At 47.9% G+C, this 127891-nt stretch overlaps 1 protein-coding gene across 3 annotated transcripts; it reads left to right on the forward strand.

Annotated features, from left to right (window-relative positions):
- Positions 1–641: 641 nt before the first annotated feature.
- Positions 642–119094, forward strand: MARCHF2 (membrane associated ring-CH-type finger 2). 3 transcript variants are annotated; one of them, XM_048831157.2, is made up of 6 exons: positions 642–802; positions 27675–27782; positions 36263–36492; positions 50274–50469; positions 82407–82616; positions 91694–95220. In XM_048831157.2, the coding sequence occupies exons 3-6, from the start codon at positions 36317–36319 to the stop codon at positions 91850–91852; spliced, it is 741 nt and encodes a 246-aa protein (XP_048687114.1). In that variant the 5' UTR covers positions 642–802; positions 27675–27782; positions 36263–36316; the 3' UTR covers positions 91853–95220. The 3 variants fall into 3 exon arrangements, with proteins under 3 accessions (XP_048687114.1, XP_074979211.1, XP_048687113.1); XM_075123110.1 differs by lacking the exons at positions 27675–27782; positions 91694–95220 and adding an exon at positions 116480–119094; XM_048831156.2 differs by lacking the exon at positions 27675–27782.
- The last annotated feature ends 8797 nt before the right edge of the window (positions 119095–127891 follow it).

Raw genomic sequence — 127891 nt, forward strand, 5'->3', positions numbered from 1 at the left:
CGCTGCGGGTCCCTCGCCTCCGTGTGGCGGCGCTGCTCAGTCGGCCCGGTCCGGCCCGGCCCCCTCAAGCAGCCCAGGGCGGCTCCCCGGGGCGCCGAGTCAAACATGCGGCGCCTTCTCCGGCCCGGCCGGAAGGTTTCCATTGTGGGGAAGCTTTGCGAGCCCGCCGCGCCCACGGGTCTGGGTTTGGGGGCCGCGGAGGAGGCGACAGCTCAGCCGCAGCCGGACCGCCTTGCCTGGGGCTCGAGCCCGGCCCGGCCGCAGCCCGAGGGCCCAGGCGCGGGCCGGGCCGGGCCGGGCCGGGCCGGGCCGAGCCGAGCCAGGCCCCGGGAGGGCCCCGCTCCGGCCCCTCGCGCCCTGGCCCCTCGCGCGCGCCCCGCGACGGCCCCCGGAGGCAGCCCCTCCCCCGCGCTGAGGGGCGGGGGGAGAAGGAGGCGTGGAGGCCCCGCCCCTGCTCGAGGCCCCGCCCCTCGGCATCCCGGGCCGGGCTGGATTACGCTCTTCCCCAGACTGCTCGTAGCTCGAGCCATCCAGGTAATGCCATGACGTCTAGAGTCAGGTCTGGCAGACGATTGGGCGAGATGTCTATCCTTCTGTGTAGGCCCGTGCGCTGATTGGCTGTATGGGTGGGGGCGGGGTTATCCGCGGCCGCCGTGACAGCAGGAGGGAGGCGGTCGGCGGCGTCCGGCGGCCGCTGGAGCCGGGGTGTGGGGCGGCCCAGGCCCCGCTGAGACTCCGCCCGGGGCACCGGGACCGGCCGGTGGTCGTGCCCGACGGGCGTCGTGCGATAGGCCCTGGGACGGTGAGGCGGCCCCTACAGGCGGCGGGCGCGTGACTGGGCGCGGGGCGGGAGCTGAGGCGACCCGGCGCGGGGGTCGGGGCGGCCGGCGCTGCAGCGGGGCTGGCGTTGGTGGGGAGCGGAGGGGGCCCGGCGGGGAGGGCACTCTGCGGGCAGCGAGGGCGGAGTCCTGGGCAGAACGGGGGGGTGTGAGCGTTGGGGGTTTAGGGAGATAACAGCCGCCCTCATGGGGCCGGGGCTTGCGACCGTCTTCCCTGCGTAGCTGGGGAATGCTGGGGGCAAGGGCTAGCTGGAGGAGGGCTCTGGAGCCCCGCACTGGTGCTGGAGAAGCTGCTCCCATTCCCCACACCGCCCGAGGTGCTGCGCTGGCCCAGGGCAGCTGGCAGGGGCAGCGTCAAGTCAGTTCGCCTGGAAGCTAGATACTTCCTGCCCTGGACTCCCCGAGGCTGAGGCAGGTTCTCTGGGGCACGGGACAAGAGCTGGTTGTGCCAGCATTTCCCTGGGGCTGTCGGTCTGCCTAGTTGCCCAGTGAAATTTGGGATTCCTGTCTGCCTGTTGGAGTGTTTAACTGTTGCTTTCTAGCTTTAGTTGTTCCCCTGTCCATTTCAGGTTCTGGTCTTTCGTCTTTAATGCTGGCAATGGTACTTGGTCTGAATTTTAACATGCCCACCTTTGCCATGCTGGATAAGCTTTCACACCTCTCCTCTTCCAAGCATCTACAAAGTAAATAGTGTGATGTCTTAAGTATATTTTGTTCTATGATTAAAATATGTAATATAATAATGCTTAGCTCTTACATTTCCTTTTTTCATTAGATCTCAAAGCATTTCACAGTCCTTAATGTATTGCTCCTCCCAATACTCCGGTGAGGTAGGGAAGTAAAAGCCATAGGTTTCTCCAAGCTTCACATTTAGATTAGGGCTCTGGTATCCAGTATTGTGTTGTCTTTCTGTTGTTGTTGCTTTTTTATTGTAGGACACTTCCGGGGGTAGGACCTTGTTTTCTTAGCACTCTGCAAACTCCAGCATAGTCAGAATTCAATTGAGTGCTCTCTCAAACTTCTCTGGGGTTCTGTCACCAAATACAGCAAGATTCATCTTGAGTTCTCCATAGTGGACTCTGCTCTTCAGCTCTAGCCTGGGGTCAGTGTGAGCAAGCCTCCCTTTGTCCAGGTGTTTGATTTCACATAGGCAGAGTGACACCTGGTGGTGTCCAGTCAATAAAGTTTGCTGAGGAGATACAAGACTGGGTGGTGTTGGTATGTTTTTGGCAATTGAGCCTACGTTATCTTGCAACTTATCCGTGAGTTCTCATATTAAAGGGAAAAGAGGCAGGGGCAGCAGCAATTTCTGCAGATCTGTGCATGTGAATGCTCTTGGGGATGGGGAGCAGCTACACTCTGGGGCCAGTTCAGGAGAAATTATTGCAGCAATGACAATGCTGCACCATCTGCTCAGGATAGGTCTTGTAAGGTCAGTAGCACCTTGTAATTGACTGCCTTGAACATTGCAAAGAGACTGAATAGTATCAGTGTTGAGGTTTGTTCTCTTTCAGTTGCCATAAAGAGGTTGTTGACTAACTTTTAGGGCTTGTCTCTGTGTCACATAGAATCATAGGTTTCAGAGGAACAGCCGTGTTAGTCTGTATTCGCAAAAAGAAAAGGAGTACTTGTGGCACCTTAGAGACTAACCAATTTATTTGAGCATGAGCTTTCGTGAGCTACAGCTCACTTCATCAGATGTTTACCGTGGAAACTGCAGCACTGCATATAGCCGTATGGAGTGGAAATCTATCAACTGCATGAAGAAACTTGTACAGATACAGACAGACATCATCTTCCTTTCCAAATGCAAACAGATGGACATCGTACCAAAAGGACTGAAGGTCAAAAATCCATTACAATCTACATACCACACAGACTATGCTGACAGCTTGTGCCTCACGCTCTCAAAGAAACTGCGGAATCACCTGATCAAGATCCTCTACAGCAAACAGGGAAAGATTAAGAATGAGCTCTCAAAAATGGATACTCTCATAAAGAACCAACCTTCCACACAAACTTCCTCGTGGCTGGATTTTACTAAAACTAGACAAGCCATTTACAACGCACACTTTGCTTCTCTACAAAAGAAAAAAGACACTAAACTTTCTAAACTACTACATGCTACAAGGGGCCACAGCAATGGTTCCCTCACCCCACCTAGCAATATTGTTAACCTATCCAACTATGCTCTCAGCCCAGCAGAAGCAGCTGTTCTATCTCGGGGCCTCTCCTTCTGCCCCTCCACCCCCACGAACATGATACAGTTCTGTGGTGACCTAGAATCCTATTTTCGATGTCTCCGTCTCAAGGAATATTTCCAAAATACCTCTGAACAACATACTAATCCACAGAGGTCTCCCTGCCAACACTACAGAAAGAGGGATTCTAGATGGACTCCTCCTGAAGGTCGAAACAGCAGACTGGACTTCTACATAGAGTGCTTCCGCCGACGTGCACGGGCTGAAATTGTGGAAAAGCAGCATCACTTGCCCCATAACCTCAGCCATGCGGAACGCAATGCCATCCACAGCCTCAGAAACAACTCTGACATCATAATCAAAAAGGCTGACAAAGGAGGTGCTGTTGTCATCATGAATAGGTCGGAATATGAACAAGAGGCTGCTCGGCAGCTCTCCAACACGAGTTTCTACAAGCCATTACCCTATGATCCCACTGAGAGTTACCAAAAGCAACTACAGCATTTGCTCAAGAAACTTCCTGAAAAAGCACAAGATCAAATCCGCACAGACACACCCCTGGAACCCCGACCTGGGATATTCTATCTACTACCCAAGATCCATAAACCTGGAAATCCTGGGCGCCCCATCATCTCAGGCATTGGCACCCTGACAGCAGGATTGTCTGGCTATGTAGACTCCCTCCTCAGGCCCTACGCTACCAGCACTCCCAGCTACCTTCGAGACACCACTGACTTCCTGAGGAAACTTCAATCCATCGGTGATCTTCCTGATAACACCATCCTGGCTACTATGGATGTAGAAGCCCTCTACACCAACATTCCACACAAAGATGGACTACAAGCCGTCAAAAACACTATCCCCGATAATGTCACGGCTAACCTGGTGGCTGAACTTTGTGACTTTGTCCTTACCCATAACTATTTCACATTTGGGGACAATGTATACCTTCAGATCAGCGGCACTGCTATGGGTACCCGCATGGCCCCACAGTATGCCAACATTTTTATGGCTGATTTAGAACAACGCTTCCTCAGCTCTCTTCCCCTAAAGCCCCTACTCTACTTGCGCTATATTGATGACATCTTCATCATCTGGACCCATGGAAAAGAAGCCCTTGAGGAATTCCACCACGATTTCAACAATTTCCATCCCACCACCAACCTCAGCCTGGTCCAGTCCACACAAGAGATCCACTTCCTGGACACTACAGTGCTAATAAACAATAGCCACATAAACACCACCCTATACCGGAAACCTACTGACCGCTATTCCTACCTGCATGCCTCCAGCTTTCACCCTGACCACACCACACGATCCATCGTCTACAGCCAAGCTCTGCGATACAACCGCATTTGCTCCAACCCCTCAGACAGAGACAAACACCTACAAGATCTCTGTCAAGCTTTCTTACAACTACAATACCCACCTGCAGAAGTAAAGAAACAGATTGATAGAGCCAGAAGAGTTCCCAGAAGTTACCTACTACAGGACAGGCCTAACAAAGAAAATAACAGAACGCCACTAGCGGTCACCTTCAGCCCCCAACTAAAACCCCTCCAACGCATTATTAAGGATCTACAACCTATCCTAAAGGATGACCCAACACTCTCACAAGTCTTGGGAGACAGGCCAGTCCTTGCCTACAGACAGCCCCGCAACCTGAAGCAAATACTCACCAACAACCACATACCACACAACAGAACCACTAACCCAGGAACTTATCCTTGCAACAAAGCCCGTTGCCAATTGTGCCCACATATCTATTCAGGGGACACCATCACAGGGCCTAATAACATCAGCCACACTATCAGAGGCTCGTTCACCTGCACATCCACCAATGTGATATATGCCATCATGTGCCAGCAATGCCCCTCTGCCATGTACATTGGTCGAACTGGACAGTCTCTACGTAAAAGAATAAATGGACACAAATCAGATGTCAAGAATTATAACATTCATAAACCAGTCGGAGAACACTTCAATCTCTCTGGTCACGCAATCACAGACATGAAGGTCGCTATCTTAAAACAAAAAAACTTCAAATCCAGACTCCAGCGAGAAACTGCTGAATTGGAATTCATTTGCAAATTGTATACTATTAATTTAGGCTTAAATAGAGACTGGGAGTGGCTAAGTCATTATGCAAGGTAGCCTGTTTCTTCTTGTTTTTTCCTACCCCCCCCTCCCTCCAGATGTTCTGGTTTAACTTGGATTTAAACTTGGAGAGTGGTCAGTTTAGATGAGCTATTACCAGCAGGAGAGTGAGTTTGTGTGTGTATGGGGGTGGGGGGGATGTGAGAAAACCTTGATCTATGCAGGAAATAGCCCTACTTGATTATGTAAAGAGTTGTCACTTTGGATGGGCTAGCACCAGCAGGAGAGTGAATTTGTGTGGGGGGTGGAGGGTGAGAAAACCTGGATTTGTGCTGGAAATGGCCCACCTGTTGATCACTTTAGATAAGCTATTACCAGCAGGACAGTGGGGTGGGAGGAGGTATTGTTTCATATTCTCTGTGTGTATATAAAGTCTGCTGCAGTTTCCACGGTAAACATCTGATGAAGTGAGCTGTAGCTCACGAAAGCTCATGCTCAAATAAATTGGTTAGTCTCTAAGGTGCCACAAGTACTCCTTTTCTTTTTATAGAATCATAGAATATCATGGTTGAGAAGGGACCTCAGGAGGTCATCTAGTCCAACCCCTTGCTCAAAGCAGGACCAATCCCCAATTTTTGCCCCAGATCCCTAAATGGTCCCCTCAAGGATTGAACTCACAACCCTGGGTTTAGCAGGCCAATGCTCAAACCACTGAGCTGTCCCTCCCCCCAGTCATGGATTGAAACCTGACTGTGGAGAGTCCATGTCAGCATGGCTAAATGGGGAAGGTTGGAGACAGGGCACTAGTAGGAAGTGTGTGTTGGTACCAAGGATTGGCTTTTTAAGACATGGTAGACTGTTGCATTCTCCAGGGGCCTGGTACGTTGCCTTCTCTGAAGGAGTTGTAATTTCCATTGTATGGCTCTATTGTTGTTCACTGGCTTTCCCTACTTAGAATAGGCAAGGATCTGTTTCAGAAGTAGTGTCCAGATGTGTTTCAGAGCAATCTAAGGTGTGTATATGTGTGGTGGTACTGTGTTCATTCAGAGTTGTCAGGATGGATATTGCTCTCTATTATGGTCCGATCCTCTTATCTTGTCCTCCAAAAGTTCAGATTTTAAAAATCCAAACCCCTGAACGATGTAGTTAAGACTTTGTCTACACTAGCACTTCTGTCAGCAAAACTTTTGTTGGTCAAGGGTGTGAAAAAACACATCCCTGACCGACAAAAACGCTGGTGTGGATAGCAAGTTTCCAGTTTAGAACTAGCCCTTGTGCCACAAGGGGGTGGCATTTAGAAGATACCATCCTACTTTTCCACCCCCAATCAAGAAGGAACTAAATCAAAGGGGCCAGCAAAGCGCATGGGCGTGTTGAAGCCTGACCAAAGAAGAACCCAGCTTAAGGAGTCCAGGGAAGCTCAGAGAGCAGCACAGTCATATTTTAGTATTTGCTCACTTTATACTGAGTGGTTTCTTATTCTGGCATCTCACATGGGCAGAGCTTGGAAGAAGACTGCCACACTTTAACTTATCTTGCTCAGGGGTGTGGAATTCTTACTCCCCTGAGAGACAAAGCTAAGCCATTGTAACTTTTCAGTGTAGCCCACCCCTTTTCTAAAATAAAATCTGAGATTCTGGAGGACAATTTAATATTGGGGGGGCATAACAGTTGTCAAGTATATAAAAGGTTGTTACAAGGAGGAGGGTGAAAAAAATTTCCCCTTAACCTCTGAGGATAGGACAGGAAGCAGTGGTCTTAAATTGCGGCAAGGGTGATTTAAGTTGGATGGTAGGAAAAACTTCTCAACTGTCAGGGTAGTTAAGCACTGGAACAAATGGTCGAGGGAGGTTGTGGAATCTCCATCATGGGAGGCTTTTAAGATCAGGTTAGACGAACTCCTGTCAGGAATGGTCTGGTTATTACTTAGTTCTGCCTTGAGTGTAGGGGACTGGATTAGATGATTGGTTGAGGTCCCTTCCAGTCCTACACTTCTATGATTCTATGCTTGTTGTAATGAGCATTTTACTGAAAACAAACATTGGGATCTCTTATGTTGTAGACCATGTGCTAGAAGACTTATCTGCTAGAAAAGACAGTTGAGCCTGCAGTGGTGTGTAGTCTAGCAATCTGAACAGAGAGCTGGAAATCGTGGGGTTCTGTAACTGATTTAGCCCGCTGTGGCTCAGTCTTCTCGTCTGCATAAAAGGGTCATCTGCCTCTTGGGCTGTTCAGAGACTTAATGTTTATGGTCTTCAGAAAAGTGATACAAGTGCAAAGTATTGTGACTGATGATAATCTACTACTGTTAGTATAACTGTGTAGTCAGGCAATCTCAGAGCTTTAACAATGAATCAAGTGGACTCTTTTTCCGCCCCAAATCTTTCATGTAAACATCCGTCAGAAAGGTTTCAGAGTAGCAGCTGTGTTAGTCTGAATCCGCAAAAAGAAAAGGAGGACTTGTGGCACCTTAGAGACTAACAAATTTATTTGAGCATAAGCTTTCATGAGCTACAGCTCACTTCATTGGATGCCTACGGCTGCTACTCTGAAACTTTCAGAAAGAGGCACTTATGACCTAATGCAGATAGCCTCTTTTAGGGAAATGGAGATTACATATTTTTGTTCAAAATGTAGCTTTCCCAGAATTAACATAATTCTAACAATTTCTAGCCCCTCCCAGGAAGTTTTATGTTACACTTCTTCAGCAGAGTATGAACTCTTAAAATGTGGGCCATCATACACACCATGTTTAACACCCGGTTAATTAGCTTAATTTTTGAAAACAAGAATCAAACATTTTTTATCCTACACTATATTTTTAAGCAGATCTAGGGCCTAATCCTTAAAAGTGTTGAGAACCTTCAACTCCCATTAAAGTCAATGGGAGTTGAGGGTGCTCATCTCTTTCCAGGAGGCTTTCAGCACATTACACAAGTAGGCTCTTAATGATTTAATATTGATACTATATGTAACAAAGGTTTTGGAAGATAATATAACATCCTTCTCTTCTCTTTCAGTCTTTTTCAGTCTTGCATCATACTCATTTCTTGAACAAAGAAAGAACTTGGAAACTCATACTTTGTTCTTTAATTTATGCAGACATAAATATTATGTTTGTATTTGAAAGGATTTTTCTTATAATTGGTTTTGTATGCCTGTTGTATCCTCTTGTCTTTGTGGACTCATACTGAATCTCATTTGTCAGACTGTGTTGCTGTTGGCATACAAAGAATTGTCTGGCATAATTGGTCAAGCTTATGAAAGTACAGAAATGCAGGTGCTTGTTTGTAGAACTACCTGTCATGGCTCAGTTTCACCTTCCTCTGCAACATAGGACACAGATCACTTGCAGGTTTAGACTAGTGTAAATGGCAGATTTTCTGTAGCTTGAAATCTTTAAACCATGATTTGAGGACTTTAGTAACTCAGCCAGAGGTTATGGGTCTATTACAGGAGTGGGTGGGTGAGGTTCTGTGCCTTGCAATGTGCAGGAGGTCAGACTAGATGATCATGATGGTCCCTTCTGACCTTAAAGTCTGAGTACAGTTGCACCTATGTTCCCCCTCTTGTGGTCCCTTAAGGGCTCCCAGCTTCTCGGCCATCACCTCTCTTGGGCAGAGACATATCTCTCTTTCTCTCCTGACTAAAGTATTTCCAGGCTGCACAGTTCCCTGCCTAGACTGTAATTTCCCCAGCAAGCCAGACTGCTTAAACAGCCCAGCATCTGTGCCTTGCTTTCTATCTGAAGGCTATGATCAGCTGTAGCCACCAGCATCACAAGTTACCACACAGCTCTTTCTAAGCAAGCACATTTATTCTTAAGATGAAAGCATTACAGTGAAAACCTACTAAAAACAATAAAAGAACCTACACAGATGTCCATAAATTTACCAGAGATTATCCCCCAACTAGTACCAGGACTGTAAGCTGAGCCTGGCTGGGGCTGACTGTTTGGTTTCCTCTTCATTTTTCTTTTTCCCTATCTGCGACCAGAAGCGGAGAGAAGCAGTGGTAGGAAGCGACTCAGGGAGGGTAACTTAGAGGGTATTCCCAGAGGTTGAATGCTGCCGACCCTCCTAGGGCCCTGGTTTGGAGTCCAGTGGAGTGGGTGGGCCTGGGCTCTCCTACCACTGCCCCACAACTGAGTGGACGCTAACCACTAGGCCTCCCAACCGACTGACAATCCTATTACAAGCTCCTGCAAAGGGCTTTTTCTGTGGTCACAAGTTCATAACAGCCCTAGCTCAGAACCAGCACAATCATGAATAGTTAAGTCTTTCCTTTATACAGCTGATTGTTCATACACTCGGAATCTGTAAATCCATGTTGTAAGATTAGCAGGTACCCCATCCCAAGAGAACTTGTTTAGTATTGCTCTCCATCACCACTGTCCTCTGCTCCCTCTCCTCTTCTGTGTCCCTTGCTCCAATGACAAACTTGTGGCTGGATGGTGGGTTTGTGACATTAGAGGCACTTCTTCCTCACAGGACAGTTGATGGTGTCATATGAACACGGTTATTGGGTGGGGAGACTGTGACATAAGAGGGCAACGCTTTTTTGAGGCCTGTATATCTGAACAGCTCTCCAACAACTCTTATTATACACTTACGGGTTATGGACTTTCTAATGACTACGAGAGCAGAAGACCACTTTACCAGGATTTTATTAATTCAGACACACATGACATGCAGACTCTACAGCAGGGGTCAGCAACCTTTCAGAAGTGGTGTGCCGAGTCTTCATTTATTCACTTTAATTTAAGGTTTTGCGTGCCAATGCTACATTTTAACATTTTTTAGAAGGTCTCTCTCTATGTCTATATATTATATAACTAAACTATTGTCATATGTAAACAAGGTTTTCAAAATGTTTAAGAAGCTTCATTTAAAATTAAATTTAAATGCTGATCTTACACCGCCGGCTCGCTCAGCCCACTGCCGGCCTGGGGTTCCGTTCACCTAGGCCGGCAGCGGGCTGAGCGGGGCCTGTGGCCGGGACCCCGGGCCGGCAGCGGGCTGAGCGGGGCCGGCGGCCGGGACCCCGGACCAGCAGGTCGCTGAGTGGCTCAGCCCACTGCTGGGCTGGGGTTCCATCCGCTGGCCCCTGCCAGCCAGGGTCCCAGCTGCCAGCCCCGCTCAGCCCGCTGCCGGTCTGGGGTCTCGGCCCTGTCCACATAGAGTAGGTACCTACTTTCTCCCTGGTTATGGCCCATTCTCTTCCTCTCTCTGCACTGAGATGAGGGTGGGAGTGCACTGAGAACAGGGCTGGGGGTGAAGGAGCAGGCTGGGGGTTGGGGTGCAGGGTCTGGCCAGGAGCTAGAATGAGGGAGGGGGCTTAGGGTTCGGGCAGGAGGTTTGGGTGTGGAGTGCTTACCTGGGCAGCTCCCATTTGGTGCGAGGGGTGCAGGTGGGAATGTGTGTGTGTGTGTGTGTGTGTGTGCACGCGCGCGTGCAGGAGCTCCCGTTTGGTGCGAGGGGTGGGGGTGGGGATGTGGGGGGTGCAGGAGTCAGGGCAGGGGGCTGGGGAGGGGGGGCTGGGTATGTGTGGGGGATGCCGGAGTCAGGGCTGGGTGTGTGTGAGGAGGGTTCAGGGGTCAGGGCAGAAGGCTGGGTGTGTGTGAGGAGGGTTCAGGGGTCAGGGCAGAGGGCTGGGGGTGTGTGAGGGGGTGCAGGGGTCAGGGCAGAGGGTTGGGGTGTGTGGGCTGGGGTCGAGGGGGTGCTCCCAGCCCCCTGCCCTGAGCGGCTCATGGCAGGGGGCTGGAGGGGATATGCCGATTCCACCCCCTTCCCCAAGGTTCTCGGAGCAGAGAGCGCACTGCGGCTCCGTTTTTCCTTCTCCCCCTCGGTAGCAAGGGCCATCAGCTGATCAGCTGCAGGGAGGGAGAAAAGGAGGGGCAGGAACCCCGCACGCTGGGGGAAGAGGTGGGGGGAGGGGGAAGCTTGCCTGCCCTGCAAGGAGAGAGCGGTGGGCGGAGAAGAGTGGGCCGGGCAGGATTTTTATTTGCACGCTGCTGTCCCCGGCAGACAGCGGAGTGCCATTAAAAATTGGCACGCGTGCCATAGGTTGCCGACCCCTGCTCTACAGTATAGAACCATAGTAGAGATGTGATGGAATCTTCTCCCCCAGACTCCTCTGATATTGGACACAGTGGACTGAACTGGAATAACCCAGGAGAGATGGGGTTGTGGATGTTGAAGGGAGCCACAGCAGGTACAAAAGATGAAAGGAGTCTGTGATTCCTGTAAGTGCAGGAGATGGCTAAGCCATCTTTAGGATACATACCATGTATGTGTATCCTAATCCAGACTTCACAGCATGCATGCTTGGGTAACTGTCTGTGTGGCTAAGCTTTTTTTAAAAAAGAAGTATACTTGAGGGGCTTTCCTTTTTTGTAAGATATCAGTACGCTTCTTGGCTGAACAAGCTCAGAGAATGAGGTTGGCTGTTAACCAGTTCACGGGAGCACCCTCAGGTTAATTAAATGCAAAACAAACCTTTTAATGAACACTAGTGTTGCACAGTTCAGAACTTATTTCAGGAAGTGCTAATGTTAAGGTTGAACACGAAACTGTAGCTCTCTGTTGCACATGTGCGTTGTAACAATCTTCAGTTGCATGATCTCATGTTCTATCTTTATAGTATCATACATGTGTGTCTAAGTTTGTAGAAAAGATGCCACAGATCAAATTGGGTTCCCCTTGCTGGCAGCCCTCCAGATTGCTGTGAAGGGATCCACCATTGAATACCCATGTGTCTTTAGCATCTGGACTCTGAACAGAGCCCAGGCATTGTCCCTGTCTTGGGTCTCGGGGCACACACTTGGGATGCAGAGCCCCTGTCTAGCCCCCCCCATTCTGAGAGTTTAGACCATGTGGTTCCTCTGCCCAGTCCCTGAAACCAGTGCTGATGCCTTAAACGTCTCCTGTAGCTTAAACACAGTCTCTCCCAGAACACCACCCAAGGTGTGAGCCTTCTGTCTCTCCTCTTCTGGTGGTAGGAATAACACTTAACACGCACAGAATTCTGTATAAAAGAGTCTAACACCATTGTTCTTTAGTTAACAAATAAAGCATAAGAGAGTACAGATCATTTAGAAAACTTCAAACATCCTAAATGCAGTGCCCCTGGCTAGCTCACCTTTCCCTTGGAGTCCTTGGAGGTTCTCTTTATTCAGAGGAGCAGGCTTCCCCTTTGGGCCCTACATGCAGCTCCTCTCTTCAGCCATTTTCACCAGCTAAAGCTGAAGGAGCAAAGAGGTCCTGTCCTTTTTTAACCTTCCAGGCCCTTTGTCAGGTGACCACCTGGTCAGTCCCAATAGGTGATCTCATTGCTAGCTGTGGTGGGGTGTACAAACCCCACACTGGGCAACACAGAGTTAACAAGCTAATGTGAGCTCAGGGCATGGGCAGGAGGAATAATAGCCCAGGGGAGGCTAAGCCTCTCCTAAGCCAAGCCCTGGCCCTGCCCACACTGCGCCCTGTTCCCAAACCTGGTGCCAGCTCAGCTCCAGCCATATGCCAGCAGGTGGCTGGGGCCAGCGAGCGGCCTGGCACTGGGGCCAGCCAGCGGACCAGGTCTGTTCGGCCGTGGCTCCTCCAACTGTGCACTCAGGGCTCTGGCAGGCATTGGAGGGGTGGAATCTGGCTCGGGTGGAAGGGGCGAGGCCTCATGGCTAGCCTCCCCGAAGCAGGGGCTCATGCACCGTCCATGGCTACGGGTGCCCTGCCCTGTCAGTGCACCTGTGAGAAATGTCAGAATTTGAAGGAAGAGCTTAAAAGCCCAGTCCAGTCAGTGGCACACTTCTGAGAAGAGAAGGTCTCCAATATTCAGCTCCTGGAGCAAGGGCTGACTAAAGATTAAAAACTGCTCAGTTGATCACTGCCTGGTGACCCCTCCCCGGAGGGAGGAAGGGCGGACCTGTTGTGGATCCACTTGTGATGCCTTTACACTAGCCAGTGAGCCTAGTTGGGCCCCCAGCTTTACAGAGGAGAACTTTACCACATCTGAGAGGCAATTGGTTTGTGTTTAGTGACAACCCCTGGAAGGGGTGGACTGTCTGGGGCTCAGGCCTCCGCCTGAGCCTCTTGAGACTGGGCAGGTGTACAGGAACAGCCACATACCCCGAGAGCAGAATGCTGGTTTACAGCCCTGTGGATGCCCTGGCAAAGGGACCTTGTACTGTAGAATATGGTCCACTGGCTACTGATTTAAAAGTCATTGGCATGTTCTTAAGAGGACAGATGTAAATAAATTAAAAACTAAATTCTTTCCAAAAAAGTTCTGACATAAAATTGTTTTCCTTTGGTTACTATATTAAATAGTAGTTGTATAAAGACAGATGTGTTAATGAAAGATGATTGGTACATGGCTTATGAAAAGTGTTAATATTGTAAGTTAATGGTAATTTCCTGTGTATGCGAACACTTAATATTGTTTGCTGCTTCTTATACAGCAGATGAAGCGTGACTTATGTTTTTCTGTGTACTCATCATTTTAAATTACCTTCAGTCAATCTGGCATAGATGGGTAGTACAAGATGCTATACAAGTGTATTTAAAGAAAATATTGAATCTGAGAACTAATATGTGATCATGCAGTTTGTATCGTGATACATGCACAAAATGGAACTGAGGTAAGGTTTGTATGGACAGCCTTAATATTGACTCTTTAAGACATAAATTTGTTATGCACTGTTAAGGTTGCAGGGTTAGAGTGTGTGTGGATGTATAGTTACATTATAAAGGTAAGGTTGAACTAAGTTTTTTGCATTTAATATCAGTGATTCAACTTCTTTATGTGTGAAAAATACGTATAACCATCCCAAGCTCATAACACTTACTCTTGGAGTAATGAGTGAATTTCCATTAAGGAGCTCCACATGGCCCTATTGGCTCCCAAAAAATCTGCCACAAGTTGGCTTCCTGCTACTACCCTGCTCCCAAAATTTCACACCATGATTCCAAATCCACCTCTCAGCTTTGAATCCCCGTGGACTTTCTGAAGATCACCGGACCTGCTGTAGACATTAGTGCAGCACACACAATCAAATATGGATATTGTAAGATCCAGAGCAGCTCCTGTGGCCCCTTTAAAAATCTGAAGGGAGGGCGATCTGGTGTGGGAGGTAGGAAGTAGGCGACAGATAATTAGGAAAACTGGCTTTGACTCATAGACATGGGCAGGCATCAAGGTCTGTGTGGCCTTGGAAAGTCCTGCAGGAGCTCTGAAAGCACCCCCCGGGAGCAGTGGCAGTCAGGTCACTCGATGCATTGTGCAATTGATTGTACACATATTGGCACATGGTAATGGAGCTCCAAGTTGGGTTCCGTGATTCTGCATCACTTACCTCTCCTCCTCTATCCTCCCTTGGATCAAAGCAGTTCTGTTATCTGGGGGAAGATGCCACCACGTTTTGTTCTGTGTTTGTACAGAGCTTAGCACTCTGGGCCCTGGTCCAAGACTGGTGCTCCTGGTTCTACTGCAACACAGATAATACATATGCCTCCAGTGGGTGTGATGATTATGCCACTTTCCTCTGGGTGGGGTGAGGTGTGGAATTGGAGATGAAAGTTCTGATATCTGCATGAGAAGATCCTTCTGCTGCATGGGTGAGCCAGGTAGCATGCAGAAGCTTATATCACCATGGATTATAAACTCTCTGGGGCAGGGACAATCTGTCACTGTATGTCTGTACAGCATCTGGCACAATAGGGTCCTGACCTTTGTTGGGACTTTTAAGTGCTACCATATTACAAATAATAAACTGAAACATGATTTTGTTCTACAGACGGGTCTGGGCAGTTTCAGATGCTCTTAAGAAAAGCTGAATGACTGTCACAGCAATGAGTTCTCTGGCAAAAAAACGTGGCCTATATTTTCAAAATTGACTAGCGATTATGGGTGCTTCAGTGTTGGGGGGGGCATCCAAAATCACTACTCACTTCTATCAATATAGGCATCTGACTCTTATGGTTTTGTTATAAAAAGTGCTGACCCTTGTTACCCCATCCAGCTTACTGCTGGGCAAGATGCCTCTATTAGTCTACAGCTTTCACCCAGTATCGTCTGAGGTAGTGCATAGGATTTTTAATAGTTTTTACTCATAAAGATTATGAAAGTGGTTTAAACTACATTTTTTGTAAAATATTAATCATGTTTATTACAGTAGTGCCTACGGACCAACCAAGAATGGCTCCCATTGTGCAAGGCACAGTACCAACAAGGCAATAGACAGTTTCTACCCTGAAGACGTGACAATCTAAATAGACCAGAGAGAGACAGGGTGGGGACCAGCAGAGGGACCAACATGAGGGCATCAAATGGCATGTTAGTTCCACATTTTACGGGGGATGGATTTAGTTAGGAAGGGATCAGCTAAATGGGAAGGGAAGAGAGATGAGCGGGGGTAGGGGAGGAGAGGGTAAGAGGAGCAGGGGTGGAGTGAAGCTGAGGTGAAGGGACTGTGAGGGAGGGGAAGGCTCGGAGCAAACAGCCTGTCAGCACAGGGCAGTAGAAAGTTCTTTACCGCCCAAATGTCCCTGCTATGGCAGCTCCCATGCAGCAGAAGGATCTTCTCATGCAGATATCAGAACTTTCATCTCCAATTCCACACCTCACCCCACCCAGAGGAAAGTGGCATAATCATCACACCCACTGGAGGCATATGTATTATCTGTGTTGCAGTAGAACCAGGAGCACCAGTCTTGGACCAGGGCCCAGAGTGCTAAGCTCTGTACAAACACAGAAGGATGTGGATAAATTGGAGAGAGTCCAGCGAAGGGCAACAAAAATGATTAGGGGTCTAGAACACATGACTTATGAGGAGAGGCTGAGGGAGCTGGGATTGTTTAGCCTGCAGAAGAGAAGAATGAGGGGGGATTTGATAGCTGCTTTCAACTACCTGAAAGGGGGTTCCAAAGAGGATGGCTCTAGACTGTTCTCAATGGTAGCAGATGACAGAACGAGGAGTAATGGTCTCAAGTTGCAGTGGGGGAGGTTTAGATTGGATATTAGGAAAAACTTTTTCACTAAGAGGGTGGTGAAACACTGGAATGCGTTACCTAGGGAGGTGGTAGAATCTCCTTCCTTAGAGGTTTTTAAGGTCAGGCTTGACAAAGCCCTGGCTGGGATGATTTAACTGGGAATTGGTCCTGCTTCGAGCAGGGGGTTGGACTAGATGACCTTCTGGGGTCCCTTCCAACCCTGATATTCTATGATTCCTGCTCCTTCCTGATGGAGCCTCTGGCTGGTTGGTTTCTCTCTGCAGTTTTTCCCCCAACTAAGGACCACCTAGGTCCTAGTGCCTCCAGAGTATGACAGGTTTCAGAGTAGCAGCCGTGTTAGTCTGTATTCGCAAAAAGAAAAGGAGTACTTGTGGCACCTTAGAGACTAACAAATTTATTTGAGCATAAGCTTTTGTGAGCTACAGCCCACTTCATTGGATGCTTATGCTCAAATAAATTTGTTAGTCTCTAAGGTGCCACAAGTCCTCCTTTTCATTCAGAGTATGACAGTCTCCCCTGTACAGTTGTGGGTCAGAGGAAGAGTGATCCTGTGTAGGCTCCATTTTGCCCTCCTCTCCTCTCTCCACCCCAGTGCAACAGTCCCTGGTTTGGTTGCTTCTGTAGCTGCTCCTATTGACTGGAGTCTCATGAATAAATGACTTTCTTCAGAATTTTCCACGGACAACAATATAAAATTAAAATACGGTTGAGCTATGCCTTCCCCATTTTTCACTCACACATGACTCTATTTTTCCTGTAACAAAACAGTGACACTTCCCATTTTTTTTTTGTCCTGGGCAAACAAGCAGCTTTGTTCATAATTGGTATTTTAACTTTTGCAACACATGGACCATTTTCACACATGGAAAAGGCCGTGTGTGAGACAAATTTCAGGTGCAAATATGGCTGTCATAGTCCAACAATTGTTATGACTTTTGGACAGTAGGAAGAACAACATTTTTTTAATATAATGTCTCAAAATGACAAAGAAATTTCCAAAAACATTTTAATTTGGGGAAGATTCCAAGCATGGAAAAACTTGACCCAAAAGCTGAGAGTTTCAGAAAGCTAGAATGATCAGATACAGGTAATGGGGCTATATGGGAAATTGTCTTGCATTTTGACCTCTAACACTTGCTACCTGTGGCTGTTCAGAATTCTGAACTTTTTATTCACTTTTTAAGGGAAACTATTCATTTTTTAAAAAAAGAACAAACTTTCAGCAATTTGACAGGTAAATTAAAATTATTTTAGACCCCCCCCCCAACTTGCTGCCCCCAAACTTTTCCCTTATCTCTGTTGTTCCCTCCGTGCAAATCAGCAAGTCTTTTATCCCCAGAATACATGGCATTTCCAGTTAATCAAATATATTACAAATAGAACAGGGAGAGAGAGAATGAGATTTCCAATTGTGATTATAATGTTGGAGAGGAGAGGCTTGGCTTCCTGGCCAATAGGGAGGGAACGTGTGTGAGAGAGGGGAAAATAAGTCAAAATGTAATAGTCTCAAAAGCCCATTTGCCTCTGTGACATAGGACCCTAAATCTCATTGTAAGTAAATGAGGACAGTTAACAATAGAACTGCATGTACGTTTTAGAGCTCTCCAGTTGCTGGGCAAGTGAAGCTAAGCGTGTGTGTTTGGTGGAAAATGGTTTCAAAATACATTCAGTGCAGAAAGACTTGTATATTCAAAATTAATCGTATAGTTATTTTTTGTACTGTAATTATGTAAATTGCATTCAGATTAATAATAGTAGGCAGCAGTTTAGGAAATCACATACTAGATGGCAGTGGTTCTCAACCTATTTACCATTGTGGCCACGAGCTGCAGTTTCAGAACCACTCCTATATGGCTACTGAGAAATAACCATGCGTCAATTATGTAAATGGCACGCCCACAGCCAATAGGAGTGCAGGAACTTGTATAAATGAGAGCTGTAGTTCTACATTAGCAAGTGTCCAGGACACCTTTGTTGTGGATGAGGATTCCAGTTCAGTTCATTTTATAGTTTGTCTCCAAGTGAACCTTACTATTCATCTCCAAAGTTGGTGTTCTCTAATTGATCACTAAGGGAGCAGGCGGCTGTCTGTCTCTATTTTCAGTTGCTTTCTTGTAAAGTTTGGCTGAATTTGGTTCCAGTTTACCTGGGAACCCTCTCCTAATGCTGTAGTTCTTCATTCCAGGTGTTGGTGATTACCATATAATATGCTACTATAGTAAAGAAAGAGCAGAGAACTCTCCTCAATTATGATGTTGTAGCAGATGGCCCTTCTGAGACATTATCAGAATTAAACATGCGTCTAACTTTGGCACTTCCATCAGGCATGGTCTAATCTCTTTCAAATATAAGTCATAATGATAACTCACCCATTTAGTCAGATCATCAGTTTTCTTTTCAATTAGGTGTTGATCTTCCAGTGTTAGAAGTTTGAAACTCATCTTGTCTAGGGACCGAATGGCTAGGCAGCAGTTCTACAGAAAAAGACCTAGGGGTTACAGTGGACGAGAAGCTGGATATAAGTCAACAGTTTGCCCAATGGCATTTTGGGCTGTATAAGTAGGGGCATTGCCAGCAGATCAAGGGATGTGATCGTTCCCCTCTATTTGACATTGGTGAGGCCTCATCTGGAGTACTGTGTCCAATTTTGGACCCCACACTACAAGAAGGATGTGGAAAAATTGGAAAGAGTCCAGTGGAGGACAACAAAAATGATTAGGAGACTGGAACACATGACTTATGAGGAGAGGCTGAGGGAGCTGGGATTGTTTAGTGGAAGAGAAGAATGAGGGGGGATTTGATAGCTGCTTTCAACTACCTGAAAGGGGGTTCCAAAGAGGGTGGATCTAGACTGTTCTCAGTGGAAGCAGATGACAGAACGAGGAGTAAGGTCTCAAGTTGCAGTGGGGGAGGTTTAGGTTGGATATTAGGGAAAACTTTCTCACTAGGAGGGTGGTGAAACACTGGAATGCGTTACCTAGGGAGGTGGTGGAATCTCCTTCCTTTGAAGTTTTTAAGATCAGGCTTGACAAAGCCCTGGCTGGGATGATTTAGTTGGGGATTGGCCCTGCTTTGAGCAGGGGGTTGGACTAGATGACCTCCTGAGGTCCCTTCCAACCCTGATATTCTATTATTCTATGATTGTCATATACCGAAAAAATCACTTGTTTACTTGGTCTCTGACACGTAGGGAGTCCTTACAGCATAGAAACATTTTTCCTTATTTCCTCATCTTACTGATAGAAACCACCACAGGGATGAATGTTAGGGCAGTGTGAATCCTGCAGGGTTTGGTTCATAAACTCATTCCAGTTTTCATAGGGACTGGAAGCGAACCAGCCCTTAGAAGTTTTCTTGGAAGCTAGAGTTCAGACTTCAAGGAGAAACTCACCAATTTCCTTCTCCCTGGCTCACCCCCCTTCTCTGGCACTTTGCCTTTGGGCCTTCATCTTCAGGCTTGGCCCAGGCCTCCCTGGGCAGGCAGATTCTCTGGTTTCTCAGGTGAACTGACTTCATACCATGTTCAGACATCTCAGACACAAAGCTTATTTTTGAGTTTTGATGCAAATATTTAATCCATTTCTAATGAATATTCTGTGGCTTCTGTGAGTGCACAGCAGCAGCAAACTACATATCCCATGATCCCTAGCAGTGCATTAAGGAGATTGTATGATAGAAAGAGGAAGTTGAGGGGGAGTTAGGCCTGGCCTACACTAGAAAGTTCTACTGTCAAAACTTGCAATCTACTGGCACAGCCTGGCTTAATTTTGTGTCCTACTATAAATTCCTCCACCTTCTCAGCATAGTTATGTTGCTAGGTGAAGGGGAATAAGCCCTCTGCTGGTATAGATCTGTTGGCATAGGTACAACTAGAGAAGAACATCCATACTGGGTCAGACCAATGGTCCGTCTAGCCCAATATCTTGTCTTCCACCAGTGGCCAATGCCAGGTGTTTCAGAGGGAATGAACAGAACTGTCAATCAAGTGATCCATCCCCTGTCATCAACTCCCAGTTTCTAGGAAACAGAGGCTGGGACATTCGGAGCCTGGTGTTGCATTCCTGACCATCCTGGCTAATTGCCATTGATGGACCTATCCTCCATGAGCTTATCTAGTTCTTTTTGGAACCCTGTTATAGTTTTGGCCTTCAAAGATCCCCGGCAATGAGTTTCCACAGGCTGAATGTGCATTGTGTGAAGAAGTACTTCCTTTTGTTTATTTTAAACCTGCTGCCTTTTAATTTCATTGTGTGACCCCTAGTTCTTGTGTTATGTGAAGGAGTAAATAACATTTCCTTATTAACTTTCTCCACACCTGTTGTGATTTTATAGGTCTCTATTATATCCCCTCGGCCTGGTCTACACTAGGGGGGATCGATATAAGTTACGCAACTTCAGCTACGTGAATAACATAGCTGAAGTCGAAGTACTTAGATCTACTTACCGCAGTGTCTTCACTGCGATAGGTAGATTGCTGATGCTCCCCGGGGACTCCGCCTACGCTTCTCGCTCAGGTGGAGTACCGGAGTCGACGGGAGAGTGCTCAGCTGTCGATTTATTGCATCTTCAAACAGTGGGGTGGGAGGAGGTATTGTTTCATATTCTCTGTGTGTATATAAAGTCTGCTGCAGTTTCCACGGTATACATCTGATGAAGTGAGCTATAGCTCACGAAAGCTCATGCTCAAATAAATTGGTTAGTCTCTAAGGTGCCACCAGTACTCCTTTTCTTTTTGCGAATACAGACTAACACGGCTGTTCCTCTGAAACCTGCATCTTCACTAGATGCGATAAATCGACCCCCGCTGAATTGATCGCTCCGGAGGTAAATGTAGACATGCCCTGAGTCATCTCTTTTCCAAGCTGAACAGTCCCAAACTTTTTAATCTCGCCTCATACAGAAGCTGGTCCATGTTAAGGGGCTTATTCCTTCACCCACTTACTTCCCTGGTCCTTCTCGTATGAACAGAGAGCAACAATACCCGAAGTCCAAAGGTGCAAACAATTCGATGTTTATTGGGGTGAACTTCCAGCAAGCATGATTCCAGTTTCCTTCCTTAGTATCCTCCTTCCCAGCTCTGACACCACAGAGCCTTACGCCTGTGTCCCTGTTCCCATTCCTACCCTTAGCCAAACATGATTCCAACTTCCTTACTCCCATTCCCTGTTCCCATTTCCCCCTTTAGCAAAACATGATTCCAATTTTCTTACCCCCATTCCCTGTTCCCATCTCCCTTACCCCCATCCCCACCCACTCACTTCCTCATTGACTACAGATTATATAGTAAAACTTGAGTTCTGCTTAGCTATACCTTAACCAATCATTTTCCTGAAATTTAACTAACCAATCCTAACATATTGTAACATGATTATGTAACCAATTATATCCCACCACCTTAATTAGTTTACACCCAGCAAAATTAATTATACAGCAGACAGGAACAATCACAGAACCAGACAGAGATTATACAGACAAACAATAGCAAAGTGGGAACTACAATGACAAGACAACACAGAAGTGAGGATTTCACATCCCAGCTATTGATAAGTGAGTTCTTGCCAGACAGGATGCTATCAAACTAAGTTTCCTTTTACATTTTCTAGGCACTTCCCTTTCTCTGGAGGTGATAGGAATACAATCCTGTCCTGATAGTGCCTAACAGCCCAATAGCACCTTATTTCAATGTGACTAGTTTGAAATGTGAGGATGTGACCGTTCGCTTCCCAGCTTATGGCTGCCTCTGCTGCTTAGCCAAAGGCCTGAGCCTAAGCACAGGGCCACAAACTATCACAGTAAGAGAAGGCCCTTACACAGGCAGACAGTGGTTTTGATTCTTTCTTTTATACCTCTGGAACTAGCCAAGTGATAAGAATACACCTAAATTCTTAAAGTACAGGCCTTTGCAGACAGGCCTGAATATCTATATCCTAACAGTCCATACCCCTAATAATGTTTGTTGCCCTTCTCTGTACCTTTTCCAATTCTAATATATCTTTTTTGAGATGTGGTGACCAGATCTGCACTCAGTATTCAAGATGTGGGCATACCATGGATTTATATGGAGGCGTTATGATATTTTCTGTCTTCTTATCTGTCCCTTTGCTAATGGTTCCTAACATTCTGTATATCTAGCTAGGAACAGTAATAGTTGAATGTGTGTTGCTATGTTGGGAAAGTATAAACATATTAACTACAGGTGTGTGAACGTGATTGGACAACTGAACAGTACTCTGCTCATGTTTTATGAAGATGAAGGCCTATCAGCATCTAAATAGCAAAGAGAAGACAATAGGTCTGGTTCACTTAAAATACTTAGTTAACTGTAACTGGTTTGAAATTATTATGGAACCATAGTAATGTCTGCATAGTTCTTCTAGCGAGACAGTTTCCATTTGGTGCAGTTTTAATTAGTAAATGTAAGTATTTATCAATTTGGACTGCACCCCAAAAAACTGATCCAGGGAGAGGGTTGTGCTATAGCCACCAATATAAATATAAGGTGATTTCAAGAAAATCTCTTCCCTCTATGGAATAAGCGTACACTGTGTGAATACCCAGTAGGCTCCAAACTGAAGAGCAAAAGAAAGTGCTGTGTGTAAATATGCACTACAAGCTCTGTGACAGTGCAGTGGTAAAATACACTGCAACCTGCAGGCAGCTGCTTTCCAGAAACAAAGACAATTGAAATCAAGTAAATGAAATAGACTGAAATAAAGTAATTTAGAAAAAATCTCTAAATGTAGTTTTCAAACTGTTTGGTAACAAAATGTATTGATTATAAATGATCAATATTGCCCATAAAAACTGAAATACAATGCAAATAAAATCCTGCCAAGCCTTGAGCTTGACAAGTTAGTTTTTCTAATCTTTTTAAGAGTGTACTCTTTTTGGAAGACTGTCTTCATCTGTGTTTGGAAAACAAGCTCATTTGAAGCCTGACCAGAATTTAAATAAACCAAGTCTTCAAACATTCTCTGGAACATATCTCTACAGTGGCCTCTCTAGGAACTACAGGTTGTAGTCATCTGTCCCCACTGCAAGATAGGCAGGCCTAATTTTATTACTATTGAACACTAACACTGTGGCAGCTCTTAGAAGCCAGCCAGGCCAGATTGCTAGGCAATATACAAACACCTAGAAAGTGACAGTTCCTGCCCTAAAGTGCTTGCTATCTCTTCAGAAGGTCATGAAGCTGATTTTGGAGTAATTTGTTATGACTATTTGAAATTTCACTCCATGAGTGAGGCAAATAGCCCTTGCTGAAAAAATATAGTAGCGTATGGCATTAAGTCTGCCTCTGGAGCCTGCAAGGAGTGCTGGCACAGCCTCTTCCTTCGCTAAGGCTTGATAAAAAGTGTACTGAGTCAGTGGGACATTTGTTCCCTTGGCTTCAGTGAGCTTTGGATCAGCTCTATCCTTCTGTGATTTACTGCTATGAAGCAGTGCCTGAAGAAGTGAGTTAATGATGGGAATCTTAACTCTGTGAAGGTCTTGATTCTTGTGCAATTAGATTCTCAACCTTAATGTTGCATTAAATAAACACAAGCCAGGAAATCCAGAAGTGGCCTGGTGAGTGATTACCCCATGGATGTGCTCTACAGAACTTGAAAAATACTTTGAGATCCTTCAGACTGAGAGCTTGCTTTACAAATGTAAGTTATTGTCCTGAGCTTTGATCACTTGATTGATGTCATAAAGCACTATAGAACTATTATCTTCATACTGAAAGGGCTCTCCTCAATTGCACGCTCATTCCGGGTCCATACTATTCTTATGACTTACAAGTTTGAGCTAACCAGTGTCTGGAGACCTGAAAATTCCGGTGTATTTTCCTGCAGCTTCCATTTTTGTTTCACTGTAGTAATCTCCTGATGGTGATCCCTCCTTTGTGTGTGTTACTGAGTACATGTTTGTAACAACGTTTAAAAGATGTATTAAATTATTTATGTATAAATGTGTGTGGAGCCCGGCCAGCTATCTCTTCAAATGCTTTCAGAGTATGACGTGGTGGGCTAAGCCAGATGAGTCATGTTGATGAACAGTTTTTTGAAGCTATGCCCCTGAATCATTAATCACAGCCACAAAACTCTCTGCAGCAGTTTGGGACCAGTGTTTGTAGTTGGGTTGAACCAGTTCTGAAGCTTTGTGACCATAGGACTGTCTGGAAACACACACATGTGCACATGCTGGAATAAGGGGGAGGAATGAACCAAAACCACCTCCACCCCAGAATGCAAATGGCAACCGGGTGCTATAGGAATCTGCAGAAACATGGCTTTGTGAGAACCTGTCTGGATCTACCCCAGCTCCATCAGTTGCACAGGGTGGGAAGTGGTGATTCATTTCAAAACAGCCTTCCCCTCTTCAGAAACCCAAAATCACAGGGATCTGTGGAAGACTCTCCAGAATTTGACTTTCGCCAGGGTCTGATTTTATCTTCTGTAGCCTCTGTGTGTATGTATGTAGTACTCTTACTGTTACACTGCAGCAAAGAATTCAGCCCTTTCTAGTGTATTCTTGAATAAAACCATGTTAAGATGGAGTTTAAGGTTGAGAGCAGAGATTTATGAAATTACCAGTATTTTAGGGTAAAAAAAAAATCACAGTTTAGTTGTAATTATTCCAAAAAACAAGCATCAGGAAATCCAGTTATGGTTTAACTTAAAAGCAATCCAAGCATATTGAGGTAGGGAAGTGCACAATTAAGGTACTTGACTCTGCTCTATAGTGATACCATGCAGTAACTACATGATTATGATTAAGGCACTTAGTGTCTGCAGTCTCAGGTTAGATTAAACTGATTTTTGGAACCATTTGACACCACCCCACCTCCATCCCTGGTGTCAATTGTAATTTGGATTAAAAAAAGTCAAATTTCAAGTGAAGGTTCCAGTGGCAATGTTAACTTGGACATGCTGCACACAATGTATATTACAGGTTTCAGAGTAGCAGCCGTGTTAGTCTGTATTCGCAAAAAGATAAGGTGCCACTAGTACTCCTTTTCTTAATGTATTTTACGTTGCACACAGAAACGCTGTACTGCACGTATGTAACATGGGTGAGTTAATGTTACTGGAACATAAACATTTCCCGACTTTATTGTATTCAGGTGTCAAATCTTGCTCACTTTATTCACACAAATGGGACTGCTCAAGTGAGTAAGGCAAGGGGGATTTGGCTGCTAATCACCACTGTAACATTGCCTGAACATAAAGTTTGTTTCTAGTATTGATACACTAAGGTAGCAACCCCCTTTTCCACTCCCAAAATACAGAAGAACTTCATCCAGGTAAAATGGGTTGGAACCAATGCAATTTATCCCGCTTTGAAACCGGAGTAAGCTACACCAATATAAGTGCTATACTATATCGCTGCAGTGCATCTGCCATAGTGTAGATGTGCCAGATATCTCTGTTTGCGCACTGCACAGCGTGTCCACACCAATCTCCCTTCTCATGTACCTAAAGAATTCCTCATTGCTGGAAGATGCTTCCAGCTTTAGCACTTCATTTCCTGACTCTTCTAATCCTGGTTCTGGCTTTGCTTTCTGTGACTTTGAGCAGGTCACTTATCCTCTGTTCTGCAATTTCACCATTTAGGTGTAATAACTGTCTACTTCATAAGGCTCTTGTAAAGCCTAAAAGTTCCCATGCAAATATTAAGGCTAGTCAGTGATGGGAATAGAACTCAGGATGTCTTGGCTCCTTGCCCTCTGCTCCCTCCTGTGTAGGTCATGGAGCCTTCTGGTGGAGGGAACAGTAGTCTTTGAAAGATTTGCCTGGCTTGTCCAATCCATAGACCAGGGGTGACCAAACTTACTGACCCTCTGAGCCGCATACAACAAGCTTCAGAAGTTCGAGAGCCGGGGCACACCTGCCAGGGCTCAGGGCTTCAGCCCTGCTCCTGCTGAAGCCCCGAGCCCAGCAGGTGCACCGTGCAGGGCTGAAGCCCTGAAACATCTCCTCCCCCCGCCCTTCCCACTGCTCAGAAACCCCTACCTCACCACCCTGGTGCAAGGCAGAGGTCCAGAGCTCTTCCCGCCCCCTTTCTGGTAGATGGAGAATGGTGGGAGACCTGGGGGTTTCACAAGCCACACTTAAACAGTAAAAGAGCCACATGTGGCTCATGAGCCACAGTTTGGCCACCCCTGCCATAGACATTCAGTCACAGAGCTTGGCTGTTTGTAACCACTCCTCCCACTGCACCAGGTCAGTCACAAAGTGGGAACCAGATCCATTGTTCTGACTCCAGCAACTGAAGATTTATATTGGGGTGGGGATAGGGGGAGGAGTATTACTTGTGGTTTATTCACAGTGGCTCTTACTGTGTGCTGGGTGATGTACAAAGGGAAGCTCAGTCCCTGCCCCAAACAGCTTTACAATAAAATGAATAAACAAAAAGTGCTTATATGAGAACCACCTAATCTTGCTGTATGTGTGTGAGAATTCTGAAATCCTAGACGTAACTCGCACTGCTGAGCTGAATTTCTAACACACGTGGTTTAGCCCTTTTAAAATCTGAGGGAGCTCTACAAGCCAAGTCATTTTTGCTGCAGATCTGTTTAGGTGTTGAGTATGCGAAACTCCCATCTGTAACATTGTGGAGACCTTTATTCACCTTCACAGAACTCAAAGTGCTGAGGTGATCTTATTTTGTAAACTTAAAAAAAAAAATCTCTGGGCAGATATTGAGCATGGAAAATTTCAGCTGCAAAGGGCTGTTAGAGAAAGCTATGGGTGACTGAAAAGAAGGGTGTGTTTTTGAAAACAGCACTTGTCACTCACTCCTGGCTCTTGCTCCTTGGTGTTCCCATGATAGGACTGGGTTTGGGTATGATGAGCTGTGGAAATTCTTGAGGCGAGTGAGTGTGTAGAGGAGGTTGAGATTCTGAGGAAGTCAGGAAAGGGATAAACTTGGCTTTGCATGCAACTTGTTCACCTGGATTTGGAATTGGAGTGCACTGGAGATGTTATCTTTGGATTTCAGTTATTTCCCCACTAACTGTAACTGTGAAATACTAACTGCTTTACCTTCGCATTTATTGGATGGCATTCGTCAGATACATATTAAAGCAGTGACTTCACACTACACCCTGCCATGACCATGCCGAGAAAATCCCAAATAATTTGTGACAGACCACTCATTTCCTGGCAGACAGTAATGTGTGTCAATTCCCCTACAGCACTGAATAGAGGCAGAGAGGTGGGGAAGATTCTGTGCTGCATGTATTTCAGCAATATGCAGGATATGAAGAAATGCAGTGTTAAATATCCTCAGGATGTGAGGAGGGAGTAAAGGGTCTTGTGCAAATGCACAAAGGGGCATTTTTCTCCTGATTTGAAACAAAGAAAGAAATGTTTTGGCTGAGCAACTCTAACTGACCTTTCCAGTAAAAGCATATATTTTTCACCCATTTAGGTAAAATAGATTTTAAAAACTTAAGAGTGCATTTTTATTATTTTCAAAATAGCTAGTTTGATAATCATGCAAATGACATTATCTGTGATGGGATTTCCTTTTTGCTTCTTTAGACTCTGGGAGATCCTGTGTCTCTTTTTTAAAAGAAAAAAAAAAAAAAGGAGAGAGAATGTTACAAACATGTACTTCTAGTCCCAGATGCAGTCAGCCAAGAGGTAGAGGTGAGTTGAATCAAAGCCAAATAGCCAAATCCAGTTCACATTAAAGTCAATGAAAAGGCTCCTGTTGAATTCAGTGGGAACTGGTTTGGGCAGTGGGTCGGGAAGATTCCTGTGAGGATGTGGAGGAAAGGTCTCTAGATAGCTGTCCAAAAATAGTTTTGCTAAACAATTCAAATCAGAAACATTAGAAAACTGTTCATGAGTTCCCTACTGAGGGCCTTTAGTGTCTGACATTTTCCAGTAACGCTCAAATGAGATTCTTGTGGAGTGATCAGTAAACCAGAGGTGTGTGTGTTTATGGGGACAGGGGGTACAGTGAGTAAATGAATTATTTATAAATTACTCAGAATATGATTAGCACATAAGACTTTCTGTGAATTGAGGGAGCCCTTTGCTAAAGGTTGTTGCCTACCAAAGGGAAGTCAGGTAGAGATGCGGATTCGCTCCTGGATCTATTCAAAGGCAACACAGCCATTCTGAAAGATACAGTTTTCCACTATGCAGGACTCACTAAAGTCCTGCATAGTGCATAGTTGTAAATTCCTGAAAAGGAAAGTTCATCCAAACAAGTTCTTCTATTTTTAATCTTCTGAATAAGTCTTCTTAGAATCTCCTTAATAGTCGTGCTGTCATCTTTTCTCTGCATGTCCAGCCAAGCATGTAACCAGGGAACAGCCTTTCTGTTGTTTTCTTTGTCTGTTTTAGTCTGATTTAGGCCCACCTATGACTGATAAACTGTGCTGGTTCATGGTCATGGCTGACTTCCATAGTGCAGAGATTTGAAAACAAAACAATTTCACTTCAGTGTAATCGGTTATTTCAGGATCTCCCATAGGTCCAGAGCCCTCTCTGGGTATGCTAGTCAGCTGCCAAACACTGACTTGTCCCAGCAACCACCCACCCACCCCTTTGAGTAAGCTCTCATCTACACCAGCCATGCCTGACACATTCCATGCTATTCTGTGTCCTAACCTGCCAGTGCTTGGGGCAGGGTTTATTGACCGAAAGCTTATGGTTATAAGTAATTTATTTGCATGTATGGAAATTAGTTTATTAATCTGCATACAATGACACACATGGAGCAGAACAAAACTTGACAGCTATGGAGGAAACTGAAGGAGTGCAGGGGTGTGGAGATCCAGGGGTGTGTGTGGAAGGCAGACTGAAAAGGAACAGAATACGACTTAGGAGGTGCAGAGGAGGAGGGGTGACAGATGGAAAATGTGAGAGATGCAATATTGTAAAGGGAACGGGAGTGACAATGTGGGGGCAGGTAAATCTAGACTGGAGGCGGGACACTCTCAGGGAACCCGGAGTCGGATATGAGTAAAGGAGGAGACTGGGTGGGCTGGAGAGGAGGGCAGGAAGGGAATGGAGTAGTGATAAAGGAGAGATAGGGAGAGTGATAGAATGGCAGCTCCCCCTTTTCAGGGATTAGCAGAGGCGAAGGAGTGCCCTCTAAGAACCCAGAGGGGTAAGATGTTTTTGCCCATGTATGTCAACTTGAGTTTTGACCCTGAAATGTTCACACACTGAGGGGGTGGGGGGAGGAGCTGCAGCACAGGTGGACCAAACCAGAAGGCAAAACTGGAAAAAAATATGGGTGGATATGAATCATTAATTTTGGTGCCTGGATCCTTGACGGAATGATTGGGGTTGGCAGTACCTTCAGACAGCCTCTTTGCAGGCTCTCAGGAAAGGAGTTAATGTAACTCTACCAAGCATTTTATTTCTTCTAAACAGCCAGCTTGTTTTGGAATTGTTGTTCATTTTTGTCTGTCAACTTTGGATGAGCTGCTGTTTCTTCTCCAGCCAGGAAAAATCCCCCTTGGTCTGTGAGAATGATATTTAGTTAATATAATAAGCTAGTGATTGAAGTCACCGATGTTCTTCTGCACAATTTCCCATGTTATCATTGAGGCTGTTTCTAAAAGCCTTGCCTCTCTTTATTTCCACTTTTCATTTCTCATGCTGTCTTTGTGGGAAGACTGAATACCTCAGAGATGACAAGGAGCACATGAACACAGGCCACAGTTGGGCAGGTCACCATTAAATGATGATTTTGGTCAAGTGGCACCAAAAGTCTGGAAGACTGCCTTAGAATGAGTGGGGCGGACATACCCAGCGCTGCACCATCTGTTGAAAGCCAGTTTACTGTGATCATATCAGATCTCACAAGCAAAACGGGGTCAAATCAAGCTGGGCAAGTGCTTAGATGGAAGACCTCTCAGGAACCACCTAGGTGCTGCAGGAAGTGGTATTGACTAACAGATTTATTTGGGCATAAGCTTTTGTGGGTAAAAAATTTCGTGGGATGCATCTGAAGAAGTGGGTTTTTTACCCACGAAAGCTTTATGCCCAAATAAATCTGTTAATCTTTAAGGTGCCACCGGACTCCTTGTTATTTTTTGTGGATACAGACTAACACAGCTACCCCCTGATACTTGAAGTTTTGGTGATTCAGTAGGGGATCCTGTTCTCTCTAAATTTCCATCAAGTCAATGCCCAAGAAGAATGCTTGGCAGAGTGGCTGGAGGTGCTGAGTCAGACTGTAGATGAGCAGTAGAGTGAACTATTTGATTCAGTTATTTGTTTGTTGCCCTACATATGAGAGAGAGAGAGGGCATGGCTACACTTGCAGATGTGAGTTAAACCCGCCTTCGTACAGCGCAGTAGGGAAAGCTCAGCAGTCTGTCCACACTGACAGCTGCAAGCGCACTGGCGTGGCCATATTTGCAGCAGTTGCAGCGGCATTGGGAGCGGTGCATTGTGGGCAGCTATCTCACAGAGCACCTCTTCCCATTCTGGCTCCGTGGCTTGTGGGAAGGGGATGGGGAGTGAAGGGCATTCTGGGTCCTCTCCCAATGCCCCGTGATGCATCGGTTCACATCCCAGCATTCCCTTTGTTTCCGTCCACATTTGGCGCCATCTTTCAACATTTTTTGTACTGCGTGCTCTGTCTTCCCTTTTTCTCTGCGGGAATGGAGCCCAAACTGCTGAGGAATATGCTGACGAGTCTCGCCAACGCATCACTTTTGGCAGTCGAGTTATTCCTTAAGATCCAAAGTGACAGTGAGGACTCTGACAATGATATTGACTGGAGTAACACAAACGACACGAGTTTGCTTGTGGCATTCACGGACATGCTCACCACCGTGGAATGCCGCTTTTGGGCTCAGGAAACAAGCACTGAGTGGTGGGATCACATCATCATGCAAGTCTGGGATGATGAGCAGTGGCTGCAGAACTTTCGGATGAGAAAAACCACTTTCATGGGACTCTGTGAGGAGATTGAGAGCTGCCCTGACGGTGGAGAAGTAGGTGGCTATTGCAGTCTGGAAGCTGGCAACTCCAGACAGCTACCGGTCGGTTGCTAACCAGTTTGGAGTGGGGAAGCCGACTGTTGGAATCGTGTTGATGCAGGTTTGCAGGGCCATTAATCACATCCTGCTCAGAAGAACCGTGACTCCGGGTAACATGCATGGCATTGTGGCAGGCTTTGCACAAATGGGTTTCCCTAACTGCGGAGGGGTGATAGATGGGACGCATATTCCAATTCTGGCACCAACCCACCTAGCCTCCGAGTATGTTAATCGGAAGGGCTATTTCTCTATGGTTTTCCAGGCACTTGTGGATCACCGTGGGCGTTTCATTGACATTAATGCAGGCTGGCCCGGAAAGGTGCATGACGCACGCGTCTTTCGTAACACTGGCCTTTTCAGGAAGCTGCAGCTTTTCAGGAAGCTGGGACTTTTTTTTTCCAGACCAGAAGATCACCATAGGGGAAGTCGAAATGCACATTGTGATCCTTGGAGACCCTGCTTACCCTTTGATGCCGTGGCTCATGAAACCCTACATGGGGAGCCTTGACAGCAGCTAGGAGCAGTTCATCAACAGGCTGAGCCGGTGCAGAATGACTGTGGAGTGTGCTTTTGGCCGTTTAAAGGGTTGCTGGCGCTCTCTGTATGGGAAGCTGGACCTGGCTGATAACAGCATCCCCGTGCTTATATCCGCATGCTGTACCCTCCATAACATTTGTGAAGGGAAGGGTGAAAGATTCACTCAGGCATGGAACTCAGAGGTTCAACACCTGAAGGCTGAATTTGAACAGCCAGAGAGCAGGGCTATTAGAGGGGCCCAACGTGGGGCTGCAAGGATTAGGGATGCCTTGAGGGAGCAATTTGAGGCTGAAAGCCAACAGTAGCGTCTGGTGTGGTGCCCTGCACGGGAGTGAAGTGCGGTAGGAATCTGTGTTTGCTACGTATGATACGCTGACTTGTAGTGCCTGTTGGTTTCCTGGGCTACGGTTTCTTTTATGTTCTGCAATAATAAAGAATGTTTTCAAAGCCAAAAAATCCATGTATTGAAAAGAAACACAACACAACTGCTTGGGAAACACAAAGGGCAAGGGGGTGGGATGGGGTGGGGAACGGTACAATCACAGATTTGCTTATGTAATGTGTGGAGTGCTGAGCGATGCATGCTGTGCTTCAGGATGACTACACTGCACGGTGATGGGGGTTGAGTGCAGTGGGTCAGGGTCGTAGTTTTCAGGGCTGGGTGGTGAAGGTGTTGGAGGCAGCGGGTGGTGGCAAGAACCTGGATGTTGGGGAAAGTGGTTCGGAGGTGACATGGGAGCACAAGGGAAAGAGTTTGGGGACAAGGGCTGCGGGGGCAGAGGAGGCGGGTACAGTAGTGCTCCGCCTGCATGGCTACGAGCGCCTGGATCAAGTCCGCTTGGCACTTCATGATGCTTGTCAGCCACTCTGTGCTTTGGTGCCAGTGATCCGCATTCTGCTGGCGGACCCTCCTTTCACTCTCCCGCCACTCCTGCACTTTTTTATTTTCATTAGTTGAATGCTGTGTGATTTTATGCAGCATGTCCTCTTTGGTTCTACTTGGCCTCTTCCTGATTCTTTGCAGCCTCTTGGCCATTGATAACACGGACGGCTGAGATCTCAAGGTTGCATCTGTAAAGGCAAAATGCAACACTTAACAGAGGCAGCATTGTTCACACCAGACAGAGCAATGATTCCCCTGTACTCAAGGGCAAGCACAGTCTACGTAATAGCATAATTTGCCCGTCCCAAAGTGAGCGCACATAACCCACAGGAGCCCCAAAATGGTGAGTAAGCACAGGGTCAAGAGTGACTGATAGTTTCACGGCTGTAATGCCCTCTGGGTTTCATAGAATCATAGACTTTAAGGTCAGAAGGGACCATTATGATCATCTAGTCTGACCTCCTGCACAATGCAGGCCATGGAATCTCACCCACCAACTCCTGTAACAAACCCCTAACTTATGTCTGAGCTACTGAAGTCCTCAACTCGTGGTTTAAAGACTTCAAGGTGCAGAGAATCCTCCAGCAAGTGACCTGTGCCCCAGGCTGCAGAGGAAGGCGAAAAACCCCCAGGGCCTCGTCCAATCTGCCCTGGGGGAAAATTCCTTCCCGACCACAAATATGGCGATAAGCTAAACCCTGAGCATGTGCCTTGGGGAAAGCCAGCAGCCGCAGGGGGCCCCTATACTGAACACTGTCCCCTCATTTTCCACAGTAGTTCGTCCTGAAAGAGATCTTGCTGCTGAGGGTGACCTGGGAAGCAAGGGAGGGTTTTCTGTTATAATGCGGCTTCTGCCCTGGCCCATATGCAGCTTGCCTGTGTGCAGCAATGGTCCCCTTGCCCCTCACGGCACAGTGGCACGGACAAGTTAGCCTGACTGGGACAAGGACCACAGTGGCTCTCCCGAAAAACCTGCGCAAGCACATCGCCCAAGTTGTGGCTGAGACCTTTGAAGAAATCACTGAGGCCGATTACCACTATGTGAGAGAGCACATCAACGCCCTATTCCGCATCTAGGCATGCATGCAGCCCTAACCCTCCTCGCCCCAAGAGCCCGCACCGAATAACTTCCTTCCCAAAACAAAAGCCGCTTACTGGGAACCTCCTCTAGTGTTTGTCCTTCCCCAAGCACCGGCCGCCGCGACTGGCTACCCTCTTCCTGGCTTGAGAACAGCTCCTGGTTGCATGCATCTAGGGGTGCTGGGGTGTCTTCCTCCGCCAGAGCACTCTCGCTCCCGCTTTGCTGCTGCTGCTGCTCCTCCTCCTCCTGCCTTGTTGCATTGGCCTCTTAGGTGTCCATGGTGGTACTCGGCGTGGAGGTGGGGTCGCCCCCAAGTATCGCATCCAGCTCTTTGTAAAAACAGCAGGTCACAGGGGCAGCACCAGAGCAGCGGTTTGCCTGTCGGGCTTTGCAGTAGGCATTCCGCAGCTCCTGCAGTGCGTCCTGGTCATGGCCCCTTTCCAGCATGGCCCTTGATATCTACCCGAAGGTATCGTAATTTCTGTGGCTGGAGCGCAGCTGGGACTGGACAGCTTCCTCCCCACAAACCCTGATGAGGTCCAGCACCTCGCCGTTGCTCCATAGTGGGGTTCGCCTGGCCCGTGGAGGCATGGTCACCTGGGAAGATGCGCTGAGAGCACTCCACGCCTGGCTGAGCAAACAGGAAGGGGATTTTCAAAATCCCCAGAGAATTTAAAGGGTGGGTCTGATGGTTGGTCACCTGAGGGCAGGGCAGTAGAGCTCAAAGTGATGACCAGCGTGGCTAGATCAGTCATTGTGGGACACTTCTGGAGGCCGATCACAGCGCACTATAGGACCAGGGCGTCCACACTGGTGCCGCAGCGCTCTAGTGGGGGCGCAGCAAACGTTATTCCACTCGCTGAGGTGGAGTACCAGCAGCACTGTAGCTGCGGAGACAGGGCGCTCTACATGCCTTGCCAGTGTGGACGGGTAGTGATATAGCGCGCCTGGGGCTCCTTTAATGCGCTGTAACTCGCAAGTGTAGCCAAGCCCAAAGAAGCTATGTTTGGCTTGGTTTTTAAACAGCAAAGCTGGTATAGTGAGAGCAGGAGAAGAATTTGAGGAAACAGTGAACAAAATCTCATAAAATTCAGGGGTCTGATCCTGGGGTGGTTATTAAAGGGAGTTTCAATTATTACACCATATTTTAACCCACCAAGCTTTTCAAGAAAAGCTCTGCAAGCTAGCCACAGACTTATTTTGTCTATGAAGCGCTGGGTATATTTATAGCACCATTTGAGTCATCAATAATAATGACCTATGTACTGTTGAGACAGGTCACTGGGACAATGAAGTTAAGTGTATGGACACAAAGAAATGGAAACAGAAATTAGAGTGGGAAAAGACTTGTTGGGTCACCTTATTTGTCCAGGACCTGTACAGAGTGGCTGAAAGAAGAATCCCCTAGGATTTAGGACAAAAACTACGGGTAAAAGTCACAAAGCTCTGTGTATGCAGAGTTTGGAAAAGCTGGCACAGACTCAGGAAAAGCCTGTTTAAAAAGGGTTAGGAGTGAAGATCTTAAAACACTTTATGGGATGATGGGAGAAGGGCAGAGACTTGGAAACTCTTTGCACTTCAGGACTGGAACGAAATGGGGAGAATGTAAGTGGAACTTTCACTTGCAAAAGTTGTGTGATTCTCCTCTGAGGTCACAGAGAGAAAATTAGCAGAGGGGAAAGGTGTGGTTCCTCCCTGGAAATTGACTCTTTAAAGGTTTGTTTAGACTCGAATGTAAAGGTGTGGTGTTAGCTAACATGATTCAAAAGGCAAGTGTAGACCAGCCATGCTGCCTTTAAATGTTCTAACCTGGTCCACTTAAAGCCTGGGGGTAGACTGGGAGGGGGAGCTTTAATTAGACAATAATGTATCTTAGTGTGCCTTGTCTACATTAGACTTTTCAAATATGTTAGCTAACACATTCTAGCATCACACCTCTAAATCTTAGTCTAGACAAGGCCAAAATGGCCCCATGGGGCTCTCTGGTTAATGTCCCATCATTTCCACATTCAGTGTGCTCAGTTTTACAAGCTAGGATGGCTATTCTAATTGCGGGTACTGTGAACTCTCCCTGGAGGAGCAAAATACATAACATCCTCCCCAAAATGGATGAAAAGGCCACTTCATTTGGAACCTCAATTTTATGTTAAGGCAGCCTCACAAAATTCTACGTCTACATTTCAAGGACAAGTACAGCCTGGTAAAATATCATTAATGGCTTTTCTTTATCACAAGGGTGGACAAGTCAGTTTTGTGCCTAGGCCAGTAAGGACAAGTGTGCAAGGCTTTATTTAGGGTTCCAGTCCCATGTATGTAGGAGGACAAGGTAACAATAGCACAGTTAGTGATGTTGAGGCCAGAGCAGGATCCTAAATGACTTGGAGTCAGGCTTCCCCTCTCCCGTTGCCCACTGACTGCAGGTAGCTGATTCTGTGTGACAGACTTGCAGAGCAGTGTAAGAAACAGCACACTGGGGGAAGGCGAGTCTGATGGCATGGGTGCTGTGTGCCTCAGGAGAAGCAGGAGAGGCTGGTTGTGAGAGAACCTAGCTGGAGCTTGAAGGAGGAGTGAAATGGCTTAGAAACCTCTTCATTGGCTTTGTCTCGTTTTGTTCCAGGCCTATCATGACTGTGAGATTCAGTCTCTGAAGGAGTAGGTGCTCTTTGTTGCCATGACGACAGGCGACTGCTGCCACCTACCTGGCTCACTGTGTGACTGTCCAGGAAGTGCTGCTTTGTCTAAGTCAGTGGAGGACTCCGACATCGGGCGACCACAGTATGTCACCCAAGTGACTGCAAAAGATGGCCGGCTGCTCTCGACAGTGATCAAAGCACTGGGAGCACAAAGGTAAAGGAACGTTGCTCACTGCTTGCGCTGGGTGGATCAGCCTTTTGCTCTTAGCTATTACTATATCCCAGCCCATTTGCCCAGGAGCTTCATGGTAAACTAATATGGGGGATGATATCTGTGTAGCCAGACCTGTCCAGGGAAATAAACCCTAAAATGGAACCTAATACTAATCAAATACATACAGTTAATTAGGCTCTCAAATGTCCATTGCATCCTAACCAGACTACCTAGCACTGACCAAGCCTGGGCCCTGTGTGCTACGACTGGCATCAGCTGGGGCTGCAGCGAAGGTGAGACATCCACCACTAAAAAAGCCAGGGACTAGGCTAACTGTCATGATTATTTAAGCAACAAAGACTTAAGACAAAATGCAATCCTTGCTCCAACAAGCTTATGATGTAAAAAGTGCACATGCAGACTGTACAATGCCCTTTCTCCCCAGCATACTGGAACAGCAAGGCACTTATATCTGAAGAAATCATGATGTCCAAATGTAACTAGTGTGGGATTCTTGTATATTTGAATATCCCAGCCACTCACAAAAACAGGCAGACAGAACAGAGGGTCGGTATGATGTGTCTGGGAGTCATAGAGGGTGATGTGTGTCAGCTGAGTCCATTCATGTGTCTGATAGAATCTAACCAAGCTAATAAAATTTAAAGCTGTATCTTTATAGAGCATTTGCCAATTTTTTTTCCACATCTGACTTCCAGTTTTGTCCTCTGCAGACCAGACTCTGTCTTAGTAGGCCTCCGGGGTTGTTGATTCAACAAGCAAATGGCAGCGAAATGTGCTGAAACTTTTTTGGTTAAAAAAACGTGCAGATAAGCTGGGCAGTCTCCCTCTGCAGAGAACACAGACCTCACATTCAACTCAGCTAGTGAGTTGGTCAGAGATCTTATTTTCAAATCCTACCTGAGTGTCAGTTATTCTATTCCATTTCAAATCTCTCCACAAACTACAGATAAAGAATTGATGAAGTGTGGAAAATGGTGACTCTATGAATATGTGGAAGGAAAAGCTAGACGCAGACATTGACAAAGGCAAAACTGAATTCTTTGTCTAACAAACCTGGAGCAGAATGGTGGAAGTGAGACTTAAACTTCTTTTCTTGGGGACTGCAATGGGAGTTCACGTTCCTCTCTGCAAACAGACCATCTGGGTTTTATGGGCCGGGATGTAGGAAGTCTGGCCTAGTAGTCAGAGAAGGAATAAGCTCTAGTGAGCAAAGCAGGCATCCAGGGTGGGGAAGGAAGTCAAAGGTCAACATCAGTTTTAACTGCCAGTTACCAGAGTCATGGGTCAAGCCAGAATCAGGAATCGAAGGTGAGGATCAGAGCCAAGGTCAGCTGCCAAATGCCAGACCCTAGGGTCAAGCTGGAGTTGGAGCCAGGACTGGTCAATGAGGATTGGAGGTGAGGCAGGGAGGAGCCAGGAACAGGAAGAGAGGTAAGAATCAAGTGTGGAGCAGGAGCACAGTAGGAACAGGAGCGAAGGTTGGGTAAAGCAGGAGCAGAGCAGGAATAGGATTGGGTGCAGGAAGCAGGCACAAGCAGGGTTCAGTGCAACTACAACAGGAAACTTCTTTGTTGGTTGGACAAACTTCGTGTTCCTCCTCCTTGTTTAAATAGCATAATTGGATCAATCAGTGGAGCCAGGCAGTCTTTCAATCAGAGCTCCCATGGGTGGTGCCTTGACTGGGGCTATCGCCCTAGTAGCTTCTCAACCCACCTAGTTTCACTAGCTATTGGGTGGAGGCCAGGATGTGACAGTTGTCTGGGGGCTCCCAGGCCTGGGTTCAAGATCTGGGAGATCACATCACCCCCCTTCCTATCGCAGCAATAGGATGGGCTTTTCAAGATGGTTCTTGTGGAATATTTTTACAAATTTGGGGGCATGGACATTTTCAGCAGGCTCCCAGGAATGCCCCTCAGGCCTGTAACCCTCCCAATCAATCAAATGCCACAGCTTACCCTACTTGGTTTTAGAATCGAGCACTTCATGGCCGATATACTCTTCATGGTCCTGTACCCACGTTGGAATGGGGGATGGCTGGATCCGGTGGGGAAAAGGGTTAGCCACATATGGCTTCAATAGGGATGCATGAAATGCTGGGTGGATTTTGAAGGAACGAGGCAGGTAGAGTTTGAAGGTGGCAAGGTATCAACCCTGTTAGTGGATTCGATATGGGCCAATGAATTGGTGATTGAATTTATGGGATGGTTTGTTGCTATGGAGGAGCTCTGCTGAGTGCCATACTTTATGGCCTACAGTGAAATTGGGGCCTTTTTGTTGCCATTGGTCCTCCTATCGCTTATAGTCCTGTTTGGCTTCCTCGGCCGGGTTTTTAGCTCCCCATGGGTACGATGGATCAGTTGTACCCCATCTGAAGTGGCTGGAATAGGGGAGGTTGGGGGTAGTTACGGATGGAATTGGGGATGGAACACGTAGTTTGCAATAAAAGGGCTTTGTCCTGTGTAGGCGCGTTCAGTGTTGTTATATGTGAACTCCGCACAGGATAGCGGTGAGGACCAGCCATTCTGATGGTGGTTGCTGTAGCTCTGGAGATACTGCTCCAGGATTCGGTTCACCCTTTCTGTCTGGCTGTTCATTTACGGGTGATAAGATGAAGAAAGACAAGCGTGTACTCCAACTAATTGGAGGACCTTCCGCTAGAAGCAAGCAATGAACTGAGCACCATGGTCAGAAATAATACGCTCAGGGAGTCCAGGAAGGCAGATGATCTGGTTTCCCTGTAGCTGGGCAGTCTCCTCGAAGGAGGGTAACTGGGTGCAGGGCACAAAGTGGGCCATCTTCCTGAGGGGGTGTGATAAATGAAGGGGGGTGGGGGGAGTACCTCCCTGTTATGGACATCCAGCTAGCCAGTTAGCTATAAAATCCCTCTTAATAGCTGTTCTCTACTTGCTTTTCCTGTAAAGGGTTAAAAAGTCTTACTGCTATGCATAAGTAAAAGGAAGTGAGTGGGCCCCTGACTAAAAGAGCCAATGGGAAGGCTAGAACTTTTTAAAATTGAGAAAAAACTTCCCCTTTGTCTGTGGTTGTTCTCCTGGGGAGAAGGGGACAGAACAGTAATGCTGAAAGAAGCTTTGGGCCAGGTATGAAAAATCATTTGTATCATACCTAAAAACAACGTATTTAAAACCCCAGATATGTAAGTAGATCAGGAAATGTCTAGGAAGATGCGATTAGGTTTATCTTTTTTATTTCTTTTTGGCTTGTGGATTCCTCTGTGCTAACCCCAGGTGCTTTTGTTTTGCTTGTAACCTTTAAGCTGCACCTCAAGAAAGCTATTCTTGTTGCTTAATTCTTGTATTTGCTCTTTTTAAATCTAGCAGTAGCCTGAGTTTTCTAATGTATTTTCTTTTTTTCTTTAAGAACAGGATTGGAGTTCTGTGTCTTAAGAGGTTTGTGCACATGTAGTTGTTTGTTTGTTTGTTTGTTTTTAATAAGCTGGTGGCAACAGCTCATTTCCTTTGTTGTTTTTTTTTCTCAGCTCTTCCCCGGAGGTCGGGGTGAAAGGGCTTGAGGGTACCCCACAGGAAGGAATTCCCAAGGGCGCCTTCCTGGGTTCTCAAAGGAGTTTTGCACTTGGGTGGAGGCAGCATCTACTGATCCAAGATCAGAGAAAAGCTGTAACTTTAAAAGTTTAATACAAGCCTGGAGTGGCCAGTATTACTTTTTAGAATCCTTGCAGCTCCCACCTTCTGCACTCGAAGTGCCAGAGTGGGGAATCAGCCTTGACAAGGTGATTGAGAATAGTTAAGATGGCTATATACCTATTGCACTCAGGTAGCTCCATGATTAAGTCTAGTGAGATGGTCGAGGGTTGGGCAAGCTCTCAAGGTTTGTTATGTGGCACCTTAGTGCAGACACGCAAGTCACAGGAGGCTACATATGCCTGTGAGGCTACCAAAAGAAATAGGAGGCCAGGTGCTAGGTTTTGGAACAGCCAAAATGCCCCAAACGGGGGAATCGTGGCACATCCGCAGGGCTGCCACATGGGGGCTGCCAGGGGGAACATATATGCATCCCTTCACAAGGTCAGTCTGTCTTGGGTCTCATGCACTTCCTGGTCGATGGCTTCTTGATCATCGAGGGAAGTCCTCTTGGCAGAGGCTGAGCAGATTAGGACAAACTAGAAACTCAAGTTGCAGTGGGGGAGGTTTAGATTGGATATTAGGAAAAACGTTTTCACTAGGAGGGTGGTGAAACACTGGAATGCGTTACCTAGGGAGGTGGTAGAATCTCCTTCCTTAGAGGTTTTTAAGGTCAGGCTTGACAAAGCCCTGGCTGGGATGATTTAACTGGGAATTGGTCCTGCTTCGAGCAGGGGGTTGGACTAGATGACCTTCAGGGGTCCCTTCCAACCCTGATATTCTATGATTCTATGAAACTGGTCCGGGAGCATTGACACAGTGAGGAAATTATTGGACTTTAGGATGTAGGAGATCTCTTGGTTGGGTTTCTTCTGGTCAGCATAATACTCCACATTTCAGGTCAGGGCATCTGCTTTGCCATTCCTAGCACTTGCATGATAGGAGATTGTAAAATTAAAATGGGAGAAGAACAGGACCCATCGGAGCTGTCTGTGATTGAGGGCTTTGACTTTCTATAAATATTCCAAATGCTTATAGTCTGTGTATACTTGGACCGGCTGTTGGGCCCCTTTAAGGTAGTGTTGCCACTCCTTGAAGGCTGGCTTGATAGCCATGAGTTCATTTCATAATTTTGCTTGGCAGGAGTGAGCTTTCTAGACTAAACGGCATGCGGATTCATCACTTGCTGGCACCCATGCCTCTGGGAGAACACTGCTCCAGTTGCTACGTTAGAGGAGTCTCCTTCCACAATGAAGGCTCGTGTAGTATCAGGGTGGGCTAGTAAATGCAAGTTTTATGTAGTAAAGCGGTCAGAGGGGCAATCTGCTCGAAGGCACATTGGGCCTCCAGAGTCCAACTGAACTGGATGTTCTTATGGCATAAAGCGGTCAGAGGGGCAGTCTGCTCTGAGAATTTCAAGATGAACCAGCGGTAGAAATTCATGAAGTCCAGGAAACGCTGAGCTTTGTGGATGTTCCAAGGTACTGCCCAATTTCAGACCGTTTTTTTCTTTTTTGGATCCGTTTTAATTCCTTCCAGGGACAGGATGAATCCCAAGAAGTCAGTAGAAACACAGTTGAAGGCACATTTTTCCAACTTGGCATACAATCAATCCATCTTGGCAAAGCCTCTCCAAGACAGTGTGAACATGAGTTGTATGTTGTTTGGAGCGGTCTGAAAAAATAGGTATATCATCAAGGTACATTACTACGTATTGATCTAGGATGTCCCAGAATACATCATGAAGTACAGTATTGGAATGTAGTGGGGGCATTTGTAGTGGGGGCATTTGTCAGCCCGAATGGCATAACCAAATATTCAAAATGGCCATAGCGGATCCAAAAGATAGTAATCTCCGTGCCTAATGCACACAAGAATATATGCGCCCCAAAGGTCTAGTTTTGTGAATATTCGAGCAGCCCCTACTTTGTCCAACAGCTCTGGGATTAGGGGCAGCAGGTACCGATTTCTCACTGTTATCTGGTTCAAGGCCTGGTGGTCTACACAGAAATGGAGGCTTCATGAAGAGAAAAGGTACTCCAGCAGATGAGGTGGATTTACAGATGAAACCCGTGGCCAAATTCTCCTGGAGGTATGCATATAAGGTAGCTAACTCAGGTTCAGACGTGTCATAAAGCTGGCTGAATGGGACTGTTGCTCCAGGCTGTAAGTTTATAGGACAATTGTAGTCCCAATGGGGAGGTAGGGAGTCTGCATACATCAGCAAAATCACTGTATTTGGTGGGGAGTTAATTGAGGATTCCACCTCCCATATCTGTTAGGCCAATCACTACTTCCCCTGGGGCCTGGGTGTCTTCTGGGTGTTTCCCATCCATCAGATCCCAGCAGTGCTGTTGACAGAACTTTGAGGAAAAGGAGACTCATGACTCCTGCAAGTGAATGAGGGGATTGTGATGGGTTAGCCAGGAGACACCCAGAATCAGGGGGAAATGTGGGAAGCGTATTATGTTAAATTGCAGAATCTCTTGCTGCCCCCAGATTGTGACCTCCAGGGGGATGGTTTTAGTGACTACAGGCCCTGAGGATATTGGGGAACCATCAATGGTTTCTATTAGGTCTGGACAGACTTGAACTATAAGGGTCTGGTCTGTTGTCTCATCCATAAAGTTTTCTGCGGTGCCTGAATTGATGAGGGCCTTATGCACAGGGAGTTGCCAAGGCTGGGGCAGGATTCTTAGCCTATCGGGCCCTTGGAGTTGTGGCCCCATCTGGTGGGATTCGGTTCATGATCCTGTCAGAACTCAGCCTTGGGAGTGGGGTTGTATCTTGCCTATGTGCCCAGCTCGGACCAGGACTGGGTTGGCTTGTTCTCCAGACCCTTTTGTGTTAGCTTTCGGGCCAGGCAGGTGGAGACGAAGTGGCCTGGCTGGCTATAATAGAAGCACAGATTAAGGTGTTGTCTATTGGGTGGAGGCCAGGATGTGGTAGCTGTCTGGGGACTCCCAATCCTGGAGGTTTCTTCAGGGTTAAGTTGCCAGCAGGCAGAATCCATCTGCATCTGCTTGGCATGCTAAATAGTGTGGTAGTTGTGGCAGGCGCATGCATGGGAAGTGGAAACTCTCACTTCTCTTCTCTCTACCCAGGCTCAACAGATAGTGATCGATGGCTCCATGTCTAGTTGGCAGCTGGTATCAAGCGGAGTGCCCCAAGCATCGGTCCTGGGGCCAGTTTTGTTCAATATCTTCATTAATGATCTGGAGGATGGCGTGGATTGCACCCTCAGCAAGTTTGTAGATGACACTAAACTGGGAGGAGTGGTAGATACGCTGGAGGGCAGGGATAGGATACAGAGGGACCTAGACAACTTAGAGGATTGGGCCAAAAGAAATCTGATGAGGTTCAACAAGGACAAGTGCAGAGTCCTGCACTTAGGGTGGAAGAATCCCATGCACTGCTACGGACTAGGGACCGAGTGGCTAGGCAGCAGTTCTGCAGAAAAGAAACTAGGGGTTACAGTAGATGAGAGGCTGGATATGAGTCAGCAGTGTGCCCTTGTTGCCAAAAAAGCTAACGGCATTTTGGGCTGTATAAGTAGGAGCATTGCCAGCAGATCAAGAGATGTGATCAGTCCCCTTTATTAGGCATTGGTAAGGCCTCATCTGGAGTACTGAGTCCAGTTTTGGGCCCCACACTACAAGAAGGATGTGAAAAAATTGGAAAACGTCCAGCAGAGGGCAACAAAAATGACTAGGGGACTGGAACGTATGATTTATGAGGAGAGGCTGGGGGAACTGGGATTATTTTGTCTGCAGAAGAGAGAGCTGCTTTCAACTACCTGAAAGGGGGTTCCAAAGAGGATGGATCTAGACTGTTCTCAGTGGTAGCAAATGATAGAACAAGGAGGGATGGTTTCAAGTTGCAGTGGGGGAGGCCTAGGTTGGATATTAGAAAAAACTTTTTCACTAAGAGGCTGGTGAAGCACTGGAATGTGTTACCTAGGGAGGTGGTGGAATCTTTCCTTATAGGTTTTTAAGGTCAGGCTTGACAAAAGCCCTGGCTGGGATGATTTAATTGGGGATTGGTCCTGCTTTGAGCAGGGGGTTGGACTAGATGAGCTCCCGAGGTCCCTTCCAACCCTGTTATTCTATGATTCTTCTCACGCCTTTCCCACAACTGGTTGTCAAGTTGTATAGTCAGCTCTATAAAGGTGTCCAGGCCCGCTAGGGTTTCCACTGGGGCCGGAGCATCCTTGAGCTCCTCACTCAGACCCCATTGGAAGTGGAATAGGTGGGCCACCTCATTCCACTCTGTGTCCGGTGCCAGTCGGCAAAAGTGGGCTGCATATGCGGCAGAAGTACCCTGCCTCTGCTGGGCAGCCTCAGCCATTAGAGCATGGTGGGGGTCAACAGTGCCTGTAGGAAGGTGTCCGAACTGGTTAGTACTGGATGAATGCCCTCTAATAGTGGGGAGTCCAGTCTTGTGCCTCCCCCGTTAGCAGGCTGACTACCAGGCCTACCTTGGCCTGGTTGGAGGAGTACATTTGCGGCTAACGTCAGAACTGGAGACAACCCTGATTTATAAACCCTTTCCATGGTGCCTATTGAAATGTTCTGGCAATGGAGTCACAGGCCCTTGTGCGAAGGGTGCACTGGTCCCTCTAAGCTGTGCGCGTGCACAGGGATCCGAAACACCGTGTGCACAAAAATTTGCACAGAAGCACAAATTACAGAGAAGAAATTTTTTGCGCACACAGCCTGTCAAAAATTAGAGGGAACATTGACCCAGAGGTCAGTGTTCTCGGCATGGAGTTGAAGAGCCTGTTGGTGTAGTGCCTGATTCTCCTCAGTAAACTGAGAAAGATGGGCCTGTGTTGCCTGGTAGTCTGCCTGGAGGTGGGGTACCCACTCAGTTCTCTAGTTCCCTTTGTGAAGAAAGAGTGAGCCTTGCTGATTCCATTCTGCTGAGCCCTCCCTAAGAAGCAGTATGAGCAAGCTGTTATGGACTGGGATTCAGGCAGTGTGCCTAGTAGAGCAGGAGTCAGGTCCAATGGGTGGAGCAGACATACAGGGTGGGGCAGGAAGCTAAGCAGCACCAGAGTCAACTGCAAGTTACTAGAGCCAGGAGTCAAGCCAGAATCAGAACCAGGAATCGAAGCTGAAGGTCAGAGCAGAGGTCAGATGCTAAGTGCCAGAGCCAAGGGTCAAACAGGACGGGAGTCAGGGTCAGAAGTTGGAGGCCAGGCTGGAGACAGGACTGGATTGGAGGTGAGACATAAGGGCAGGAGGAGAGGCAAGGATCAAGCACAGAGCAGGAGCACAGTGGGAACAGGAGTGAAGGTGGGGGTAAGACAGGAGCCAGGAGCAGAGCAGGAACAGGGTTGGGTGCAGGAAGCAAGCACAAGCAGGGTCCAATAGAGCCACAACAGGAAACCACCTTGTTGCTGGGACAAACTTAGTGTTCCTCCTTCTGGTTTAAATAGCGTAGCTGGACCAATTGGTGGAGCTAGTCAATCCTCCAATCAGAGCTCTCGTGGCTAGTGCCTTGGCTGGGGCTATAGCCCTAGCTTCTGAACCCATCCAGTTTCAGTAGCCATTGGGTGGAGGCCAGGATGTGGCAGCTGTCTGGGGACTCCCAATCCTGGATTCAAGACTTGGGACATTCCACTGGGTGGGAAACAGCTCATGCCTTTAAATTAGGTGGGGGAATGAGGATCAGTTAAGCAAACTCTGTCTGGAATTCCAGAGCATAAAAATGCAATCGTATCTGTAAATTGTGCTGCTTTAGGGCTCCTGGTGTGAGGGTGTCTATATGGCTGTAATGGAATCCTACTCAGCCATTGCTATTTCAAATCTCTGCATTTTCACAACTACTTAAGGTGTTGGTGAAGTCAAACAGAGCCATGTGGCTGAATCTGATTGTGAACATGGCCAAACCAAGAGCTAAGTAACTGCAGAACAAAGTGAAATACAGTAGAACCTCAAAGATACCAACATCAGAGTTACAGACCGACAGGTCAAGTGGACACCATGGGGAACTGGAAGTAAGCTATCAGGCAGCAACGGAGACCAAACCCCTCTCCCTCCCCAAACCCCACAAATAAACCAGCAAATACAGTACTATACCATGCCTGTATTGCATCTTAAAGGTAGGCACATCTGAACTGCCTGTCCCCGTCCCCACTCCCTACTAACCATGGGTTGGGGCAGCAACTTACAGGTAGGAGGTGGTGAATGCTGTTTTCCCCTTTCCTTCCCCCCTGGCTGGGAGGGGAACAAGCTTGCAAGCTCAGAGTCCGGGAAAGAGACTTTCTGAGCTGCTACTGAAACGTGTTGTGGAGTGGAAGCTGCTGGAGCCAGAACTCCTGCCTGCATGCTGCACTCTGGAGGAGCAGCTCTGTTTTAAAGGACCATAGAATCATAGAATATAAGGGTTGGAAGGGACCCCAGAAGGTCATCTAGTCCAACCCCCTGCTCGAAGCAGGACCAATTCCCAGTTAAATCAGTTAGACCACAGCCTGCACTGTTTGCCCACTGACACTGCAGTCTCCCAGAGTGCCTCTCTCATTAACTTTGCAGCCAGGGGGCTAGAACCAATCCTCACCCCCACTCACCAGGCAGCCACTGCAGAACTCTGAGCCCTTGCTCTGAGCAGTCCACCCTGAGGAGCGTTCCATAACAGCTTGTTCAGAGTTATGAACAACCTCCATTCCCGAGGTGTCCGTAACTCTGAGGTTCTACTGTACTGAGTGCTGCTGCTGCGTTTATTTGGCTCAGACAAGTATGTGAAATGGAAGAGTTATTGAAAGCAAAATAGGAAGAGATGGAAGGAACCACACTACTGATAACGTAAACTCTGTCCTGCCACAGTAACTGACCTCAAGATCTCATGAAACCAAACAATGCCAGGAACAGCGTGACCGATCTTAAAACCGTGAGAGAGAGAGATGGAGCTAGGTCAGGGTTGCAATCTCTCCACAAAATGGAGTCACATTTGAAATATTTCCTTTGTAGTGCCAGCAAAATTTTGCCTTTTTATTTTGAAAGCTTTTCAGATGTTATCCACTGGAATGCTTATTGGTAGCCAAGGTTATATTAGGACACTGGAAATCTGAGATTTCTCAAACAGGAAGAGCGTAGATAAAATATCTCACAGATGCAGTTCTTAGCAAATAATACAAAAGCATGAGAGTATTTGAGATTTGGGGTGGTTGTTTTTTTTGTTTTGTTTTGTTTTTTTGTTTTTATTATAAACTACCTCAGTTGTTAATGCTGCTTATACATTATCTGAGCCATATTTATATAGCACCATAACTGGATTTGGTGCTTGACTGAAATAAGACGCTGCCCCATGCCCTGAAGAATTGCACTGTGGATCAAAAGAAAGAGGCAGAAGTAGGGAGAGCCAAGATACTTTTATGTTTTGCATGAGGCTTCTAAGCTATAGTGTTTTTTTTCATCCAAGTCCTGGCTAGGGCAAGCAGAGAGGAGTAGGAGGCCCAGGAATGGAGTCAAGCAGTGTCAAGTGGGATTTGAAAGCAAGCGAGGGTTTGTGGCACGTTGGCAGAGGGTTCCAGGAGCCGGAGGCAGAAGGAGGTGGGAGTAGATGGAGCAAGGAGAATGGGCAGAATACAATGGGGGATGTGTATACTATGGAATGTTCAGTGCCCTGGTGAGCTCTGAACTTGACATGGAAGGTGACAGGTTGGTGAAGTGATGCCAAGGTGTGGCAACGTGGTCAGAGTAGCAGGAAAGCGCTTTGACCACGTCACCCCACCCTGATATCACTTCATCAGTCCCCTGCCACTTTCCACATTGAGTTCAGAACTCCCCGGGGCATTGCACATGACTGTTGCTTGTCGTGAAGGCTGGATAGTCATTGAGGCCCGAGAGGAGCAGTTGATGGAAGTCCAAGTGAGTGAACTGTGGCATGAGCCAGGTTTAGCAGTATGGGGGAAGAAAGACGTCCTTCAGTGCTAGCACAGACTGGGTAGGACAGAGCTGCACCTCCGTAGTTCTACCCACTGGCAGCAGTGGGAGAGGGGTGCTGACTCTCCCCAATCCCTGCAAGTGTCAACCAAAGGCCCTGACCTACCCTCTTTCTAGCAGAGAAGCTGGATGCAGGTGACACCTGCTGCTTCCTGCTCTCCCCACTCCCTGTCCTCACATACCTCCCAAATGCTGACTCCAACAGGAGGTGAGAGGAGGTCATTAAACCCAAACTTAGCCTTGGAACAAGCAGACAAAGAAAGTTATTAGCCAGGCACAAGGCCTTCTATGTACAGTCTGTGTTGGAGCACTGCCAAGAAATCATACAGCAGTAGAGGGCTAAGAGCCTTCACAACAGCACAACAGGCTAAAATGTGGCTTACAACCCTGCCACCCCCACGCCCCCCATAAAGGAGTTATTAATTTGGGCCATTTATATGAAACTTACTAAGCACCCAGCTGGAATTGGGAACAGTTTTGTGGGATTGTGTCTCAGATTACCTCCCCTTTCCTGGCATGTTGCCCCGCCTTCTGCTCCTTGGCATTTCCTCCAACATGACCTTTCTGTTGCAGTTTCACTGCAGTGTTTTCCTGATGCTGTGGAGAGGTGCCTGGGGGGATTCCAAGACAACTTTTTCTGTTTCTGGCATCCTGTGATCTCTAAAACGCTTCTTATATTTACATTAAATTTCAACCCTCGGCAATGTAACAATTAACAATGAAATGTAAGACCAGATCCACGAGAGGGATAAAGAGCAATGTAGCCAGGAAGTCAGCATGACCAGGCCAGACTCCTTGAAGACAGATTATTTGCATTCATTTCACTTCCATGCAATTTAATTTTATGTGTTGCATTGATTCATCACTGAAAATGCAAATTCCACCTAAACCGATATGAATCTATGAGGCAGAAATTCTCCCTCATTTTGCCAGAGTTCTCTGTAGATTTTGTTGTTTCAACCCATTCTTTTGTGCTTCTCTGTCCCTTTCTTTCTGTAATTGTAAATGCTCTTATGAGCTACTTGGACAATGCTCCTGTGGTGAGCAGCTTTGGACTGTGCTAACAGTGCACAATAACAGAATTCCAGAAGGACCCAGGGAAAGGTACCCTCAGGACTATATGGACAAACTGAACTATTTTCATTTCGATCAACAACCCAGGACCATTGCTTGGAAAACTTAAAAGGCCCTCAAAGTATTTGCACTAGTCGTCCAAAGCTTTTCTAGTCCTGACAGGTCAGAAGATACTTGACCTTTAAAATCAAATCTCTCTGATTACTGTGTTGGCTTCCTCCACACTTGATTCCAATATGTCTGTCTTTGGTGATATTTCAAACCACAAGGGGAATGATTAATGCATTGTATTATTACTAAAGTGTAGTCTGTGTGCTAGGCCTGGCCTCTGTAGATATGTAGGAAGAAATAGCCCCCTAACCCTGCAGAGCTGATACTATATATGGACAGTGTACAAATGGAGGGTGGAGTTGGTTGCAGTGTGGTGGACAGAGAAGCTTAGTATGCCACTAATTTTGCTGGGTGGTCTTTTATTTATTAGCACATGGTATGCCTTTTGAGAGCATGGCTCCTGATCTGTTTTTATTTCAAATGCAACCTTGTCTTTAGTTCTTGCTGGGTTTGAGACAGCAGCTGCCAAAATGTGAGTAGGTGGGAGGGGGAAAGCAAGTGATAATCTCAATTATCTGATTTTTAACATTGTGATTTCATGACTTGGATATTCATGATTGCTGTGTATGCTGTAGAGCTGAGACCCTAAGCTCTTTAGGGAGATATTTCTGTTTACAGCGTATGCTTGAAAATGAAGACTCTGAATCGGTCCATAGCATCTTAATCTGGTGCTTTTCAGAAGCTTCCCCAGCAGTACAGGTAGCCATTGTGGACCCTGGTCCACTGTAATTTTTGCTCCCTCATTACATACTAACATAGGCTAAGATGTAACTTTTAGTAATTCTCATGCAGTTACTGACATGGTCCACATGCTGTCATGTACTGTGTATCTTTTTGAAGCTATTTCTGCTGCTGCCACAGCAGTTTGCTTTGAAGATTCCCCCAATCTCCAGTACAATGCAGCACCTTGTCTAGCATTATAGCATGCCCTTGCAGGGAATGGCGGGATGTCTCAATGTTCCCTGGGCATGGCTGTGCCATTCTGCCCAGTCTGACAACAATTTCATCCCATTATTTGCCTCTTCTTTAGTGATGGTCCCATCTGTCGAATCTGCCATGAAGGTGGAAATGGGGAGGGGCTGCTTTCTCCCTGCGACTGCACAGGAACACTGGGGACCGTGCACAAGAGCTGCCTGGAAAAATGGCTCTCCTCCTCCAACACTAGTTACTGTGAGCTCTGCCATACTGAGTTTGTCGTAGAGAGAAGACCAAGGCCCCTCACAGAGGTACCACTTTCCTCCTGCTTGGCTTTTCATATGTTATTTTTCTTTACCTTTGAAGGAAAATGACTGATTTAACAGTATTTAATTCAGTACTCTGGATACCGTTAGGTCCCTTGGGCCCTAGATTCAGCCTGTCTTTTAAGCTGTGGGGAGGGATAGCTCAGTGGTTTGAGCTTTGGCCTGCTAAACTCAGGGTTGTGAGTTCAATCCTTGAGGGGGCTATTTAGGGATATGGGGCAAAAATTGGGGATTGGTCCTGCTTTTGAGCAGGGGTTGGACTAGATGGCCTCCTGAGGTCCCTTCCAACCCTGAGATTCTATGATTTTGTGTATTTAGCAAAACATGAATCATCTCCTTCCTTCAGTGTTTTTTAAAAATCGAACCTGCATAGTTTATTTTTAAAAGTTGCATAACTTAGTGGGCCCTACATATAGATGAAACAGTCTCCCAGTCACATGGTGGATCATTCTCAACCAGAGGTTTGTTTTGGACATAGACAATTTTGATCATGTCTTTTTAATGCACTATAACCAGCATTGAGTAAAAAAATTACTGAGAAATAGTCATTTTTCCTCAATTTTAATAAAACTAATATAATGTGAGGAGAATATATGACACATTATAAAAATGGCCTGACATAGTAACTTGAGCTGTAAGAAATCTGTGGAAGAGCAGAGTTCATGCCTTTAGTCTGACTGGGAGTTGGCTGAGAGACAGGTGTATGTCCTAGAGGAGGGTTGGAGAATGGGGGTGAGGTTAGGATATTTGTTGTTTAGCCTCCTTATAGGCAGACACAATTGGGTGAATGAGGAGGCCAGAGAACTATAAATTTGCCTTTATGATAGAGACTGCAAACAAAAACACTGTGGAAATGCAGAATTGTTGTTTTCATTTGCCCTGTTGTCCATACATAGAAGAAGACAGAATTCTACCTATGTGGTGTCCCCTTTATTAAGTTAATATTCATGTTAATGGCTTTGAGAAGTCATTTTTCGTTCCCTATCCTCCTCAATATTTTGGCATCTAATATCTCAATGTTGCATTAACGTAGTTCTCTTGCATTTAATTTCCTTGGTGTATCTTGTCCATAAATATGATGCATGGTACACTTTTGATGTTGTATGTCATGGACCAGTCCTTAGTGAGTGACCCTGACATACATGAAACCATTTGGTTTGTAGGTCAGAAAGTTTGGTTCCTTCCCCTCTTTAGATAGGTTTTCTCTGGCTGGTTGTAATGTCACCACATCTGCTCATTGTAGGGGTCATTCCATACAGGAGAGGAAGATATCTTAGACCAATTGATCTTTCAGACTTATCAAATTACTGTGCAGCTACTATACTATACCTGCTGAAGAGCTTGGGACTGACTCCTGCTTAGGGTGAGCATATCTAAAACATGACTGAGCTTGCAGATGTGTTTCCCCTGGGATGAATAAATAAATTGTGAATTACAGTGCAAGGGGGCAGCAGCTGAGTTAGTCAGAAAACATGATTTTACTAAATAGACCTGATGAGGTTTCAAAGCTAAATAGATTTGAAACTTGTTAGAATCATAGGGGTAGAAGAGACCACAAGGGTCATCTAGTCTAACCCCCTGTCAAGATGCAGGATTTGTTGTGTCTAAACCATCCCAGACAGATGGCTATCCAGCCTCCTTTTGAAACCCTCCAGCAAAACACCTTCCACAATGTCCCTAGGCAGTCTGTTTCATTGTCCTAACAGTTAGGAAGTTTTTCCTGAGATTTAATCTAAATCTGCTATGCTGAAGTTTGAATCCAGTGCCTCTTGTCCTGCCCTCTGTGACAAGAGAGAACAACTTTGCTCCATCTTTTTTATGGCAGGCTTTCAAGTATTTGAAGAAGGGAGACTGTCCCCCCTCAATCTCTTCTTTTCCAAACTAAACATATCCACTTCCTTCAGCCTTTGCTCATATGGCTTGCATTCCATCCCTTTGATCATCTTTGTTGCTCACCTCTGGATCCTTTCCAATTTCTCCACATGCTTTCTACACATTGGTGACCAAAATTGGACACATACTCCAGCTGAAGCCTAACCAGCACCGAGTAGAGCAGTACTCTCACTTCCCATGACTTGCATGCTATGCCTCTGTTAGTGCAACCTAAAATTGCATTTGCTTTTTTTGCAACAGCATCTCATTCTGACTCATGTTGAGGCTGTGATCCACCACAATTCCCAGATTCTTCTCAACCGTGCTGCTGCCAAGCCAGTTATCCCCCACTTTGTATTTGTGCATTTGTTTTTTCTTCTCTGTGTAGCACCTTACATTTGTCTTTGTTGAATTTCATTGTGTTGTCTTTAGCCCAGTTCTCCAATTTATCAAGATCCATCTGTATCTTAGCTCTATCCTCCGAAGTGTTGGCAGCCCCCCTATCTTTGTGTCATCTGCAAATCTGATCAGTGTGCTCTCTGTTCCTTCATCCAGGTCATTAATACAGACTTTAAACAGCACCGGAACCAGAACAAACCCCGTGAAACCCCACCTGAAACCTCCCTCCAATCTGACATAATTCCATTAATGGTTACTCTTTGTAGTTTTTTAACCAATTATGTATCCACCTAATGGTAGTTCTGCCAAGCTCTCATTTCTCCAGCGTACCTATCAGAATGTCATGTGGGACTGTGTCTAAAGCTGTGCTGAAGTCCAGATATATTATGTCCACTGCATTCCCCTTATCCACCAACCCAGTTATCCCGTCAGAAAAGTAAATCAAGCTGGTTTGGTTTGATTTGTTCTTGGTGAATCCATGCTGACTGCTTGTGTTACCCCCTTCATCCTTCAGGTATTCGCAAATTGAATGTTTTATACATTGCTGTAGTAGCTTCCCTATCAAAAGTTAGGCTGACTGGTCTGTAGTTCCTTGGCTCCTCCTTTCCCCCCTTTTAAAAATGGGCACTACATTAGCCCTTCTCCAGTCTTCTGGGACCTCCATTGTCGTCCATGCATTTGCAAATATTATTGCCAGTGGCTCTGAGATTTCTTCAGCTAATTCTTTCAGTACCCTCCGGTGAATAGCTTCTGGCCCCACAGATCTGAATTCATTCAAATTGGTCTGAAGATCTCTGACGTGTTCTTTGCTTATCTGATCTTCATCCCTTCCCCTTTATTGTCTATGGTAACTTCACTAGTCGTCTGGTCACGTGTTATTTTCTGTGAGAAGACTGAAGCTAAGTAAGCATTGAGCAGCTCTGCCTTCCTATCATCTTCCATTACCAGCTCACCTTCTCCATTAGCAGCAGATCCACACCATCCTGGATCTTTCTTTCTTTTTTTTTTTCTGACGTTTGAAGAACCCCTTCTTGTTATCTCTAACATTCCTTGCCAGCTCTAACTCATTGTTTGCCTGGGCTTTTCTGATTTTTGTCCCTACACGCTCGTACTATTCCCATGTATACTTCCTGGGTGAAATGCCTGTCCTTCCATTTCCTGTATGTATCCATTTTGGTTTTTAGATTGTTAAAAAGCTCCTTGGGCAGCCATGTTGGCCTCCTCTGGGTCGTCTTACCTTTTCTCACACTGGAATAGCTTGATGTTGAGCCTCTAGTATTACATCTTTTAGGAGCTGCCAGCCCCCTTCGGCTCCTTTTCTTCCTAATTGGTCTTTCCATGAGATGGTGCCTACTATTTCTCTGAAATGGTTGAAATCCATGTTTCTGAAGTCCAGTGTCCTTGTTTTGCTGTTCTCATGTCCTCCTTTCCATAGGATCTTGAATTCATCAGAGCATGATCACTTCTTCCCAAGTTCCTGACCACCTTCACATTTTCAACTAATTCCTCCCTGTTCGTCAAAACCAGATCCAAACTGGATGACCACCCTCTGCTTGTTTCGAAAGTTGTCACCTACACATGTTCAGAATTTGCAGTTTCGCTGTAATAGTTTTCCAACAGATGTAAGGGAAGTTAAAATCCCCCATTAATACTTGCTCATGTGTGTTAGCTAATCTTGTTACCTGCTTGTAGAATGACTCATCCACTTCCTCTTCCTGATTTGGTGGACTTGTCAAACACTAGTCAAACAAACGGTCACAGCAGACAGATACTCAGATATTCACCCCACCAGCTCACAACACAGCCCCCCAATACAGCACCTACCTCAAGAGCACTCACTGTAGCTCCTCTCGGATGGTTCCCAGGCAAACTCCCTCTGTTTGCTTCTCCTCTGTTCACTAATCGCTAGGTTCGCAGCTGGCTGCCTTTTTATAAGACTACAAAAGGTTTCTCCCTCCCCCCTCCTCCCCCCCTGCTGGTAATAGCTCATCTTAAGTGATCACTCTCCTTACAGTGTGCATGATAAACACCCATTTTTTCATGTTCTGTGTGTATATAAATCTCCTCACTGTATTTTCCACTGAATGCATCCGATGACGTGATCTGTAGCTCACGAAAGCTTATGCTCAAATAAATTGGTTAGTCTCTAAGGTGCCACAAGTCCTCCTTTTCTTTTTATAAGACTGCTGGCTTGAAGCAGCTACCCCAGCTCAAAGCCTCTCCTGGTTCACACTTCAATCAATCACTCAAGGCCTACCTGGAACAAAGCACTCCCAGTTCACACTTTTCAAACAAACACACACACACAAATCAGTACATGACTAGGTGGTAGTCTGATAATGCCTGTTGTTACTAGTTATGATGGCAACAACAAAGAAATGTCATATTGCCAAATCACCAGACAAGACGTTGCTTAGCTTGGAGAGCCATTGGCTGAGAGTCCTTTAAAAGAGTCTGCTGAACACTCACCTTTAGTGGATCTCACTGATCCAGCTACTCTTCTATCCCATCACCTACGGAAATTCCTTGTAAACTTCTCCCCCCACTATTCACTTCATATTGGGGTTGGGCAGCTTGGAGAAGGAGTGGATGGGGCCTTTATCAGGACTATTTGTGCAGCTGGCGTGGAGGTTTACTTTCTTATTGTCTTTTGTTTTTGTAAACTTAAGAAAGTCTCCCCTCGGGGGTTCCCCCAGATCTGTTGGTGACTACTCTGCCAGAAGGAAAACTCCATAATAGAAGAATTAGGAAACCTAGTTCAGGTGCCCACAGTTCCCATAATCCTCCCCCTTGTGTGTGCTCCCATTCCCATCAGGCAATTTCACTGTGATCTTGCTCCACCCAGGCAGGGCTATAGAATGGGATACAGTAAAGATGTAAAAAGAACAGGAGGACTTGTGGCACCTTAGAGACTAACAAATTTATTTGAGCATAAGCTTTCGTGAGCTGCAATAAATAAAATGTATTTGTCCCAAGGATTCTGCTACATAGCCTGGTGGTTTAGAGCTCACAAGATCTTATACTCTGTAACATTTACTAGGGCAGGGCCTGTATCTCAGCTGTGAAGATACATACTACTGATATGCCCAGCAGCACTTGGGTTATTTAACCTTACACAGGGCCTAATTTTCCATATCAGGTACCTAAATAGGACATCCAAATCTTGCACTTAAGTGCTAGTAAAAGCATCCAATGCATAGAACAGAAACATATGTGTTGATGTGAGCTAAGTGCAGCATTTGGACATCCTGTTTAGGCACCTTCTGTCTGAGAGCCATCTATCTTTAGTGACATTTTCAGGTTTGTGATTGGTACAGGTTCTGGGGAGACATAAAATAGCTTTGTAAAATCTAATGGTGTGGAAACTCATTGCCAATTTTGGTATTTATTCAAGTCAACATTCGGAGAGGCCTGCATTTGGGGGTGGATCTCAACAGAGCCATTGCTTGACCATGCAGGCACTTCTAATGGCCATTGGTAAGAGGCCAGAGCATGTGAAAGATGATGAGTTTAAATTCCAAGGTGGATGAATTAACGGCCAAAGATGATAAACTTTAAAGTCCTATTGATGGCTTCAAGGAATACTCTGCCCAAATGGATTCTGCAGCCATGATGACATAGTATGGATACATTCTGAAAACACAGAGGCAGTGCACTGAAAGAAAACAAAGTTTTGAGTTTACAACTAAAAATGGTCAAATCCAAATGAGACACAAATGTCAGTTGTGGTCACCAGGAGGTGAAGAAGTCCTCCTTTATTCTAGATGTGACACTCAGCTTGTTGCCCTGTCAAAGAAAGCTAGTAGGTTGGTTTGATGTGATTTGTTCTTGACAAATCCATGCTGTTACTTATCACCTTATTATCTTCTAGGTGTCTGCAAATTGATTGATTATTTGCTCCATTATCGTTACGGGTACAGAAGTTAAACTGACTGGTCTGTAATTCCCCAGGTTGTCCTTATTTCCCTTTTTATAGATTGGCACTATATTTGCCCTTTTCCAATCCTCTGGAATCTCCTGTCTTCCATGACTTTTCAAAGATAATCGCTAATGGCTCAGATATCTCCTTGGTTACTCCTTGAATATTCTAGGATGCATTTCATCAGGCCCTGGTGACCTGAAGACTTCTAACTTATCTAAATAATTTTTAACTTGTTCTTTCCCTATTTTAGCCTCTGATCCTACCTCATTTTCACTGGCATTCACTATGAGATATCCAATCACTACTAACCTTTTTGGTGAAAACCAAAACAAAAAGGTCATTTAGCACTACCATTTCCACATTTTCTATTATTGTCCGCCTCTTCCCCCCCCCCAATTGAGTAACGGTCCTATCCTATCCGTGGTCTTCCTCTTGCTTCTAACGTATTTGTAGAATGTTTGCTTGTTACCCTTTATGTCTCTAGCTAGTTTAATCTTGTTTTGTGCCTTGGCCTTTCTAATTTTATCCCTAAATACTTGTGGTATTTGTTTATATTCATCCTTTGTAATTTGATCTAGTTTTCACTTTTTTTGTAGGACTCTTTTTCTGAGTTTCAGATCATTGAAGATCTGGTTAAACCAGGGTGGTCTCTTGCCATACTTCCCATCTTTCCTGTGCAGTGGGATAGTTTGCTCTCGTGCCCTTAATAATGTCTCTTTGAAAAACTGCCAACTCGCTTGTACTGTTTTTCCCCTTAGACTTGCTTTCCATGGGATCTTACCTACCAACTCCCTGAGTTTGCTAAAGTCTGCCCCCTTGAAATCCATAATCTTTATTGTGCTGTTTTTCCTCTTACCATTATGATTTAGTCTTTAATTACATGATCACAGACTGTTTTTCCCACATGCCCCACCTCACTGAGTGCACAGGAAGGACTTGCTCTGCTGAGTGAATCAGGGTTGGACAGTGAAGGAGCCTGTTGTCTTTGTATAAGTCCCTCTACCTTGTTTATTTGTTGCAGAAGTTGGAAGATGTTGCTATTTGCAGAAGTGGGACAGGCAGGAGACCTGCCCAAAACTAAAAGCCTACCCCTCAAAGAGGGAGGAACTACTAAGCCCAGGCCACAGCTGAGTATTGGAAGGTGTGCAGTGAATGAGGCAGGGGAAGAGAAAAGATGGTCTCGTGATTTACACAGTCGAATGCTGCCCTGGAGAATTGGATTCTATCCCTGCCTCTGTCACAGAATTCCTGTGTGATGCTGGGCAAGTCATTTCAATCAGATTTTTCGCAAGTGGATCACGAATTGTGTTCCTCATTTTCTGGGTGCCTGACTTGGAACCCTGTAGTCTGATTTGCTGAAGTGCTGAGTGCTCACAGCTGCAACTGAAATCAGTGGGAGCTGGGCTTTCGTAGGATCGCAGAATATCAGGGTTGGAAGGGACCTCAGGAGGTCATCTAGTCCAACCCCCTGCTCAAAGCAGGACCAATCCCCAACTAAATCATCCCAGCCAGGGCTTTGTCAAGCCTGACCTTAAAAACCTCTAACAAAGGAGATTCCACCACCTCTCTAGGTAACGCATTCCAGTGCTTCACCACTCTCCTAGTGAAAAAGCTTTTTCTAATATCCAACCTAAACCTCCCCCACTGCAACTTGAGACCATTACTCCTTGTTCTCTCATCTGGTACCACAGAGAACAATCTAGATCCATCCTCTTTGGAACCCCCTTTCAGGTAGTTGAAAGCAGATATCAAATCCCCCCTCATTCTTCTCTTCTGCAGACTAAATAATCCCAGTTCCCTCAGCCTCGCCTCATATGTCATGTGCTCCAGCCTCCTAATCATTTTTGTTGCCCTCCGCTGGACTCTTTCCACATCCTTCTTGTAGTGTGGAGCCCAAACTGGACACAGTACTCCAGATGAGGCCTCACCAGTGCCGAATAGAGGGGAATGATCACGTCCCTCGATCTGCTGGCAGTGCTCCTACTTATACAGCCCAAAATGCCATTAGTCTTCTTGGCAACAAGGGCACACGGTTGACTCATATCCACTGTATAACCCCTAGGTCCTTTTCTGCAGAACTGCTGCCTAGCCACTCGGTCCCTAGTCTGTAGCAGTGCATGGGATTCTTCCATCCTAAGTGCAGGACTCTCTGCACTTATCCTTGTTGAACTTCGTCAGATTTCTTTTGGCCCAATCCTCTAATTTGTCTAGGGCCTATCCCTACCCTCCAGGATATCTACCACTCCTCCCAGTTTAGTGTCATCTACAAACTTGCTGAGGGTGCAATCCATGCCATTCTCCAGATCATTAATGAAGCTATTGAAAAAAACTGGCCCCAGGACCGACCCTTGGGGCACTCTGCTTGATACCAGCTGCCAACTAGACATGGAGCCATTGATCACTACCCGTTGAGCCCGGCAATCTAGCCAGCTTTCTATCCACCTTATAGACCATTCATCCAGCCCATACTTCTTTAACTTGTTGGCATGTACAGTGCTGTACGATGCTAAGAACTATGAAGAATTGGGTTCTAAGCATCTCAAATTGGACACCCAAAACTTTTCATCTCTCTGTGCCTCAGTTCATCTGTAAAATGGAGATAATATCCAGTCATCTCCCAGGAGTGTTGTGAAGGTAACTAGATTTATATTTGTGAATCCCTCAGATACTGTAGTGATGAGCACCATGAAAAAGCTCGTGAGGAAATTAATAATTCTCTGTTCAGAGCAGGATTTGAATAGCGTACAGATAGATGCCCTGGAGTCTCACACTGAACAATGATGATAAAACAATACAAAATATTGAATACCTTCTCATTAAGTGAGCGCCATCTGGCCTATGCCCTAAATGAGGCAGGGGTTCTGTGGAGGAAAGATTTGAATTATATGATCACACACTATATCTTAATGCGGGAGTGAATTAAGGTTGTAGGGGCAATCTTAATTCTGGCATTTCCTAATGTTTGCTTGCCATTGCTACATGGATGATCTTTAAACATAGTTTTTTGTATGATTGTAGTTGTGATCTGAGCACACTGGTTTCCAGCCAGTGATGTTCTAGCTCTTTCAGTCTTTAAAGCCTTTAAGAAGAGACTCCTGACTATAAGAACTCAAAGTGCATAGAATTACTTTGAACCAGATGTTTCTACTTTAGTAAAACCACGTCAAGTGCAAACAAAAGGCATAATTACTCTATAAAAAGGAAAGGAGGACTTGTGGCACCTTAGAGACTAACCAATTTATTTGAGCATAAGCTTTCGTGAGCTACAGCTCACTTCATCGGATGTGTACTGTGGAAAGTATAGAAGATCTTTTTATACACACAAAGTATGAAAAAATGGGTGTTTACCACTACAAAAGGTTTCCTCTCCTCCCACCCCACTCTCCTGCTGGTAATAGCTTATCTGAAGTGATCACTCTCCTTACAATGTGTATGATAATCAAGGTGGGCCATTTCCAGCACAAATCCAGGGTTTAACAAGAACGTCTGAGGAGGGGATTACTCTAATAATTACTCTATAGGATTCATCTTAGAAAACACATCTCGTATTTCAGGTGTTCAGAGAGGTTTTGCAATAACTAGGAAACTCCTTCATTCTAGAGGTTTGCTGCTTATGAACAAAAGAAGTCTTTGGTCTGATCAACTGTAGTAGCCCAGTACATCAGTTAGTCTGTTTGTATATCTGCTGCCCGTGGAGTCCATTTGCTCTTATGGGATGCACTGTAACAACTGTATAAGCTCTCTCTTTTAGGCCTTCAGGCAGAACTATGTGAGTTGAGTCATTCATTGCTGAGTCTATGCCTCCTTTCTCCCTAGGGGCCATTCTTCAAGATGCTGCTGGGTCTTTGTTTATATTGACATGGGCAGCCTTTTCTGGGAAAATATCACTGTTCTGCATGGACTTCATTAATCTCTCTGGCTGCTGCTTACTGCCGAAGCACTGAGTGGTCTGTTAAAGGCTTTGGTACTTCCCTCTGCATTCACCCCTCCCTGTGTCTCTCTCCCCTTCCCTGGCTGGGGAGAGGGGGGGACAAGGGGGAAAGGATCCACCAAAATACTTTGATACCTATGTATCTTTTTTTGTAAATGGTTTTAAGCTTTATCTATTTTCCCCATTTGTGCCTGAGCCTTGTCTGTTTGCCCTTCCTGTCTCTCAGATTGTCAGTGAGTGCGTAACCGTCTGTGATTTCCTTCGTGTTTGGAGTAGGCATGTAAAATAGTAAGTTGTTAACCAGTTAACTGGTAAGCATTAGTCTTGCCAATTAACCTGCCCTAATGGTTAAACCCAGGCTGGCCAGAGCAGCCCCAGCCCTAGCAGTTCACCAGTTAAACTAAAGGATTAAAATTATATAAACGGCTAACTTTTTAAAATAATATTTACATCCCTAGTTTGGAGCCCTTTGCTGGTTTCCTGTTGGAGGCTATTTATAGTGCTAATTCGCTCCTCTTTATTTTAACTATTAATTTAAACATTTAAAATAATTGTAACCGTTTCCTGACCTCTGCTGCAGTGTTGTAAATGGGCTAACTAGAAACTTTGCCTAGCTACCTGCTATTAATAGGACATGCCACCCAGTCCATACCTGAGTCAGTGAGAGACTGCCATTGGCTGCCAGCATCCTGATCCAGGAATGGATGATTTCCAGTCTCCTTTGCTACAAGCTGCAGCTCCAGAAGCTCCCAGCAGTTACAAATGCTACCTAAATATAATAACTCACTCCTGTCATTAGGAAGCTCATGCTCCTCGTAATGCTGACGTGCACTGAGTAATCAAGGTTTCCGGGGGAACAAAACAGGTGTCTGAACTGATTTCCTATTCTCGTTCCTGGGTTAGGCAGATGCACTGTTGACTTCACAGCAGCAGCTGTTAACAAGCCCAATGACAGATCCGTCCAACTGAAAGAGGAGCACACTTTATCTAAGAACCTAGAGAGAGAAATCCTGTGAAGGTCAGGGCCAGTGAGAGAATGGGCACATACTTTTGTGACTCATGCTGAAGGGCCATAACTTTTCTAAAAACAACTACTTAAAGGTATCATGTTTGGGCAATAAAGTCCACCCTGAACCATCACTGGTCTATCCCCAGACCAACTAAGGTCTTAGGGTCTTTGTTAAATCCAAATATTTCAGTATGTGTGTTTCAGTAACCATTTTAAATTCCAAAAAGTTTTTCTCTTGCCAGTCACCCTTGGGCCCATAAATATTTTGGCATTCATACCTTGTTCACGTATTTACAACATTGCCAACTGATCTCTTGTAAATCCTTGCTTTGAAATGTATGAAGCGACCCAACAAAGAGCTCTTTCTGTATCATCATCATCCGTTTTGTCCTCCAGCTGCATGTCTATTATTGTATGTTCTGGTATTTCACTGCAAAATAATTGTGTTTACTGCTACTCTGAAACCATTCATGACACTGTAACCTTTTGACTGGTCACTTTGCACCATGTTGGAATTGCTTCCATGTTTGTTACATACAAATCTGGGTTTGCAGTTTGTGTACCCTTCCATTCTGTCTTTATGCCATAGCATCCATTTTAAATTAAATGCAGTCGGATTTTTTTTACTGCATGCAAACAGTTAGGAAGCACAGTTTTCACACACCCTGCAATTATCTGCTGTACTTTGCAAGAAATTTACTTAACTTTGAAATAACCTTGCTTTGACCTGCTTATCAGTTATACTACAAATAATTCAGTCTCTAATTAGTCTGTTAACTGATCAGATTCACCTAAATTAGTTATTTTATGAAGGTCAGTGGTTTTTGTCTTGCATGAATCTCAGTATTTTTGAAGTTTTTAAATGAGTTTGTCTTGCGGTTTCATTCCCCTTTCTGCTCCAGCTGCAGTGTGTTGCATGGGCCTGCCAATGGTGGTAATTTGGGGAATCTCTACAACTGATTAATTCTGTTCAGTGTTGTGGAGTTGTTATGAAATTGCTGTATCGTGGAGTGCCTCTTTCTGTGTGTCCTCCACTGCTGACAAGGCTTTAAGCCAGGGGTGGGCAAACTTTATGGCTCAAGGGGCACATCTGGATATGGAAGTTATATGGTGGGCCATGAATGCTCACGAAATTGGGGGTTGGCATGTGGGAGGACGTGAGGGCTCCGGCTGTGTGTGCGGGCTCTGGGGTTGAGCCAGAAATGAGGTCCAGGGTACGGGAGGGGGCTCTGAGCTGGGGCAGGGGATTGGGCAGTGTGTGTGGGGGGGTGAGGGCTCCAGCTGTGGGTGCAGGCTCTGGGGTGGAGCAGGTTGGGACCGAGAGATTCAGAGGGCCGGGAAGGGGGATCAGGGCTGGGGCAAGGGGTTGGATGGTAGGAGGGGGTCAGGGGTACAGACTATGGGCAGCGGTTACCTCAAGCAGCTCCCGGAAGCAGTGGCATGTCCCCACTCCACCTTCTACGTGGAGGTGCGGCCAGGTGCAGTGCCGCCCAGAGGATTCAGGATGCCTGGGGCAAAGCAATTTTGGGGGCCCCTTCCATTAAAAAAAAGTTAGTTTTGCTGCCCCAAGTGGTGAAGAAAAATAAAAATAAAAACCCAAGTCATGCTGCTGAAGAAAGAAGAGGACAGGAGGACCTGCTGCCGAATCATAGAATCATAGACCATAGACCATCAGGGTTGGAAGGGACCTCAGGAGGTCATCTAGTCCAACCCCCTGCTCAAAGCAGGACCAATCCCCAATTTTTGCCCTAGATCCCTAAATGGCCCCCTCAGGGATTGAACTCACAACCCTGGGTTTAGCAGGCCAATGCTCAAACCACTGAGCTATCCCTCCCCCCACAGAAGACTGAAGCAGAGCGATTGAGCTGCCGCTGACGAGGAAGAGAGGGATTGAAAGACCTGCTGCCGAATTGCCGCCGAAATTGCCCCCGCCCTGTCTGTGGGGCCTGGGGCAAATTGCCCCACTTGGCCCCCACCTCCCCGGGCGGCCCTGACCAGGTGGCTCTGCACGCTGCCCCATCCACAGGCACCACCCTGCAGCTCCCATTGGCCCCGTTTGCTGGCCAGTAGGAGCTGTGGGGGCGGCACTTGGGGCGTGCGGAGCCCCCTGGCTGCCCCTTCCCGTAGGAGCTGGAGGAGGGACGTGCCGCTGCTTCTGGGAGCCGCATGGAGCAAGCCCCCAACCCTGCTCCCTGGCAGGAGCTTGAGGGCCAGATTAAAATATCTGAAGGGCCAGATGCGGTCCTCAGGCCGTAGTTTGCCCACCCCTGCTTTAAGCAGTCCGACCTCAGACCAGGCACAGTGGGAGGTCCTTAGAACCCAGCAGCCTCCTATTCAGGGAGAAGCCACTTCCTGCTGCTTGTCTGCTGGGGGCTGACATCCTTGGTCAGCTCCTAAACAAAGCAGACAGAGGTGACAAAGCAGGGGCTTATAAAGGAATCACAGAGGGAAGACAGAGCCACACAGGGAGTGTTGGGCAGGAGAGAGGAAGGGGACAGATCAGCCAAGGTCAGAGAAGATGGGCTGGGGAGAGAAGGCTCCATGTTTGAAAACACAAGCCATGCACTGCTGCAGAGGATCCTGGATGCCCCAGACGACTCTGACCCCAGCCCAACGAATGTTCTGGAGTGGCGAGGAAAAGGAGGTGGACAAATGCGTGCAGTTTATTTTTCTACAGATCAGTGTATTTCTCATGTGATTAAAGGACAGTATTAGAATCCTGTGCAGAGTGGCTGTGCATTTGATGCATTACACCTACCGTGTGCATTACACCTACCATGTGCATTACACCTACCGTGTGCATTACACCTACCATGAACTGTCTGCCCAGAATACCGACATGGCTGAAATTCTAGAAGACGGTGTGTTTAAACTATATGGGGGGCTCTGAAGGCTCAACTCTGGCCCTGGGGCTGGGCAATGGGCCACTTGGCACATTTCTCAGGAGGGGGTGCTAGAGGTTCTGCGCGTAGGGACCTCAAGAAGGGGCAGGACCTGGACTCTGCTGAGACTCTGAAAGCTTAAAATGCCCAGGGATCCAGCAGCTAAATCCCCTCACACCAGTTTGGGTTACGGCCAAGTGGGAGCACTGTACTGGAACTGTAACAGGTAGAGGATTTTACATTCTCTTATTTTCTTTTTAATGTCAGTAGCATCCAGTCAGGTTTGGAAACACTGCAGCCTCCTCCTCTGGTTCTCTGCCATGTTCCTTTCCAGTTCTTGCTGACTTCTTCCAAGAGAAAATTAACAAAATACAATGTGACCTTCCCGTCCTACAACTCTGTCATCCTCCACAGATGCCGAAGTTTCTTGTCTGCTGTCCTCCTCTAGCCCCTCCACTTGCCCCAAAGACCTCTCCCCTCCCATCCTGATCACCCTTGCACCTATTCTCATCCATTCCCTTACTCTCCTCTCTCTCCTCTGCCTCTTTCCCCTCACAGTACAAGCACGCTTTAGTCTCTCCCAAAAAACAAAACAAAAATCTTTCCCTTGACCCTACTTGCCTCTCCATCTTCCTTCTCCCTTTCATCCCTAAGCCCTTTGAACACACTTGATAATTGTTGCCTGGTGTTCCTCTTTTCCACTTCCTCTCCAATTTATTTCACTGAAATTGCTCTTACCAAAGTCTCTGATAATCAATTCCAAGCTAAAGTTCAGAACCAGTACTTCATCCTCATTCTCCATGACCTGGCTGCTGACTATGACGCCATCAACCATGCTCCTCTTCTTGAAATCTTGTTCTCACATGGCTTAGAATCATAGAATATTACGGTTGGAAGAGATCTCAGGAGGTCATCTAGTCCAATCTCCTGCTCAAAGCAGGACCAACACTAACTATATCTCGTCAGCCAAGGCTTTGTCAAGTCGGGCCTTAAAAACCTCTAAGGGTGGAGATTCCACCACCTCCCTAGGTAACCCATTCTAGTGCTTCACTACCCTCCGAGCCCTGGTCTACACTAGGAGTTGAGGTCGAATTTAGCAGTGTTAAATCGATTTAACCCTGTACCCGTCCACATGACGAAGCCCTTTTTTTCAACTTAAAGGGCTCTTAAAATCTATTTCCGTACTCCACCCCCGACAAGGGGATTAGCGCTGAAATCGGCCTTGCTGGGTTGAATTTGGGGTACTGTGGATGCAATTAGACAGTATTGGTCTCCGGGAGCTATTCCAGAGTGCTCCATTGTGACCTCTCTGGACAGCGCTCTCAAGTCAGATGCACTGGCCAGGTAGACAGGAAAAAGCCTGCGAACTTTTGAATTTCATTTCCTGTTTGGCCAGCATGGTGAGCTGCAGGTGAGTGCAGAGCTCATCAGCAGAGGTGACCATGATGGAGTCCCAGAATCGCAAAAGAGCTCCAGCATGGACCGAACGGGAGGTACGGGATCTGATTGCTGTATGGGGACAGGAATCCATGCTCTATGATGAGCTGCATGCCATTTTAGGGGGTTCAGCCACCACTACCCCAACCATGTTGTTTGACTCCTTCAATGGAGATGAAGGCAACACAGAAGCAGATTTTGAGGATGAGGAAGATGATGATGAGGTTGTAGAGCTCACAGCAAGCAAGCAGAGAAACCGGTTTTCCCGACAGCCAGGAACTGTTTCTCACCCTGGGCCTGGAGCCAGTACCCCCCCAAACCCACCCAAGGCTGCCTTCCGGACCCGCCAGGTGGAGAAGGGACCTCTGGTGAGTGTACCTTTTAAAATATTATACATGGTTTAAAAGCAAGCATGTTTAATGATTAATTTGCCCTGGCATTCGCGGCTCCACTTTACCACTCCAGGCCAGTAGCATGTACTCGGGAATCATTGTAGAACAAAGCATTGCAGTGTATGTTTGCTGGCGTTCAAACAACATCCTCTCTTTATCTCTCTGTGCTCTCCTCAGGAGAGTGATATCATTCATGGTCACCTGGTTGAAATAGGGTGCTTTTCTTAAGGGGACATTCAGAGGTGCCTGTTCCTGCTGGGCTGTTTGCCTGTGACTGAACAGAAATGTTCCCTGCTGTTAGCCACGTGGAGTTGCTAGCCACGTGGAGGGGCTAGCCACATGCTGTGGGGAAGCAAAATGCGATCTTGGAACGAAAGCACATGTGCTATGTATGTAATGTTAACAGCAAGGTTTACCGTGAAAGAGTGTACCCATTGTTCTATAAAATGTCTTTTTAAATACCACTGTCCCTTTTTTTCTCTCCACCAGCTGCATGTGTTTCAAGTATCACAGGATCTTCTCCTTCCCAGAGACTAGCGAAGATCAGAAGGCAAAAAAAATGCACTCACGATGAAATGTTCTCTGAGCTCATGCTGTCCTCCCACACTGACAAAGCACAGACGAATGCGTGGAGGGAGACAATGTCAGAGTGCAGGAAAGCACAAAATGACCGGGAGGAGAGGTAGCGGGCTGAAGAGAGGGCTGAAGCTGAAAGTGGCGGCAGCATGATGAGAGGAGGCAGAATTCAATGCTGAGGCTGCTGGAAGATGAAACTAATATGCTCCAGCATATGGTTGAGCTGCAGGATAGGCAGCAGGAGCACAGACCGCTGCTACAGCCCCTGTGTAACCAACCGCCCTCCTCCCCAAGTTCCATAGCCGCCTCACCCAGACGCCCAAGAACATGGTGGGGGGGCCTCCAGCCACCCAGCCACTCCACCCTAGAGGATTGCCCAAGCAACAGAAGGCTGGCATTCAATAAGTTTTAAACTTTTAAAGTGCTGTGTGGCCTTGTCCTTCCCTCCTCCACCACCCCTCCTGGGCTACCTTAATAGTCATCCCCCTATTTGTGGATGAATGAATAAAGAATGCATGAATGTGAAGCAACAATGACTTTATTGCCTCTGCAAGCGGTGATCAAAGGGAGGAGGGGAGGGTGGTTAGCTTACAGGGAAGTAGAGTGAACCAAGGCTGGGGGGTTTCATCAAGGAGAAACAAACAGAACTTTCACACTGTAGCCTGGCCAGTCATGAAACTGGTTTTCAAAGCTTCTCTGATGCGTACTGCACCCTCCTGTGCTCTTCTAACCGCCCTGGTGTCTGGCTGTGCATAACCAGCAGCCTGGCGATTTGCCTCAACCTCCCACCCTGCCATAAACGTCTCCCCCTTACTCTCACAGATATTGTGGAGCGCACAGCAAGCAGTAATAACAGTGGGAATATTGGTTTTGCTGAGGTCTAACCGAGTCAGTAAACTGCGCCAGCGTGCTTTTAAACGTCCAGATGCACATTCTACCACCATTCTGCACTTGCTCAGCCTGTAGTTGAACAGCTCCTGACTACTGTCCAGGCTGCCTGTGTATGGCTTCATGAGCCATGGCATTAAGGGGTAGGCTGGGTCCCCAAGGATAACTATAGGCATTTCAGCATGCCCAACAGTTATTTTCTGGTCTGGGAATAAAGTCCCTTGCTGCAGCTTTTGAAACAGACCACAGTTCCTGAAGATGCGAGCGTCATGTACCTTTCCCGGCCATCCCACGTTGATGTTGGTGAAACGTCCCTTGTGATCCACCAGAGCTTGCAGCACTATTGAAAAGTACCCCTTGCGGTTTATGTACTCGGCGGCTTGGTGCTCCGGTGCCAAGATAGGGATATGGGTTCCGTCTATGGCCCCACCACAGTTAGGGAATCCCATTGCAGCAAAGCCATCCACTATGACCTGCACATTTCCCAGGGTCACTACCCTTGATAGCAGATCTTTGATTGCGTTGGCTACTTGGATCACAGCAGCCCCCACAGTAGATTTGCCCACTCCAAATTGATTCCCGACTGACCGGTAGCTGTCTGGCGTTGCAAGCTTCCACAGGGCTATTGCCACTTGCTTCTCAACTGTAAGGGCTGCTCTCATCTTGGTATTCTTGTGCCTCAGGGCAGGGGAAAGCAAGTCACAAAGTTCCATGAAAGTGCCCTTACGCATGCGAAAGTTTCGCAGCCACTGGGAATCGTCCCAGACCCGCAACACAATGCGGTCCCACCAGTCTGTGCTTGTTTCCCGAGCCCAGAATCGGCGTTCCACAGCATGAACCTGCCCCATTAGCACCATGATGCCCACATTGCCAGGGCCCGTGCTTTGAGAGAAGTCTGTGTCCATGTCCTCATCACTCTCGTCACCGCGCTGACATCGCCTACTCACCCGGTTTCGCTTTGCCCGGTTCTGGTACTGCATATACTGCTGGATAATGCGTGTGGTGTTTAATGTGCTCCTAATTGCTAAAGTGACCTGAGTGGGCTCCAGGCTTGCCGTGGTATGGCGTCTGCACAGAAAAAAGGCGCGGAACAATTGTCCCCCATTGCCCTGACAGAGAATTCAAATGGGCGGCGGAGACTGCGGGAACTGTGGGATAGCTACCCACAGTGCAACCCTCCGGAAGTAGACGGTTGCCTCGGTATTGTGGACACACTCCGCCGACTACATTTGTGTGGGGACACACAATCAACTGCATAAAAACGCTTTCTACGAAACCGACTTCTATAAATTCGACCTAATTTCGTAGTGTAGACATACCCCTAGTGAAATACTGTTTCCTAATGTGCAACCTAGACCTCCCCCACTGCAACTTGAGATCATTACTACTTGTTCTGTCATCTGCCACCACTGAGAACAGCCTACCTTCATCCTCTTTGGAACCCCCTTTCAGGTAATTGAAGGCTGCTATCCAATCCACCCTCACTCTTCTCTTCTGCAGATTAAATAACCACAGTTCCCTCAGCCTCTCCCCGTAAGTCATGTGCCCCAGCCCCCTAATAATTTTTGGTGCCCTCCGCTGGATTCTCTCCAATTTGTCCACATCCCTTCTGTACTGGGGGGACCAAGCCTGGATGCAATACTCCAGGTGTGGCCTCACCAGTGTCGAATAGAGAGGAATAATCACATCCCTCGATCTGCTGGCAATGCTCCTACTAATACAGCCCAATATGCCATTGCCTTCTTGGCAACAAGGGCACACAGCTGACTCATATCCAGCTTCTCATCCACTGTAATCCCCAGGTCCTTTTCTGCAGAACTGCTTAGCCAGCCTGTAGCAGTGCATGGGATTCTTCCTTCCTAAGTGCAGAACTCTTTACTTGTCCTTGTTGCACCTCATCAGATTTCTTTTGGCCCAATTCTCCAATTTGTCTAGGTCACTGTGGACCTTATCCCTACTCTCCAGCGTATCTACCTCTAGCCCCATCTTAGTGTCATCTGCAAACTTCCTGAGGGTTCAATTAATCCCATCATCCAGATCATTAATAAAGATGTTGGACAAAACCAGCCCCAGGACCAACCCCGGAGCACTCCGCTTGATACCAGCTGCCAACTAGATATCGAGCCATTGATCACTACCCGTTGAGCCCAACAATTTAGCCGACTTTCTATCCACCTTTTAGTCCATTCATCCAATCCATACTACTTTAACTTGCTGGCAAGAATACTGTGGGAGACCATATCAAAAGCTTTGCTAAAATCAAGATATATCACATCCAGCGCTTCTGTGACTCTGTCCTCTCCTAGTTCTCCTGCCTCTCGCTGCTCCTTTGGTATGTCCTTTGAAAGATCCTTTTAAGGATTTTTAACAGAGTAATTAACCATTGGAACAACCTGTCAAAGATCATGGTGGATCCTCCATTACTGCCAATTTTTAAATCAAGATTGTATGTTTTTCTTAAAGATCTTCTCTAGGGATTATTTTGGGGAAGTTCTCTAGCCTGTGCTATATAAGAGGTTAGACTAGATGATCATAATGGTCCCTTCTGGCCTTGCAATCTGTGACTCTCCTCATCTCCTCCTCACCATCAACAACAATTTTCTGTGGGGGGATTCCATGGGGCTCTGTCCTTGGTCCCCTTCTCTTCTCTCGACACCTTATCTCTGGACAAACTATGATGAAATAACTGGTTCTGTGGATGAGGGGAAAGCAGTGGACGTGTTATTCCTCGACTTTAGCAAAGCTTTTGACATGGTCTCCCACAGTATTCTTGTCAGCAAGTTAAAGAAGTATGGGCTGGATGAATGGACTATATGGTGGATAGAAAGTTGGCTAGATTGTCGGGCTCAATGGGTAGTGATCAATGGCTCCGTGTCTAGTTGGCAGCCGGTATCAAGTAGAGTGCCCCAAGGGTTGGTCCTGGGGCCGGTTTTGTTCAATATCTTCATTAATGATCTGGAGGATGGTGTGGATTGCACCCTCAGCAAGTTTGCGGATGACACTAAACTGGGAGGAGTGGTAGATACGCTGGAGGGTAGGGATAGGATACAGAGGGCCCTAGACAAATTGGAGGATTGGGCCAAAAGAAATCTGATGAGATTCAACAAGGACAAGTGCAGAGTCCTGCACTGAGGACGGAAGAATCCAATGCACCGCTACAGACTAGGGACCGAATGGCTAGGTAGCAGTTCTGCAGAGAAGGACGTAGGGATGACAGTGGACGAGAAGCTGGATATGAATCAACAGTGTGCCCTTGTTGCCAAGAAGGCCAATGGCATTTTGGGATCTGTATAAGTAGGGGCATTGCCAGCAGATCGAGGGATGTGATCGTTCCCCTCTATTCGACATTGGTGAGGCCTCATCTGGAGTACTGTGTCCAGTTTTGGGCCCCACACTACAAGAAGGATGTGGATAAATTGGAGAGAGTCCAGCGAAGGGCAACGAAAATGATTAGGGGTCTAGAACACACGACTTATGAGGAGAGGCTGAGGGAGCTGGGATTGTTTAGTCTGTGGAAGAGAAGAATGAGGGGGGATTTGATAGCTGCTTTTAACTACCTGAAAGGTGGATCCAAAGAGGATGGATCTAGACTATTCTCAGTGATAGCAGATGACAGGACAAGGAGTCTCAGGTTGCAGTGGGGGAGATTTAGGTTGGATATTAGGAAAAACTTTTTCACTAGGAGGGTGGTGAAGCAGTGGAATGCGTTACCTGGGGAGGTGGTGGAATCCCCTTCTTTAGAAGTGTTTAAGGTCAGGCTTGACAAAGCCCTGGCTGGGATGATTTAGTTGGGATTGGTCCTGCTCTGGGCAGGGGGTTGGACTAGATGGCCTCCAGAGGTCCCTTTCAACTCTGTTATTCTGTGATTCTAATCTCAACCACCAATACAAATTCAGTTACCATCTCTATGCTGATGACATGCAAATCTACCTCTCTACATGAGGCCTGTCTCCTTCTGTCCAAACTGAAATCTCAGTCTGTCTCACCGATATCTCCTGGATGTCTAGCCATCATTCAAGCTCAACATGACTAAAACAGAGCTTCTAATCTTCTCACCACTCCCCAGTATCTCCTTTCTGTCACTCCTGCCTGTCACTCAGACCTCTAACCAGGATGTCATCTTCAACTCAGACCTCTCTCTAGATCCTCACATCCAGATTACATCTAAACCTTGCTGATTCTTTCTTCATAACATCTCTAAGATACAGCCTCTCCCAAGGGCGGCAGGGCTTTCCCAAAAGCAGGGGGACCAGGGGGGTCATCCCCCGAAGTCCCACCCCTGCCCCTGGCCAAGCTGGAAGCCGAAGAGGGGACGAGGCGCCCGCCCAGGGTGGGGCCGAAAGCAGCCCCCTGTTCCCACCCCTCAGGCTCCATGCCCAGGGCAGGTGCAAGGACCCAGGCTCCCCACAGCTGCCCCTGTGGCAGCTCTTACCCCGACCCAGCTCCGGCCTCGGAGCCACAGCCCAGCCATGGTAAGAGCCACGCGGGCAGCTATAGAGGGCCGCCGTGTGGACCCTCCATCTGCCCAGAGTGGGCAACCCAGGGGGTGGGGACATGGGCTGGGAGGGACTGCTCAGGCCCCCCGCACCATAGGCAGGTGGAGGGTCTGCCACAGCTCCCCACACCTGTGGGCAATTGGCGTGTGGACCCTCCACCTCCACCTGCCCTAGGATGAGCAGGGGGCTGATTTAGACCCTACCACACAACTGCCCAGGCTGGCCTCCACCAGCTGCTGGCCTGGCCGGGGGGTGTGGCCTTTGGGGGAAGAGGAGGGGAAGGAGGCGACCTCCGCCCTGGCAAAAAGTGGATGGGCCATGCCCCTCCCTTTCCAGCTCCCGCCTTGTGCCAGTGGCCTTTCCCCTTCATCCACAAAGCTAAAACTCTGACCCAAACTCTCATGGTCTAGGAGGGGGGACTGAAGCCCAGCCCCACCCCACCCCACCCACCGCCACCGCCCTGGGTGCGGGAAGGGGCCAAAGCTAAAGCCCAAGGGCTTCTGCTCTGGGCAGGGGGAATGTAACCTTAGCCCCTCTTCCCAGAGCTAAAGCCCTCAGGCCATTCGGCTTCGGCCCCAGGCCCCAGCAAGTCTAACACCAGCCTTGGCGACCCCATTAAAATGGGATCTTGACCTACTTTGGGTTCCTGACCCACAGTTTGAGAAACCCTGTACTAGAGCAATGTATAAAACATTCAATTTTCGAATACCTGGAGGATGAAGGGGTAATCGCTAGCACCAGTATGGATTTACCAAGAACAAATCATGCCAAACCAGCTTGATTTCCTTCCTTGACAGGGTAACTAGTTTGGAGAATGGGGGAATGCGGACTTCATCACGGCTTTTGACGCAGTCCCACATGACATTCTGATAAGTAAGCTGGAGAAATGCGAGCTTGGCAGACCTACCATTAAATGGATACATAACTGGTTAAAAAACTGCAAACAGAGTAACTATTAATGGAATAAGAAAAGGAGGACTTGTGGTACCTTAGAGACTAACAAATTTATTTGAGCATAAGCTTTCGTGCATCCGACAGACTAACATGGCTGCTACTCTGAAACCTGTATTAATGGAATGATGTCAGATTGGAGGGAGGTCTGAAGTGCGGTTCTACAGGGATCTGTTTTGGGTCTGGTGTTATTTAACATCTTTATTAATGACCTGGAGGTAGGAATAGAGAGCAGACTGATCAAGTTTGCAGATGACACAAATCTGGGTGGGGCTGCCAACACTTTGGAGGATAGAGCTAAGATAGCGAGGGTTCTTGATAAATTGGAGAACTGGGCTATAGACAACACAATGAAATTCAACAAAGACAAATATAAGGTGCTACACCGAGAAAAAAAACCAAATGCACAAATACAGAGTGGGGGACAACTGGCTTGGCAGCAGCACTGTTGAGAAGGATCTGGGAGTTGTGGTGAATCACAACCTCAACATGAATCAGCAGTTCGATGCTGTTGCAAAAAAAAAAAAAAAAAAGGCAAATGCAATTTTAGGTTGCATTAACAGAGGCGTAGCATGCAAGTCACGGGAAGTGAGAGTACTGCTCTACTCGGTGCTGGTTAGGCTTCAGCTGGAATACGGTGTCTAATTTTGGTCACCAATGTATAGAAAGTATGTGGAGAAATTGGAAAGGATCCAGAGGTGAACAACAATGATGATCAAAGGGATGGAATGCAAGCCATACGAGCAAAGGCTGAAGGAAGTTGGTACGTTTAGTTTGGAAAAGAGGAAATTGAGGGGGGACATGGTAGCAGTCTTCAAATACTTGAAAGGCTGTGTCATGGAGTCCCCGGGCGATGCTCTGGAACTGCTCCCTACGAAGCCAGTCAGGACTCTGGGGAAGTCTCCTTTCTGTGAGCAGACTGTCTTCAGGACACACAGCTCACACAACTTCCACCTTCCTGGGTCTGACCTCAGAGCATTCAGCATCCTCTGCCCCTCCGTGTGCTTCCCACAGCAACTCCACCCAGGCGGGGTCCTGGGGAAGCCAGAGGGTCCTGCCCCCCAACTTCGCAGTCAGACGTGACTCTCAGCCAGCCAGTAAAACATAGGTTTATTAGACGACAGGAACATGGTCTAAAACGGAACTTGGAGGTGCAGAGAACAGGATCCCTCAGCCAGGTCCATTTTGGGGGGCAGTGAGCCAGACAACCGCGTCTCCATGTCCCCAGCCAGCCCCAAAATGAAACTCTCTCCAGCCCCTCCTAGTGTCCCTTTCCCGGGCCAGGAGGTCACCTGATTCCTTTGTTCTCCAACCCTTTAGCTCTCACCTTGCAGGGGGGAAGGGCCAGGCCATCAGTTGCCAGGAAACAGGATGTTGGCCATTCTCTGGGTCCAGACCCCTGCACACACCTGCCCTCTAGGGCTCTGCAACAATCATACACCCTTATCCCACCGCCTAGATACTTGAGAACTGCACAGGGGAAACTGAGGCACCCCCACAATATTCAGAGGAAACTTTAGGAACAGTCCCGCTTTGTCACAGGCTGCCATAAAAAAGATGGAGAAATGTTCTCTTTTGCCACACAGGGCAGGACAAGAGGCAACAGGTTCAAACTACAGCCCAGCAGATTCAGATTAAATCTCAGGGAATCTCAGTCGCTGGCTTTTCTCTGCTGTATAGACATGTCCTGTGAACTCGACTATTGCAACATCTTTTTCTCTGGCCTTGACAAATGCAATCTTGCCTCATTCACATCTATTCAGAATGCTGCTGCAAAGATCATTCTCCTAGACTGTTGCTTTGGCTGTGTCTCCCCTCCTTTTGCATCCATCAATTGGCTTCCCCTTCTCTATCACATCAAACATAAACTGCTTGTCTTCACATTCAATGCTCTTCACAGCCTGTCCCCACCCTACCTATTATCTCTATTGTAACCTCTGTTTCCCATGGGAGCTCCTTCTGCAATGGATTCCTGGGTACCCACTGCTGCAGAGGCAGACTGAGCCGATAGGGCAGTGGTTAGGCACCCCACGTGTACAGGTTGAGGACATTGCAAACAGGGGCTGGTGATTTGCTAAGAGAAGGGGAAATGAGAGTGGAATAATTACAAAAGAGCCACTTAAACTGACAGCTGCTTAGAGAAGTGGTTTGCACTAATCCATTTATGTCTCCCTGTTCTTCAGAAGTGGTTTAAGAGGATTATGGCTCAATAGCCCACTTCTCACCCAGTCCATCACCACCACCCTGCAAGCCATCAGACCTCCATGTGCTGCCGAGTTAGGAGCATGCAGGTCCTTGCTGGTTGGACAGGTCCGGGCATGTCTCTTGGGCACTGGCATCGGTCAGAGAGGGGAGCCCCAGAAGCAGGCCTTTTCTTGCTCTGCCCTCTTGGTGCAGCTGTGCCGCGGCTCCGGCCCATGCGATAGCAGTGAGCTGCAGCTCTCTGTCCCCTGCCTCTCTCAGCTGGAGTACTCGGCCTGCAGCAAAGCTGCTCCCTCCTCCTCGGCACTGCTTGGCCAGGCTCCGGCAGTGACGCTCTCACTCTTCCCTCTTCTTGGGGTATTTTGTTGCTCATCGCGCTACACAAGGTGGGATCCTGCTCATTGCCCTCCCCCTTTGAAGTGTGCTTCACTGGGCCATACTGCAGCCACTGGCTTCCTTCAATACATTTCTTCACTGAGTGGCACCAAGCAATGCTACAAGCCCAATTCCTGTCATGTGGAGCTGGGTGTTCCACGAGAGGAGACTGCAGTTTTGTTTCAGTTCCAGCTGAAGGCATTTCCACCTACTGGGGAGGGAGTAGCTTTGCTCCAGGCCGAGACCTCCAGCAGAGAGAGGCAGGGGACAGAGAGCTGCAGCTCACCGCTATCGCATGGCCCGGAGCCGCGGCACAGCTGCACCAAGAGGGCAGAGCAAGAAAAGGCCTGCTTCTGGGGCTCCCCTCTCTGACCGATGCCAGTGCCCAAGAGACGTGCCAGGACCCCTCAGACTGCACGCTCCTAACACAGCAGCACATGGGGGTCCGATGGCTTGCAGGGTGGTGGTGATGGACTGGGTGAGAAGTGGGCTATTGAGCCATAATCCTCTTAAACTACTTCTGTAGAACAGGGAGACATAAATGGATTAGTGCAAACCACTTCTCTAAGCAGCTGTTGATTTAAGTGGCTCTGTAGTATTTATTCCACTCTCATTTCCCCTTCTCTTAGCAGATCACCAGCCCTGTTTGCAATGTCCTCAACCTGTACACGTGGGGTGCCTAACCACTGCCCTGTCGGCTCAGTCTGCCTCTGCAGCAGTGGGTACCCAGGAATCCATTGCAGAAGGCGCTCCCTCTGGAGTCAGAGGTTACGTTAGCTTAAACTGCCCTTACCCTGCACTGAATGTTTAATTATAGCGTCACCTACAGCATAACTGCTTTTTGCGACTCTCTTATTCCCAGTGACCCTACCATAGAACTCACCCCACTGCAATCCCCTCTGTTACAGTTCTTATGCCTGGATGGCCACTGGCTCTCTTGGGGTGTCTTCCCTTCCCAGTACTGTGACTCTCTCTCTAGTGCTCTGTCGGTTGGTTTGGTCTCTTGTTTTGCTGTTTGTTTTAATAATTTTTGAATGAGAAGAAACCCAACAGTTCTGGAGCATGGACCTGTTATACCAATAAAATAAAAACCAGCAGGATCTTATTAAAGGGGAAAAGGCAAAATGCCACATTTATTGTGAATACAGAAAGAATCATAGTAAGCAGTTAGTTATAGCTCTAACATTCCATTCAATTTCATATTTATTCACACATTCATTCATACACACACACACACAGGTTCTGCAAGGTTGTTATCATAGTTACCAGCTTTAGAGTTGCTCATGCCAAGCCACTGGCCAGGTGGCCTGGACATGAGGCGGGAGCAGGGCCTTATTAGATGCTCCTCTGATGCTCCTGGAAGTTGGTTTGCAGAATCAGACCCCAAAGTTCTCACTTTCTAGAGTCCATTTTTATAGGAATTTCTTCCTATGCCAGTCTATGGGAATTGCTTCATCATGCTGTTGCTGAATCTATCAGCAGATGGCACATTTCTGACGGCTCCATGCTGCCAGATCATAGAATCATAGAATATCAGGGTTGGAAGGGACCCCAGAAGGTCATCTAGTCCAACCCCCTGCTCAAAGCAGGACCAATTCCCAGTTAAATCATCCCAGCCAGGGCTTTGTCAAGCCTGACCTTAAAAACCTCTAAGGAAGGAGATTCTACCACCTCCCTAGGTAATGCATTGCAGTGTTTCACCACCCTCTTAGTGAAAAAGTTTTTCCTAATATCCAATCTAAACCTCCCCCACTGCAACTTGAGACCATTACTCCTCGTTCTGTCTTCTGCTACCATTGCTTGAGACCATTACTCCTCGTTCTGTCTTCTGCTACCATTGAGAACAGTCTAGAGCCATCCTCTTTGGAACCCCCTTTCAGGTAGTTGAAAGCAGCTATCAAATCCCCCCTCATTCTTCTTTTCTGCAGGCTAAACAATCCCAGCTCCCTCAGCCTCTCCTCATAACTCATGTGTTCCAGACCCCTAATCATTTTTGTTGCCCTTCGCTGGACTCTCTCCAATTTATCCACATCCTTCTTGAAGTGTGGGGCCCAAAACTGGACACAGTACTCCAGATGAGGCCTCATCAATGTCAAATAGAGGGGAACGATCACGTCCCTCGATCTGCTCGCTATGCCCCTACTTATACATCCCAAAATGCCATTGGCCTTCTTGGCAACAAGGGCACACTGCTGACTCATATCCAGCTTCTCGTCCACTGTCACCCCTAGGTCCTTTTCCGCAGATGTTATCTTGTTCTTTGGTTCTCCCATTCTTGAGGCTGTTGCGTGGATTCCAGTCTGCCCTCCGGGTGTCCTCTGGTTATTTCCACTTGACGCCTTCTTCAGCTGATGGACACTGGATTCTTAGGCTGGCAGCTCCCTGATCATTCAGTTATTATCCACACCAAGCATCCATCCACATACATCCTCTATCTCTATTTTAATCACAATTGTTAAAGCGAGATGAATACAAAAGGGCGGGGAGTCTCTGGGTGCTGTTTCTGTTGTTACAGAGTATTGCTTTGAGTCTCTCTCTGTGTGAGTAGTTGTTGTTACAAGGAATTGCTTTGAGAACAGACTCTGTCTTAGAATGTACTAACACAATTAGCAGCTTGCAAGTTTCACACATAGAGGGAGAGAATCATAGAATCATAGAATATCAGGGTTGGAAGGGACCTCAGGAGGTCATCTAGTCCAAGCCCCTGCTCAAAGTAGGACCAATCCCCAATTAAATCATCCCAGCCAGGGCTTCGTCAAGCCTGAGCTTAAAAACTTCTAAGGAAAGAGATTCTACCACCTCCCTAGGTAACGCATTCCAGTGTTTCACCACCCTCCTAGTGAAAAAGTTTTTCCTAATATCCAACCTAAACCTTCCCCACTGCAACTTGAGACCATTACTCCTTGTCCTGTCCTCTTCTACCACTGAGAATAGTCTAGAACCATCCTCTCTGGAACCATCTCTTAGGTAGTTGAAAGCAGCTATCAAATCCCCCCTCATTCTTCTCTTCTGCAGACTAAACAATCCCAGTTCCCTCAGCCTCTCCTCATAAGTCATGTGTTCCAGACCCCTAATCATTTTTGTTGCCCTTCGCTGGACTCTCTCCAATTTATCCACATCCTTCTTGTAGTGTGGAGCCCAAAACTGGACACAGTACTCCAGATGAGGCCTCACCAATGTCAAATAGAGGGGAACGATCACGTCCCTCGATCTGCTCGCTATGCCCCTACTTATACATCCCAAAATGCCATTGGCCTTCTTGGCAACAAGGGCACACTGCTGACTCATATCCAGCTTCTCGTCCACTGTCACCCCTAGGTCCTTTTCCGCAGAACTGCTGCCTAGCCATTCGGTCCCTAGTCTGTAGCTGTGCATTGAGTTCTTCCGTCCTAAGTGCAGGACCCTGCACTTATCCTTATTGAACCTCATCAGATTTCTTTAGGCCCAATCCCCCAATTTGTGTAGGTCCCTCTGTATCCTATCCCTGCCCTCCAACGTATCTACCACTTCTCCCAGTTTAGTATCATCCGCAAATTTGCTGAGAGTGCAATCCACACCATCCTCCAGATCATTAATGAAGATTTTGAACAAAACCGGCCCCAGGACCGACCCCTGGGGCACTTCACTTGACACCAGCTGCCAACTAGACATGGAGCCATTGATCACTACCCGTTGAGCCCGACAATCTAGCCAACCTTCTACCCACCTTATAGTGCATTCATCCAGCCCATACTTCTTTAACTTGCTGACAAGAATACTGTGGGAGACCGTGTCAAAAGCTTTGCTAAAGTCAAGAAACAATACATCCACTGCTTTCCCTTCATCCACAGAACCAGTAATCTCATCATAGAAGGCTATTAGATTCGTCAGGCATGACCTTCCCTTGGTGAATCCATGCTGACTGTTCCTGATCACTTTCCTCTCATGTAAGTGCTTCAGGATTGATTCTTTGAGGACCTGCTCCATGATTTTTCCGGGGACTGAGGTGAGGCTGACTGGCCTGTAGTTCCCAGGATCCTCCTTCTTCCCTTTTTTAAAGATTGGCACTACATTAGCCTTTTTCCAGTCATCCGGGACTTCCCCAGTTCTCCACGAGTTTTCAAAGATAATGGCCAATGGCTCTGCAATCACAGCTGCCAATTCCTTTAGCACTCTCGGATGCAACTCGTCCGGCCCCATGGACTTGTGCACGTCCAGCTTTTCTAAATAGTCCCTAACTACCTCTTTCTCCACAGAGGGCTGGCCATCTATTCCCCATGTTGTGATGCCCAGCGCAGCAGTCTGGGAGCTGACCTTGTTCGTGAAGACAGAGGCAAAAAAAGCATTGAGTACATTAGCTTTTTCCACATCCTCTTGTCACTAGGTTGCCTCCCTCATTCATTAAGGGGCCCACACTTTCCCACTGTTAATGAAACAGTACCAAAAACCAAGAGACCTCTTAATTAGTAATACCCTGGAATTTAAACTATGGGGAATCAAACTCATTTGTGATTCTAATACAGAACTTCTTTAATATGATCCAACAGACCAAGCGGGAATCCAAAAGCTTGGTCTGCATTACACCTCACCATAGAAACCTTAGGTATGGCTAGCACCTACAGATTCCTTCCTTCTTTTCTTTTCTTTTTCTTTATGGAAGGCTAAATATAATATAATCCTCAGAGGAGAGCAACTCCTGTTGTAAAACTTGGTGTCCACCGTAAAAATTAAGCAGCACTTTTACTAAGTCAAGACCATTCTGCAAGAAACAAATAATGAGGTATCAGTATCCTCTGTCTGGAGGGAGAGAAAGAGCTGGGTTCTTACTAAAACAGCTTCCTACCTTCTGATTAGTACACTAGAAAGAGAACATTTACACAGGCTCACCCTGGTAACACAGAACAAGGGTTCATTGTGATGGAAATCACTGCATCACCAAATGCACAGAGGGAGAAAGTGAGCAAGTCTGTAAAGAAGGGAGAGTGTCCTGGCAAAGAGCATCTGTCTGGTGAGTGTCTCGCGGCCCGGAGCCCTTGCTTTGACTGGTGTCTTCGGGACTGTTGTGCAATGCGGCTGCCAATGGCTCTTCACACAATGGAAATGACGTTGACTTTGAGCTTTGTCAGCGTGAAACAAAGGTTTCAGCTCCTTTGCCCACAAGTTTATTTGTGGAAATAGCAAAATCCCTTCCCCGGCCAATGTGGCTGGGCTGAGATGGGGGAAAGAGCAGTTGAGTCCCTTGTGGGAGGCTTTCCCTAGTACATGGGGTCATTTTACAGCTGAGTCAGAGCTTTTGACCCAGGGTGCGCTATAAGAGAAGGTGGGTTTGAGTCGCCTTCCCCTGACTGTACTTGGTTTTCCAACGCTCAGCAGCCAGCCTGCCCTGTTCAGGCAAGAGGCTTTCAGTCCACATCCTGCGTGGTGGGGTTTTTTCTCATCCTGGTTTCCTACTTAGTTAATTCAGCAGGGATTATTCCCCCCAAGTTTGCTGCCTCTGAGGTGATGACAGCATCAAGAATATCTTATTTGGAGTTAATCATCCCCTAGACAGAAGGGTCTGGGTAAGCATCGGTAGAGTCACTGGACTGCAGGGCCTAGGAGAGGCCCAAGGTGAAGCAAAATCATGGAGATCTCTCAATTTTAAAGCTGGCAGAGAAAGGCAATTCCATTTAATGGAGGATTTTAAAATTTGGTTTAATTAGGAACAAAACCCAAAAATGTTTAGTCTTCAGATGGGAATGGCATCCCACCTCCAGGCAGTCCGCCTGGTGGGCTTTGGACCTGGGAGCCCAGGGTCCCCAACAGCCTACCAGGCAGGCTGCTGAGGACCCAGGTAGGCAAGCTGGTGGAAAACCAGGTAGGTTTCCATCAGAGCCCTGACTGAATTCCATCAGACCTTCAGCAAAATCAAACTGAGTCCGTGGTTTAGTCAGAAATTTTCTAACCAGCTCACTCTGTTTTGACTGTTGTGGCATGTTTAATATCACTCAGATTCAGCACCTTTGGAGGATGTGTTTGCTCTCTCTAATTCAGTGAAAGAAATGTCTCCTGCTGGCAAAGTGAACAGGAACTCCTGCTTCCTCTCAGCTCCCTGCCCAGGTCCCAGAGCCAGCTTGATTGGATTGCAGGCCTAAAACAAAACCTCTCAATACAAGAGATGAATCCTCACTGCTAAAGCAATGAATCCTGCATGAAGTGTTGGGCAAGAAGATGCTGGCTCATTTGCATTGTAAGATTACAGTAAGCATCACCTAGAAAGAACTGCACTCAACTTCTAAGGTGCCTTGTCTGCCAGCAGCAGCCTGCCCTTTGCTGCTGTTTGGAGAGCAGCACTCTGCTTTGAGTGCTCTTAGTCAGGTGTTCCCCTCTGCACATGCAGATGTGTTAACACCTCCCGTATGCTTGGTTAGTGTTTAAAAACATGCTCTGCATTTTTAACCAGTTTTTATGAGGCCTTGTGCGTTGTTATTGTTATAAAGCACCAGGTGCATTTATAGGATGCAAATAATGAGAAGCAAACACACTATAGCTCCTATTTCGCTCCCACACGTGCGTATGTATTAGCTCTTGTGTGTCACTGCCTAATCATCTCTTTCCTCTTCTTCGTGTAGTGGCTGAAGGATCCTGGCCCTCGTAATGAGAAGAGGACCCTCTTCTGTGACATGGTGTGTTTTCTGTTCATTACTCCCCTGGCAGCAATCTCGGGCTGGCTGTGTCTTCGTGGTGCCCAGGATCACTTGCAGTTCAACAGCCGGCTGGAAGCCATTGGACTGATAGCACTTACTATTGCACTTTTTACTATCTACGTCCTTTGGACACTGGTGAGTGAACAGTGAAATGTAACAGTTGCCAAGTGCCACCCAGTACCTGAGCCCAGGGCCCTGTTACATTTAAAGTGGTTTCTCAGTTACGGGAATTGAAAGCAGAGCATCCCAGGAGGATAGTTTGTTTTCCCAGAATCATAGAATATCAAGGTTGGAAGGGACCTCACTAGGTCATCTAGTCCAACCCCCTGCTCAAAGCAGGACCAATCCCCAGTTTTTGGCCCAGATCCCTAAATTGCCCCCTCAAGGATTGAACTCACAACCCTGGGTTTAAGCAGGCCAGTGCTCAAACCACTGAGCTATCCCTCCCCTCCAGAGCTCAGTCATGGATGTGTCTGCAGTTCCTCCATAGCTGCCCCGTCCTTAGTCCATACCAAGAGGCAAATCTTTGGCTGTTCCCATTAAATACAAATAAATGAAATTTTAAAATGTAACGTGCTGAGGTCAATGACACTTGGAAATGAGTTTCTGCCAGTGCATGCTAACTCACTGCATATCATCAGGAACATCTACAGATGGACATTAGGGCAACAGCCCTTTTGGTGTAGTGTGTGCAGTGTGGGATGTAGACGTGGACAGACCAAGCCTGACATTAGCATGGGGACCGGTTTGGTTAGCAAGAATGGGGAGAGGAGTAAGAAGCCCTACTGTTCTTTGTCTTCCTGTTTTCAAATAAAAATCCCAGGATCTTGGCACTCCGGTAAAAACAATACTGTGGATAAGAACACAGGAATCTGCACTCCTGTCAGCCTGGTCAAAGGCTCTATTAAATATATCAGTGAGGTATAGTCAGGCTCTGTCCAAGAGCAGCACTGTCATGGCGAAGAGGGGAAAGGAGCACTAGTCTATAGAATGGTTTGTGGGACTCCTCTTGGAGATCAGCTGGGGTCACTGAAATTCCAGTAGGAAGCTACCAAAAGGATTTCTTAAAAGCTCTGAGAAAATGCACAGGGGCCACAAAGTGGTTTGTTTAAAAGTCAGACTCCAGCCAAGCTGGAGGAGACCTGCCCTCTTCTTCTCACTTGAGAAATTGTACCTGTAAGTCTCTTGTAGCAGAGCAGTCCTTTCTTCTTTGAGTGATTGCTCATGTCCATTCCATTGTAGGTGTGTGTGCTCGCCGCATAGATTCATAGATATCAAGGTCAGAAGAGACCATTATGATCATCCAGTCTGACCTCCTGCACAACGCAGGCCACAGAACCTCACTCATCCACTCCTGCGATAAACCTCTCACCTATGTCTGAGCTATTGAAGTCCTCAAATCATGGTTTAAAGACTTCAAGCTGCAAAGAATCCTCCAGCAAGTGACCCGTGCCCCACACTACAGAGGAAGGCAAAAAACCCCCAGGGCCTCTTCCAATCTGCCCTGGAAGAAAATTCCTTCCCGACCCCAAATATGGCGATCACTGATCAGCAAGATTCACCAGCCAGGTACCCAGGAAAGAATTCTCTGTAGTAACTCAGATCCCACCCCATCTAACATCCCATCACAGGCCATTGGGCCTATTTACCACCAATATTTAAAGATCAATTAATTGCCAAAATCATGTTATCCCATCTTACCATCTCCTCCATAAACTTATCGAGTTTAATCTTGAAGCCAGATAGGTCTTTTGCCCCCACTGCTTCCCTTGGAAGGCTATTCCAGAACTTCACTCCTCTGATGGTTAGAAACCTTCATCTAATTTCAAGTCTAAACTTCCCGATGGCCAGTTTATATCCATTTGTTCTTGTGTCCACATTGGTACTGAGCTTAAATAATTCCTCTCCCTCTCCGGTATTTATCCCTCTGATATATTTATAGAGAGCAATCATATCTCCTCTCAGCCTTCTTTTGGTTAGGCTAAACAAGCCAAGCTCCTTGAGTCTTCTTTCATAAGACAGGTTTTCCGTTCCTTGGATCATCCTAGTAGCCCTTCTCTGTACCTGTTCCAGTTTGAATTCATCCTTCTTAAACATGGAAGACCAGAATTGCACACTGTATTCCAGGTGAGGTCTCACCAATGCCTTGTATAACGCGACTAACACCTCCTTATCTCGACTGGAAATACCTCGCCTGATGCATCCCAAGACCTCATTAGCTTTTTTCACGGCCATATCACATTGGCAGCTCATAGTCATCCTGTGATCAACCAATACACCAAGGTCCTTCTCCTCCTCCGTTACTTCTAATTGATGCGTCCCCAGCTTATAACTAAAATTCTTGTTATTAATCCCTAAATGCATGACCTTACACTTCTCACTATTAAATTTCATCCTATTACTATTACTCCAGTTTATAAGGTCATCCAGATCCTCCTGTATGATATCCCAGTCCTTCTCTAAATTGTCAATACCTCCCAGCTTTGTATCATCCGCAAACTTTATTAGCACACTCCCACTTTTTGTGCCGAGGTCAGTAATAAAATGATTAAATAAGATTGGTCCCAAAACCGATCCCTGAGGAACTCCACTGGTAACCTCCCCCCAGCCTGACAGTTCAACTTTCAGTATGACCCACTGTAGTCTCCCTTTTAACCAATTCCTTATTCACCTTTCAGTTTTCATATTGATCCCCATCTTTTCCAATTTAATTAATAATTCTCCATGTGGCACCGTATCAAACGTCTTACTGAAATCTAGGTAAATTAGATCCACTGCGTTTCTTTGTCTAAAAATGTTACTTTCTTAAAGAAGGAGATCAGGTTGGTTTGGCACGATCTACCTTTTGTAAAACTATTTTGTCCCATTTACCATTGACCTCAATGTCCTTAACTACTTTCTCCTTCAAAATTTTTTCCAAGACCTTGCATACTACAGATGTCAAACTAACAGGCCTGTAGTTACCCGGATCACCTTTTTCTCCTTTCTTAAAAATAGGAACTATGTTAGCAATTCTCTAGTCATATGGTACAACCTCTGAGTTTACAGATTCATTAAAAATTCTTGCTAATGGGCTTGCAATTTCATGTGCCAATTCCTTTCATATTCTTGGATGAAGATTATCTGAGCCCCCCGATTTAGTCCCATTAAGCTGTTCGAGTTTTGCTTCTACCTCAGATATGGTAATATCTACCTCTGTATCCTCAGTCCCATTTGTCATGCTACCATTATCCCTAAGAGCCTCATTAGCCTTATTAAAGACTGAGGCAAAGTATTTGTTTAGAGATTGGGCTGGATATTGGGCTGTAAGTTTTTTCCTCAGTGGTATCCATAGGGGACCGGCTCTGGCGCCCTCTAGCGTGGCGCACGTATGTGCTGATATAAGGGGCACTGCCAGCCCTGTCCCTCCCTCAGTTCCTTCTTACTGCCAATGTCAATGGTAGAATGCTCCCCTTGCTCTATCAGGTGGTTCTCTTTCAGTGTTCTTTGAACTTTTATTGTGTAAACAGTTGTAGACAGTTATCAGTTTCCTTATAGTGTTAGTGTATTTAGTTATTCATAGTCCCCTGAGGGACTTAGCCCAGGGACGGGGCATGCCCTGCTCCCCGGGTTTCAAGCTGTGCAATCACTGTAAGAAACCCATGCCAAGCAAAGATCCACATCTTAGTTGTTTGAAGTGTCTGGGTGAGTCCCACATTTGTTTTGAACATTGTGAAAAGTGCCATATTTGCAAAGGATTCAAGCCCTGGCCCAGAAAGGAGAGAGACATCAGGCACCACGCTCTCCTCATGAAGTCTGTTCTTGCACCAGCCTCAGAGCCAGCACATTCGGACTCGGTGCGAGTACTTCGGCATCGACAAGAAGTGTGCCCTCACCACTGGCTGCCTCCTGACGCCGGTCCTTGTCACCGGTACCAGCCAAAAGGCACAAGAAGCACACCAGGAGGGGACACTCCCGAGAGTCCCATAAGGACAAGGGAGAAGAGGAGCCTGGACCGAGTCGGGCCATTTCGCTGTCACTGGAGAATAGCCAGGTGGCATCCTCGCCTATTGGGCCTAGTCCATCCCGTGACCTGCCTCCTACCCCAGGGAGCGGTAGAGGCATGTGATACCTCATGGTGCTGTCCACCCTAGAACCCTTTCAAGTGGCAAAAGACATCTTCTCCCTCCTGGTGCCGCCTGCTCCTCAGAAAGAGAGGCTTAAGGACCCCTCCTACCCACCCGTTTCTGAGGGAAAGCCCTCAATGGCACCCCTGCAGAAGTCACTCCCATGGCACTATACCCCAGCCCACTTGCCAGGACCAAAGCCGCATCCCAAATCGCAGACCCACGGCTACTCAGCAGGTTCCTAGCAATCCACACATCAGTCACTGGGTCCGTCACCCAAAAGTTGCCACTTCCTGGTTCACAGGCGCTGCTCACCAGAGCCTCGGCGCTCCCCGCCCAGAGTCACAACACCGCTCTTCGGAACGACGCCAGTTGCCGGAGCCCCGGGGACAATCACCGGAGCCCTGTCACCAGAGCCAGGTCGCTGGCCACCGGAATCCAGACATCGGTTGCTGGAGCGTTGTAGACAATCTCCATGCTTCCGGTCACCGGAGCCTGCGCACCATTCCCGAAGCAGGTGGCATCGTTCTCCAGATTATTACCGGGCATATGAGCAGCACCGCTGATTGTCGGATACGCGACATGGCTCAGCAGGGTCCCGATACCACTACCCGATTGGCAGGCACAAGACCGCCAGACATAGTGGGGAAACCTACCCTACGGTGACGCCACCATGGTCACCAGAGAAAAATTGTTCCTCCTTGGGCTCTAAGAGCAAGGAGTCAATAGCCTCCAGGGATCAACTGCCACCTGCACGGCAAACAGGTTCTTCCCAGAGCCAAGCTGCAGGCATGTGGCCGCAGGGTCAGTGGCCTGGGCCCTGGCAAGTCTATAACCCATGGGCAATTCCCCAGGCTGGGGGACCTCAGTCTCAGCCCTCAGTCTCAGGGGCATTGGAAAAACCTTCGGCCTTAGTGTCTCAACCGCTCCTGGGCTCGGACATCATGTCGGTTCAAGGGGCCCAAGAACTACTTGCTCCAGTGGACGTGGTTCCCTAGGCAGGGGACATAGAACCCGCCCCTCTTCCTGGGCTGGCCGCCACCACCTCATTGCCTGATGAGGCAGTAGCTGACCTGTTGCAGACTGTGCCTCAGGATGATGTCAGAGCCCACCAGGAGCTGCTTAAACGGGTGGCAACCAACCTGGGACTGCAGGCGGAGGAGATGTCCGAACCCACGGATTCCCTATTTGATGTCTTTCGGCTGCAGCCCTGGCAAAGGTGGCTCTACCCATGCACAATGGGGTAGTAAAGATTGTAAAAGCCCTGTGGCAGACCCCATCATCCCTGCCACCCATGTCTAAGTGGGCAGAGTGCAAATACTATGTTTCTGCAAAGGGTTTTGAGTACTTATATACATAGCCCTCTCCCGGGTCGCTGGTGGTCGCGGCTGCCAACTCGCACGAAAGGCAGGGGCAGTCCTGCTCAACCCCCAAAAAATTAAGATGCCAAACGACTTGATCTGTAGGGCAGGAAAATTTATTCTAAAGCAAGCCTACAGCTTTACATCGCAAACCACCAGGCTCTGCTCGGCAGGTATCACTTCAATGTATGGCAGTCCACAGCCAAGTTTGCTAATTCACTCCCGGAGGACGCCAAACGGAAGTTCGATGCCACACTAGAGGAAGGCAGGGCAATTGAAAGAGTCTCCCTCCAGGCTGCCTCAAACATGGCAGACTCTGCAGTGGCCATGAGAAGGACATCGTGTCTTCAATCATCTAGTCTGTTGGCGGAGGTCCAACAGTCTATTCAGGACCTCCCATGCGACGGCTTGGCCCTGTTTTCTGAACAAACAGACAGCAGATTACACGGCCTAAAAGACTCAAAGGCCACTCTTTGCTCGCTGGGCCTGTACACTCCAGCCCATGCTAGAAAGAGATTTAAACCTCAGCAAATGCAGAGGTTGATGGGCCAGACGAGAGTGGAATCGTACTGCAGAAAGAGATGGGGATATAGGCGTCACCAAGGCCAATTGCCTGTGGTGGGGGCTCATTTGGGCTCGAGCCGTGCCCCTCCCAAAAACAAGCCGTCATTTTGAGGGGACGCTCGAGGACAACCTCCCAGCCTGCAACCAGGATCTGTCTCACCCTTTATTTTCCCACCATTTGCTACCTTTCCTCCTGGCTTGGACCACCATAACTACGGACAGCTGGGTCCTCAATACAGTGGCAGCGTGGTATATCCTCCAATTTTGTTCTATCCCCCCTTCCTACACCCTTCCCCATCTCTCCTCAGGGACCCTTCTCATGAGCAATTGCTCGCCCAGAAAGTGCAAGCCCTCCTGTGGCTGGGAGCCGTGAAGGAAGTGCCAGCAGAATGAATTGGGAAAGGTTTTTACTTCTGGTACTTTCTGATTCCGAAGGCCAAAGGGGCGCTACAGCCATCCTGGACCTACAAGACCTCAAAAAGTATCTCGAGAAGTTGAAGTTCTGCATGGACTCCCTGGCCTCCATCATCCCCTCCCTGGATCCTGGAGACTGATATGCTGCCCTCGACCTAAAAGAAGCTTACTTTCATATCTCAATATTTTCCGGCCACAGGAGATTTCTACGTTTTGTGGTCGGTCAGACACATTACCAGTTCTACAAGGACAAGGTGCAGCTGCGGCCCTATCTTGCCTTCCTGCCAAAGGTGGTGTCGCACTTCCATGTCAGTCAGGATATCTTCCTCGGAGTGTTCTTTCCCAAGCCTCACACGACCAATGAGGATAGATTTGGAGTTCATCCAGCCCTTCTGCAGATCAGCTCAGCTCTTTATTGCAATAGCTGACAGGATGAAGGGTCTTCCGGTGTCCCTTCAGAGGATTTCAGACTGGATCACCACCTGCATCCGCACTTGTTACAAGTTGGCATAGGCTGTACCTCCACAGATAGTGAAGGCCCACTCACCTAGGGATCAGGCATCTTCAGCTGCCTTCTTGGCACATGTTCCTATCCAGGACATCTGCAGGGTTGCCACATGGTCTTCGGTACACACATTCACCACGCGTACCCCCTTACCCAGCAGGCCAGAGATGACGCTGGATTTGGCAAAGCTGTGTTAAAATCGACACAGCCTGACCGCCTCCAGAGGTACTACTTGGGAGTCACCTACAATGGAGTGGGCCTGAGCAATCACTTGAAAAACGGTTGCTAATCTTTTGCAACTGTTCTTCGAGATGTATTGCTCATGGCCATTCCATGACCCACCCTCCTTCCCCGATGTCAGAGTTCTGGCTAGAAGGAACTGAGGGAGGGAGGGGGCTGGCAGAACCCTTATACCAGCTCATACGCGCGTCACTCCAGAGGGCACCAGAGCCGGTCCCCTACGGAGACCACTGAGGCAAAAACTACCGGCACCAGAGCCCGTGGCGAGCACACACACCTACAATGGCATGGACACGAGCAGCACATCTCAAGAACAACGGTTACGAAAGGCTAGTAACCGTTTTTTCTTACCCACAGTATGCAGAGTTCTCTATTGTAGCAGAGCAGCCCAGCAATACAGCCTTAAAATTGCCTGTCACTGCCTTGGAGTTAACAAGTTACCATAGACTACTGGGAATCTGTGACTGACATTGTTTCTGGGCTCTCTGCCCCAGCTGTGCATGGGATGCTAAGGGCATTGTTACTGGGAACAGGTTCTTCCTGCGCGCTCCCCACTTGCCCACCTCCAGGGCATGTTGAATCTGTCAGTCAGGAGCACATGGCCTGAGAGAGGGGGAAATCAGTCTGAATTTGACATCTAAAGGCAGTGTCGTGTCATGTTGTATCTGTGTGCCCACCCCCACCCCCACTTTCTGAAACACAAAGAACTGACCAAAGTCTGGGGGATAGTTCCCAGCCTTCTGTTGTTGGAGCCTTCCCCTCCCCACATAGATTGTTGCCCCCTTTCTTCAGCGTTATGCCCCTCACTCCGTTTTCTGTTCAGTTTCTCTGTGGGTTTGTGAATGTGACTCTTTATTTTGTTTTTGTTCTCTCTCTCCATCCCTTTTCCACTCCCCAAACACACACACACACGCTGTCTGCTGCCATATGGCCAGGAAGGGAGAACATTGGAGGTGGGGAGCAAAGAGGGAGTTGATGGTTCACAACTCTGTGGGCAGGCCATGACAAGTGTGTTCCCCTCCCCTTCAACTTTGGGAATCCCAGGTCTGGTGTGAAAACTTAGCCCAAATCGCGCTGCAGCGTCCTGATTTGAAACCGTTTGTGGAGTCCTATGTCCATCGTCCCAGCCTGCTTCTGGGCTCCTGTTCCATCCAGCCATAGGGCCTGGCAAACTTCAGTTGCATCACTTCTGGGTTCAGGCTGAGTCCTGGGCTCAGCTGTGGGAGGAAATGCGGGTCCCTCTGGCAGCAGGAATGTTTTCAGAGGGAAATGAGGAAAGGCTGAAGCGCAACCAAAGTGTAGTCACTGCAGGCAGGAAAACAAGTTACTGCAAGAACTTCAAAAAACAGAGTATAGGGCCAAGCTCCCCCACCGCCTGCCACTTGCAGGGATTTGACCATATGAGATTCACTCACCCTCCTGATCCTGCTATAGACCTGCCTTGCTGAATGTTCCCTCGCAGAATGCCTGGTGGGACATTCATTCTAATCCCAGATCTGGCACTCTGGTTAACTCGTGCACAGGAATAAGATTCCTGTTGCAGTCCCTTAGAGGGACACCCTGTACTTCCATGGTATCTCCATAGATCCTCTCCAGAGGGCACTGGGACTGGTGTAAACCAAATCAAGCAAACTCTGGCCCAGGAATGTGTGCTCTCAGCAAATCCAGCTGGTCTGTGTTACTAGTTAGGAACAATTTCTTAAAATAAAAAAACAACAAAAAACAAAGTCTTGAGTTTGCAAACAATCAGTGAAATTCCTCAGCAAAGGCTTGAAGCTCAAGGCTTGAAGAGGTGTCTTCCAGCCACTTCAGGCACAGCTTTGTCTCCCTTGGCTTCAGTGGGCTGTGGAAAGAGTGCAGGAATACATTTTGCTGGGCTCAGGAAGGCAGCTAATGCTACCATTATATCTCACTAGCTGTTCCCAGCATTGTCTGCTCCTGGGCACAGACATTCAGCTCCCATCCATTCCCTGGCAGGCCCAGGCAGCTCAGTAATCAGACCAAAACTTTGTTGTCCATCAGGTTTCATTCCGTTATCATTGCCAGCTGTATTCGGAGTGGAGAAGGACCAATCAGAAAGTCCGCTTAATGATTCCGGACTCCAAGAGCCCTTATCCTCTCCAGCATTCCCTGCTCTCCACCAAGCTTATGAAGAAGAATGCAGATGAAACAACTGTGTGAGTTATCCCATGCCAGATATCCTCCGAACAGGGCAGCTGTGAGCAAGGCGAGGACGAGAGCGGCTTTGCAGGAATGTCGGCAGAGAAGCGGATTGAATCTTTTTCTGCGGACAAGGTGTGTGACAGCTGCAGCAACCTGGCAAAACAATCATCCCAGCCAAAGGGACTTTGCACTCAGCAAGTACTTTAGTTTGAGGCAAACAAACAGATGATAAACATTTGGCTGTGTGAGATGGCCCCAAAGGGCTCTGAATCCACAGAGACAGAAAGCCAGATGTGTTTATCTGCCAGAATTCTTTCTTAAAACTAAATACATTAAGTGGAAAAAAATCCCTCTATATAGCTATATATAAATATTATTTTTAATGGCCATGCATATTGTGTTTCAGTCCTTTTGTGTTGATATAGACATTTTTCTAAGCTTCAGTATAGAAGCTGGCAGCCTGATCTCATTCAGAGGTTGAATCTGTGCCATTTCTCAAAATGAGCATATAAAGAACACTTCTCATTGGACATTGCTAAAAGTTCCTGTCTCCTTTGCACTAAATGGATTTTGAGATCATTGCAGCAGGTTTTCTCCTTTGTTTTCTGTAGTGGTGGTATTGTCCTTTTGGCAAGGTTGTGTGTGCTTTTAATAATTATTATAATCCCAGAAGGAGTAAAATGACATAATACTGAATGGAGATATTTTGTATTGTAAAATACTGTAATCTTGCAAATTTCACAATGTTTCAGAATATGAAAACTCTCACTTGAAGCTGTGAGCTCATAAAATATGAAATTATCACTTTATCCCTAGGACTCTGCTGTGTTCAGCTGTTGGTATACTATTACTCCTGCTAAACATAACACAGTGACTGACTCCAGGTGCTAAGACGATATGATCCTAAAAATAACTGCATGGGCCAGAGACAGCCCATTCAGGAGACCCTCATGTGCTTAAAACCATCTAAAGGCTGAGAGAGGAGCTGTCGCCAACCCCAAAAGAGCCGAGTTGGGTTCTCAGTGGCTAATGTATTCTGTTCATGTTCCCTAAGATCAACATGTGCCCTGCTAGAAGTCTGAGATACACTACCATTAGCTCCTGCGTGGATCTCACTGGACATATTCATGTTCTGCATCCCAAGCAGCAGGGAGGGAAACCCTCAGGACTCCCTGCATAGTGACCTTCCATGCACACAGCCCCTGGGGCTGCTATTTGGAGAGTCACTGGAATTGCTGCCTGGACAATCAATGGCCCTAACTCAGGTATTTTCATGGGTTTTCAGGGCTGAATGGACTCCCAGGTCACTCTCTAGTCCAGGGCACGGGTTCCTCCTCTTGCCACCCAGTGCATCCAGTTGCCTCTGCAATAAGCTTAGCAAATAGCCCTTGACACCTGCAGTGGAAGATCTGCCAAGGGATTTCCAGCAACTCTTCGTTCATAGCTAGTGTAAATGTTCCTCTTCCTGGCTTTGGCCTTCAGTCCTTGCCTCATCCTCTTCCACCTCCCACTTCTGTGAGCCTCAAACAATCCCTCCTCTATTTAATATTCTACTGTACACAGTGCCAGTCTGCAGGTGTTCGGTAACCATGGTCCAAGCGAATGCAGCCTGGCAAGTGCTCTGATTATAGAGAGCTATTTCAGAGAGCAATATTCTGAGATCCAAATACTGCAACTATTAAGGGAAATAGCAAAGAGTAGGCAGGTTTGAATTATTGAGCTGTACTTGCATCCATGCATCATGATTCTGAGACTCGAGTTGCTGAACTCAGAGGTGGAATTTAGCTTGGATAGCACAGTTCTGAGCCTTAGTCCCATAGTTCCCAAATTGCTGGATTCTAAATCCAACCTGCCCTTTTCCGTTCTCTCTCCTGCCTGGCTGAGCTGGATCCTTTTGCCAGAGCGGCCCCTCTCCCCTCCCTGGCTTTCGGTTTGGATCAAATTAAAAAAATCCTTGATGGGCAATGCTTGCCTAACTGATCATGTGAAATGCTCAGCTCTCTCTCCTGGGGTCGATGGTTCCATGTGGCCAGGGCTTTGCTGTGTGGCTGGCTTCCCTCCTGTGTCTGCCTTGCACTATTCATTGGTGATTGGGTGGTAGGTTACTGTGGGACATCTTTCACTCTTTTCTCCCAGGGTTTGGTGCGGGTTTGTGCATGTTCCCATCACTGATTGAGGGAAAGTCTCTTCTCTCGTCTGATAGCTCCTTGGTACCTGGGACAATAGTTCTCTCCTTTGTCACATCCACACAGTACAGAGGCTTTGCTCCCCTCTTCCCACTGCTGCCTTTCTCCCCAGCTTCCTGGGAAGGCCCTTGTCTCTTCCCTTCTGCTGGTTATCCTTCAGTCTAGACTCTCCAAGGAGGCTGGCATACCCTGTTGAATTCCTTACAGCCCTGGTGAGACGTGAAAGGCTCCTTCAGCAGAGGTGCAATCTGAGGGGCTTGTGGGTGGCTTCACAATAGTAATCAAAATCCTGTTAGCGTTTGTGCGAAATCACGAGGAGCCCATTCAGACTCCTAGCAGCTCCTAAATGCAGCTGCAGGCTGCTCCACAGGTTTGGCCAGGTCTCTCTAGTGCTTTCCAAGAGCCACGTGAACTCACTGACACTGACTGCTCGGTTATTGGAAAAGCACAGCCACACTTCCAGACTTAACTGCTCTTAAGTAGTAGCTGCCTCCCACTCCTTGCAGTTTTCTGCATTAGTGTGTTGCACATGCTCCCCCGGGGTGTGAGATCTGGTTACAGCCATTCACTGTGCAGACACCTGTGTCTTGGGTGCATTTTTCTCCAATGTGTTCCCTTTTATTTGACCTCCCCAGATCCAACCAGCCCCTGGGAGGTGGTTCCTTTGACACATCTAGCACAGACGTAAGTCTCAAAATTCAGCTCACAGTCATATGTGCATTCATGATAATAGTAAATAAATAGCACATAAATTGGTTAGTCTCTAAGGTGCCACAAGTACTCCTTTTCTTTTTGCGAATACAGACTAACACGGCTGCTACTCTGAAACATGATAATAGTAATGACTCTAATGTAACCAGTCTTTCAAATAGAAACCCAGCGTTGATACAAATCTGCAACTGCGAAACCTGGGAGTCCCTCTCTCGGGTGATGGGGGTGGCTGATCCTCTCCCATGGCAGTGTAGCTTTATTTTCTCTCTGCAGCCTTGTATTTATAGTACTTTCCAAGTAATCTGAGTTGTTGCATGTGCCCCTGTAAAATGGTGATACCCACTTTTGAATCCTCTAGGGCCTCCTCCTTCCCAGCGGAGACATTTAGCTCTTGTGGAGTCTGGAAAATCAGCGTCTCTGCTCTCGCACGTTTTAGTGTCCTGGAGGAAATACACCGTGTGATTATGTAAATAAAAGTGAAACAACTTTTGTGGTTGTTGTGTTGTTATTGGAAGAGGCAGGATGTGCTCAGTGACAAATGCTTGCTGGAAAGAAACAGCCTTCCAGTCTCACTTACCAGGCCATGATTTAGAGCACTGTGAAGACTGTCGCAGCCCTGCTTCTGTAAAGCTCCAGAGTTTCGAAACCTATGCTGCTAGGCTGCAGCTGAAAGCTGCTTTCTGGCTAAAGGCACCACACACAAGCCCCTTCCTCGGCTTCAGAGTCCAGAACAACTCAACGGAGGAAGAAGGCCATACTGGTTAAAAAACCAACCTGGTTTAGAAGGGAAGTGTTGGCAACTCTAAAAAAATGACGTAACAAATGGAAGAAAGGGGAAGTTGATAGTAATGAATATAAATCAGAAGTTAGGACTGAAAAGGGACATAAAGAGAAATCTGTGGCCAGCAGAGTTAAGGATAATAAGGAGGAGTTTTTAAAATATATTAGGAACAAAAAGAAACCTGGCAATGATATTGGTCTATTACTAGATGGAAATGGTAGAATTATCAATAATGCAGAAAAGGCAGACGTGTTCAATAAATATTTCTGTTCTGTATTTGGGGGAAAAACATGATACAGTCTCATCATATGGTGGTAACACTCTTTCCCTTGCACTAGTATCTCTGGAGGATGTTAAACAGCAGTTACTGATGTTAGATATTTTTAAATCACCGGGCCTAGACAACTTGCACCCAGGAGTTTTAAAAGAGCTGGTTGATTTTCAGTAAGTCTTAGAGCACTGGGGAAGTTCCAGAAGTCTGGAAGAAAGCTAATGTTGTGCCAGGTTTTAAAAAGGGTAACCAGGATGACCTGGGTAGGTGTAGGCCTTTCAACCTGTCATCAATTCCAGGCAGGATAATGTAGCAGCTGATGCGGAACTCAATAAAGAAGTAAAGTAGGCTAATGTAATTAATGCAAATCAGCATGGGTTTATAGTAAATAGATCCTGTCATACTAACTTGATACTTTTTTATGAGATTATAAAGTTTAGTTGATAAAGGTAATAGTGTTGACATAATATACTTAGACTCCTGCAAGGCATTTAATTTGGGGCTGCTCAATATTTTGGTTAAAAAACGAGAGTGATATGAAATTAACATGGCACATACTACATGGATTAAAAACTGGCTAAGTGATAGGTTTCAAAATGTATTTGTAAATTAGGAGTCCTCATCGAGAGGCTATTTCTCCAATGGAGCCCTGCAGCAATCAGTTCTTGGCTGTATGCTATGCCACTAGCAACGACCTGGAAGGAAATAAAATCATCACTGATAAAGTTTGCTGACGACACAAAAATTGGGGGAGTGGCAAATAATAGCGAGCAAGTCACTGATTCAGAGCGATCTGGATTGCTTGGAAATTGGGTGCAACCAAATAATACGGGTTTTACTATGGCTAAATGTGAATGTGTAGAATCATAGGACTGAAAGGGACCTCAAGAGGTCATCTAGTCCAGTCCCTTCCACTTAAGTCAGGACTAAGTATTATCTAAGGGCATGTCTACACTACAAAGTTAGGTCGAATTTATAGAAGTCAATTTTTTAGAAAGCAATTTTATACAGTCGATTGTGTGTGTCCCCACTTAAGACCATTAAGTCGGTGGAGTGTGTCCACAGTACTGAGGCTAGTGTCGACTTCTGGACAGTTGCACTGTGGGTAGCTATCCCACAGTCTCTGCCGCCCATTGGAGTTCTGGGTTGAGATCCCAATGCCTGATGGGGCAAAAAACATTGTCACGGGTGGTTCTGGGTACATGGCATCGGGCCCCCCATCCCTCCCTCCCTCCCTGAAAGCAACAGCAGACAATCGTTTCGCGCCTTTTTTCCTGGGTTACCCGTGCAGACGCCATACCATGGCAAGCATGGAGCCCACTCAGCTCACCGTCACCGTATGTGTCCTGGGTGCTGGCAGACGTGGGACTGCATTGCTACACAGCAGCAGCTCATTGCCTTGTGGCAGCAGACGGTGCAGTACAACTGGTATCCGTCCTGGTCGTCTTCTGGGTGCTCTTGGCCGGCCTCGGTGAGGTTGGTCGTGGTGCCTGGGCAGATATGGATGCTCCTGACAGATCTCGGTAAGGTCTGTTGGGGCGCCTGGGCAGATATGGGTGCTCCTGGCAGACCTCAGTGAGGTCTGTCAGGGGTGCCTGGACATAAATGACTCAGGTCATTCTCTTTGTTAAGTTTTGTCTAATGGAGATTCAGTCCTGCCTGGAATATTGGCAGAGGGATAGCTCAGTGGTTTGAGCATTAGCCTGCTAAACCCAGGGCTGTGAGTTCAATCCTTGAGGGGGGCCATTCTGCTTCAGGCTGCTTTCCCAGCCAGCAGCACTATGAGCACCCAGGAGTTGACGACGGCTAGCAGTCGTATTACACCATTTGCTGCCAGCCTACCCCTTGCTCCCCTCTCCCTCCATGAAAGGCATGGCTGACAATAATTTCGTGCCTTTTTCCGTGCGGGCGCCATATTGCTGTCAGCATCGTCATCCACCCGTCACTTCCGCTGCCCCTCTGCTCTCCTGCTCACGCCATACCACGGCAAGCTTGGAGCCCGCTCAGATCACCACGGCAGTTATGACCACTCTAAACACCACGTGCATTATCCAGCACTATATGCAGAACCAGAACCAGAACCTGCAAAAGCAGGAGAGTAGGTGACGGCAGCGTGGTAAGGAGGGTGATGAGGACATGGACACAGCCCTCTATCAAAGCACAGGCCCCGGCAATTTGGCCATCCTGGTGGCAATGGGACAGGCTCATGCTCTGGAACACTAATTCTGGGCCCAGGAAACAAGCACAGACTGGTGGGACCACATAGTGCTGCAGGTCTGGGACGATTCCCAATGGCTGCGAAACTTTCGCATGCGTAACGGCACTTTCATGGAACTTTGTGACTTGCTTTCCCATGCCCTGAAGCACCAGAATACCGAGATGAGAGCAGCCCTCACAGTTCACAAGCAAGTGGCGATAGCCCTCTGGAAGCTGCAATGCCAAACAGCTACCGGTCAGTCAGGAATCAATTTGGAGTGGGCAAATCTACTGTGGGGGCTGCTGTGATCCAAGTAGCTGCTGAGCTGATCACTGAACTGCCGCTATCAAGGGTAGTGACCCTGGGAAATGTGCAGGTTATAGTGGATGGCTTTGCTGCAATGGGATTCCCTAACTGTGGTGGGGCGACAGACGGAAGGCATATCCCTATCTTGGGACCGGACCACCAAGGCAGCCAGTACATAAACCAAAAGGGGTACTTTTCAATGGTGCTGCAAGCACTGGTGGATCACAAGGGACGGTTCACCAATATCAACGTGGGATGGCCGGGAAAGGTACATGACGCTCGCATCTTCAGGAACTGTGGTCTGTGGGAATGGCTGCAGCAAGGGACTTACTTTCCAGACCAGAAAATAACCATTGGGGATGTTGAAATGCCTATAGTTATCCTTGGGGACCCAGCCTACCCCTTAATGCCATGGCTCATGAAGCCATACACAGGCACCCTGGACAGTAATAAGGAGCTGTTCAACTACAAGGCTGAGCAAGTGCAGAATGGTGGTAGAATGTGCATTTGGACGTTTAAAAGCGCGCTGGTGTAGTTTACTGACTCGGTTAGACCTCAGCAAAACCAATATTCCCATTGTTATTACTGCTTGCTGTGCGCTCCACAATATCTGTGAGAGTAAGGGGGAGACGTTTATGGAGGGGTGGGAGGTTGAGGCAAATCGTCTGGCCGCTGATTACGCACAGCCAGACACCAGGGCGGTTAGAAGAGCACAGCAGGGTGCGCTGCGCATCAGAGAAGTTTTGAAAACCAGTTTCATGACTGGCCAGGCTACAGTGTGAAAGTTCTGTTTGTTTCTCCTTGATGAAAACCCACCCCCTTCGTTCACTCTTCTTCCCTGTAAGCCAACTGCCCTCCCCTCCCCCCTTTGATCACCACTTGCAGAGGCAATAAAGTCATTGTTGTTTCAAATTCATGCATTCTTTATTAATTTGTCATACAAGTGGGGGGATAACTGCCAAGGTAGCCCAGGAGGGGTGGCGTAGGAGGGAAGCACCAGGTGGGGTAGTGGAGGAGGGGAGGATGGAAGTACCATCCCTGACAGGTGTTTTTCTAACCAGCTCTTAAAAATCTCTAATGACAGAGATTCCACAACTTCCTAGGAAATTTATTCCAGTGCTTAACTACCCTGACAACAAGTTTTTCTGAATGACCAACCTAAACTGCCTTTGCTGCAATTTAAGCCCATTACTTCTTGTCCTATCCTTAGAGATTAAGAAGAACAATTTTTCTCCATCGTCCTTGTAACAACTTTTTATATACAGTACTTGAAAACTGTTATCATGTCCCCACTCTGTCTTCTCCAGACTAAACAAACCTAATTTTTTCAATCTTCCCTCATAGGTCATGTTTTCTAGATCTTTAATAATTTTTGTTTCTCTTCTCTGGACCTTCTCCAATTTGTCCACATCCTTCCTGAAATATGGCGCCCAGAACTGGACACTGTATGTGTGCAACTGATTGTTCCTTACTAAGTGGAGTACTTGGCATTTGTTATTATTGAATTTCATCTTATTTACTTCAGACCATTTCTCCAGTTTGTCCAGATCATTTTGAATTTTAATCCTATCCTCCAAAGCACTTGCAACCCCTCCCAGCTTGGTATCATCCGCATACTTTATAAGTGTACTCTCTGTGCCATTAGCTAAATTATTAATGAAGATATTGAACAGAACTGGACCCAGAACTGATCCCTGGAGGACCCCACTTGATATGTTCTTCCAGCTTGACTGTGAACAACTGATAACTACTCTCTGGCAACAGTTTTCCAACCAGTTCTGCACTCACCTTATAGTAGCTCCATCTAGGTTGTATTTCCCTATGTTGTTTATGAGACGGTCATGCGAGACAGTTTCAGAAGCCTTACTAAAGTCAAGATATATCACATCTACCACTTTTCCCTTTCCACAAGGCTTGTTACCCTGTCAAAGAAACCTAGTAGGTTGGTATGACAGGATTTGTTCTTCACAAATCCATTCTGACTGTTATTTATCACCTTATTATCTTCTTGGTGTTTGCAAATTGATTGCTTAATTATTTGCTCCATTATCTTTCCAGGTACAGAAGTTAAACTGACAGGTCTGTAATTCCCCAAGTTGTCCTTATTTTCCTTTTTATAGATTGGCACTATATTTGCCCTTTTCCAGTCTTCTGGAATCTCTCACATCTTCCATGACTTTTCAGAGATAATCGCTAATGGCTCAGATATCTCCTCAGTCCGCTCCTTGAGTATTCTAGCATGTATTTCATCAGGCCCTGGTGACTTGAAGACATATAACTTGTCTAAATTATTTTTAACTTGTTCTTTCCATATTTTAGCCTCTGATCCTATCTCATTTTCACTGCCATTCATTATGTTAGACGTCCAATTGCTACTAACCTTTGTGGTGAAAAGCAAACCAAAAAAGTCATTTAGCACATCTCCCATTTCCACATTTTCTGTTATTGTTTCCCCCCCACCCCCATTGAATAACAGGCCTACCCTATCCTTTATCTTCCTCTTGCCTCTAATGTATTTGTAGAATGTTTTCTTGTAATCTCGTTTTGTGCCTTGGCCTTTCTAATTCTGTCCCTACATACTTGTGTTGTTTGTTTATATTCATCTTTTGTAATTTGACCTAGTTTCCACTTTTTGTAGGACTCTCTTTTGAGTTTCAGGTAATTGAAGATCTCCTGCTTAAGCCAGGGTGGTCTCTTGCCATACTTCCTATCTTTCCTATGTAGTGGGATAGTTTGCTCTTGTGTCCTTAATAATGTCTCTTTGAAAAACGGTCAACTCTCTTGAACTGTTTTTCCCCTTAGACTTGCTTCCCATGGGATCTTACCTACCAACTCCCTGAGTTTGCTAAAGTCTGCCAACTTCCTGGTGCAAGTGCTGGGAGAACCAACTAGGGGCCATGCTCCTCTTGACCTGCTGCTCACAAACAGGGAGGAATTAGTAGGGGAAGTAGAAGTGGGTAGCAACCTGGGCAGTAGTGACCATGAGATGGTCAAGTTCAGGATCCTGACAAAAGGAAGAAAGGACAGCAGCAAAATATGGACCCTGGACTTCAGAAAAGCAGGCTTTGATTCCCTCAGGGAACTTATGGGCAGGATCCCCTGGGAGGCTAATATGAGGGGGAAAGGAGTCCAGGAGAGCTGGCTGTATTTTAAAGAAGCCTTACTGAGGGTACAGGAACAAACCATCTCAATGTGCAGAAAGAATAGCAAATATGACAGGCGACCAGCTTGGCTTAACAGTGAAATCTGTGGTGAGCTTAAACACAAAAAGGAAGCTTACAGAAAGTGGAAACTTGGTCAGATGACTAGGGCGGAGTATAAAGATATTGCTCGAGCACGCAGGGGTGTAATCAGGAAGGCCAAGGCACAACTGGAGTTGCAGCTAGCAAAGGATGTGAAGGGTAACAAGAAGGGTTTCTACAGGTATGTTAGCAACAAGAAGAAGGTCAGGGAAAGTGTGGGATCCTTAGTGAATGGGGGAGGCCACCTAGTGACAGATGATGTGGAAAAAGCTGAAGTACTCAATGTTTTTTTTGCCTCGGTCTTCACAGACAAGGTCAGCTCCCAGACTGCTGCACTGGGCAACACAGTATGGGGAGGAGGTGAGCAGCTCTCAGTGGTGAAAGAACAGGTTAAGAACTATTTAGAAAAGTGGGACATGCACTAGTCCATGGGGCCAGATGCAATGCATCCAAGGGTGCTGAGGGAGTTGGCTGATATGATTGCAGAGCCATTGGCCATTATCTTTGAAAACTCGTGGTGATTGGGGGAGGTCCTGGACGATTAGAGAAGGGCAAATATAGTGCCCATCTTTACAAGAGGGAAGAAGGAGAATCTGGGGAACTACAGACTCCTCAGTCCCTGGCAAAATCATGGAGCAGGTCCTCAAGGAATCCATTTTGAAGCACTTGGAGGAGGGGAAGGTGATCAGGAACAGTCAACATGGATTCACTCAGGGCAAGTCATGCCTGACCAACCTGATTGCCTTCTATGATAAGATAACTGGCTCTGTGGATTGGATAAATGGACTATAAGGAGGATAGAAAGCTGGCTAGATTGTTGGGCTTGATGTCTAGTTGTCAGCTGACATCAAGCGGAGTGCCCTAGGGGTTGGTCCTGGGGCTGGTTTTGTTCAACATCTTCATTAATGATCTGGATGATGGGATGGATTACACCCTCAGCAAGTTTGTGGATGACACTAAGCTGGAGGGAGAGGTAGATACATTGGAGGGTAGGGATAGGGTCCAGAGTGACCTAGACAAAGTGAAGGATTGGGCCCAAAGAAATCTGATGAAATTCAACAAGGACAAGTGCAGAGTCCTGCACTGAGGATGGAAGAATCCCGTGCAATGCTCCAGGGTGGGGACTGACTGGCTAAGCAGTTCTGCAGAAAAGGACCTAGGGATTACAGTGGACAAGAAACTGGATATGAGTCAACGGTGTGCTCTTGTTGCCAAGAAGGCTAACTACATATTGGGCTGCAATAGTAGGAGCATTGCCAGAAGATCGAGGGAAGTGATTATTCCCCTCTATTCGGCACTGGTGAGGCCACATCTGGAGTATTTCACCCAGTTTTGGGCCCCACACTACAAGAAGGATGTGGAAAAGTTGGAAAGAGTCCAGCGGAGTGCAACAAAAATTATTAGGGGGCTGGAGCACATGACTTATGAGGTGAGGTTGAGGGAACTGGGCTTATTTAGTCTGCAGAAGAAAAGTGTGAGGGGGGCTTTGATAGCAGCTTTCAACTACCCGAAGAGGGGTTCCATAGAGGATAGAGCTAGGCTGTTCTCAGTGGTGGCAGATGACAGAACGAGGAGTAATAGTCTCAAGTTGCAGTGGGGGAGGTCTAGGTTGGATATTAGGAAAAACTATTTCACTAAGAGGGTGGTGAAGCACTGGAATGGGTTACCTAGGGAGGTGGTGGAATCTCCGTCCTTAAAGGTTTTTAAAGCCTGGCTTGACAAAGCCCTGGCCGGGATGATTTAGTTGGTGTTGGTCCTTCTTTGAGCAGGGGGTTGGACTAGATGACCTCCTGAGGTCTCTTCCAACCCTAATCTTCTATGATTCTGTGAATCCTTGAAATCCATTATCTTTATTTTGCTGTTCTCCCTCCTACCATTTCATGATCACTTTCACCCAAGCTGCCTTCCTCCTTCAAAATCTCAACCAGTTCCTCCCCATTTGTCAAAGTCAAATCTAGAACAGCCTCTCCCATAGTAGCTTTCTCCACCTGAAATAAAAAATGATCTCCAATACATTCCAGTAACTTGTTGGAACTGCTCCTGTAGCTCAAGCAGTAGATGTGTGCGCTCTGCTTCTGCGGGGCCTGGGTTCAAATCCTGCTGACAAACCATGGGGTTGGGGGGAGGGTATAGGTCAGTGGTTTGAGCATTGGCCTGCTAAACCCAGGGTTGAGAGTTCAATCCTTGAGGGGGCCATTTAGGGATCTGGGGCAAAAATTGGGGATTAGGTTCTGCTTTGAGCAGAGGGTTGGAGGTCCCTCCGGAGGTCCCTTCCAACCCTGATATTCTGTGATTATCTGTTCCCTTCTCTGTTGTTTTCCCAACAGATGTGTGGGTAGTCCCCCCTCACCATCAAATGCTGTAGTTTGGATGATTTTGTTAGTTGTTTAAAAAAAGCTTGATCCACCTCTTCTTCCTGGTTAAATGGTCTGTAGTACACCTTTCTATGACATCACCCTTGTCTTTTACCCCTTCTGTCCTTACCCAGATACTTTCAACACGTCTTTCTCTTATTTCTATCTCAACCTCAATCCAAGTGTATACATTTTTGATATACAAGGCAACATCTAGGAACAAAGAATGTAGACCATGCTTACAGGATGGGGGACTCTGTTCTAGGAAGCAGAGACTTTGAAAAAGATTTGGGGGTCATGGTGGATAATCAGCTGAACGTGAGCTCCCAATGCAATGCTGTGGCCAAAAAAGCTAATGTGATCCTGGGATGCATAAATGGGAAACTTGAGTCGGAGTAGAGAGGTTGTTTTACCTCTGTATTTGATACTGGTACAACTGCCTACGGAATACTGAGTCCTGGTTTGGCGTCCAAAATTCCAGAAGGATGTTGATAAATTGAAGAGGGTTCAGAGAAGAGCCATGGGAATGATTAAAGGATTAGAAAACCTGCCTTATAGTGATAGACTCAAAGAGCTCAGTCTGTTTAGCTTCACAATGGCTGGAAGTTGAAGCTAGACAAATCCAGACTGGAAATAAGGTATAGATTTAACAGTGAGGGCAATTAGCCACTGGAACAATTTACCAAATGGCGTAGTGGATTATCCATCATGGGCAATTTTTAAATCAAGACTGGATGTTTTTCTAAATGATCTGCTCTAGGAATTATTTTGGGGCAGTTCTCTGGCCTCTTCTGTACACAAGGTCAGCCTAGATGATCACAATGATCCCTTGTGGCCTTGAAATCTGAGTCTCCTCAGCGCAATGCCAGGAGCTGTCTGACAGGAACAGTTTCCTCTTTTGTTCCAGACTCTCCCTGTTAGCTCTGCTTACACCTTTACACCTCAGTAAAGGTTTCAGAAGTTTCTACGCTTGGCTTAAAACCATGACAGCAACCCTCTGGTCTCTGTTCAAGCAACACATTTACTTGGTGTCCATGCACCCCAGGCATGGGACAAGCTTTTGTTGTACTGAGTGGCCAGAGGGCCTGTGGCCCTGTTTGCACCACAGCTCCAACAGAACCCTGCTCTGCATTGGCCCTACAGGGGAGGGGAAGGGACCAGCATCGTAGCTGCACCACTTCATATGTTCTCCTTATTCCTAGTTCCCCAGTGACTGGGATCCCATAATGCATGCCTCCGTATTTACAAAGGGAGTCCTCTGTATCAGGGACTCCTCCTTCCCCCAGTGCTACTTGTTTTGTGGCACTTCTGCCTGGGGTAAGGGGTCATCCCTTACTGGGGACCGTGTCTAATGCCCAGCACTTGCTGCCCCCTCACCCTCCTGTGCCATCACGCAGCTAATGGGGGATAAGGGCACACTCTTGTGTTAGCTAGCCCTGGCATCCGGTTATCCTGCTAAATCCTTGGGTGAGCTGCCAGTTGGTCCAAGTCTAAAGGCAGGGTCCTGATTGGAACTGGGAAAATTAAGACCATCCAGCTGCAGCTTGCCAGTGAAGTACAGCTACCTCTGGGGTGGAACATGGCAGCTGTTTTGCAGGTCACAGCAACAATACCCAGCAGTTTATGACAAGGAGCAGCAAAGAAAGTCCCCAGGTTCAAGGTAGGAAATTCCCCAGGGAGCGCAGGTGGGACACTGGGTTGTTCCCCAGTGCTGGAGTAGGTGATTGGAACTGCTCATGGCTACATGGGGATCTGGGCTGGAAAACAGCACATGAGCATCCTGCAGGGGTATTGTTGCTGTTCTCTGCGCATCCCCTCCTGATTCCCATCGCCCCTTCCTGCATTCCTGGGGCCCTGCTGAGCTGCCACAGCTAATGGCAGCTCAGTCCAAGGCGAATGGAGACGTGTTTGCTTTATAACCCCTCTCGCTGCGGTGCTAGGCTCCCTTCAACCTCCTGTAATGCAGGGGCCCACGTGCTTTTCACACAGGCTCCCTCTCTCCCACGCCCTCCACCCCTGGCAGCTCTACGCAGACTCACTATCACGTCCCATCTCCCTGCCAGCATGGGAACAGCCTGACCCATCCCACACTGCCCATGCCCACACCATCAGTATCAATGATCAGCCCCTCCCCCCATAACCCAGTCTCCTGCCCCCAGGCTCTTCTCACAAATCTCTCCCTCCAGCTGGGGACAGGGCCCCCCACTCAGAACTGATTTCCCCCTTGCTCTGTCAGTTCCTGGTCTGCCCAAGTCACAGCCCAGGTTCCTCAGTCGCCCCTCATTAGCTGAATCCCACCAATACACATTGTCCCCACACACCCAATTGCCCCTTCTTCCAGCTCCCTCCTTGCACCTTCCTGCCTGCTTTCCCCACCCACCCTCCTCCAGGCTCTTGATCCAGCCACCCCCTTTTCTGCTCTCCCATCTTTTGCCCCTTGGGCCAAAGTCTTCCCCCACTCCTGCTTTGCCCCCCAATCCAGTCTCTCTGCTCTCTCAGCCTGGCTTCCCCTGAACTGACCGTTTGGCCTGGATCCCACACTGGCAGCACCGTAGGGGCCCTCAGTGGGGACTCCTGGAGGGGCATTGCTGCCCATGGGGCGTTTCCCCAGTGGGTGTTTAGTGTGTTATTTTCAGCTGCCTGTCTGGTCACAGGCTTATAGCAGTGCTGCAAAATAAGTACTCTTGGCCCACTGAGCCAGACAGAAGGAAAGAGGAGGAGGATGGGGAAGGGGGAAGTGAGGTGTAGGGAAGAAATTGAATACATTCAGTGAGATGGAGAGGACAAAATCTCACATCCCAAGTGGTGATGGGGATTTAGCCAGAGCTGGTAGTTTCATTTAGGTCCCTCTCTCTGGTCCCATCTGGACAGGACATCTCTCAGGATTAAGGCAGCAGTAGGCAGAAAAGCCCATCCCCTCACTATTTTGTCCCCTAATTAAACCTAATTTCCAACTCACCAATTTTGTTCCATTGATTTGCGCTCCTACACGTCTCATGTTTACCAGGCATGATTTTTACAGTTACCTCAGAGGTCTGTTTGTTTAGACAAATTCCATTTCCAGCTCCCTTTTGCACATTTTCCCATTAACATTTGTTACTGTAGGTTATTGTGACACTCTGCATTTCCACTCTTTGCACAGTTAAGGTCACAATTAGGTTTGCTAGGCATCTAGTTTTCAACTGGAAAGTCCAGTCGGAAAAGGGACCCTGGAGGCTCAAGTCAGCACAGCTGACCAGGCCACTAGAAGGCTGGTAGGCTGCAGTGGCCAGCTCCGCACGGCTCCTGGAAGCAGCTGGCATGTCCCCCCGGCTCCTAGGCACGGGGTGGCCGCAGGGGCTCTGCGGTGCAGGCACTGCCCTGAGTGCTGGCCCCGTGCCTAGGAGCTGGAGGGACATGCTTCCTGGGAGCCACCTGAGGTAAGTGCTGCCTGGAGCCCGAACCCCCTCCCCCAGCCCTGAGCCTCCTCCTGCACTCGTCAGCCCCAGCCTAGAGCCCCCTCCTGTACCCCAAACCCCTCATCCCCACTTAGAGCCCAACCCCTGCCCTAGCCCAGTGAAAATGAGCAAATGTGGGGGAAAGCGAGTGACGAAGTGAGCCGGGGGGTTGGGGGGGTGCATGCGCTCGGGGAAGGAGTGTTCGGTTTTCTGCAGTTAAAAAGTTGACAGCCCTACTCATGGCTAGGGCAGGGTTGCAGGCCAGTTGTTCCAATACGCCTGCCCTTGTGGCTGTAGCAGGTTGGAGCTGTGCCTGGCAAATGCAGCAGAGTCACAATCACCAGCAGCTGCATAGATCTGGCTTAAGCTGGGAGCGTTACCTCAAGAGCCCAGAGCAGGCCCAGGGCTGGGGGAGGTGGAGCTTGTAGCTCTGGATTAGCCTTGCCCCCCCACATTGCATCTCCCAGGAAGAGCTGGAGAGGAAAGGACACTGTAAAAAGCCAAACAGGTGCATTAGGCCTGATGCCTCTGGGGCCAAGCTGCAGCCTGGCTCATCCTGGCGGTAGAACAGCATCATACACTGCAGCGGGGCCAGCTCCGCCATCTCACAGCCCCAGGTGGGAGAATCAGGCCCACTCTCTACACCGGGTTCCAACCCAGTGGCCCTTTAACAAGCAGCCAGAAAGTCTGCACAGTTCTCTTGCTTGCTGCTGTTTTCCTGGCCTTCTTCCTACCCACCACACTGTGACCAGCCCTCTCCCTGCAACCCCCTTCTGCTGTAAACTTCCTGGCTTTCTACAAGCTGTGCCCAGCGGCAACAGTTAGCCTTTAGCAGGCCCTGGCTCTCCCCCAGGTGCAGCCTCTATGATTAATTGGCCCCTTCAGGGCCAAGGTGTGGTGAACCTCTCCCCACCTGCATCCAAAGGTCGCATTAGCCTTTGTGGTCACAGCATTGCACTGGGCACACACATTCAGCCAGTTATCCACCCCAACCCCCAAATCTTTTTCAAAGTCAAGCCCTCTTACAGATTTCCTGCAACAACTGCCTCAAACAAGGGGTGATCCTGGGAAAACCTGGCCAAGTGGCAACTTTATGGTAAGAGCCTACATAGTGCAGAGAAGCTGGTGGGCAGGGGACGTGAATCTCAGCCAGGGAGAATATCTGAGCCCTGCAAGCTGTTCATTCTGCTCTCCACTGGCTGGATCTACTTGTGCTTGGCTCATTGCCAGGACAAGCAGCTTTCATTAGTTTGCAGTGGCTATTTGTCCTGGGGATACAGTCGAGTCCTGCCCCCTGCAGGTATGTGTCAGCACTGAGGGGAGGGAGCTTGCACACTGCAGAGGCTCAGCTGGAGACCAGGCCCTGTCATGCTGCTGCTTCTCAGTTCCCTTTTCTGACCAGCTTCTGTTGCTGGCCTCAGTGAGAAGCTACAAGGTCTGCCCTCCTCCAGGACCATCCATGCAGGGACCTTGCAGCCCTTTGCAAACATGAACGAAGAGCATTGTGAGGTGGGGAGGTAGCATCATCCCCATTACACAAGTGGGGAAACTGAGGCACAGAGACGGGGAAGGGTCACCCATCAAGTCACTGGCAGAGCTGGGAATAGACCTATGCTCCTGATTCCCAGGCTTGAGCTCTATCCACTGGACCAAGTTTCCTCTCTCCTCCCTCCCAAACTGATCCACTTCCTTGTGGCAAACACTGACATCCTTAAAAAGAACAGGAGTCCTTGTGGCACCTTAGAGGCTAATAAATTTATTAGAGCATAATACCTACCTGCTGAAGTGAAGAAACAGATTGACAGAGCCAGAAGAGTACCCAGAAGTCACCTACTACAGGACAGGCCCAACAAAGAAAATAACAGAACGCCACTAGCCGTCACCTTCAGCCCCCAACTAAAACCTCTCCAACGCATTATCAAGGATCTACAATCTATCGTGAAGGACGACCCATCACTCTCACAGATCTTGGGAGACAGGCTAGTCCTCACTTACAGACAGCCCCCCAACCTGAAGCAAATACTCACTAGCAACCACACACCACACAACAGAACCACTAACCCAGGAACCTATCCTTGCAACAAAGCCTGTTGCCAGCTGTGTCCACATATCTATTCAGGGGACACCATCATAGGGCCTAATCACAATAGCCACACCATCAGGGGCTCATTCACCTGCACATCCACCAATGTGATATGCCATCATGTGCCAGCAATGCCCCTCTACCATGTATGTTGACCAAACTGGACAGTCTCTACTCAAAAGAATAAATAGACACAAATCTGACATCAGGAATCATAACATTCAAAAACCGGTAGGAGAACACTTCAAGCTCTCCAGCCACTCAGTAAAAGACTTAAGGGTGGCAATTTTGCAACAGAAAAGCTTCAAAAACAGACTCAAGCGAGAAACTGCTGAGCTTGAATTAATATGCAAACTAGATACCATTAACTTGGGCTTGAATAGAGACAGGCAGTGGCCGGGTCATTACACACACTGAATCTATTTCCCCATGTTAAGTATCCTCACACCTTCTTGTCAACTGTCTAAATGGGCCATCCTGTTTATCACGACAAAAGGTTTTTTTTCTCCTGCTTATAATAGCTCATCTTAATTAGCCTCTTACTCCACCTTTTCATGTTATCTTCTTACTAGATGTTCCATTCTATGCATCCGATGAAGTGGGCTGTAGCTCACGAAAGCTCATGCTCAAATAAATTGGTTAGTCTCTAAGGTGCCACAAGTACTCCTGTTCTTTTTGCAGATACAGACTAATATGGCTGCTACTCTGAAAACTGACCTCCTTGTACATTTCACCTAATGCTTGTCAATTCTGTCCCTTGCCAGGAGGACTGGGCCTGCTCCCACCAGCACCCACCTCACCCTCGAGAGCAGCATGGTTGTGGGGCTAGTGCTGGTTCGGAACGTAGGAGCTGCCCGGCTGGATCAGACCCCGAGTGCAGTGTCCTGTCTGTGTGGCTACACCAGACAATCCAGGGGAAGATGCGGGTCTCATCTGGCCCCTAGTAGTTAGAGCCTGGCTTAAGCAAGAGTTGGACACTCTCTTGCCAAGCTCTGTGTTTTAGTGTCACCCATTATAACACTGGTGGGGCCTGTTCTTCCCCTAAATGTCCAGACCCTCTGATGCTAGGTATGTTCTTGGCAACATTTTATGCTTGCGGCCCCCCTCCCTCCAAGGTTTCAAAAGGCTTTATGAGGAGGGATGGGCCATTGCCCCACTTCCACAGAAGGAAACCACAGCCCAGGGAGGGGGACTAGCCCACAGGTCTCCTGACTCCCAGGCCTTTCCTTTAACCACTGGGCAACACTGTTCTATGATGGCAGCGTAGGGACGGCCTGTGATGCACACAACATCCTGTTTTGGCAGCTGAACAGAGTGGAGTGAACGCACCCCATAAAGCTGGCCCTTCTCTACAATTGAGAGTTTACAGCAGGGAATCCAGCACCCTCCACGAAAACCTTGCACAGGAACAAAACAAGAAAAGCCAGTTTCTTGGTGGCGCCAGATACCGAGGTGCCAGGTGGATCCAAGCAGCAGCAAGGCCCAGCAACCTACGGCACAGAGAGAAACTGCCCTTTGGCTGGCAGAGCAGAGGTTACAGGAGCAAGCAGCAGTGAGGTGCCGCTGACTGGGCCTTTCAGCCCTGTGGCATCTGGCTGACCCCACACAGGAGCAGAGACCCTCCGTGGAGCATCCCATTCTGGTCACACCTAGTAACAATCACACCTGGTGATGGAGCACCAAACGCAGAGGGACGGGCTGGCAGCTGGGGGCAGCTCTTGGTGCGTTTGCCCAGAGGGGCAGCTCCTGGGCTCAGAGCTATTCGTCAGTCTTTCCATGCTGAGAGTATCCCGGTGTCACCCAGTGCTTTCCACCTGGGGTCCCTGGAGGCCCCTCCTGACTCACCAGGACCTAGCTGGGACCCCTCCCCCCATTTATAATGTGAAAGGCGGGGGGGGTCTCACATCTGTGGCACCCTTGTCTCCCCACCCCAAAGCGCCCGCAGTGGTGCCCCACGCTGTCCTGCTGTAATAGGCAATGCCTAGAGCAAGGCTCATGAGGATGGGACCCTCCCTCAGGGTACCCTTCACATCACAGGGCCGGCGTAGCCTGCCGCCAGGACCATTACACTGGCCCGTCCTAGGCGTATGCACTGGGGCTAGGACGGCCGGAGGGAGGGCTGCGTGTGGCGGTCACAGTTTGTCCAAGCAGCTGCAAGGGCATCGCCTGCCAGCCCAGGCCCGGGGGGTGCGTCTCCCCGAGGCCAGACAACACAGCAGTCAAGGCTCCTGCCCCCGCTGCGGCCACTCACACCCCAGGCAGCTTTAGCTGGTGCAGGTGCAGCTAGAGAGAGATGGGGCTCTTCAGGGTACGGCCGCCGGGTAACAAAACGCCTGGGAGCTCCCTGCAGTACCCTCTGTGACTAGCTACCTCAGGCAGGTCGGGGACGTGGCCTGCGGTTCCACCAGTGCCGGGACAGCCCCAGAGGTGGGAGCGAGTGAGGGCCGAGCGCAGCCTGGAACAGCGGCTACTGTGGTGCCTGTCTACACTAGGGCCCCCAGCTGGAACTGCAGCTAGTCCGGCCCGGTGGCGTTTTACACAGAAGTCGAGTGCAGACACAGCCTTCTCCCGGGGGGCGCAGAAGCCGCAGCTCATCAGTGCCCACTAGCCATGGGCTGTGGGGAGAAAGGACACTGGGTACAAACCCAAAACAGGTTTCAGAGTAGCAGCCGTGTTAGTCTGTATCCACAAAAAGAAAAGGAGGACTTGTGGCACCTTAGAGACTAACATTTATTTGAGCATAAGTTTTCGTGAGCTACAGCCCACTTCATCAGATGCATTCAGTGGAAAATACAGTGGGGAGATTTCCATACACACTGTAATGAGAGTGATCACTTAAGGTGAGCTATTACCAGCATGAGCAGGGGGAAAAAACCTTTTGTAGTGATAATCAAGGTGTGCCATTTCCAGCAGTTCACAAGAGTGTGTGAGGAACAGTGTGTCTGTGTGGGTGGGGAAATAGGCTTGAATAAAGACTGGGAGTGGATGGGTCATTACACAAAAGTAAAACTAAGTTACTTGTATCCAGTTTGCAAATTAATTCCAATTCAGCAGTCTCTCCTTAGAGTCTGTTTTTGAAGTTTTTTTTGTTGAAGAATTGCAACTTCTAGGTCTGTAACTGAGTGACCGAAGAGATTGAAGTGTTCTCCGACTTGTTTTTGAATGTTATAATTCTTGATGTCTGATTTGTGTCCATGTATTCTTTTACCTAAAGACTGTCCAGTTTGCTGGCACATGATGGCATATATCACATTAGTAGATGTGCAGGTGAACAAGCCTCTGATAGTGTGGCTGATGTGATTAGGCCCTTTGATGGTGTCCCCTGAATAGATGTGGACACAGTTGGCAACAGGCTTTGTTGCAAGGATAGGTTCCTGGGTTAGTGGTTCTGGTGCGTGGTTGCCGGTGAATATTTGCTTCAGGTTGGGGGGCTGTCTGTAGGCAAGGACTGGCCGGTCTCCCAAGATCTATGAGAGCGATGGGTCATCCTTCAGGATAGGTTGTAGATCCTTGATGATGCGTTGGAGGGGTTTTAGTTGGAGGCTGAAGGTAATGGCTAGTGGCGGTCTGTTATTTTCTTTGTTAGGCTCATCCTGTAGTAGGTGACTTCTGGGTACTCTTCTGGCTCTGTCAATCTGTTTCTTCACTTCAGCAGGGGGGTATTGTAGTTGTAAGAATGCTTGATAGAGATCTTGTAGGTGTTTGTCTCTGTCTGAGGGAATGGAGCAAATGCAGTTGTACTGTAGAGCTTGGCTGTAGACAATGGATCGTGTGGTGTGGTCTGGATGAAAGCTGGAGGCATGTAGGTAGGCATAGCGGTCAGTAGGTTTCTGGCATAAGGTGATGTTTATGTGACCATCGCTTATTAGCACTGTAGTGTCCAGGAAGTGGATCTCTTGTGTGGACTGGTCCAGGCTGAGGTTGATGGTGGGATGGAAATTGTTGAAATCATGGTGGAATTCCTCCAGGGCTTCTTTTCCATGGGTCCAGATGATGAAGAGGTCATCAATGTAGCACAAGTAGAGAAGGGGCGTTAGAACAACGCTTCCTCAGCTCTCGTCCCCTAAGTCAGCCATGGCATCCTGTGGGGCCATGCGGGTACCCATAGCAGTGCTGCCGATTTGAAGGTTCACATTTGGGGACAATGTATAATAGTTATGGGTGAGGAGAAAGTCAAAGTTCAGCAGGTTTGCCGTGACATTATCGGCGATACTGTTCCTGACGGCTTGTAGTCCATCTTTGTGTGGAATGTTGTTGTAGAGGGCTTCTACATCCATAGTAGCCAGGATGGTGTCATCAGGAAAATCACCGATGGATTGTAGTTTCCCCAGGAAGTCAGTGGTGTCTCGAAGAGAGCTGGGAGTGCTGGTAGCGTAGGGCCTGAGGAGGGAGTCTACATAGCCAGACAATCCTGCTGTCAGGGTACCAATGCCCGAGATGATGGGGCTTCCAGGATTTCCAGGTTTATGGATCTTGGGTAGGAGATAGAATACCCCAGGTCGGGGTTCCAGGGGTGTCTGTGCAGATTTGTTCTTGTGCTGTTTCCAGGGCGTTTCTTGAGCAAATGGGGTAGTTTCTTTTGGTAGCCCTCAGTGGGATCAGAGGGTAATGGCTTGTAGAAAGTGGTGTTGGAGAGCTGCCGAGCAGCCTCTTGTTCATATTCCGACCTATTCATGATGATGACAGCACCTCCTTTGTCAGCCTTTTTGATTATGATGTCAGAGTCGTTTCTGAGGCTGTGGATGGCATTGTGTTCTGCATGGCTAAGGTTATGGGGCAAGCGACGCTCCTTTTCCACAATTTCAGCCCATGCATGTTGGCGGAAGCACTCTATGTAGAAGTCCAGTCTGTTGTTTCTACCTTCAGGAGGAGTCCACCCAGAATCCTTCTTTTTGTAGTCTTGTAGGAAGGTCTCTGTGGGTTAGTATGTTATTCAGAGGTGTGTTGGAAATATTTGTTGAGTCGGAGATGTCGAAAATAGGATTCTAGGTCACCACAGAACTGTATCATGTTCGTGGGGTGGAGGGGCAGAAGGAGAGGCCCCGAGATAGCCCAGCAGAAGAATCTGTCCTAAGAGTATATAGTTGGATAGATTAACAATATTGCTGGGTGGGTTAAGGGAACCACTGTTGTGGCCCCTTGTGGCATATAGGGGTTTAGTGTCCTTTTTCTTTTGTAGAGAAGCAAAAAGTGTGTTGTAAATGGCTTGTCTAGTTTTTGTAAAGTCCAGCCACGAGGAAGTTTGTGTGGAAGGTTGTTTTTTTATGAGAGTATCCAGTTTTGAGAGCTCAATCTTTCCCTGTTTGCTATAGAGGATGTTGATCAGGTGGTTCCGCAGTTTTTGAGAGCGTGTGACACAAGCTGTCAGCATAGTCTGTGTGGTATGTAGATTGTAATGGATTTTTTACCTTCAGCCTTTTTGGTACGATGTCCATCTGTTTGCATTTGGAAAGGAAGATGTCTGTATCTGTACGAGTTTTTTCATGCAGTTGATTGATTTCCACTCCATATGGCTGAATTCAGTGCCTTGCATAATGACAGGTTTCAGAGTAGCAGCCGTGTTAGTCTGTATCTGCAAAAAGACAAGGAGTAAGGTACTTGTGGCACCTTAGAGACTAACCAATTTATCTGAGCATAAGCTTTCGTAAGCTACAGCTCACTTCATCGGATGCATTCAGTGGAAAATACAGTGGGGAGATTTATATACATAGAGAACATGAAACAATGGGTGTTACCATACACACTAACGAGAGGGATCACTTAAGGTGAGCTATTACCAGCACTGGTGGGGGCGGGGGCGGGACCTTTTGTAGTTATAATCAAGGTAGGCCATTTCCAGCAATTAACAAGAACATCTGAGGAACAGTGGGGGAGGGGGAGGGAAATAAACATGGGGAAATAGTTTTACTTTGTGTAATGACCCATCCACTCTCAGTCTCTATTCAAGCCTAAGTTAATTGTATCCAGTTTGAAAATTAATTCCAATTCAGCAGTCTCTCCTTGGAGTCGGTTTCTGAAGTTTTTTGGTTGAAGAATTGTCACTTTTAGGTCTCTAATAGAGTGACCAGAGAGATTGAAGTGTTCTCTGACAGGTTTTTGAATGTTATAATTCTTGACATCTTATTTGTGTCTATTTATTCTTTTGAGTAGAGACTGTCCAGTTTGACCAATGTACATGGCAGAGGGGCATTGCTGGCACATGATGGCATATATCACACTGGTGGATGTGCTGGTGAACGAGCCTCTGATAGTGTGGCTGATGTGATTAGGCCCTATGATGGTGTCCCCTGAATAGATATGCGGGCACAGTTGGCAACGGGCTTTGTTGCAAGGATAGGTTCCTGGGTTAGTGGTTCTGTGGTGTGGTGTGTGGTTGCTGGTGAGTATTTGCTTCAGGTTGGGGGGCTGTCTGTAAGCGAGGACTGGCCTGTCTCCCAAGATCTGTGAGAGTGATGGGTCGTCCTTCAGGATAGGCTGTAGATCCTTGATGATACGCTGGAGAGGTTTTAGTTGGGGGCTGAAGGTGATGGCTAGTGGCGTTCTGTTATTTTCTTTGTTGGGCCTGTCCCGTAGTAGGTGACTTCTGGGAACTCTTCTGGCTCTGTCGATCTGTCAACCCAAAACAGACATTGAATCCCAGTGCCTGCCTTGCAGCACCACCTGCTGGGTGTCACTAACACTGCAGATGCCACCATACTTGGGGTTACATTGTACAGACATGGCCTGTCCCTCCTTCAGAGACGCCCCTCCCGTAGGCCTTCTGACCTTCCCCCAGGAAGCATTAGCCTGCTCTGGGGAGAGGCCAAGCCGGGAGCCCCACAGGCCTCCGGGCCTGCCCGTCTCATTGCAGTCTGGCTCCCCTCCATCCCTGGGAGCTGTGCAGTGCTGGGCATTGTGCTGCCCTAATGAGGACCCAAAGGGTACGCAGAGCCTCCACAGTGCCCTTACATCCTACACTTCCACAATCCCTCTGCCCTGACAGCCAGATCTGCCCACAGCTGTTTGGTTGGGAAATTTCCCACTTTGCAGCTGGGAAATTTGAAAATTATATTTTCATTTTTTTCCCCCCTTGTGCAGCTAATGAATCCCTGAATAGACGGGACAAGTGAGTCACCGCCCCAGCTCCCGGCATTTCCTGAAAAGCAGCCCTGGCTGGTTTTGACTCAGCTAGGAAAACATTCTCTGGCAACAGGGTTCTGGCTCCAGCTGCTTCGCTGATGGAAAATCATGTCTAGTTTCAAGAAAAGTCTCAAGTTTCTTCCTATTCTTGCCCTTGAAAACGACCTCTTGGGCAAGTCAGTGTCACCATCTCCTGGGTCTCAGATGCTGTGGAGTGATGGGATGTTGCTGAGCAGATGGAGGGACGTGAAGAAACTTTGGACACTCAGCAAAACGGTCTCAAAGCCTTTTACTCAGGAGACAGGCCTCCCCATTCAGCCACTGGTTCCAGACCCACCCCCCATAATGGTCAGTGAGACGACCCAGGACAGGAAAGCAGGAGGTTGTTTATTCCTGGAGTTACAATTCACCAAAGTCACAGGCTTGGCACCAGCCCATGTGATGCTAGAGGTCAGACTACAGGGCAGGGGTGGGCAAACTTTTTGGCCTGAGGGCTACATCGGGGTGCAAAACTGTATGGAGGGCCGGGTAGGGAAGGCCATGCCCCCCAAACAGCCTGGCCCCTGCCCCCATCCGACCCCCTTTCACTTCCTGCACCCCCTGAGAACCCTCCACCCATCCAACGCCCCCTGCTCCTTGTCCCCTGACCACCCCCTCCCAGGACCCCTGCCCCTAACTGCCACCTGGGACCCCACCCCTTATCCAACCGCCCCCGTACCCCATCCCCTGACTGCCACGCCCCCATCCACACCCCCACCCCCTGACAGGCCCCCCCCGGACATCACCCCATATCCAATCCCCCCTGTTCCCCGTCCCCTGCCCTCCCGAACTTCTGCCCTTTCTCCCCGTCCCCTGACTGCCCCCCCAGGACCCTCTGCCCCATATCCAACCCCCTGGCCCCCTTACCATGCCGTGCTGCCCGGCTGGAGCCAGATGTGCTTCCCTGCATGAGGGCGGACAGCAGGGGAGGGGTCGGGGTCTCGCCTCCCTGGCGGGGAGCTCAGGGGCTGGGCAGGATGGTCCCATGGGCCGGATGTGGCCTGCGGGCTGTAGTTTGCTCACCTCTGCTACAGGGTGTAATGGTCCTGCCTGGCTTGAAAACAATGACTTGATGACACCTGGGTGTCCAGAACTTGAGGCATTTTAAATCAGGGGCCACTTTCAGACTTGGCCTTTAGTTTTCTGGTCTAAAGCCTCTCTCCACCCCCCATGTCAATCGGGTGCATGAAACATGGCTCTCCCCCCCCCCCCCCCCCCCCCAGTTTGTCCCATTACCAGGGTTCTGTTTCAATTCACCCTGTGGCTACAGTGTGAACATAGTGTACACGACATGGCACGCCCCCCTTGCTTGGCTGCCGCCCTTCGCCTGTCAGCCAGAGTCGAGCACTGTCGGGAGCTGGTGCATCTCAGAGAAGGGTCACTCCCTGGCTGCTGCTCAGGGTCATTCATGCAGAACTGGCGGCCATGGATGACTTTATCCAGTAAAACAGGGGCAAGCCAGAGTCAGGGAGAAGTGTTGCACCTTTCCCTAGATCAATGAGTCAAAGAGCCAGAAGGGAATGTTACGACCATCCACTCTGACCAGCTGCCATACAGTTTAACCCAGGGGGTCCTGCACCAAACCCATATTTTGTGGCTGAGCTAGAGAAGATCTTTTGAGATATGTCCAGTCTTGATTTAAAGAGTCTGAATGACAGAACCCTCTCATCCCTGGGGATCTCAATGGAGAATTGCCCTGGTAGAAATGTTCCTGAACTGTGATGGTGTATTCCATAAGGCTTTACGGAAATATGCTTATGAATGTATATATGACATAGCTGGAATATGTTTTATGCTACATATGCCATGTAACATATCTCCGTAAAGGTTATGATCTACTGATTTATTCATCCTATTTGTATGCATGCCATTATTGTGTTCAAAGTTATGAATATTGGCTGTATACATGTTTGATTTTAAATAGCCTTAGTAAGGCATTTGGTCAGCTTCTTGAGAAAGGAATGTGCAAAGTAAGTACCCAGTCAAGAAGCACTTAATAAACAATAGATCTTGGAAGGCTCCAATCCAAATAAGAAGTCTTCCTGGAGACATTCAGGATAGTATGTGGGCAATGGCTGCTGCCTGTAAAAACCGAGTCATGCATGGACATGTGACTCCAAAACTCCATTTTGTAGCTGGATTCTACACAGGGGGAGGTTTAAGAGAAAGTCTATTTAAACCCCTGGGAGAGCCCTCCATTTTGTCTTCAGCTGGCTCAAGAGATATCCTTAGTGTGTGTGGGGAGGGGGGGGGGGGAGGCTACCTGAAAGAAACTGGAACAAAGGACAGTAACTGCAGGAGGTGTGAGTGATTCCTGGACCCAGACTAGAAGGAGACTAGTCTGTAAAAGGAAGATTACTGGAATTCTTCTGGGGGTGAGGTTTTTATCTGTACTCAGTTTTCTTACTGAATTAGACAGACTTGCATGTTCTATTTTATTTTGCTTGGTAATTCACTTTGTTCTGTCTGTTACTTGGAACCACTTAAATCCTACTTTCTGTATTTAATAAAATCACTTTTTACTTATTAATTAACCCAGAGTATGTATTAATACCTGGGGGGCAAACTGCTGTGCATCTCTCTCTCTACCAGTTATAAAGGGCGAACAATTTAGGAGTTTACCCTGTATAAGCTTTATACAGGGTAAAACGGATTTGGACCCCACTGGGAGTTGAGCATCTGCGTGTTAAAGACAGGAACACTTCTTAAGATGCTTTCAGTTTACGGCTGTTAGGGGACGTGGTTCAAACCTGGGTCTGGGTTTGCAGCAGGCTAGCGGGCCTGGCTCAAACCAGGCAGGGCACTGAAGTCCCAAGCTGGGAGGGCAGGGAAAGCAGGGGGAGAACTAGTCTTGGCACATCCATTGGCAGCCCCAAGGGGTTTCTGTGATCCAATCCATCATGGTAGCTTTTCTGACTTATTCTGTACCTAACAAGAGGAGTCTCTTCCAGTGTCCCAGAACTCTGACAGCACCGAGAGACCTGCTGGAGACAGAGCACAGCTGCTGTGCACAGAGCCATGATTCCAATCCAGCCAGTTCTGCTGGGGACGGCACCCTGCAGCCCTGGCAGGTGGGGACTGTCAAAGATCCCTGCAGTGCTGTATATCATTTGGGCAGACAAAGTGTTGTGATGTCTGGCAGGGGGTGACTGGGACATTGCTCAAAGAGGGCAAAGGTCAAGTTGCCAGGGCTGGTGTGTAGAACTGAGGGGCTGTGTGTTGGGATTGAGGCACGTGAGGGGCCGAGAGACACTGAAGGTGGATTGTGGGGAGTCAGTAGAAGATGTGAGCTGCAGGTTGAGCCTAGGAGTATCAGGAAGAGAAAGGGTCTGTGGGTTGGGACTCCAGTTCATCGTCAACAGGAAGGGGCTGCAGGCTGGGACTGACTTAGGCTACAAACCACAGCCTATCATTTAAATCAGCTTCTGTACCAGATGACTGGCAGGTAGCTGATGTGACACCAATTTTTTAAAAAAGGCCCCAGAGGCGATTCTGGCAACGACGGGCCAGTAAACCTGACTTCAGTGCTGGGCAAACTAGCTGAAACTCGAGTCAAGAACAGAATTGTCAGACACACAGGTGAACATGATTTTTTTTTTTGGAGGAGGGGTGGGGGAGGAAGCAGAAGAGTCAGCATGGTTTGTGTCAGGGGAAATCACGCCTCACCAATCTGCTAGAATTCTCTGAGGGTGTCAACAAGCATGTGGACAAGGGTGATCCAGTGGACAGAGGTCCCTCACCAAAGTCTCTTAAGAAATGTAAAGGGTCATGGGATAAGAGGGAAGGTGCTCTCATGGATCAGCAACTGGTTAAAAAGACAGGCAACAAAGGGGAGGAATAAATGGTCAGTTTGCACAGTGGAGAGAGGTAAATAGTGGGGTCCCCCAGGGGTCAGTCCTATTCAACATATTCATAAATAGGGCGCTACTAAATTCATGGTCCATTTGGGTCAATTTCAGTCATAGGATTTTAAAAATTGTAAATTTCATGATTTCAGCTATTTAAATCTGAAATTTCACAGTGTTGTAATTGGAGGACTTGTGCGGCAGGGTTCCCTCTAATTTTTTACATACATGTGCGGAATTAATTTGGTGACATGCACCGATACAGAGGGGATGTGTGACCCGTCACCGTCATATTGGTGCACATAAAATTCATGTGGTGGCGGCGAGGGGTTCGGAGTGTGGGAGGGGCTCAAGGCTGGGGGAATCAGGGCTCTTGCTGGGAATGCAGCATGCTCTGGGGTGGGGATGAGAGGTTTGGGGTGCATGAGGGGGCTCGAGCTGGAGCAGAGGGTTGGGGTGCAGCATGCTCTGGGGTGAGGATGAGAGGTTTGGGGTGCGTGAGGGGCTCGAGCTGGAGCGGAGGGTTGGGGTGCAGGGGTGTGTGGGCTCTGGGGTGGGGCCAGGGATGAGGTGTGCAGCTCAGGGCTGGGTGAGGGGTGCCTCTCCCTGGCTACGGCAGCTCCAGTGGGGCTTGGCCAGGCCAAGGGAGGGCACCTCTCCCTGGCAGCTCCAGCAGGCCTGGGCCGAGGGAGGGGCGCTGCACCTCTCCCCCAGCCACGGCAGGTCTGTGCTGGGGTCGGCAGGGAGGGGTGCCTCTCCCCGCTGCAGCCCTACATGGGGCTTAATAGGCAGCTGCGCAGCTTACAGGGAACTTAGTTGTGTGGTGGTTGCAAGGTTATTGGGGGGGGGGGGGGGGGAGGGGGAGGGTTGTGGAACTGCTACCCTTACTTCTGCGCTGCTGCTGGCGGGGTGCTGCCTTCAGAGCTGGGTTCCCAGCCAACAGCTGCCACTCTCTGGCTGCCCATCTCTAAAGGCAGCGCAGAACTAAGGGTAAAATAACCTTGTGACCCCCTCCAACTCCCTTTTGGGTCTGGGCCCCCAATTTGAGAAACACTGGTCTCCCCCATGAAATCTGTGTAGTATAGGGTAAGAGCACACGAAAGACCAGATTTCTTAGTCCATGATGCATTTTTCGTGGCCATGAATTTAGTAGGGCCCTATTCATAAATGATCTGGAAAAAGGGGTAAACACTGAGGTGGCAAAATTTGCAGATGATACAAAGCTACTCAAGATAGTTAAGTCCAAAGCAGACTGCAAAAGGATCATACAAAACTTGGGTGACTAGTCAACAAAATGGCAGATGAAATTCAATGTTGATAAATGTAAAGTAATGCACACTGGAAAACATAATCCCAACTATAGATATAAAATAATGGGGTCTAAATTAGTTGTTACCACTCAAGAAAGATCCTGTGGATAGTTCTCTGAAAACATCCAGTAGTGCCCCATATGCCAGGGAAGCAGGCGGGGCCTGTAATGGGGGTCACTCACCACTGTGGCACCTCCTGCTGGCTGTCTAGGAAATTAGCTCAGCACCCTCTCCAGGTGGTGTTTTGCTGCCATCACTCCTGCTCTAGGACCCACATCTCTCCAAGGTCTGCAACATCCTCTTCAGCAACACAGCCCTCCAGCCATACCACACACTGTCCTCCCCCCTTGCAGGGGGACCTGCAGTCCATTGTTCAGCCATTTCCTTTAGTGGCTACTGCAGCAAATTGGCATGGCCGCAGCATCCTCTTTGCCCGTGCCTCAGCCTGAAAACCCCCGCAGCCAGCCAAGAGCTGTCTCTCACATCCCTGCCCCTTCCAGAGACACAGACCTTTCTCTCTATGCTCCCAGCAGCTCCTTTTTTATATGGGCCTGCTTGACACTGATTGGCTGCTCCCTTCAGCCCTTCTCTGATTGGCTGCCTCCAGCATGGCCTCCCTAGGGCTGCTTTTAACCCCTTTTCTGCCAGTGAGAGGCAGCCACCCCATCACAGGACCCCTCCCCCTGCACTGCCCCATGTGCCAGGGACACAGGCCAGGGACCCTTCCCCAGCCCTGCCCATGTCATGGGTGGAAATTCCTTCTGGAGCTTGGCTTGGAAGAGCAGTCTGCCCCTCACTCATGCACAGGCCTCACAGGCCTCTGAACTCCAGCTGGGGCCCCTGATGCAGCTGGGGCCCAAGCCACTGTCCTCACATTTGCGCACCTGGGGATTGGCTTCTGCACGGCAGCCCTGGGCAGAGCCCAGCCAGGCTTCTTTGCCTTTCTAAACCTTGCCAGGGCATCCATGCGTTGTTCTTCCCTGCTGAGTTCAAATCCATCCTCCTGTGAAGTCCGGGGATCTTCTTAGGTGGCTCACCCCCTCCCCTTCCCCCTGCAGCCCCCTCTGTCAGAGCTTTCAGCCTTTCCTCAGAGCCAGGGCCCCCAGCACTTTGCCCAGTTGAGCAGCTTTTATAGCTACTGGCACTGCCGGGGCTGGGAAGGTGCCAGCATCTCCCTGGGGCCCAGTCTTGTTCACTTGCCACCCCTGAGGGGCCACCTAGGCCCCTCTGGCCCAGCTTTGCAGCAGGTGCATGGAGCATGCCACCCTCCTGCTACTGGTGGCCAGAACCTGCGCCCCTTTCAGTGTCAGCACCTTGTGCCTGGACCAGCCATGCAGAGGACGCTTTACGAGCCTGAGATTCAACATGTGTCTCTGTACATTGACTCCTGTTAAACACACCATACACACACGTCACATGGCCTGGATCAGCGGTGCTAGGCACAAGACTGCCAGTGCTGGGGCCAACAGCAAGGCTTACCCAGCCCCCGCCCTTGCTCATTACATCTTACCCAGTGCACTGTTAGGGAGCCTTTCCTGTCCCCCCTGCACCCTGGAAGGCCTGGTGTAGCTCAGGAAGCCTTTTCTTGTGGCCAGCCTCTGCCTCGCACTCACTCTCCTTTGCATTTGAGGGGTTCTTGTGGCCCTGCGTGCCCATGTGCTCACTGTCCGCTGCTCCCTGGCCATCTGGGTGGTCCCATTCTCAGGGGCGGGGTGAGACATGGCTGGGCTCTTCTCCACTTGTCCTGCTTTGGAAATAAGATCTAAAACGCAAAACCAGAGACGTCCTCACCCTGCCTGACCTCAACACCCACCGAAGCAGTTTGCTCCATGGTTTTGCCGATCCAGGCTGAGAACAGCCCATGCCTGCACCCGCACCAGCAGTTACTGCTAATCCTGGGTAAAGCAGGGTGGGGGAGGAGAGCTTCCCCCATGCAGACCCCAGCTCTGACCCTCTGCCAGTGGTCGCACAATGCCCCAGCCCAGCTGCACATGCCCCCATCCCTGTGTGCCACCCATTCACTGGCTTCCCTGTAGTATGGGTCCCCAGGGTGGTGGGACTAGGCATGTACTGTCACATCCCCCCATCAGCACATGGCCACACACCCAGAAGGCTTCTGCCCCAGACCAAAGGTCCCTGCCTGGAGGCCCCAGTACTCCGGGATTCTAGTTATAATCCCCAGGGAGGATCCAAGGCAGGTGGCAGGACAGCAACTGGAACCCCCACATTACCAGTTCCTGTGCCCTGGGGAACGCGCCGCTCCCATCGGCAAGCCTTGCTGTCCTGTCAGCCTGAGCCAGAGCTGCAGGAAGGGATCTGCTCCATGCAGATTCCTGTGACTCCTGAGCACAGACAGCAGGCGCCCAGCGAGGAAGTGGGGCAGGGCTGGAACCTGACCCCAGCAGATAACAAGGCCAGAGGAAACTGTCTCCTTCCTGCCTGAGTCAGGACAGTGGGGCGTTTTGGGTGGGGGAGGAAGAGCTGAGCAAGGAGAGCAGCCGGGACAGTCACCAGGTATCAATGGGCCTGACTATCCCAGCACTGCACTGGGGATTGAGACCCAGCAGTCTGAGCCACCCAGAGCCCTCCCCCTGCTCATCCCTCTCCCAGATAAAGCCTGGGGGAAGACATCCTACTAGCCTAGAGCCCACAAGCCCAGTCACTGCGCTAGGTGCTGTATGAACGCATGGCAAGACAAGGGCTAGATTCACAAAGGGACTTAGGCGCTGTTAAAGTCACCTCCCTCCTACTGCCATCCAGTGTGATTTACAGCCCCAGGTGGGCACCCTGGCTCCCTCTACGATGCCTGGGGAGAGTCAGCGCCTAGGAAAGGGATTCTCAATAATCAGCATGCTGCGCCGGGAGCTGCCTGAGCCAGCCAGCGGGCAATGCCAAGGACAGGGGGAGGCTTAGGGCCCAGATCCCCCAAGGCACCTCACTCCCACTGATCACAGCCTTAGGAGCTGACAGTCGGACCTGAGAGAAGCGCCTCCGTCTGCTCGGGAGTCTCAGCCACAAACCCTCTCTGAGTCAGCCCCATCTCTCTCTCTCTCGCCACACCCTCCCCCCCCCCCCAAGAGCCCCAGGCCCATTGTCCAGGGGCCAGTGCCTGCACCTGGGGTGTGGGGGGACCTGGCTCCAAATCAAGCAGAACTGATTGAACCAGCCTGGCTGCTGTTCCGCACTGGCTCTCGTTCGGTCTCTCCTGTTGGAGGTGTCCCTCTTGGCATGAATAATGAAACAGTTGTTGGGCTCGGGCTCTGTCGCCCAGAGACTAGGAGCACTCACCTGGGAGCTGGATTCAAGTCCCTGCATTTGAATCCAGCCCACAGTTCCTGGCCTTAGAGCCCAAGGGCCCATTTCTGCAAGGCTCATGCACATTGCTTTACTCACGTGAGGAGTCCCTAAGTCTCTGCAGGGTCAGGCCCTGATTTAAGACAGGAGCGGGGGTGGGTAAGCAAGGCAAGCGGGTTAGGGTATCCCCCGGCTTGGGATGAACACGACTTGATGAGGCTGAATCATTTGCAAGTTTTATTCCCCCTATTTCTATTCTGTTTTTCATTCCTCTGCCCACTAGGGTTTGGAGATTCGGAGCAGGAAGCACATTCCAGAGACAAGGGCAGGTCCTGCCTCTAGGGTGACCAGGTCTCCCGATTTTACAGGGACAGTCCCGATATTTGGGGCTCTCTTTTATATGGGCGCCTATTACCCCCCACCCTGTCCTGATTTTCACACTTGCTCTCTGGTCACCCTACCTGCCTCCAGCCCCATCTCAGTTAAATCAGGGCTTGCTCATGTCAGTGCGCGGATGCCCCCAGGGTCCCGCGGTCCCACCCGGGGGAGGCACGACCCAGCCCATGGCAATGCTTTGGGATGCTTTTCATTCCTCGGGAATTGAATGTGATGGGCTAAACTCAGCTGGGGAGTGAGATGGAGGGGGGCACCATTTGCACCATGACTGAATTTGGCTCAGTGGTTTACTCCCAGGCTGAGCCCATGTACGTGCTCTAGGGGTGCCTGATCGATCACAACCTCGCCAATCTCCAGGGCTCAGAAATCCTGAGTCAGGGCACCCAAAATCATGAGATTTTAAAAATTAATCATTTTGGAGTCTTTGTCTTCAGGTTTTTGAGCCTTTGACGGTTCTGCAAAAGCTGGAGCATCTTGGGTAATTGTGTGACTCCAGAAGCTGGGGCTTTAGAAAATCACTAAAGATCAGGAGCCTCACAATAAAACCATGACAGGAGGCTGCACAGCTATAGGAAAAAGACAAGGAGTACTTGTGGCACCTTAGAGACTAACCAATTTATTTGAGCATAAGCTTTCGTGAGCTACAGCTCACTTCATCGGATGCATACTGTGGAAACTGCAGAAGACATTATATACACAGAGACCATGAAACAATACCTCCTCCCACCCCACTCTCCTGCTGGTAATAGCTTATCTAAAGTGACCACTCTCTTTACAATGTGTATGATAATCAAGTTGGGCCATTTCCAGCACAAATCCAGGTTCTCTCACCCCCCCACCCCCATACACACACAAACTCACTCTCCTGCTGGTAATAGCCCATCCAAAGTGACCACTCTCCCTACAATGTGCATGATAACCAAGGTGGGCCATTTCCAGCACAAATCCAGGCTTTCTCACCCCCCCACCCCCATACACACACAAACTCACTCTCCTGCTGGTAATAGCTTATCCAAAGTGACCACTCTCCCTACAATGTGCATGATAATCAAGGTGGGCCATTTCCAGCATAAATCCAAGTTTAACCAGAACGTCCGGGGGGGGGGGGGGTAGGAAAAAACAAGGGGAAATAGGCTACCTTGCATAATGACTTAGCCACTCCCAGTCTCTATTTAAGCCTAAATTAATAGTATCCAATTTGCAAATGAATTCCAATTCAGCAGTTTCTCGCTGGAGTCTGGATTTGAAGTTTTTTTGTTGTAAGATAGCGACCTTCATGTCTGTAATTGCATGACCAGAGAGATTGAAGTGTTCTCCGACTGGTTTATGAATGTTATAATTCTTGACATCTGATTTGTGACCATTTATTCTTTTGCGTAGAGACTGTCCAGTTTGACCAATGTACATGGCAGAGGGGCATTGCTGGCACATGATGGCATATATCACATTGGTGGATGTGCAGGTGAACGAGCCTCTGATAGTGTGGCTGATGTTATTAGGCCCTGTGATGGTGTCCCCTGAATAGATATGTGGGCACAGTTGGCAACGGGCTTTGTTGCAAGGATAGGTTCCTGGGTTAGTGGTTCTGTTGTGTGGTATGTGGTTGTTGGTGAGTATTTGCTTCAGGTTGGGGGGCTGTCTGTAGGCAAGGACTGGCCTGTCTCCCAAGATTTGTGAGAGTGTTGGGTCATCCTTCAGGATAGGTTGTAGATCCTTAATAATGCGTTGGAGGGGTTTTAGTTGGGGGCTGAAGGTGACCGCTAGTGGCGTTCTGTTATTTTCTTTGTTAGGCCTGTCCTGTAGTAGGTAACTTCTGGGAACTTTTCTGGCTCTGTCAATCTGTTTCTTCACTTCCGCAGGTGGGTATTGTAGTTGTAAGAAAGCTTGACAGAGATCTTGTAGGTGTTTGTCTCTGTCTGAGAGGTTGGAGCAAATGCGGTTGTATCGCAGAGCTTGGCTGTAGACGATAGATCGTGTGGTGTGGTCAGGGTGAAAGCTGGAGGCATGTAGGTAGGAACAGCGGTCAGCAGGAGAGTGAGTTTGTGTGTGGGGGGGGGGTGAGAAAACCTGGATTTGTGCTGGAAATGGTCCACCTTGATTATCATGCACATTGTAGGGAGAGTGGTCACTTTGGATGGGCTATTACCAGCAGGAGAGTGAGTTTGTGTGTGGGGCGGCGGAGGGTGAGAAAACCTGGATTTGTGCTGGAAATGGCCCACCTTGATTATCATACACATTGTAAAGAGAGTGGTCACTTTGGATGGGCTATTACCAGCAGGAGAGTGAGTTTGTGTGTGTGGTTTTTTTTTTGGAGGGGTGTGTGTGAGAAAACCTGGATTTGTGCTGGAAATGGCCCACCTTGATTATCATACACATTGTAAAGAGAGTGGTCACTTTGGATGGGCTATTACCAGCAGGAGAGTGAGTTTGTGTGTGTGTGGGGGGGGGGGGCAGAGGGTGAGACAACCTGGATTTGTGCTGGAAAT

The sequence above is a fragment of the Caretta caretta genome, chromosome 25, assembly GCF_965140235.1.
Source record: "Caretta caretta isolate rCarCar2 chromosome 25, rCarCar1.hap1, whole genome shotgun sequence".
NCBI lineage: Eukaryota > Metazoa > Chordata > Testudines > Cheloniidae > Caretta > Caretta caretta.

Excerpts from the sequence above, each read along its gene's own strand:
- MARCHF2 (XM_048831157.2), top strand. The coding sequence starts at position 36,317 with ATGACGACAGGCGACTGCTGCCACCTACCTGGCTCACTGTGTGACTGT. Across the intron at positions 36,493-50,273 it reads AAAGCACTGGGAGCACAAAG|TGATGGTCCCATCTGTCGAA; the intron begins GTAAAGGAACGT and ends CCTCTTCTTTAG. Across the intron at positions 50,470-82,406 it reads GACCAAGGCCCCTCACAGAG|TGGCTGAAGGATCCTGGCCC; the intron begins GTACCACTTTCC and ends TTCTTCGTGTAG.